At 37.3% G+C, this 113,678-nt stretch overlaps 3 protein-coding genes across 4 annotated transcripts in view; 1 reads left to right on the top strand and 2 right to left on the bottom strand.

The window, feature by feature from the left end:
- Positions 1 to 25,794: 25,794 nt before the first annotated feature.
- Positions 25,795 to 65,471, bottom strand: LOC101879080 (sodium channel protein type 5 subunit alpha-like). The gene is given in 25 exon segments (XM_034060467.1): positions 25,795 to 26,972; positions 28,439 to 28,703; positions 29,518 to 29,618; positions 30,144 to 30,285; positions 31,203 to 31,256; positions 31,933 to 32,187; positions 34,494 to 34,582; positions 36,057 to 36,264; positions 38,463 to 38,617; positions 39,740 to 39,851; positions 43,443 to 43,895; positions 44,659 to 45,012; positions 46,098 to 46,250; positions 46,374 to 46,612; positions 48,265 to 48,367; positions 49,903 to 50,094; positions 52,023 to 52,205; positions 53,415 to 53,559; positions 54,154 to 54,217; positions 54,810 to 55,052; positions 56,648 to 56,727; positions 60,953 to 61,081; positions 62,130 to 62,216; positions 63,581 to 63,699; positions 65,199 to 65,471. Coding segments are annotated over 25 exon segments (5,376 nt in total).
- A 13,936-nt stretch (positions 65,472 to 79,407) lies between these two features.
- Positions 79,408 to 105,641, top strand: WDR48 (WD repeat domain 48). 2 transcript variants are annotated; one of them, XM_005150024.3, is made up of 19 exons: positions 79,408 to 79,466; positions 87,396 to 87,536; positions 87,645 to 87,723; positions 87,992 to 88,074; positions 88,193 to 88,322; positions 90,240 to 90,328; positions 91,213 to 91,314; positions 91,672 to 91,896; positions 93,294 to 93,368; positions 93,702 to 93,804; positions 94,123 to 94,220; positions 96,041 to 96,148; positions 96,554 to 96,650; positions 97,120 to 97,215; positions 99,007 to 99,112; positions 100,520 to 100,607; positions 101,197 to 101,273; positions 102,820 to 103,012; positions 103,623 to 105,641. In XM_005150024.3, the coding sequence occupies exons 1-19, from the start codon at positions 79,419 to 79,421 to the stop codon at positions 103,716 to 103,718; spliced, it is 2,034 nt and encodes a 677-aa protein (XP_005150081.1). In that variant the 5' UTR covers positions 79,408 to 79,418; the 3' UTR covers positions 103,719 to 105,641. The 2 variants fall into 2 exon arrangements, with proteins under 2 accessions (XP_005150081.1, XP_030905694.1); XM_031049834.2 differs by having other exon boundaries at positions 79,410 to 79,466; positions 87,648 to 87,723.
- A 2,803-nt stretch (positions 105,642 to 108,444) lies between these two features.
- Positions 108,445 to 113,678, bottom strand: part of GORASP1 (golgi reassembly stacking protein 1) — a 10,270-nt gene continuing 5,036 nt past the window's right edge. The window contains exons 5-9 of the mRNA XM_034066250.1: positions 113,603 to 113,678; positions 112,979 to 113,120; positions 112,336 to 112,480; positions 111,833 to 111,982; positions 108,445 to 110,611 (exon numbers count right to left, since the gene is read on the bottom strand). The exon at positions 113,603 to 113,678 is cut by the window's right edge and continues 55 nt beyond it. Of these exons, the coding sequence (XP_033922141.1) occupies positions 110,388 to 110,611; positions 111,833 to 111,982; positions 112,336 to 112,480; positions 112,979 to 113,120; positions 113,603 to 113,678 (737 nt within the window). The 3' untranslated portion in view covers positions 108,445 to 110,387. The remainder of the gene's footprint in view (positions 110,612 to 111,832; positions 111,983 to 112,335; positions 112,481 to 112,978; positions 113,121 to 113,602) is intronic.

Below are 113,678 nucleotides of genomic sequence, written 5' to 3'. Positions count from 1 at the left end.
TTAAGATTCCTGTTTTCCTGAATGCTCTTGAGTTATTGTTCAGAAAAAAAAACTAAAGTACTAATTTAACACAGTATTTGGAAACAGGACAATAAAACCCAAGCTACAGCAACATTGAATATGTGGAAGGTGTGTCAGCAACAGAAGCACCAGGTATTAAATTAACTAGTGCAGAGTAAACACTCAGGTCAGTAACGCATCCTAGTGGTGTTAGTATAGGAACATGCTGTGCTCAAGCATCAGATTTAACTCATGACCTGTAGAGTCAGTACTGACTGACAAGTAGTCAGAAATGCTTGATCTGCTAAGTATCAAGCATTAATTTTATGCCCATTTGTCAGAACAACAAAAGTGAGATTATACTAGAAAAATACTTCGCATTATTTAATGGAGAACTTTGGTCAGGTATTGAACAGTATCCACGTAACTAAAAGAAACCTGAGTCTGTACTTGGCAGTATAGTGAATCCAACCTTCTACCTTAGCACTGAAAAACTTCAAAGCAAGCCCATGAAATGCACATATACTGATAGTGAAAAAACTGAAAATGGTACACAGAGTAAGATGATTCAGACCTGTATGCTTGTGCTAAACTCACTCAGAAGCTCTATAAGGAGGTTTCTCTAAAATATTTCCTTCGATTATGACCTCTAGGAAAACACTGTTGGTTCAGTGGAGTCACAGAGCTACTGAGCAAGTGGAATCCCACCTGCACACTGTGACTGAACCCATCTGGTAGAAGACTTTACCCACGGTGGATCACTGTTGACTATGCATAGATTGCATTAGAAGCACAAGGCCTCATCCTTCCATCCAGAAGCTGCCACCTTCAACATGTCCTTCAGAGTTCACACCATAACAAGCAGTCAGATATTGGAAAGTTTAAGACATCCTTGCAGGACAACTGCCCGATGACCTGCTCTTGCACCTTTCCAGCCATTATATGCAACATCCCAAGAAGACACAAAATCTGAATCAAGAGGCTTTGTTTTACTGAAAATAATTTTACCACATGTGTGCTGACTCCCTGTATCTTCCCCTTGCCATGATGTGCCACTTCACTTCTCCCCAGATACAACATGATTTCAGTTGTCCTCACACTGCTGAACAGTATGAAACCATTGCTGTGAGAACAGCAGCTGAAGGTCAGTGACAAAACTAACTGCAGTGGGATCTCTGTATTTTTGCAGTCTGCCTGCTTCTCCTATTAAATAAGCACACAAAATTAGAAATATGAAAAGCAAACCTTGCTTCCAGCACAAATTACCAATATTTATGGACAGAAATAGGTATTCAAGCAAGAATATTCATTATTTTACTTTTTTCAAGGTCACGCTAACAGTTTGGAAGCTGTGCATGGTATTATAGCAAAAATGAAAACAGTAACATTCACTCGCAAGTTTTCAAGTCTTCAGCTGGCCAAAGTGATACTTGTTTTGTTGACTCTCAGGGTAATTTAGATGTTGTGGTATCAGTAATGAGAGCTGTGAATGATGCATGAAATGACACAATTTCTGTGCAATGCACAGAGGGAATACAATAATTACTTTATTCTGCTGTGTGCCAAATCATTTAAACATATCCATGCCGCCAACACAGCACTTCCATAAAAGTCTACCTGATCTCAGAAGTTCACCATTACAATTCTGGTTTTCTTGCAGATATCTTTGTGGGTTTATCTTCTCTCTTCCATGAAACAATCTTTCAAATCCCAGAAAAGAAATTTCAGTTGTCATACTGTTCTCCCTTATAACTACTAGAAGGCAGAGCAAAATCTGGGAAGACAAGGAGTGCTGGCTGAAACCAAGGATGGGGATATAAAAGGAAGCATGAAGGCACACAATTTGGAGGTCCTTGGATGAAGCTAGGGACCAGGCAGGGCATTCTTTCCTGGTGGTTTTAAAAATTGCTCCACAGGTGAAAAAACATTAAGGAAAGGAAACACAGTGTTGTGCTTGCTGTGTCACACATCAGTGGCAAAATGTCCTTTGATAGAAGGTGCAAGTCATGGAATAGGTTACAATACACTTTTAATTGATGGGCAATTCTGAGCTACTCAGCCTAGTCCTGAATAAAGTCTAATTATTACTAAAAATAAAGTAATCCAGAAAAAGTGTTCCTGATTCATTCAAGCATAGAATCATAGAATAGTTAGGGTTGGAAAGGACCTTAAGATCATCCAGTTCCAAGCCCCCTGCCACGGGCAGGGACACCTCACACTAAACCATATCACCCAAGGCTTCGTCCAACCTGGTCTTGAACACTGCCAGGGATGGAGCATTCACTACCTCCCTGGGCAACCCATTCCAGTGCCTCATCACCCTAACAGCAAAGAATTTCTTCCTTATATCAAGTCTAAACCTCTCCTGTTTAAGTTTGAGCCCATTACTCCTTGTCCTATCACTACAGTCCCTAATGAATAGTCCCTCACCAGCATCCCTGTAGGCCTCCTTCAGATACTGGAAGGCTGCTATGAAGTCTCCATGCAGCCTTCTCTTCTCCAGGCTGAACAGCCCCAACTTTCTCAGCCTGTCTTCATATGGGAGGTGCTCCAGTCCCCTGATCATCCTCGTGGCCCTCCTCTGGACTTGTTCCAACAGTTCTATGTCCTTTTTATGTTGAGGACACCAGAACTGCACACAATACTCCAGGTGAGGTCTCACAAGAGCAGAGTAGAGGGGCAGGATCACCTCCTTCGACCTGCTGGTCATGCTCCTTTGATGCAGCCCAGGATCCAGTTGGCTTTCTGGGCTGTGAGTGCACACTGCTGGCTCATGTTCATTTTCTCATTGAACAACACCCCCAAGTCCTTCTCCGCAGGACTGCCATGAATTTCCTTTTTGCCCAACCTGTAGCTGTGCCTGGGATTGCTCCGACCCAAGCATCTTTAAAAATAGCCCCAAACTAATTTCAGTTACTCAGAGTCGCAGGGAGGATAGCATGCAAAGTACAGCTGAGATGTATTTAGTTTTTTATGTGACCAGGGCTGGATTTAGCAATTTGACCAAAAGAAGTTAAAAGTGTTAATGTAAAACCATTTTTGCCCTCTATGTCACAGAAGCAACAAAGTACTATTTTGTCATTTTCTCTAGACTTGAAATATCTGAAAAATATATTGACATTTAATATCTCTTCAAAATGAAAGGTTTTCTTATCCTTTGACTGAGGACCAAAGAATGCTGAATTAAATCGTCATGATCGAAGAATAATAATAATAAAACCCAAAAAGCACTTAGGATTTGTTCTTTTAGCTGTCAAAAGTATTTCCCATGAATTATTTGTCAAATACCAAAATGTGTAGCTAGATGGGTTTCTAAAGTAAAGCTGCTTTCTTCCAAATGTATTTTCCTCTTTAGGAATATTCATTGTGACAGACTGGGAAACAAGGTTATTGTCAAAGATGTTTTCTCTCCTTTTCTTGTTCTTGCAATCACCCAATTCAATCGTCAGTTAATGAATAAAAGTTGTTCTCAATTATATGATTTCCTGTCTTCATGATCTATTATGAAGAGAGGTGAGAACTTGTTGACATTTACTGTGATCAGCATGACCAAGGTAATTAGAATGATCAGAGTGGCCAGGATTACTTTGTTACTTTTTTTTCTCTTTAGCTCAGATGATTGCAATTCTTGTCTGCAAAAACTGTCCCTTTGGTTTAAAAGGGCTTTCATAATATGCACAGAAATTATCTCTTAAATAACTGGATAAACAGTTGTTTGAAGACAGTAAATTAAAAGCCTCATCCTTTTGAAACAGCCGAAAAGTTCTTAATGTCTTCAGTGTAGTTGATTTTTTGTATACTTTTGCATCTTATTCAGCAATAATATCCCATAGCAAAGTTAGGGACTCTAGACTGATCCAGCTACTGGTCCAACTCCAATAATTAGTTTGGGAGCCAAATCCATCAATATAAACTTTGGAAAAACTTGCCAAACTGCACCACCCAAAGTTACTATGGTATATCTGAGCTGTGTTGCACATTTCTACATCTAAATTACCAACGTTAAGACAAATCTTTCTAGAACCAAATGAGAAAAGATTGAGTTAACAACAACTTAAAGCTCCTGTAGAACTGTTCTATACTTTCCTCAAAAACTTTCTGTATTTTAAGGCAGATAATTAAACCAAACCAAACTGACATTACATTAATGATATTTAAAACTTGTATGAAAATAACTTTGGTATATTAATGTATGTACATTTTTATCATAGAATAATTCAGGTTGAAAGGGAACTCAGGAGGTCTCTAGTTCAACCTACTCCTCAGAATGGGACAGTGATGAAGTCAGGGCTTTATCCAGGCAAATCTCCAAGGACAGAGATTGCACAACCTCTTTGAGCAACAGTACTTGACTGTCTCAATCCATTTGGACTCCTTGATGTTTTCAGTTCATGCCCCTTGCCTCTTGTCTTCCAACCATGCAGCACTGTAATAAAAAATAAAATGTTGCATTAAGTTGAAAGCTACAAGGCAACCCCTCCTCCCCAAAATATCTACAAGAGAAGACAAATATTATACCTACTTCAGCTAGTATAGTCTACTTATTTATAGCAGCTCACAAGAAACATCTTAGAGGTCTGAATAACACCATCCAGTGTAGCAACCCTGAGATTGCCATGGAAGACAATGTTCAGCATATTTGCTCATTAGTTTCCCACCTTTAGAATACCACATCATACATGCAGTTGTGCTGCAGCACCATCTTTTGAATATTCCAGGTTCAACCCCAAAACTTGCCTACCTTCCTTAGACAGCATGGCTGAGAGCTCCAGTTGTCTCAGTATCCCAGCGTGCATCTGAATGAGATGGCAACAGCTGGTATAGCTAGTTTATGCTCTCTTTGCAATCAACAAAACTGAAGGGATAGACCAGACAAGCTAATGATCAGTAAACACAGAGATCAAGACATGATGAGGAGTACTGAAAAACGCAACTGATTTTTATCATTGACTATAAAAGGAAACTTAGCCTGAGATAAATCCCACCTTTTCAATCTGGGATTCACAGTTTACAGCTTCACTGTGCTGGGGAATGAAGACAACAAACTGTAGATTTGTAGCAACTGGAAACTGACAAAACAATTTACAAAGACCTGATACATCCTGTTAGCATTCATCCAGAAAGCTCCTTTGGGTGGGATTCATCTCACCTCACTGCAGACATCATCTCAGAGTTAGACAGCTACTCCAACTGCCTGCTTTTCACATTCTTTAAGAATTAAATGAATCACACCTCAGAGTTACAGCTGACAACAACTGACCACCTGAGATAACTCAGGTTAGGTGAGACAAATTCAACTCTGCATCCATTAGGCCTACTCTTCTTGATCCCTCAACTAAGGGACAACTGCTAAACTTCCAAAGATTAATAATACAGTTAGGAGAACTGGGCAAACATCATTAGCCACCAGCAGACTGTGAACACATAAAAATTCTAAGATTGCCTTATATCACATTGCTTCTTTAATGACTACTTACAGGACAACCCTTCTTAGCAATTAGTGAAGTGTTAAGTCACATTTTCTTTTGCATAGCAAAGGTGGACTAATTTTCAGCTACTTTGCTATCATAAATTATTTAAATCTGTGCAGAGATTACTTTCTGAAAGTGCTTGAGCAGTCAATTGACAAGTTGTCAAATGGCCAATTGTAAGCTCTGAGTAAGTTAAATTCTGTGGCAGCACAGGAATATGAGAGAAAAAAGCTGAAAAGCTTTTACTGACCACAGATTAATCTACTGCTGCAGGATTTAGTATGTTAGATATAATCAGCATAGTTACTAGCATAAGCTCATCAACTTTAGCTAGTAGCTTTGGTGTGCCCAAGGAAGTAGCCAAACCATGGAAACAAACTGTTGGTCAATAAGAAGTGCAAAAGTGTTCTGAGAAGATTGTGAACACCAATAGTAAATGCAATGACAGTACAGTTTGAACTGAGTAATCATCAACAAGCATTCCCTACCTATCCCTGTAGCTAAGGATAGTGTAGGTAGCCAGAGGATAAAGACAGACTGATGGAAAACTCCATAACCCAGGACCACCTCTCCAACCTCTGAGGAATACAAAGAACAGAAAAGACCCCAATGAACCCCACAGCCCAGGACTATATATGGCACAGCTGGTGCTGCACTACAGGAAAGTTGTGTAATTAATAAAATTGCTTATACCTGTGATCAAAATGAGCTGATATCAGAGCCCATTGATCCTCCACACTGTGATGACAATTGCAGAGACCTGAGATAATCTCCTTCCTATGCTGTTACCAACAACATTGACCAGCTGTTGGACACAGATGACAGGGTAATAGAACTCAAGTGTGGAGTTTTAGAAAAACAAAGAGTCATGTTAGGAATTCGCCCTCTCCTTAACTGAATGCTACGTGTGCTTAGAAACCCTGTGTTAAGTGGAATATATCTTGATTTAGAAATGCTTTACCAAGAAATGTCAGCTGGTCTGAGGGCAGATTTAGGAAGGATGGCCAGACAGTGTGAGTTTCGTATTTTTCAGGCCCAAAGTGGGGAAGAGGAGGAGCAAAAGGAGAAGGAAGTGAAATTCATTCATTTCACCAATCTGGACAGGCTGGGTCTTAACAAAAGGGTAACAGTGTAAGGAAGGAACACTGCGCTGCAGGTCACGTTTAGCAGACAGTAGAGGGAAAAGTTGTGATTTTTAGCCACACATTTTTCTATAGTGCTATACTGAACCATCTGCAGATTTTATGGATATTCAAACTTTGCAGCAAACAGAGGGAGTATGAATTCTCTTCACCCTTAAGGAATAAGAACTAAGCTCTCACCACCTCAGATTTACAAGAGGCTAAAGGCATTTAAGTAAAAGTTGCTCCAATTGTATTCAGATGATATTACTAAATGGTAACTTGGGGATTTTTGTATTTGAGATTTAGGGCTCTAAAGGCAAGACTGACAGTATGTCAGATTTTTTTCTTGCTACATGCAAGCAGTGTTTCAAATATGGTTAATATGATTAACGGTTCTATAAACTTTTAGCTCTTATTAATATGGCTCTATTACAACAAATGAAAGCTATAGAAACTCAGAAATACCTGGATTGGCTTTTGGACAGACACCATTAATGGAAAAAGCACTAAAAGTATCACAGGTTTGCCACTTTGTATTTCTGAAGATTGGCTTCATCATGTACATTTTGATACAGAAAGATCTCCTAGCAGCTGAATGTATGCTTTAGAGGACAAAACTTTACATAGAACATTAGAAACATTTTTTCCAAAGATCATAAGAAAAGTCGAATGGTCAATGAAATAAAACCTGGAAAAAAACCCTCAGACCCCAAACAAAAAACCAACACACACTCCTGTTAATAAAAAACATTGAGGAAAGTTTTGACCTTTAAGTTCTTAAATAAACACAGCTAAACTATCTTGAGTATACAGTCTAAATCTTAACTTTGATTGCCAGAAGTTTAGTGATCCCACAAATTGTATGAAATGTCCAAATTACAGTCTTTTGTCTGCCACACTTTTCTACACAGAAATAGTTTTCTAAATAAATAAAAATGTACCTAATCAGAAGTCAGTTCTGAACAACCCATTTGTATTAGGTATGTCACTTAATAATGTCATTTAATAATGACTTAACTAATGTCACTATTACGTTTCTCACTTTTCATTATGACCTTCACCTTTCTTCTTTTTCATCCAGAAAGAAATCCAAATTTCAAAGAAGTTTTCCCCATTGATGTGGAAAAGTTTCAGGTCAAGTGAAATAATTACAAAGAAAATAAAAATGTAGTACAGCAAAAAATCAAAACCTAAGAAACAAGGTAAAGGAACAGTACCAGTACCATGGGAAGAACCTCAGAGCACCTGTTTCTCTTAGGGCTCTTTATGAGTTACCTCTCCAGTTTATCGTCCTTATCATCTTAATGGAGCATCTTTGCCTAGTGTACAGCTCTATTCCACTCAAAATTTTCTTTAGAGGTTTACCTGTTGTCTCTGTGGTGATCTGAACACACTTAAGCCACTGCTAGCAGATAAAAGCTATTGCAACTTCTTCCAATGCAAACCTGAAACCTTTCATCTCTTTCGCTCCATCAAGCAGATTTATTTCTGTGGGTTTTAAAACTGTCTTTTCTATTGTCAATTTACCACCTAACAGCCGAATTCTCCTCTTGATCACGTCATTCATTAATTTACTTTGCCATCGATATTCACTTAGTTTATTTGCCCCACACTTTATCTTGATAAAAGCATTCACCAAACGCAGTCCAGAATATTCCACAAATAAAACAGATTTCATTACTTAAAAATGCATTTAAAATCAGATCCATTCTTCTTAAGTCTCAAAAGCTAAATGTTTATCTGTATCAGAACAATGTTACTAAGCATAAACCTATGCAAGAGAGTAATGTTATAAAACTTAAGGTTACTGATTTTTTTTTGTCTTTATTTTAAAATAAATATTATAAGTAAAGAATTTGAACTTTCTATATAAAATATATATCTGGCAATTTCACGCACAGAAAAAAAAAGTGTCCGTATAGATGTATTCACTCTTCTGTGTATTATTTTTTAACCTACTAGTTAATTCATCTCAAAAAAATAATATGTCAAAAACATACTGGAAACTCCTGTGCAAACATATTGCACTGCAGGGAATAATAATTTATTCCCCCCCACTTCCATTTTCTTTTACATGCCACTCACTTAGAAAAAAAAGTTCCTGATCAGTTTCTTTAGTGTTTTTAAAGCAAATAAAAGGTCATTGAATCCTACAGAAGACCCTACCACAAACCACCATTTTTCTTAAAGAAAGTGCAATAAACCACAGGACTTACATTATTTACCATTCCCTCTAAGTGAAGATTCGAGGAGTCACTTCTTTCTGTGCAAGAGAAACATATCTCAGCCCATTTACCTCCCAAGAAACAGCTGGATAAAATTCCTCACTGCCTTCATAATCTCTATCTCCCCTTTCAGCAATCTCTTGCCACCCTGGCAATACTCTTCCTTCAGAAACTGTGTTACTTGCACAGGGTGGGTGTTGAAGGAGGCGTCTATTTAGCTATCAGAGTAACTGATGTGATCATACAAGGTCTCATGGGAACGCTGTAACCTCAGTAAGCAAAACTGCAGAGGCTCCAAGCTGAACATTTCCTTCAGATATTGTTCCACCCCTGGATTTCTGAGTGCCTTTCACAGAGAAACAAGAGTGCAGCAGAACAAAGTGGTTGGGAAACAGGGGCGAAAAACTGTGTTTGCCAGCTTCACAGTGAGAGCTTGTCTAAACTATAGCAGCATTTTTACAAAAGGCATTGGCCTTTACATTTTATTTAAATATTTCAGTTTCAGTTGTCTGCTTTAGTAAAGTCAGAAAATGTATGAGGCTGAATCTATAAAGTGAACTGAAAGCCTATGGCTGAAGCTAATGCATTAAAAATGTGAGCACTGTTTTGACCCATAAGATCTGGGTGCTGGATCCTTACTCACAACTACAGCTGTTATTGTAGATACTGTTTGGGTTAGTACCCATACTAAATAAAATCAGGATCAATAATACATTTTTTTTACTCCATTTGTATTTTGTCCTTGGCAAGTTTGATTGAGGTAGAAGAGGAACTTTCAAGGGAATTATTCTTGCAACGTATTGAGACAAAATGCTATTGTATTCTTGTTGAATTTGGGTTGGTTGCCAATCTCCTATCTTTAAACTTATCTTTTATCAAAGTACGTGGGACTGTGAGAAATGGGGGGGAAGAATTCATGATAGTACACCAGCTTTGATGTGTTGGTGGAACATTGCCATCTTTTGACAAACACGTTGTTGTAGGAAGCTAAACTATGTCATGGACACTTTGCACAGGGTGCTGCAAGAAAGATTTAATTTCATGGAAAGAAGCACATCTGTAATGATCAGGGAGGCTATCCACAAATGGAATTAGGAAATTTCACTGCAGGTTAAAGCAAATAAAAGATTTATTAATCCATCTGACTTCACAACTATCAACACTATCAAGCTTTAAAGTAATATCACGTACAGCAAATAGCGTGTTCACACCAGTTACATGAATCTCAGACTTCATGACACAAATTTGATTCATCTCTTGTCCCTGCAAGCTGTCATAGTTTTTGTGTAACTTTATAACCAATTTACATTAATTTTATGAAGTTTTGAACTGTTTACAGCTTCACTTAGGTGTCCATGAAGGTGGATAAAGTTCACCTCCTTTGTATAAGTAACTGCACCTTGTATTCATATGGAAGGAATAGGCAAATAATAAAGGCAGATTTTAAAATATATTTAAGCCCCTGATGAAATATATGGATGCCCAATAGGATTTTCAGTGTCTGAATGACATTGCAATCAATGTGACTTAAACTTCTAAACACTTTTAAGAACGCCACTCCCAAGTTGCTCTAACATTATTTAGGTAGATAGCTTTCGTATCCACCTCCAGTGCTAATTTACCTGCATTTCACCCAGAGTTATAGACAAAAAGCAGACCTGAAACAGCAGCTAGTCTTGGCTTCCTCCCTATTAGCTATTCTCTCCTTTGAAGGAAAGATAATCTGCAGTTTCTAGAGACAAGACAGAGTTATTGTCATATATAAGTGAAGAAAGAAGGAATGGCATCTCATGTTTATTTCAGATTTTACCTGGTCCTTGTGCTGACCTTCAGATGGGCAGGTTACTTACCAGCTCTGGCCCAGACTGAGTCAGAGACAAGCTAGCTCTCATTTATTAAAAATAACCCAAGGTATTTTTAAAGGGAACTTCCTTCTACAGGTTGCATCCAAGGCGTATTCCTTGTGTGTACCAAAATATCCAAGCCCATTCACTACTTGTGACAAAGAGACAACTAAATCAGCTCTGTCAACCAGCCCAATAGTTGCTTGAGAAATCAGGTGTATTGCATCACTGTGCTGTGAAGTCGCTTCAGGTCACAACCCCCTGTGTAGCCTGCAAAGGGTAGGAAATACATGGAAAACATACTGAATGTTGCATTGTGGTGGCCAAACAAAATGCACATTTAGCTCAAGGGCTGTTTAATTCAAGGGCAGCTGTCTAGGTTCCATGGACTGTGCTGATGAAATCTCCTGTCAGGATAAACAGGAATTTAAACATGTCCCACCTCCTTTTAAATGTGTGGGGAGAAAATAGAGATTCCCTGCTTGGCAGGGAGAGGTGAGGCACCTTTGGCGCTGACTTTTCCTTCTCTATCCAAAATGAAATCCTTATTTTGTCCATTGTACTCATGGTAAGGCTTTTTGAGTCCCCTCTGCTAAATCAGTAGGAAAAGTTAAGAACCTCAGCAAATTCCAGTCAATCAAAGCAGCTGGAGGGAAATAAATCTCAACCTGAAAGACAGTTGAAAAAATGGAGTTGTAAATGCTGCCATGACAAAATCTCAACCTTGCTAAATGAGGAAGAGCTAAAAAGCGTTCCCCATTTGTAAAGGAAACACATGGAAACAGGCTATTAAAAAAAATAAAATCAAGGTGTTTAGAGGTATTTAAAAAGCTGAGCAATATCTGCATTTGCAAATGTCACAGAAACAGCTTAATGGAAGCAGGTAAATATTTGATGTTAATGGATATTTGAACTTAAGAAAAATTAATACTTAAAGACAAATGAAACATACACATGTGAAGTATGTTTGCTGTTAGAAATGAATACTCATTAAATGTAAAGTAGTTTAATCTACAATAAAGCTGAACAGTCAGCTTAAAGTGAGATCCAAATTGCCTTTTAGCTTTACTCTCCACAGCATAGAAATAACTTTGGGGTAGGGAACGGTTACTTAAAAATAAGACAAAATGGTTTAATTTCTTGATTCTTTAAAAAATAACCACCAACTTATTTCTGCATATTTCCCAAAAATGCTCTAAATGGTACCTGTGTACATACCTGTTATGATAAATTATGCTATTTTATAGCAATTTCAGAAACAAGGGGTAGAAGGTAGATTGTGAAAAACTATGTATCAGTTACAGTAATCAGTCAGTATCTGTCCAGCTTTTACAGATTTCATTGCTATAGTAACAGGGACACAAAAGCAACTACAATGGCAGTTTTAATAGGAAGAAAGCAGATGAGCTGCACAAGCGCAATCATTTTTGAATATATTTCTGGAATCTCTGAACATCACGCAATTTATTAAAGATTAATTTCTGATCCTTTCTGAGAAATTGGATATTATTTCAAAAGTTTTATCTGCAAATTCCTTTTGCATTTTGCTATCATGTTTTAAGGATACAGTATCAATTTTCATTTTGTAACCCGTTTAATTTCATAAACATGCATCAATCAGAAACCTTTCAACTGCACAATGTTGGAGAAAGCAGATGACCAAATACAAAGTGTTAATATCTAATGTGTGAAATACATCTGAATACTTCATCTGGTAAAGCAAAAAATGTCAGTGTTCTGATAGCTTTTCATTATTGTTGCTAACTATATTTCATACCGAAATTCTTTGACAGATTTCAGATATGCAATACAGAATCATATGCTCATTGATCAAAAGAAAGCTTACATACTCTGAGCAGCATACCTATAACTGAATTATAAACAATAGCTTTCTGATTGCAAGCATTGTGATTTCTAATGCCAACCAACACAGACTGGAAAAAAAATCAATTTTTCAAATTCTTTGTATGTCCTGGTTCAGTATAACAATTTCAGCTAAGTTAGAATAGCTTAACTGATATGGCTTTAAACAGATAAGGAGCATATTTACCATCTAACGCTTTCTCTTTCCCATAAAGGAATCACCATGATGAGTTTCATATCGCCACATTTCCAGTTTTTCATGGATGTGTTGTTGATTTTATTCTGTCAATGAAATTATGGTATGGAAATAAACCCTCAAAATGCTTGTTTATGAGCTCAAGAGCTGTGTTCATCTGCACAATGTTTCTGTGACTTTACAAAACCAGAAGCTTTTCAATGTTGGGTGGGTTTTTTTATATAACACTTCTCTAATACAATAGAGACAGAGAGCTTCTGGTCAAGAGGGGAAACCCTCATAAATTGCTGTTTATGGGATGAGTATTAGCATATGTGGGATTTGTAGCCCAGTCTGAAACCAAGGAAATGATGCTGCAGAGAGCTTTCAGTGATTTATTCAGGCCCTTTACTGCACAGAGATTAAAATAGCTTTTAAAATATATTACATTGCTGCTTTATTTTGAAAGAATAGCTGAAGCCATTTTCTGATTCACATAATAGGGAAGTCTAAATGGTATAAAGTAGTTAATTGGCATTTTTGTCAAAATAAAGACCCAGTATAAAGGAATCTCATTTCCTTTCATCAGAGAATGAAATTATATTAAAAAACATCATGATGATGTAAAATTCAGACTCTCTTGAATGGATAATTGGTATTACAGAGTAACAGGAAATTGGTTTCTTAGTATGTATTAAAATCATTCTATTACATACAGCAATCTTCAGCTCTTTAAATGGTCCGATGCACATCTCAATCAGGAAAATTTGCTTATCATCTACTCAAATGGAAAAATATGGATTGCTCTTTTCTCTCTCCTCAGTGATCTATCAAAATAATACTAAGAGAATAAGGGTAGTGAAGTAGATCAAGTTAGAAAATTAATATTCCTAACACTGTTTCATCAAACAGCATTAAGTAGGTCCCAAGATTTTCCTAGCTGTATCAGACACTGGATATTTCTATTCTTTGAGAAGGTTTTTTTACCCATTATATCTCTATCATTATTATGAAAAATCAAAACACAAAAACCTGATCATCTGATGTAAATCAGAGGTAACTTTAGTTTTTTGAAGATATTATGCACTGGAATGGAGGTCCAGACTGCTGAGAATAAACTATAGCAGTCAGGAGCAGGGAGTTTTAAGTACCTACATACATTACAAGCTATTTAATACATAATAATATGATTTACTAATGCTTCTGTTTGGCAGAGTATGGTGATTTAGAGACTGCATTATTCATCAGATTGGAATAGCTGGAAAAAAATGAGTGTCAAATATTGCTTAGAAAATGAGGTATTCTTCTGTGTGCAAACTAGTTTTACAAGAGGTTCTAAGCTGAACAATCTTCAACAGCTTGCTCTGCCAGCCTCTGCACTTTGAACTACATCTTTTATTCTTTCCACCTTCTCTGGAGCATAGGAGCTTCTCACTGCCTGCTATCTTCAACAGTTTGTTGCAGAAATTTTCAGGTTTTCCCTTGTAATCTTCATAATGTAATTCTGCATCTCTTGCATGTTTCTGTGAGGTTTTCTACAGCATCTCTGCCTGTCCTTTTGTGGTTTTCCATCCAATGATGGCCTCATTGGCCCTTGTAGTCTGTGGTAGAAGGGAACTGAGCATATAGTACTTTTTTTCCAGTTTTTGTACATTTTCTTTAAACTTCTTATGTTACAGAAGGTGTGTGAGAAAAGCAAACTTCGTGGTCTGGGTATTGATTTATTACCACAAGTCTTTCACCAAGTATCTCAATAGAGTTGAAACGCCTTAATCCTTTCAGTTTGAATTATGTTCATTCTAGGAGGGGTGTCTAAGTTTTCTGACTGAGGACCTGGTCTTTTACATGGTCTACTGTTAAAACTGTGAACAGCGTCAGAAATTATCTTGGGAAAGAAGAGAAGTTTTGCACACAAGGAAACACATTAATCACAGGATAACTATATGGGCACTTCTAAATTGAGAAATTGTTATGTTATTTGAGCCAAAAAGTAATTTAATTTAATTATATTAAAAAGGAATTAATTACCTTTTCACATATGTGGAAATGTTTGTTTTGTTTGTTTTTTTTTTAAGTTAGACTCATTTGGAAATTAAGACATTTTAAATATCAGGTATCAAGAATTTTCTTTAAAGAACAACAGGAAATGACTAATACAAATATGCAGTAAAACCATTTGGTCATTTACACAGAGGAATCTTCCTCCAGCTCTTTAATGGACTAATGCATGCTGTATTGTAATGGGACTAATTTGCTCAACACCTACTTAAGGAGAAGATGCAGGGGTGCCTGATCTTTCCCCTCTCTTGGGTCTGAAAAAGCAATATATTGCCTCCATGAAAGCATCTGTGACACTTTGACAGATACTGTGAGCTGCAGCCAATGCATAATTAGACAACGCTAAGAGAACTGTCTGAAATTGCCTCTCAGAAGGCATGCCTTAAAAGTCTATCAAATTCAACAAACAGAATGGGGAAAAAAAAAGAAGGAAACTCAGGATTTATCATTCATCTCACTCTCATCTTTTAAAACTAAAACTAGAGGTTTGAATTTGTGGAAATAGGGACGCGCAATTGGAAGGTATCCTGCTATTGAAACATATTATGTGATAAACATCTGTGCTTTACCAGCCACAAGTAGTTTTGTGTCAAATTAGTGCAAAGGCCAGAGGAAGTAAAAACCTGAAATCGGTGTCTCACTTGTGTTAGTCATCCCAATATTTCTTGCAACACGTGAACTCCATTAACCTCCAAAAGAGAAAATTCAAGCAATCTGCCTACAGTAGTCAACACCTGTGGTAACATATCATAAACACACAAGTGTATTTACACATATAAATGCATAAATTTGGTGGGTTTTCCCCAAGTAAATCATATGTCCTCCAACTGGGGTCACACTTTTGTGTTATTTTGTAAGCATTTTCATTCTTATTCACTTATAAAAATATAAAGGTTTTCTAGGTACCAGACATAAAACACAGTGCCCAGGATTTTAGAGGTTGGTTTCATTCTCATATTTTAACCACAGTGTTTTTATCATTCAGCTTCCTTCAACACATAGGATATAAAGAAATTAATGTTGAAAAGGAAAGAAAAGTGGGAAAAGAAAAGGTGAGAGGGAAAAAGAAGGAAGTTTTTGTATTAATTCACAAGTTTCGTACAGAATCTTACTCAGTTACTGAAGCAGGATTTGGTTTTTTTCATACAGACTCTTACTCAGTTACTGAAACAGAATGAGGCTTCTGTTTTCATTGAAGCTTTTGGCATAAAAGATCCTTTCCTTTAAAGGCAAAATCAACTGTTCATAATACCAGAACTGATGTATTGGGTAGGGATTCCTTTTTAAAGTAGCAAAATCCAATATTTTCCACACATTAAAAAAAAAACAAAAAACAAACAACCAAAAAAAAACAACACAAAAACAAACAAAACCAAATCCTTTATAGCAACCATTACCTTGGTACATGAAAAGCTTCTTCATGAGCTCTTTGGCTGATAAACACTCTTGGGCTTAAAATTCAAGCAAAAGTTGAAGGGATAGCACTAACAGCTGGGTTTGATTTCAGCTAAAAATGAAAACTTTTAGTATTTACAAGAACATGCAAGCATGCTTACAGTTTTCACTTCCAAGACTGGGCAACCACAGGACTGTCTTTATTTACTCATTAGGGTACACATACACATACCACAACTCATCCGGCTTCTGTTTGGTAGGGGCAGACCTTCTGATAAGATTTCTGGTGATTCATTTCTCTTCTTGAAGTCAGCCAGGGACTTTCTCTATACCATGCTAAAGAACTTAGTAATTCAACTTTGTATTTAGTAGGACAGGCACCAGCAGAAGGCCAGCAGCATGATGAACCCAGTAAATGTCTTTGTGCTTTTCAACACCATAGAAATATGGAAAGACAAAAAGCTTAGAAGAAGGAAGAAATTACATTTAGCTATGTAGAGAAGCAGGTTTACTGTATCACCTTCAGAAAGCGAGGAAGTGTCTTGTGAGAAAATGGTTATTAGTCCACAGATATCTCAGTGACTCTTTTTGCGTAAATCTCTAAATATGGGCACTATCTAAGAAGTGATCACAAAGACAGATTTTAACCATTGCATTTGCCTGTGAGAAAAGGCTCATTGGACAGTGTGCACTGTTGAAACACAAGCAGAGCAATATGCGGCACTGGAAATTGAAAGCCTCTGCCAATCAAGTGCATTGTGTTCTCCTTCGCTACAGCAGGATGTAGTATTCAAATCCACTAATTGGCATAATCAGACCAGGAATTATGGAGACAGATTTCACTTTACTTCTTATATATTATTCATAACATGCTATGAAACATTATGAAGTTAATTTAATTGCACTGCAATTAAAATACCTGTTTCTGTATACATAGATAAACATACAAAATTTATAACCATAAATTAAGATGGCTGTTGTTGTTTCTATTATCATTAAGATGAGTGAATAGGTTCTAAAATCGTAGTTTTTCTTTTACTATTGCCCCATCTTTAACAAAGACTAGACCCCTTTTCTCTAATTATGTGCTTATTTATACCCATGGCTAGGGACAATTGCAGAAAGAAGAATGGCCATGCCATGTTGGCAGAGTCTGACACTATCTGACCAGATTTTTTTAGATTCTTTGACATACATGCAGGGAAATACATGTTTAATATCACATTTACTTATTTGAAGATATCTGATGCAATATGGAAATTTTGTTTTAGCAGAGTGACATGTAATATGCTAAAGTCACAATACAAATGTAACGTTTTACTCAGCAAAAATTAGCAACTGCGATATACAATTCAATCACACTACCAGTTTGATCTCCATTACCCTCTCTATATATGCCCACCATCATGATGCTAGGCATCCCCAGTGACAAGGGAGAAGGGCTGAAGCAGCCTGCTCTATAAGCAGATTGCTCTCTTTAAATTCTTTGCTTAGTTACTGTTCTTTATACTCTCTGTTGGGCCAACCTATACACACATTCCCCTCATACTGTTCTCATTAGCTCAAGGAAATATTCCCTTTTAATGAACTTAGGGAGAAATATTTACACAGCTGATCTACTCAACTGTTGGTATAGTCTGTTGATCCACTCAACTCTTGATGGCTGTTTATCTAAAACAAAGGCTACCCTCCAGCCCCATTTCTGTTGAGATAAATTGGCTTTCTTTGCAGCACTTGTAGTCAGTCACACCATACATTATTCCCTGAGTTTCTTGGGCATATCACCTCTGCCCATCTCCTTTGAGCCTTTCTCCATTCCAGGGCAGTCATATAGGAAGAAAATCCTTTTGCCTTGGACTGAAAATGGGCCCAACTGCGTTAGGTAATATCAGTTTAACAAAAAAGATTCTCTTCTGGCAGTCAGGTAGGTCTATGTCTGTCACCATGAACCTAATGAGACAATACAATATAATGAAACAAAATAACTCTGAGATAATTTTCATTTTAAAAAACAGCTTCTATTTTATTTGATACTGTATTCAGCTGTGTCCCGGGTTCAGCAGTAGCAGTCATTTTTCTCCTTCTTAGTAGCTGGTGCAGTGCTGTGTTTTTGACTTTCAGCCTGGGAACAGCGCTGATAACATTGATGATTTTAGTTACTGCTTAGTAATGTTTAGCCTGACCAAGGACTTCCTGAGTCTCATGCTCTGCCAGTGACGAGGGGAGGCCGGGAGGAAGCAGAAACAAGACACCTGACCCAAACTAGCCAAAGAGGTCTTCCATACCACAGCACGTCATGCCCACTATGTAGAACTGGAGGCAGTTACCCGAAAGGGTTAGATCACTGTCGGGGTTGGACTGGGTATCGGTTGGCAGGTGGTGAGCAGTTGTATTATCTTCCCTTGTCATTTCCCTTATCATTATTCTTATTGGTGGTAGCAGTAGTGATTAGTGTTCTACCTTAGTTACTGGACTGTTCTGATCTCAACCCGTGGGAGTTACATTCTTTCGATTCTCCTCCCCATCCCTCCAGGAGAGGGGCAGGGGGAGGAAGGGGGAGGAGTGAGAGAGAGAGCTGTGTGGCTGACTGAGTTTAAACCACAACAAGCTGAAGCAGAATGTCAGTTTAAGCCTGTAAAGCATTTATCAGTTTAAGCATGTTTCAGGCTGAAATTGCAGGCTGTAAACTGGTAAGAACATAAAGGGCAAACATGCTTTTAGATTTGGTATTCTCAAATAAATACCAACTAGTCACATAAGCAGCTGAATTAACAAAACTCTAGTTTTCCCTATGACTTTGTATTTTGTTGGTGGACTCACAGGTGTATGAGAAAGTGTGGCTTGCACTGACTTTGTCCACGCTTGTACATTAATACTCTCTTTTCTTATCTGGATTTTTTTTGGTGTTTGCCATTTGGATTATTGACTGTTTCTTAAGGAATGAGCTGCCTACTCAAGGGAAAGTAGGAGACCTTAACTGTTACACATTATATTTGATGTTCTCGCTGCCATTAGATATTCTAACTTTTGCACAACTGGCAGACAAAGAAATTTATATAAGGAAGCTGAAGATAAGTAGGGTGGACATAATGGACACAGGCATAAGTATTATAGGAAATGAGATGTCAGACAGACTGAGAAATGAGAGATGGACACTACATACGTGAAGGGAGGAACTGAATGTCATTCTCCAAGGTACTGTGGTGGGGTCTTGTTGCTGCTATTTGGATTAAAAATTACTGCTATGATATTGAAAAGTGGGAGAAATTGTCTATAGATGCTGTTCAGAAGGCAGGGGAGAAGCAGCAGCTGGAGGTATTTTTGTGAATTTCTTTGTACAAATATTGCAGAATCTGTCTTATTACACGAACACAGATTTCTGGCTGCAGCAGTTGCAAGCTTCACTAGTAGTAGCAACAAACAACATGTCAAGTGAAGAACAAAAGGGTGACTTTCTATTTGCCTCATTATGTCTGTGTTATTATTCCAGCCATCCCCCCACAAAACATAGGTAGGTGAAGTACTCATGCGAAACCTTTGCAGATAAATTCTGCAGAGAATGTTAAGACTGGTAGCCTAGTAGGATCACTATTAAAATGCTGTCTCGAGTTCTACTCTCTTTCTTTCAAGAAGAGTATGAATATACAAAAGAAAATTTGCATAATAGTTGATCTTTCCAGTGACTACTTTCATTTATCACTGAGGACAAATTCTACTCAGTGTTTGGGCAGCAAGCTGGGGTGGCTGTTGTCTTAAGTCTGACCTATGAATCTCTAACATTTGAATACTCTAGCATAAGCCCATCTTGCCTGGAACCTGGAGAGAAGAGGAAACTGCATTGCCCTCAATTTGCCCAGAACTGCAGCAGCTCTGATTAAGGTAATGACTATTATAAAAATCAGCTTGGCCTGTCTTGCATTAGCTCAATGAAACCATGAAGCAGATAACTGCAAGGGATTTGCCCAAACAGCTATTTTTTTCTGAGGGGTTGCCAAAATACCTCTATTGCTCTTCCAAAGTCTCTGTAGATCAATAAAACCACTTACAGAGTTGATGCCTTCACATATTTTCTCTGGAATTGGCAGAGCAAAGAGCCTAAACTTGTGCTATCACATTCAGCTCTGAAATCACTCAATACCTTCCTCCAAATATTTATAATGGATGGAGTACTGAAGAAAATCTCAGACAAAAAAAAATCTGACATGGACTAACATGAAGTTACAGAGGACTCATCATTTGGTTCCCAGGGTGGACAGATAAGAAATCATTTGTTAATTTGCACTGGTTTGTCTCCCTATCATACAAACAGGGTAGAACTGTATACCCAAAGTAATATTTATTGTTATAGAATCAGACTCTCAGATAATACAAATGGTGGTTGATTAATGAAGGTAAGTCCTGTTTAGCCATGATATTTAAGTCTGAAAAGGATGTAGTTACTGTCCTGGAATCACAGAGTAAGTCAGATTGGAGGGAACCCTGAAGTTCAACTAACACAACTCAAGGCAGATCCATCTTCCAAGGTATATTCAAGTTTGGAGCTAGATAAGGCTGTTCAGTGTCTTCTCCAGTCAAGTTATTAATTTTTCCATAGATAGAGATGCCACAACATCTCTTGGTCATTTTTTCCAAAGTTTATCCCTCCTCACTGTGGATTTTTTCCCCAACATCTTATCAGAACTCCCTTGTTGGAACTTGTGCCTGTGGACTCCTACCTGTATCACTGTGCACATCTGAGTTCGGCTTTTACTTCTCTAGAACTACCCATCGGGTAGTTGAAGTCAAAAGTAAGATCTGCACTTTCACCTTTTGTTCTTTATACTGAACAAACCAGTATTTCAGCTTTTCCTTGTATGTCACATGATTTAGCATCTTGATGGCCCTTCACTGGACTTGCTCTAATATGTCTCTTCCTTTGAGAAACCCAAAACTAGACAATATTGTAGTTGCATTAATTTGATTATTAGTCATTTATGACTACCACGTGGTAGTAAAGCACTGAAAAGCTGTGCCTGAACTAGAAAAATCTGACATAAACTGGGTCAGTACATGCTTATTTAAAGCAAACCTTAGACTAATTTATTGCCAGACTGGGGATGAAGTAGGAATTTTCCTTCTGTTCAAAGTATTGGGAATATTGAATATTTTCACTTCCAGTGTAGCCTGATCAAAGTTTGCTGGGAACCACTTATGTATTTCTTAGCAATATAGACTTCTAAGATACTGGTAAAGGCTTTTTTTATGATACAGTTTTCACTTCTGGAACTAAAATCTCTCATTTGTTATGTGGGCAGGGAAAGCATAATGGACACTCCTTTCAACCTTCTTAGATTCAGTAGGCAATATGTGATTGCCAGAGTTCCCTGAAGTGTATATTTAACATAACAGATAGTTTGTTCTTATCCAAAGTTTATCTCTTCTCCTCATCCATATCTATTCTCTTTTTCTTAACTGCTATTTCTTGTTAAAGGTTTCTTTTGCACCAGCTGCTTTCAAACAATCTGACCTTTCAGTTGTACCATTTCCTGTTCTTCTAATCTCTCATTTCTATCCCTCTTTTGCTGGAAATCGATGACACCTAGGGTTACCAAAGGGAAAGGGTTTTTACACTGTTACTTGGCTAGTTACCACAATCTCTAGCTTTTTCTTACTTTTACCTTGAATCTGTGATGAGATACTGTTATAAGTGTTAGTTCTTCCACACAATTATCTACACATAAGAGTCAAGTTAGTTAACATGCACGTAAGTTTTGGCTTTCACAGGCAGTCATTGCATGGGCTTCTACCACACAGACTTAACAGACACTATATTAATCTTACATTAACACTAAAAAGAAAAAGATTTGGGAAACCATAGAGAAGGTTCACTGGAGTGAGATCTGTTCAAAACATGGTAATCCTACCTGTCAGGGCAGCATATGCTTGCTGAATTAGGTTGCAATACCTACAATATATCTGTTCAGTTCTCCAATGTATGTTCAACGCAACTCCAAGGCAGAACAGGACCAGCAGCTGGAATGGATGTTACTGATCAGCAGATACTCTGGGATAGGGTCTAGGTGTTCATAGTGAAGGCAGTCCATGTTCTGAGGAGCAGAAGAGATAGGCAGGTGCCAGGCCCAATTTACTGTTCATCTCTGTGAAGCAATTGGAAGAACCTTTCCTTGCAGGTGAGGCAGAGAGACTTCAGAAAGTAATCCTTTAAAGTCTGCTGAAGCAAGCTTAAGTCAGACCTGCTATTAGCTGGTGGTAGTTAACAATAGCATCAAAGCACAATTCCTCCATCTCTGTAACTTTTTTCATAAATACTGAAAAATTTGTTCTACTCAGTTTCAGCATAATATGACAGACATCTTCTCCATCACTTCCAGCAATAATCCTGAGCTCTGCCTAAAGCTGCTACAGTTCTTGGGTGTGCTATTCTTATGGGAGCATTCACCTTAAATATGAGTTAGACAAGCATATTTTGGCATGTCTTCTTGTATAACATAATTTACAGGGATTTCTCAAGTTGAGACAGAATGTTTACATTTGGCTTTGGAAAGTGACATTATGGATGACACTCTTGACAAGAACAATGACCTTTGGTAGTTTCAGGGAAAATATGCTGTGATGAGATTCTCTTTCTATTACATTTCTTTTCAAATAACAACATATGGGGCCTCTTTGTATCCTGAAGAAACACAATGAACAGTGCAAACATTGCAAGGCTAGCAGTAACTAATGAGCTCCTGAAAGCAAAAGGCAGTTTCCACAAAACCTTTACGGAGTCTGTTTTCAGGGATACAGGGCTACCACAAAAGTAGGAGAAAACTCTAAATTATCAGTGGTCAGTTGGTAACTATTTCTACACAGGAAAGTGATAAATGGAAATGTGATAATAGAGTTCTGCCCCACCACTAAGGAGGCAATGTTGCTATGCATTATATTGCTGATTCTCAGGAATTCACTAGTAAATTTACATGCACCATGTTTCCTAACTGGAGGGATCCAATATTACTTTGGGTTTGCTCTTCTCTGATTTTAGTATCAAACTTCATAAACAGAAAGTAGTATTCTTCCATTGTGTTCCAAGCATGCCTGACCACTTCTCATGAATTCACATGTCCAGGCAGCTTTACCTGGACGAATTCACAGTTCCAGATATCAGATTTGTCAAAAACTCCCACCTGTTCGTTCCTATTAATGCCTCACTGTACACAGTCTTCTTAAATAAACTCTGCACTACCTCAGCAGCTGAATTTGCTCTGGGACAATTCCAGCACGAAGAAGCTGCAACAGCTGGATATCACCATTCTCTTTTCAACCCTGCAATAGTCTCATAAGGCAATTTTAAGGCTTAAGCAATACTATAAAACTGTTCAGACTTCTAAATTTGCACTGTGGTTAATTCAGGTGCTCTTGTATGTTTCTGAGGTAAAATAATCACAAAGGATATGTTCATGCCAGGCATGATTTAGTCCAAAATTGCTGTCCCTACAATGGAAATAAAGTGTTCAGCTTTGAAATATTTCTGATTATGGACCAGAGCATAGCCGCTGCTGTTGCACTCAAACAACATAATTTAAAATTGCAAAGATCAGATTAATAAAAAAGAAAGGCATTTTAGTACAGATTATTATTAGTGTTTAAAATTTTCTCATATGGCTTTTCCAGTCTTTCCTTATTTTCCAAAATGCAAGAACAAAGCACTCTTTTTTCTTTCCTAACAAATATTTCTTGCTATGGTGTTACAAAGGCATGCTGGAAACTACCCCACTGGAAGATCCAAGCACACAGGATTCTGCCAATCTGTCATATGTGAAAAACAGAATAGCCAGAAAACAAGTACCTATTTGAGACCTGGGGCTAGATTGAAAGCCCAGGACAGAAAACCAGAGTTATGACACTGTTTCATAGAATCATAGAACCACAGAATAGTTTCTGTTGGAGGGGACATTAAAGATCATCCAGTTCCAGCACCCTGCTGTAGGCAGGGACACCTTCCACTAGACCAAGTTGCTCCAAGGTGACCTTGAACACTGACAGAGACTGGCAGCCAGAGCTGCTTTGGGCAACTGGTTCCAGTGTCTCACCACCTTCAGAGTGAAGAATTTTTTTCCTAATATATAATGCAAATCCACCCTTTTTCATCTTACAGCCTTCCTCACTTTTCCTATCCCTATCTACCATTGTGAAAAGTTTTTCTCCAGATTTCTTTTTGGCCCCATTAGGCACTGGACCCTGCTCGCATGTCTCACCAGGGCCTGCTTTCCTCAAGGCTAAACATCCCTAACTCTCTCAGCCTTCCTCCAGTCCTCTGATCATCTTTGTGGCCCTCCTGTAGGTGTTATTTACAATTAATTTTATACCTACATGCTGGCTTACCCCAAAGTTGACATCTCTTCAGGGTGGTTGTATTCTAAAACGTAGTAAATGCTGCCATCTAATGGTGTCTGATCATTGAACATAGCAGAAATTGTTCCTGCTATTGTTTGCCTGAGTATGCTAAATCTTTCCTGATTCCTTGAAAAAAGGAAAGCACTTACACTTTTCTTATACTTTATAGGTAGCTATATTTTTTAAATTATACTACTGTGGTTTTACCCCTTTAATAATGTCTTGTAACAAACTGAAACTGAACATACCCCTTACAAAAGAGACAAAAAATATGTTAAACATCTGAGCACTTTTATTGAAGAATCTAATAGTCCTATTTCACTAGTTCTGAGGCCACGATGACACTTCACCTGACCAACTCAAACTGCAAAAGAACAATAAAGGTAATATTAATACATGTTATGCATATATAGTGGGTTTTTTTTCCCCAAAAACCAATTAAATAAACGCTTCCTCTAACTTTAATAAATGTTGTCTTGTAAGATATACCATGAACTCTTTTTCAGATTACTAAACAATACTTTCTATCACATTTGGATGAACTATAGTGATGAAATGTATATACAACAATTCTTAAGTTTTTCTGAAACAATACCTCCTGCATAACACCCTTTGATTTTGGTAACTATTGTTATCACAACTTTCATTCACCAAATGATACATAGAACACATCATATACAATTTTTAAGCACAGATGCCTGAGGATGATATGTTAAATTCACTTAGATGCATATACCTCAAAAATTCTTTAGAATAAACAAATCCATCCAAAAGTACTAGGAGGAAGATGGTGCCAAGCAACATAGAAATTAGTGATTGATTATACTCAAGAGTCTCGAATAAGCTCTTTTACATAAAATGCAGTCATTATTTTACTACAGTAACCGATTTTTCAAACCAGGCTTTATCTCTAAAGAGATACACATTGTTCTACAGACTTGTGTAGAACAATGTCTACATTGTTTTTACAGTAACAACAGATCTACGGGTTACTTCTGTAAACACAGAAACATGAAGTAACACAAAAAACAACTGCTGTAAAAATTAACTCACCTACTCCAGTAGCTGAGAAAAAAAAAATTCCATAGTTTGATTTTTCTCTAATATTTGACATAGTTGTTCAATTCTCAATTGTTTCAAGGAGCATTTGCAAAATAGCACAATCACAATACTTAAAGGCTGCCAGCATTATTCAGAATGTAAAATATTATGCTCCATCTGAATATTTTTTTCATCTGAAAATAACTGATACTGGTTTAGTCAAAAATGATGCAGCCTGGGGCAACCTTGTGTGTCCATATTATTGCTATCTGTTTCAGCAATACCATCATAAAATAAAGGGAGAGATATGGAAGATGTTGTCCATGATTTGTCTAGCTTCCTACCATTATCTTTATTAAGCATTGATGCAATAAGAGTTTCTTTCTCACATGTTCTTTCTTCAAGGACAGCACTGTTGTAGCGTCTACGGTGGTATAAGAAAGGTTTCTTTTTAGAAGAGCGCTGCACCAAATACCTCCGGAACGCCTTTTGAATAATACGAGCTGATACTTCCTCTTGTTTCCTTTTAAGGGTAGTAGTAATTGGCTTGCAAGAAGTTTTAGCTGGATCATCAGCCATAAATTTTTCTTCAATGTGCATTTCAAGATCACCCAAATCTCCAGATTCTCCCCAAACCCTTTTAGAGAAAGCAAGCAAGATATCCAAGCAGTGGATCTTATCTCCACTAACTAGAGGGAGGTCCATGGATATGAGCTGAATTTTATTAGGCTTTGGAATGCGCAAGGGTTCTGCCAGAGCATCTGCAAAGTCTGAAAGAGCAGAATATTCGATAAACTGTGTTGCCTGAGGATCAAATTTTCCCCAGGTCTCATAAAACATATCAAAGTCATCCTCACAAAGAAGATCTGTGCTTTCTTCAGTGGCAACATTGAAATTCTCTAAAATGACAGCTATGTACATATTTACAACAATAAGAAATGATATAATGACATAGCTTACAAAATAAAAAATCCCAACCCCCCTACTTCTGCAATTTTTTTTCTGCTCACTTGTTAAATTTAAGTTGGGAGCACATGAATTAGATTCTTTTAACAGAGGGGCCAGAAGACCATCCCAGCCAGCTGATGTTGTAATTTGGAAGAGACAGAGAATGCTACTATCGAAGGTTTGAAAGTTGAAAAGGTTATTAATCCCACCTTCCCAGCCAACACAGGCAAAGTTTGTCATGCCCACAACGGCATAAATGAACATAACCAGAAATAGCAAAAGACCAATGTTGAACAGTGCAGGAAGAGACATCAGTAATGCAAAAAGCAGGGCTCGAATTCCTCTAGCTTGTCGAATTAATCTCAGGATTCGGCCAATTCTTGCCAAACGAAAAATTCTCAGAACCGTAGGGGAGAACCAAGTTTGAAAGCCTTCAGCAAGTCCAGTACCTTTGAAATTAAAAAGAAAGCAGAATGTTGTCAAGCCATATCAGTGAAATTCCCTATTTATGTCTATTTTGCTATGTGCTATGCTTTAGGTGTTGAAAATAACATTGAGCATATTAAAAAACTTTCACCAAAAATATTATCATCAATATTGCAATTGCTTAAAAAAGAGCTTAGGAAGACAAATTGTAATAACTTTGAGTCTTGAAGAGATATAAAGATTTCACATAGTTTGGCAACTGCATTCTCCCAGTTTTCTCTAATTCAGGGGATAGAACTACACATTGCTTAAGTACTAAAAAGTCCTTTAAAATACATTCAGCTCCTGTGCTGGAAGCTAGGGAGCTTGTCTCCTAGCTGCTGTCTAATTGCTGCTTCTTCTACAGGCATAAGCCATATGCTAAATGTGAGACTTTTATTAACGCTTGGTACTTGAATGAGATCAGAGAAGAAAATAAAGGAAAACTGTCTTTCAGTATCCATCCTTCATCACACCTCATTCTGTGATCCCACTATCCGAATAGTTATACAGTAGTAATGTAAGTGATTACAAACGGAGGACTTAAGAATTCAGCATTTTTATAGAATAATAGACCTGTTTGGTTTGGAAGGTACTTTAAAGGTTGTGTAGTTACAACCCACCTGCCATTGTCAGGGACACCTTCAACTAGATCAAGTTGCTCAAAGAATCATCTAAGCAATTTTTCTGGGTTGCATGGGATAGCATAGGGGAACTGTGCTTAGGGATGAAGCAGAGAACTCAGATCAGTTTCTTTCCCATCATTTTTTTCTAACCTAAGCTTGGTAAGAAGCATAGACCAAATAAACTGTACAAGAAACTAAAGCTGTATATGAACCTTTGTAGGGGAAATGATACGCATTTCATCTTAGTTGAAAAGCAAAATAAAACCAAGCCAATTTTTATGCCTTTAACAGTCGCCAATAGTGGCCCAGATTTAGAATGGTGCTGAGCAATTAAATTTTCCTGAGCTTTCTAAATCAGTCCTCAGGATCTGCTTTCTTAAATGAAAGTCCTGGAAAATAAAACAAATCTTTTCCATTTTTCATACAAATGTATTTTTAACCTGAATTTGCTTTTACTATGAAAACAGTGGTTAAGGTGATTACATGTAAATTGAAGGAATAAAAACATCAAGAGAAAAATTTAAGCATGGTAACTTAGAAAATATGTTACTCATTAAATTCCTATTCTATTAATTACTTAATAAATCTATACTTAAAAAAAAAGCAAAAAGTTGAAAACTATCTATTTACCTTCTAGCACTCTACAAAAAATATAAGGAAAAACAACAATAAATTATTTTAGGAAGGATCACTCAGCATATGGTTTGAAAAAGTACAATGGATCTGGAATTTGCTTATCAGATACATAAGTGGTTACTTCATACTGAAATTTGGCTTAGTATTGCTAAGACATGTTACCTGATCTAATAACTATTAATACTTACTAACTAGTGAAAGGATCACAACAGCTAAATCAAATATGTTCCAGCCACAGGTGAAAAAGTAATGTCTTAAGGCTAGTATTTTTATGATACATTCCCCAGTAAACACTGCCACAAAAAACAGGTTGATCTTATTAAGAACATCCTTGACGTTGTCCTGGTTATTTTCTGCCATCATAATGACCATATTTAGACAGATGAAAACTGCAACGGTAATATCAAATGCTTTGTGTGATACTATATCAAACAGCAATCCTTGGAACGTATTCTGCAGAGAGAATGAGAAGAGCTGCTTAATGTTACTTGTAAGACCCAGACTACATTCAAATATAAATCAGTAACTTATGCTTAGAAAGAGAATTTAAGAGAATATAAATTTAACTATAAGCTCCTACAAGCATTTTTAGGTCATTTCTTTAGACCTTCGAAGAAAACAGTATTTGGAGAAATGTTTGGAGGCATCATGCAACCACATTTCCTTAGAAAATAATTATTCAGGAGGAAAGCATTTAGAGTACATTGTGATCGCTCTTTTAATAGGATTAGTTATTGAAGCAGAGATTTTAGGATAAGCAATTTGAACTAAAATGTCATAATCAAGAAAACCTCTGAGCAGTTACTATGTGAACCCAGGTGTGGACTTAAATTTAAGAACCTATATGAAATAAAGCGTAAGATTATTTGAAAGTAAGTAACAGCTATTTGGCATGTACTACTCCCTATTTATTCTCACTTGCAATAGTCCAATATAGTTGCAGAAGTAGTATCATGCAACTCAAATGTTAAGATCATATGGACATATGGTCGTGGATTTATGATTATCAAATATTTAATATGAACCTTTATATATAATTTGTACCTTTGAATAGGTGATAAACAGGCTGTGAAATTCTTTAATTAATGCCCACAAAGAAAGGCTGCATTAGACGGATTTAAGAAATAGAGAGTAAAATGTAAACACTATATTGAATGAGGAAGATGGTGGGTTCTAACATGAATTTTATTCCAGATGCCTGGCTATTGAGTTTGAATATGGTCATCATCTCTGTATCTTTGTCATGTCCTACTTAAGATGGTCTTACCAATGGTTTTGGGATGGGTTTTTGAGGTTTCTTTGATCCAAGTTTTTTTAGGGCATTATAATACTTTTTCTGTTCCTCAGTCAAAAATAGATCTTTTCCACCTAAGTGAAGGAAAAAAATACTGTTGTTCAGCTGAAGTTTAAGCAGGCAACTAAATAAACACCAACAAGCTTATGTAAAAAAAAAAAAAAAGTAAGTTACACCACAGCACGTTATGCCCAGTATATAAACTGGGGGGATTTACACAGAAGGGACCAATGGCTGCTTTAGTTGGGCTGAATATCAGTCAGCAGATGGTAAGCAACTGTATTGTGCATCACTGCTGGTTATTATTGGTTTTTGTCTTTCCCCTTTTGGTTTAATATTCTCTCTGCTTGTCAGTCCTCTCGTCATTACTATTATTATTAGTAGTATATTTTACTTTATTTTAGTTATCAAACTGTTCTTAGCTTATGGCATTTGCATTCTTTTGATTCTCCTCCCCAGCACTCCAGGGAGGAGAGAAGGGGGGGTGGTGAGCGAGTATCTACGTGAGACTTAGTTCTTTCAAACCATGACAATGTCAAACTAACATTCACACAATGAAATAGGGATTGCTAGAGACCCTGAATTAGCTCATGTAGTACTTATCATTTTCCTTTGTTGGTTGAAATTGCTGATAACTACTCCAATGAAAAGGTTCAGCATGAAGAAAGATCCAAAAATAATGAAAATCACAAAATACATATACATGGCTGAGAATGCTTCAAACTTTGGCTGTTCATCTATCTGTTAAAAAAAAAAAATCAAAACAGAAAAATATTATTGATAAAAATCAGATAATCACAACTTTATAATTTTCAATTTATAATAAAAATTCTATGTCTACACATTGATACCTTTCTTTAGATGTGTAAGTAGAACTGTCTTGTTCTGTCTTGTTACTGTTTGTAAAGATAATTACAAAGATACCTAGCCCAATCCAGCTCTAGCAAATTTAATACGACTTAAGTAGTAAATTAACAGTTCCAATCAGAAGTGATACTGTGAATTTCCTACATAGGACAACAGCTCAGACTAAACATAATGGTGAACCTCCAACCCCTTAAACGCTGTCTCAGACAAGATACGATTTTGAAAATCCAGCTCACTATGATCGGTCCTAAAAGGAACAAACAACTTTTTAATTAGCAGCTAATTCAATACATTGAATCATACAATGCTTGAATGAATAAGGAAAATGCAAATACGTTTAAACATAGAAAAGTTAAAAGACACTGTACTAACAAGAGAGTGAGAAACAGCACACGGAAATGGGGAAGAAATAGTAAGGGTGTCAAATATAGGGAAGAAAATCTCCAGAAATAACTGCTAAAGGTGCATGCACATTCACTCCAAGATCTTCTGAACTCTGCTCCCAAAACAGACTTGGACTTGTCCAAAACTTGCAACCCCTTCCCTTCAATATAGTAAGTTCCCTTCTCAGTATAGTAAATTTTAGTGTGGTATCACTCCATTTTGTCCAGTTTTCTCTTGTTTAAATTCCAGATATTTGGTACTCCAAGGATTATCATTTCACTTTGTAGTTTGATGCATTCATCTGCTTGTATTTCTGATATTGCAAATAAAGCTGAAAGATGAATGGTATGGATAGAAAATGAAAGAAGGAAAGATAAAAGAATTAAAATTTCCTTTTAGTGACATACCTGACGAGAATCCACTGCTGCATACATAATATCCATCCAACCTTTAAAAGTTGCCTGGAAAAAAAACGTAAATTAAAATTTTTGTAATTTTCCTGCTTGTTGAAAAAGCAGGACAAGATTCAGCCTAACTAGTAAATATATTCTAAAAGTATAAGAGCAATTTCTAAGGAAAAACAGACAATTCCTTCCTGCAATTTTTAGCAGGTCTGCAGAATCATGGAGCACTTTGGAGAATATACATCAATGAACCTCATTTAGAAAAGATACAGGGATAACAACCACTTTTTAAAATGTCTTTCTCTGCTTTGTTGCGGTATTAGGGAGATCAATAAATTAGCATCCCAATACTTTGTGACTTATACAATAAAATAAAATATAGAAATATAAATTGCATTGTGCATTTTCATTCTTATCGACTCTGAACTAACTTTTATTAAAGAAAATGAGAATAACTTTAAATCCAGTAACATGCAGACTATTTCAAGCTTAGTATATTAATCAAAATAGAAACAAAATTAAAAAGCCATTTAATACAGTGCTTGATTTTAACACAAGATTTCTTAAGTGCTCTTTAGGAAGAACTGAGCAGCTTATAGATAGGAAAAATATTATGGAAGCTAAAATCCCCCAATTTCAGTGAGACAAACAAGTGCAGTGGTATTGCATGGTTGGGCTGCTCAACTCATTTCCTTGAAGAAAACAAAACGGAGCATGTTTTTATAGAACTTACCACTTGGAGGAGAGCCAAGTATCCCATCCCAACATTATCAAAGTTCACACCACTATTTGTCCATATGCCATTACAGTGAGTACAATCAGTTTTGTTCCAAATTGAACTGGTATTTCCTTTTGAGAGTGTGCATTTCCAAAATTTTTTTCCAAGTAATTTTACTCCTGCAATGTTAAATAGGAGCCAGAAGACAATACAGACGAGCAAAACATTCAAGATTGAGGGGATGGCTCCCAAGAGTGCATTCACAACAACCTTAAATAAATAAAATGAATGAAAAGAATGGATTATTTACATTCAATAGCACCTTCACAGAAAAACATTTGTTTTTCCTTCTTCTGTATCTACTGAAGATTCTCACTCATATAAAAACTAGCAGATGACAAACATAAAGCTGGCTTTCAGCTCAACTTCAATCTTGTCTTAACATGTAATTCTGCAGCATCTATCTTGCCTTTTTAAGGAAGGAAGTAGACCAGATGGCAGCCGGAATTATCTTTGGGTAAAACAAATACATAAGATTCCGAGTCTGTATTACCTAAGGGATCTAAAAGTCAGGTATATGGGAATGGGTTCACAGAATCACAGAATTACTAAGGTTGGAAGGTACCTCTGGCAAGCAAGTCCAACCCCCCTGCCAAGGCAGGGCCACCTAAAGCAGGTTACACAGGAACACATCCAAGTGGGTTTTGAATGTCCAGAGAAGGAGACTCCACAGCCCTCCTAGGCAGCCGGTTTCAGTGCTCTGCCACCCTCAATACTTAGCTCTTCCTTATGTTAGAGTGAAACTTCTTGTGTTTTGGTTTATGGTCATTGCTCCTTGTCCTGTTGCTGAGTACCACTGAAGAGAGTCTGGCATCATCCTGGCACCCACCTTTGAGATACCTATATGCACTAATGAGATCCCTTCTCAGTCTTATCCAGACTAAACATGCCCAGCTCCCACAGTCTCTCCTCATAAGAGAGTTGCTCCAGACCCCTAAACATACTTATGGCCCTCTGCTGGACCCTCTGGCAGTTCCTTGACTTTCTTGCACTGAGCCCATACCTGGACACAGTACTCCAGATGTGTCCTCACCAGGGTGGAGGGGTAGGATCACCTCCCTCAACCTGCTGGTCACACCCCAGGATACTATTGGCTCTCCTGGCTGCAAGGGCACACTGCTGGCTCATAGTCAACTTACTGCCCACCCATACTCCCAGGTCCTTCTCTGCTGAACTGCTCTCTACTAGGTCAGCCCCCACCTGTACTGGTACCTGAGGTTCTTTCCTCCCCAGGTGCCATGCCCTACACTTGCCCTTATTGAACCTCATTAGATTTCTCTCTGCCCACTTCTCCAGCCTATCAAAGTCCTGCTGAATGGCAACACACCCCTTAGGTGCATCACCTATTCCCCCCAGGTTCGTATCAACAGCAAACTTGCTGACGATACATTCTTGGCTATTATTTACCATAGTATCATAAATATCCCTTTCTTTTATCTTGGAGGGGGTTTCCAAGACAACATCTTGCTCTACGTAAGAAAATGAACCTCACCCAATAACCACTGGCAACTGACTGCACACAGTACACGAAGTAGAAAGTCTGGCTTCCAAAAGGCTAAGTTGTTTTGGTAAGCAGTCTTCCTTCATTTAGACTTGCTTGAGGACAAGGAAAACGCAAACCCAGGATGACCAGTAAACCTCTTCCAGAAATGGTACCAGTGAAAATGGTATTCCAGCTTTTGGAGCTTGTGGTGGTGACATCAAGGGACCTGACACAAGCAGTGATAAAAACTTGTAGTCACAAATCCAGCTCATTAATGTTGAAAGGCAGGACCATGATTGTTGCCAGTGGGAATTTGAGGACTACTATCTATTTTTTTTTCACCATTCTTCACCACTCTGTGAAGATGCCAACGATCTCTGCATATTGAACTTTGCAGTTCAGTCAATCCAAACCAGATACAATAGATATCTGAGACCACAGATGGCTCTTCTCTCCCTCAGCCACCTCATCATAGAAGACTATCAGGTTTGATAGCCAAAATTTCCCTTCCTAAATCCATGCTGGCTGCTTGTAACTGATTCCTTCTTGTCCTTAATGGCCTTTCTCCCCACTGACTTTAAGATTCAGTTCACTTGCAGCAGATTTTAAAATCGAGATGCGACAATCTCCAGATATCTTATCTCGAGATAAGAAAATCCCACACTATTCAAGTTTGAAAGGACTGTTGTCTTTCAAATCCACCCTGGAGAATCTGAAATGTGGCACATGAGCTTGTCTAGGTAACTGCCAAGATGAAACTGGAAATACAGGAAGATGTTCCAGTGTTCACATTACTATACATAATGATTCCTTGTAGTAGCACATTATTATTCAATTTCCTTATTTCATTTGTACTTACAAATGTCTGTGAAAGTGTTAAGTATTATTTCAAAATAACAGCCATACATATAAGAAAGCAATATGAATCATCTTAATGCCATTAAGTCCCAAAAACAGATTCAAGGTGTAATTTTCACAAAAACTTCGAATGCAGCTCTTAGAGAATATGCACACACACCTCCAATATCCTTACCTTTATCCCTTCAAATCTTGACAAAGCTCGAAGAGGCCTCAATGCTCTAAGAGTCCTGAGAGATTTCAGGGCATTCTCAGAGGAACAAAGTGATGAGGCAGGAGCAGTATTTATTCCCCAGGAAACAAATGACAGCTGTATTCATTGAATTGAAACTGAGATTATTGAACAGTATACAAAAATTTCTCTTATTTGTGTCAGCAGACGATCATAACCTGGATGTTCCAGTAAGTCTTCTTTGACCAGTAAGTCAAATGAAGAAAATATACATTCAAAGCTATCATAGTATAATTGCACTTTTGCATTTCCTGATATTTTAAAAATAATGGGATAAATTCATTCTAATTTGAAATACTTTTTTTCTAAAAACAGTTCCTGTAATTTTTTTCAGAAATGGTACAGCAGCAAAATTGGTAACTATGGTAATTTCACACACTACCAGACCAGAAAGGATTGTTCAAATAAAATATTCCCATTTTCTGTATAGTTATTCTTGGAAGTGTATACAGTAATTACTTATCATAACTTAAGATGGTGGTGTGGAAATAAAAAATATTTTAAAAAAGATAGCTAGTCCTTATTTTATTTTTTGTAAGAGAAAAAATGAACTGTAAACATTATGTTTCATTATTGTTTCAATAATTCAGGTTTTTTCACTTTTCATGATTTGCCTCTTCCTATTTGAATTTTTTTGTCTCATTGTCTAGCCATTGCATATTTGCATGCCTTTCCTCCATTCTGAACAGCATTGTTATCAATATTACAGAACTGTAATTGCTAAAGTCATGCTATATATTCTTCATAAATAATCATGATACTAGATTTTTCTGTTGATATTTCCTAGTACTTTACAACTTCCAATGCTAACTACTCAGAGGTCTATCAAGCAGGTACTTTAATGTTACTAGAAGTCAGCTGCTTAGATGTATTGGGAAGATACTGAAATATTTTTCAGTTTTATATGGTAAGATTATATTATTTAACTTTAAATTCATAATAAATACGTATATATTGAACACTCAATTACCTCCATTTCAGAATTTATGATTTCAGCATTTATCTTTACAGCTATATAAAGGATTGATAGCATTTCTTAGACTGCAAAGCAAAACATACTTTTCTATGTCTCTAACTCTCTGGTTAATTATTTTTCCAATAATACTTTTCAACTCCTTATACCACCTAAATATATTCTTTTTTAAAGAAGAAACTATTTTTTTTCTATTTTTAAATACCAGAGCTGACAACAGCTTCACATTTTTTACTGTCTTAGTTAATTTATTTTACTTTTATTTCTGATTACTAATTGTACTTTCTCTCTCCACTTACATGTTTTCAAAACCAACGTTTTTTGAGGACCACAACTTATGGTCTCCAATGACAGTGACACTGAATAAAACATTCTTATTTGACTTCTGATTATTACTTAAAACTTCCACTTAAATCTGTTCTAACATTTCCTTTGATTATATTTTTTTTCAGCTTTTGGAAACTGTCTTTTAGACTTGTGTTAATTCATAATTAGTTTTGACATGCAGTTTTCTATACAGAAAATATCAAAATTCAATACATAAGACAAGCTGAATACAATACTTACACATATAATGATGAAGTCGAGCCAACACCAGGCATTTGTGAAATAACTGGGCAAACCATAAGCCACCCATTTCAGCAGCATCTCCATAAAAAAGATGTAGGTAAACATTTTATCAGCATATTCTAGGAGCATTTTCACTTTTCGTCTCTCCTGTAGGTGAATATCTTCAAATGCCTGGAATTTCAGAACTCAGTTTTAAAACATTCGGTAGTTTTATGGAAAATCTTTTAAATTCCACAAGAATACACAGTTTGGCTTATTATAACCATTTCATATTAAATGATGGGAAACCACCACATACTTTTACACTTAGAAGTAAAAACCTAAATTGTAAAGTAAGTACAATCTCATTTTGAGATTGCTTGAAAAATCACATACTTTCAGATGTTTATGCTCAACATTTCTTCAAAAAATTATCTCATGAGGTTCAATTGTGGCTACTAAAAATCTTGGCTTCCCAAATTACTGGAAAATTTTGAAGGTGTTAGTCTAGTATTTTTCACAATAAAGATTGAATTAAACACATTAACCACTGTCTTTCAGACCTAGGTCTTCCAAATGTGTCATCTTTAGTCAGCCTGTAAAGCTGTAATAAAGACACAAAAAAATATGACGAGCACTTTACCTGGAATTGTTAATTGCCAGAGTTTCACAATTTTTCACCTAAAACTTGACATTACTTTGATGTCAGTAAGTGTTCTGGAAAACGTTTTATTGATTGCTTTAGTTTACATCATTGTTTGCTTGTGTTTAATATATTTGCTGCCTTGCTAATTTATTTTAAAGTTTTGATACTGCCATTCTATTTTCAATTCCTTTTAGCACCTTGCACTACTTCCTCATCAAGCCTCTGGTTATGTCTTCATTCTTCCTTTCATCCATTTCTCCCCCACTTTATAGCTCCATCTCCATTCAATTTCTCTTTTGTTGCCACCATTTCTCATGATCTGTCCATCCATTTTCATTACCACTATTTCCCCCATGTCTGTCATTACTTTTACTTAAAACTTCTGTTACTTATGTAGATAAATCAGAAGCCACACCTTTTCTGACCCTCTACTTTCCCTAGTTATAAATTACTCATTCTCCTTTTGTCTTCTTTTTCACACTCTGTCTCAAGAGCTGAAAGTGCCTCTAGAGCACATCAGGGCATTTAACGAATTCCCTTTCTTTTACCCTTATTCAAATCTGTGTCCCCTTCTCTGAAATAGCCTCTGCAGCTGCTAACTTTGTCTTCTTGCCATGAGAAGTTTAAGAGTTTGTCTGTCCTCTCAGAGGGAATACACTATCTCACATCCTTGGTATGCTGGACCACAGCATCTTTATTTTATAGAAGAGCAAATGAAGTACAGAAAGATCAATTAATTTGCCCAAAGTCACATGGCTGTAGTCTGTGACAAAGATCAGGAACCAAACAGAGGGTGTCAAAACTTTAATCCACATATAGTTTCAATCTACATCAGCACTTCACTTAACAGCTCCTTACTCGACCCTTGAATCTCTTATTCTGCTGTTATTTTTAATAAGATCATGAACAGTCAGCACTATTTAAGGCAAAAGTGGGCTGTGTTACATGACCTAGATGGTCCACAGACCTTTGGTTCAGGGAAGCATGGCAGCAAAGAAAACTCAGTGGTTTTGCAAGCATTAGCTCAGCTACAGCGGGCCTTAACAGTTATGAGTTCTCACCAGTCACATTAATCTGGTGGAATTTATGCACTCCTGCTCCACAGTGTAATGAAATAGTAAAATGGCTTCTGGACCTAAGTGGTCTTTAAAGCAGTGGTCATTCAATTGTGCTACAGTCAGAAGAAATGTCTACAGAGCAGAGCTGTGTTCACAGGACTGTAGGTAACTGAGAACTTCTGGCACGCATGTACATAAGCCTATTAAGCATTTCCTACATTTTTTTCTGAACAAGTTTGATAAGTAATGTAATCTTTTTCACTGTTTAACCTTGACTACCTCAATTTCTACCTACCAATCAAATAAGTCATTATTTAGCAGTGATACTCAAAAAAGAACTCTTCTTTTGCTCTGAGCACTGAGCATTCACCACATACTTTTCTATGCATTCTTTCTATGATCACCACCTCATTTGATTTACTTTCAAGCATGGACATGCCTGATGGTATGGTGCTCCTTCATTCTAGCTGGTTCAGGAAATTCTGTATCAGCAAACAATTTTAAAAATAAACAGAAAATGGACAAGTTCCTTTTCACAATAGGACAACAGTATCTTAGGTAAATGTGAAAGTTCTTAACACCACAATACATCTTCAATGTGAGAGTAAAAGAAATAAATATAATAATATAATTTTCCTTTACTGACAGCCATCAATTTAAAATTTGAGAAATTAAATTAAATTTACCAGTGCGGCGCTGCTCAATATTATAATAAAAATTATAAAATGTTCAAACCAGCTATGTTTAACAATTCTGTAACAGGTTTTTCTAAAGTTCCACCAAGTTCTGCCTGGAAACCTAGTGGCATCCACTGCACAACATGGAAAACATTCAACACAACCTGAAAAGAGAAAGAAGAACATATTGGTCCCATGGAAAATGTAGAGACATGGAATATAAAAAGTGTAAGGTATCTTAATATGAGTTTCCACAGTCTATACAACCAATGCGATGTTTTACCAATGGGTGATGCTGTGTCTGAAGCAATCAAAAGCTAAGTAAAAGACAAAATTTGTAGGTAAAAATATCTTTTAATAGAGGAACTTATACATGGAAAAAGCAGAAAAGCCATTGTTCCCACAACCACTTCTGTGGGCACAAAAAAAGTCATTATTTCTATCTAAAAAATTTCTTGGTTTTTTTTTGTTGGTTGGTTGGGTTTTTTTTTGTTGGTCTTTTTTTTCCCTTGTATTTATTCCTTTTGTTTTGAAAATTGATAATTTAAAAGTTGGTTAGTACATTTGTATTTCTACTGATTATTTCACTCAATTGCACTGCAGAGACATTACAAGTAGATTCTTTATTCACCATTTTGCACCAGAAATTAACTTTTTCATTAATCTATAAAGGCAGTAGGGTTGCACCATAAGGATCAATGGAATCTAAGGAACCATTCAGGCAATCAAAAGTAGGTGTCCACACTGGGATAAGCTGTAAATTCCTCTGAATGTCATTAGCTGTATTGACTGGATATTTATCCACTGTGCTGGAAGCTCAGATAAATTTACTTGAAGGGCCATTTAAGACACCAGGTACAGACATACATATCCTGACATCTGGCTGCCTTTTCAGAAATACTTTGAGTGCTTTTGCTCATATGCATATACCTACAGCCTGATGCCTCAATAAGAGACTGAATCACACTTCAAAGATGGCATTCTGCTACCTAAACACAGGTGTTTTAAACCAATTTAGGCCTCTTTGGATATTGTACAGCTGTTGTGATACTTCTGCCAGCTTCATGCAGTTGTATTGCCTGCTCTCAGGCATCTTATATGGTTCTAAATGCTTGTGTTCAGGCATCCCAGCCCTGCTACAGTTCTGTGCTGGCTTCAGGTCTACTTATTTGAATTTTTATGTTTATAAACAAGTGCATCAGTTTTTGCTAATTTGGAAATGTTCTAAACAAAACAAATGAACACTGATTCATTTGGTGTCACCACAATATATAAAGGATTCTTACTTTCTGTAAAACAGCCCTTGGGTAGGTGTGAGGTTTGAGGCTGGGAAAAGGTCTCCAGGAGAACAACTGGATCCACAGTGCTGGCTTCAGAATAGCTACCACCATCATATTTCTGCAGAGGAGGGTAAAGAAGAGGATTTATTTGCTTTTCATTAATAAGGTTACCAGATTTAAAATAAATTAAATTTATCACACACCTCCCCAAAAAAAAGAAAAAACAAAAAGAAAAACTGCACCCTGCAAAATATCTTAATGAATTTAATGTTGCTGGACTGCCAAAATAAAATTACAAACAAAAGGACAGAAAAGGCTAATCCCTCCTCTCTGTTTCCATGGCTTTAATTTCATAAAGCATCTTCTAGTCATCTACATTGGACTTGTTGCAAGGAAAATATTTAGAAGAGATTATATTATGCTACAGCTTTACTTTAGAGAAAACTGTGATTTCTTCATGACAATCCAATTCTTTTTTTCATTTTCAGAGACACAAACCATGTCTCAAAAGGCTTCAATATAGGAAGGCCTAGCAGGAAAGAAATGTATGTATGGTTACACATTTCAAAGAGTTATTGTTATTGGTAAATAAACTACACACCTATAAAACTAAAGACAATAAGGAAAATAAGTGTAAAGAAAAAGGAATAAAGCAACCTATCAGCCATTAAAAATAAGTGCCCTGTATGACATGGAAAGGGAAGGCATAAGGATAGGGATAAGAATGAGAAGCCAGAAGAAGGGATAATTGCAGTCGTTGACAGCCATGCTGTTGTACACTAACTTAGGGTCCTAGGGAACCTTCAACAGACAAAAATGTAATCACTTAAATTCATGAGCATTTTAATATTTTAATCTAAATATAATTAATACATAAAATTAAATAACATATAGCAAATAAAACTTCTGGCCACTTTCTCTAAAATCAGAAAATACTAAAGTAGTTTGACATTTGGAGGTAGTAATCCAGAAAGTTGCTGGATCATTGGAGGTATGCCATGGTTCTTCACCTTTTCTGATGTGGAGCTGTTGTATTAGAATAAGCTAAGCTTCTAGACCAGAAAAAGTATGTCTGTTTGGGGAACTGTTTCTAGAGAAAAAAGTTTTGCACCCAGGGTTGAACAAGCAGAATTATCTATAAAGTTGAATAATATGTAATACATCTTTAAAGTAAGTGTTTCTTGATTAATTTGTTTACTTATTTTGTACACAATAATATCTGAAGCTACATTGTCAGCCGTGGTTGTTTCTGAGAGACAAACCTCCATGCTCTAAACTATTGCCTCTAGAAATATGTACCATCTTCACAAGGATTAGATTTACTACTCTTTGGAAAACCCCAGCTTATCCTGTCATTGTTGAATGAGGGAACCACTGTGACAATTTTCATCTCTAGCATATTCTGCAAGGTGATAAAAATTGTAATTACCTCTTTTTGCTCTTTCTTTTGGTGTGTTTCTGAAACACAACTTAACGTTTCAGAAGTCCCAGAAATCTGACTGAAGACACTTGAACTTCGGCACTCCCCTCTATGTCTTAACCTGTCTCCCTGCATAAAATAATGCAAAACAGTTGACTTTCCACATTTCCTGACAGTCATTCTTAGAAGTAAAAATTCTTTAACAGAATCTAAAGCACCCACAAAATTCAGTATGTTTGTCTTTTTACAGATAATTAAATTATATCCATAAAGGCAAGTAAAAGAATGAGGTTTTTTCTTCAATTTCAAATACTTTATTCCTGTAGTTACACTGTGGAAAGGTACCATGCCTCAAGACCTACATTTAGCCCACTGATGTATTCCTGCATCCAAATCACTAAGTTCAGATGGACTAGCTCAGTAGCAACCTTTTCAGCTGGACCCCAAGAATCTTCTCATCTTTTTAGTTACAGGGAGAAGAGCGAAGTGATCCCAATCAGCTCTCAGTCCTGTGCTGGTTTTGGCTGTGGTAGAGCTCATTTTCTTCACAGTAGCTAGTATGGGGCTGTGTCTTGAATTTGTGCTGGAAATACTGTTGATAACACATCAAATTTTTTCATTATTGCTGAGCAGTTCTTACACAGAGTCTAATATGCATAGGTGCACAAAGGATGCTGGGGTATACAAAGAGTTGAGAGTGGACACACCTGGGACAACTGACGCAAACTGACCCAAGGAATACTCCATACCATATGGCATAATGCTTAGCATATAAAGCTGGGGAAGAAGAAGAAGGAAGGGGGGGATATTTGGAGTGATGGAATTTGTCTTCCCAAGTAATTGTTACACATGATGGAACCCTGCTCTCCTGGATATGCCAGAACCTGCTGATGGGAAGTGGTGAATGAATTCCTTGTTTTGCTTTGCCTGTGTGGGTGGCTTTTGCTTTACCTATTAATCTGTATTTGTCTCAGCCCATTAGTTTTCTCACATTCTTTCATCCCAACACAGGCAGAGTGAGCGAGCAGCTGTGTGGTGCTTAGTTGCTGTCTGGGATTAAACCACAACAGGTTAATGATTATTTGTTCACCTTCTGACAAAAGATTGTAAGGAAGGTATATTGGAGTCTGCTACCTCTTATTACAACTGCATGTGAATAAGGCAGGCTTCTGAAAGAAATTAGCTTGATGTCCTTTTTTGCTAATCCAAGCTGAAACTACTGTTGGGTGTTTCATACACAGCTGCAGTACTGTCAGTGGGCTAAAAGGTATCACCCTTGCCTTCTATAGGCAAAAATATTTGTAAAGGAATAAGAATCTCAGAGGATGACCCAATGCTTTTGAACTAAAATGCCTTCATGCATGCTTAATGCCTTCTAAGATACCTGGATGGTATCTAAGACATACCTATGGCATGTTAGATACAATGTAGGATATACAGGAACTGGCAGACACCTTTTTATAGATGCGTTTAGAAGCTGCATGAGATGACCCAGCACCTCAAATGACACTTGACACCTATAAGGTGAGTAGTATGTGGAATCTTGAAATTCAGGTATCTAAGTGGCATAACCTAGTTGTGGCTGATACCCAGTGTCATCTGAGGTGTTTCTACACATCCCTGGCCAACAGATGTCAACAGAAGTTCATATTGCTTCTGTGTCTCATTTGTCAGTCCCATGTGGATGTGACAGATAGCTCAAGTGTCTCAAATATTCCTAAATGCCTATGCATAGGAAAATGAATTGCACCATTTTATCATCGCAATATAAACCCTTTGCACGCAGAAAGACTTGAGCTTTTACCTGCCCAACACAAAAAAATAAAGAAATATAAAGGGAGTCCAAAGTATCATAGAAGTGAAAAGGGGATTAAAAAAAAGAAATTAATTCTTTAAGGTGAAGCTTTTATTTGCTTTTCATCTGGACTGCGCAACTGACAAGCAATATAAAAACAACACAAGAGAACTGTCCTCAAAAAATTCCAGGTGCCATCTGTAAGGCAAAGGAGACTTTCTGTCTTGATCAAACTTCATTTAGCAATTGACAACCATAAATGGAAGCAAAACAAACCAAAGTAGAATGATGGCTATCGATGAGGAGAATGATGAAAAAGTGAATATTCAACATTATTAAATAACTAAAACTATTTGGGTCTATTTTGCATTTTGAAGCTACTAGAAGAATAAAGAAAGTAAAATGACAGAAAGGATAACATTTACAGTTGAGTCTTCAGGATCATATTTACAGATGCAAGTTACAATAATTTTTCAAATATTACTATTCCCTACCTGTTTTCTGTATTCTATTTCTGTGCATAGACTGTGCTCATCACCACCTTCATCCATGTAAGTTTCTGGTACTGCAATGGGAACACAGGTACTATGACTGGTCAAAAATTGTTCATATTTCCTTGTTACTGAGCAATTTCTTTCAGTATTGTAATAAGTCAGGTCTAAGCAGCTGTTGTCTATATCCTTTCTGACATCTGTCATGGCATAGTTATTTTCCTCTATGTCTTTGGCTGAAATTTTCACCGAAGTCTTCTTTTTGGCTGTTGTTTTGAGGCTTCGTTTCATTGTTTTGCCACAATGGCCCAAAATTCTGTCTTTCACAGACTGCAGGCCCTTGCGAATCTGCGCAACAGTCTTCTGACTTTTGGTCATTTGTCCAGATACCTCTTGATCCGTTGAAGAGTCAGTATTGAACGAATTCAGCAGCAAGGCAATGAATAGGTTGAGCACCTTAAAACAGTTGAAGTAAGTTGGAGACACTACTGGTAACAGAAAAAGCATTTCAGAAAACCTTCCTTAGATAAAAACATCTCAGTCTTGCTTTCATCAACCACTGCAATGAAATAATTTACTATTATACTGAAATATTAATATATTATAATATGGCTCTTTCTGGAAGGAACGGCAGGAACAAAAAGAAGGAAGTGACAATTTGGGTCTAGCAAATATATTTTCACATGCTCTGATGTCCATAATACCTACAAGGAGGTGGATATGTAGAAAAACAGCAGGCAAAGATAAATTTTAGTAACACTACCATCAAAAAGGATCTGGTATGTGCCAACAAATCAAACACATGAAAAAGATTTTGTATTCCTGCATATATACAGTAGATCAATTATATGGCACACAAACCAGAAAATCTGGGAACTTTAGATAATAAAAGGATAAGTTGGCAAGCATTAAAAGCACTGAATAATTTGGTTAATTGATCCTAGTAACATCAAAGATGAAGAAATCAGAGACCAAATTATCAAAAGCACTGCACTTCTATACTCTGGGTAGAATAAATAATTTTATTTTTGCTTAGCGGCTACCTCTTGTATGAGAAAGAGAAAGGGGGAAAGGAAAAAAAGTCAGAAGAAAAACATACATTAAGTAACAGCCAGAACAAAAGAATACTGTGAATATTTTTCAAAGAATAAAGTTTGGAAAAAGATGCTAGTGTAATTCGATTTATTTAAAATGGACTGAAAAATAGCTTGAAACTCACCACCAGGTTTCCTATGACCAGGACTACCAAGAAAATGGGAAGACACAGCCCTTTTCCAGCCACTTCCATACATTCCCACATGGTTTCAATCCATTCTCCACATAATATTCGGAATATAATCAGGAATGAATGATAAAAATCCTTCATATGCCAGCGCAATTGTTCATCAGTGCTTATTTTATGAGAATATTCTTTATAATAAGTGCCTAAAACCTGCCTTCCTACTACAGCAAAAATAAATATAGTGATAATCAAAACCAGAGTGAGGTTACCCAGAGCACCAACTGAGTTTAGAATTATTTTCATAAGAGTATTTAAGGCTGGCCAGAATTTTGCCAATTTGAAGATCCTGAGCTGTAAGCAAAACACAAGAGAACAATGTGAGTAGCAAACACTACATAGATATCACAGCACAAATAAAAACAGAGCTTGCTTTTATCATGCTGGCTTTACTACAAGAACACCACCATAACTTTTCCCCCAGAGAAAGGTTTATATTTGTTGAAACACTGTGCTTCAGCTCAGATAGTTAATTAGTATTAATAATGATGATGATAATAGAAATATTATTCAAGTGGCTTATAGGTGCTTGCATGAGGCTTATGAAATGACTGCATTGTAGACTAAATCAAATATATAAGAAAAATCGAAAAAATTATTTTTTTCTGCCTCTTACACAACTGACTTAAAATAGGATCTGAAAAGCCAGGTGGGATCTATTGCATGCATTTGCATGAGTAAAAAGGACACTTTTAGTAAAATTAGCATCAGAGCTGCTCCAATCTTTCCATCATGATAAACAAGATGAAACAGAATTCAAATTAATTTCTAGGTGTGATGACTCTGAAAAGGTATGAAGAATGTTAGAAACATTTAGGAAATATAGCATTCTAAATACATAGTAAGGATGCAAACAAAAACATAACATTACACATAGACATCTCAGAGATACCCTGCCTGCTGCCTAAGATGGAGGAAAGCCTTAAGAAGACCTCAAGGCCAAGCCTAAGCATTGAGGAAAGCTATGTTATTTTACAAATCTCAATTCAAAAGGAAAAGCTGTGAGGGAACCATTGCTATCCCTAAGCTCAGATAATACCTTTTCCATTTAATGGAAGATCTGAAACGTAGTTGAGTGGTACCACTCTACAGACCTAACAGAAAGCCAGTGAACTGTCTGCTAGGTCAAATCTTCAAAAGAGCACATTGTGCCACAGGATTTATAGTATCCAATACATACAGTATAATAATCATATTGAATGCATTTGCTAATATTTGTTTAATATTCAATCTAATTAAATATTCACACTGGCTTGCTATTTACTAATGAAGAGAAGCAATTTAACAGGTTCATCAGTAAAATAATCTGAGGGCATTTCACTGTAATCTTTTACAAATCTATACAACATATGCTTAAAAAAGAATAAAGAAATAATTACCAGCCTGAAATATGATAGATTTTCTTTAAAGCTTATTAGGTCAATCATAACAACTATGCTATCAAAAATATTCCATTTTTGCTGAAAATAGTTGTAAGGATCAAGAGCAATGATTTTCAAGATCATTTCTGTTGTAAAAATCACGGTGAAGACCTAGAAAGAGGAAAAAGAAATCCAGCAAAAAGTCACTGAAAAAGTTATGTCTCTTTATGGGATTGTCCAAATATAAATAAGGGGTCATAACTCCATATTCATTCTAACATAGATCTAACTTACCAAGTCACTTCTACGAAATATTTCTTGATAATCAGAGTTCACATGAGGCTGCTCCAAAGCCATGAGAAAGGTATTTGCAATAATGCAAACCATGATCAAGTTATCAGCAGATCGACTCAAAATTACCATTTTCACCTTCTCTTTGAGTGCTCTCCAGAATGGACAACAATTCCAAATTAGACACTTTCGAGTAAGATGCTTCCATCGAGAAGGGCATGTAATTTTTGACTTTTGCATTTCTAAATGACAAAGAGGTAAAGTGACATACAGATAATCTTATGTGCAATATCATAGCATAAAGAAAAAAGACAATCATTCATAGAAATGCTTAAAAAGAAAAATCATTCATGTGAGCAAAATGGCATCATTGAAAATAAACAGTTTCACACATTCTACACAAACATATTACAGGCTATCTGAAGGTCACTATCAACAAATCTCTTAATTAAAGAAATAGGTGATATTGCCCACCTCTTCATATGTTTGTTTAACTATTGATAATAAAGGGTCTGTATTAAGGAGAAATAACTGCCTTTGGAAACTGTCAGCTTGCTTTCTGTGAATTGCATCTATGCAATCTTGAGAATGTCTTCCTACATGCTGGAAGGCTGATATTAACTTCACTTCAAAGCTTTCTCTCTGGCCTGAACCAGCCCAGCATTGGGCAAGTGCTCCAGCAACTGGCTTGGCATCACTCTACTGAACTCAGTGTATTTCTTGTACTGGCAAGACTGGGGGACAAACTGGACATAGTATGTGGTCTAGGAGGTGCTTAATAAACAACAATAATAACTTTTCCCCTGGCTATACTCCTTTTAATAAGTCTAGGATACTGTTAGCCATTGCTGCTACAAGAGCATGTTGTATGCTCAGCTCACTGCCCACAAGGACCCACAGGGCCTTTCCTGCAGAGCTGCTTCCCAGCCATCCAGCTCACAGCCCGTATTGTTGCAAGAGGTTCTTGCAGATTTATCGAAGTTTACATTTGTTCTGGTTGAATTTTCATAAAGTTCCTGTTGGCCCATTCCTCCAGCCTAAGTCCCCCTAGATGGCAGCCCTTACCTCCAGTGTATCAAGAGGTTCCCCCCTAATTTGGTATCATAGGACAAGGGGCAATGGGTGTAAACTGGAGCATAGGAGGTTCCACATTAACATCAGGAAGAACTTCTTTACTATAAGAGTGACAGAGTACTGGAACAGGTTGCCCAGGGGGGTTGTGAAGTCTCCTACGTTGGAGATATTCAAGGCCCACCTGGACAAGTTCCTGTGTGATGTACTCTAGGTTACCCTGCTCTTGCAGTGGGTTGGACTAGATGATCTTTTGAGGTTCCTTCCAACCCTTGGGATTCTGTGATTCTGTGATCTGCAAAATTCAAGATCAAGCCCTCTGTTGCCTCCTCCAGGTCACTTAGGACAAGACAGGTCAGAGGATACACCCCGGTGGTACTCCACTTATTACCTGCCTCAGGGCAGAATACAGCTTGTTCACCAGACACTTAAATCCAAACATCCAATCTTTTTTTTTTGACCAGATGGTTGTCCACCATTGCAGATCCTAACACCCTAACTTGGAAGAAAAAGTACTCTGCGAGACAGTGTTGTAAACATTGCTAAAGTCAAGGTAATTGAAAACATTGCTCCCTTCTCATCCACAAACCCCATTCATTTTACTGTATAGTGCAATCAGGTTGGCCAGGTATGATCTTTGGTAATTGTAAGTCACAATTACAGATATGTGATATGAAAATATTTACTTTACTGAAAGGTACATTTAATAGCAGCATAATTTCCTCTAGTGACTTTAAAAATAATGCTGGCTGTTTGTGACATTTTGATCTCTTAGGTCAAGTTACACAATCACCATAGGAAAAACACTAAAGAATGACTTAACACTAATTACCTGTAATAATATTGGCTGCACTCATTAACCTTTGTCTTTGAAAAGGATCATTAATAGAGTCCACTGACAATTCATAGGACAGCAGTAACTGCCTCTGGTTAGAAAGACAACAGAAGATAATATAACAAAAGAATATGAAGAAATGGCAAATATTAATAAAAATATGTCCAGCATAAGATCAATATGACTTTTTAAATACACATTTTTATGAATCCTTACCTTGCTGGAAGGATGTAAAATGAAACAATAAAACAATATCATGTGTTTGCTTTTGATGGTGTGTTCCACCCTCCAACCCTTTATTTCCCAACTCTGCTTAAGTGATAACTATCAGTGGTGGTAATGCATACATCTGGGAAGGGCAAAGAACATTTCATCAAAACCAGTAATATTTTTCATTAAGTTGTTTCCTTCTGAAAATGTTTAACAACTACAATAATGACATTATACAAGTAGTACTAGGGTCTTAGTAACATGATAGTAAGAAGTGTCCATGAGATACACGGTATTTTGCTAGTGTCAAAGGTACTGCAAAAAAAATCCCAAGATTAGGAAAAGTAAGAATTTCAACTCTCAAGAGCAGTTTCTTAATGGATTTAGAAAGGAGTGATGAGCAGAAGAGCCAGAAGTCACAGCTGTAATCAAGATGTGAAAGAGCACATGTAGGATTCAGCCTAATATTCAGGCATCCACACTTAACTTCTCATGTGAACAATGCATCTAAAATCTGCTTTATTATAATTGATGCTTTATATACATATAAAAGTTTGATAGTTTGATTCATTTAAATATGAGTGTTTGATGCCATTTGAGACTGTCTGTTTAGACATTTGATATCTGAGACATCCACAGTCTCAGACCAAGCAGACATGACACATCACGTCTGTACCCTTCTGCAGAGCAGTTGGAGACCAAGTAAGACACTCTAGAAAACATCTAATGTCACTAGGGATTAATTTGTGACCCAAAAATTCAAATCTATAGTCGACTCTGGGAGTTTAGAACGTAAATAACATGTAGACACCTGCAAACAAAAACCTGGAGCACAATCCAGTTGCCTAAATCTAGAAATTTAGTAACATTTAAGATGCCTTAATGTATTTGAGATATTTACACAGTGCTGGAGGATGTGCCACAGTCACCAAAGATACCAGCATATCCAAGATTTCCAAGAACATCTAAAAATGGCACTAGATTCTTATAGTTACAAAAGTGAATTATGCCCCTATCTTCATACTGAACTAAATTCCACCCAGAATATTTAGGCTAGAGAACTAGCTGTGTGTACAAAAAGAGAAAGGTTAGGCCATTAGGGAAATTCTAAAACTTACAGGATTTTGCATGTTTATTTATGCTGCACAATATGCTGACAGATCTTTCCATAGCTCTAAGTGCTGAGGTCTACACTGTATCTTAACTATGCTACTGACGACCACTTCAAACTTCCCTTTCAAGTCATTTAGTTCTGTCTCCCTCTGGTCACAAAATCTAGCTTTCAGATTGCTTTAAAACACAAGTTAATCCAATGCACGAAAGAGGGGGGGCGTGGTAGGTGGGAGGAGGTGTGTGTTAAAAATTGTCATACCACATGAAAGTCTAATGAATCTATCTTCTGTTTCAAATACTTACAAGCTTCTTCTGGCAGTGAATAGGCTGTGACTGAAATATGTGCTCATCTTTGTCATGATCACTTAAAATTGAACTTTTTCTTAAAGTAGGTTTTTCTTTTTTCATCTCTTTTTCTTCTGAAGTTTTTAACTCAGCAGCTGACATTTTGGATTCAACATGTAGGGCCTTATTACCTTCTCCCGTAGCCAACATCTGTAAAAGAATCAGCAAAAGATCTATTGATACAAGACAAATGCCAATGCATGAACTAGGATCATATACAATTTAATTATTATATTATCTGCATGCTCTGCATCAACAATCACTACTTTTAAAATATTAAACTACTATAAAAAGATAGTAGTACAAAATGCCATTTACAACACTGAAAGATAAAACAGTGTTACTTACCAGCTACTGTAATTAAAGTCTGTCTTTGCCACTTTAGAAATTGCATTTTGTATCTGAATTACAGGATACTCTGCTGTATCCTTTTACTCTCCTTTTCCTGCTTTGGAAAGGCCTTGAGCCCAAAGACAATAGAAGACTAAGGGCTTAAACAAAATCCTATCTGAACTACTAATCCCATTGAATGAAAAACAGGTGGAAGAAAAACCTAAGTAAAGCTTGGCAAGCTGGAATTTTGGACAGAGAAACATTACAGGTCTGTCAACAGCTATAGAGGAAGAATTTGGCAAATTGGTGATGCAATTTACCTTAATGATGAAATTGGATAGTTGCTAGAGAATATTTGAATGTCCTTTTACAAGTCTGACTTTTCTGACTGTTAGCAGTAAATCAGAGGTACCTTTATAAAAAGTTAGAAGATAAAATGTCCTACCAATAACTTTCAACCTACATTATTGCCTCAGCTAAGAGCTTTGTTTCTCAGAAATAAAAAAATTTCTCATAAATAACAACAAAGTGACACCTGCTCCTATACAGGCAAGGAATGAATGAATCTAGACAATATTGTGCCAAGAGTAAACACTAGAGAAATCTATGAAGTCTCCAAACCAACAGCAAAGAAATTAACACAGTCTCTGGATGTCCAGCTACATTAATATGGAACTAATGGCATTAGCCTGGACAAAGACTATGTCTGCTCTTGTCAAATGATAGGCCTTCTGTATACAGTCACTCAAAAAAGGCATGACTAGCCTTAAATAGCCAATCAAGTGGCTCTCGGAAAGCTTACATTTTAAATCAGTCCTGAAATCTATCAGCATCAGAACTTCCAGTATCAAGGAACTGTAGAAATTACAATTTTTCTTATAGAGAATCATAGAATAGTGAGGGTTGGAAAGGACCTTAAGACAATCTAGCTCCAATCCCCCTGCCATGGGCAGGGACACCTCACACTAAACCATATCACCCAAGGCTTCATCCAACCTGGCCTTGAACACTGCCAGGGATGGAGCATTCACAGCGTCCTTGGGCAATCCATTCCAGTACCTCACCACCCGAACAATAAAGAATTTCTTCCTTATATCCAGTCTAAACCTCTGCTGTTTAAGTTTCAACCTGTTACCCCTTGTCCTATCACTACAGTCCCTAATGAATAGTCCCTCACCGTCATCCCTGTAGGCGTCCTCCAGTTACTGGAAGGCTGCTATGAGGTGTCCAAGCAGCCTTCTCTTCTCCAGGCTGAACAGCCACAACTTTCAATTTATGCACTCGTACTTCCTTCATCAAACTACACAGTAATAGCAAGAAGGAATATTCAGATAAAGGGATTTTTGTACACAGCAATAGTAGCAGTGTATGAGAATGAGGTAAATCACAGAGCACAGGCATCTGTGCAATACCATGAAAGCTATATACTTGATAGCAAGCCAGTCCTGTGCAATATCAGGTCTGCAAATCCTAAAACTTAATATGATTTAACTTGGGCTTATTCTGTTAGTTTGCAACACAGAAATGCTTATATATATGTATATATTTTTATATATTTATATGTATTTGTATATATAGACACATACATGCACTTATAAAGCGACAGAAAGACAAATGAAGTGTAAGAAAATATTTCAAAAAGCAGATGCTTAATTAAAACTCTTATTTCCCTAATTCACAAACTGAAAAAAAAAAACAAAAGGAACCATATATTATATATATATTATCTGTAATAATTTACAAACCTGTTCTTCCTCTAGAACTTGATAGGCATCCTGAAGTAATTTTTCTTTTTCCTCTAGAGCTTTATTTTGCTCTTTATATGCCAAAGTTACCACAGCCAAGATCAGATTGAAGAGATAAAATGAGCATAAAAAGATGACTGCCATAAAAAATAAAACATAGCTCTTTCCAGATGTACGAATAGTCTGTGAGGAAAAAGTTATAATAAATAAACATTATAATAATTTCTATACAACCTAACTTTTAAAATAGAATTTTTAACTAACTTTAAACAGTTTATTTTCCTATACAAAACAAAGGCTCAGCATACTGCACTGTTTTCATTAAAAAACAGTAGGATATACCTCTGGTCTAAGTTAAAAAGAAGGTGTAGAAACACATGTAGTTAGGACTTCCCCTGGCCTCCAAGTGATTAAATTTCAGCTCTTAAAAATGTGATAACACAATGTTTTCTCTTTCTTAACAGACCATCAAACATTCATAATGATGCCACTACAAAGAATAATTTACAAAACACATTCTGAAAATTAAATTTAATATCTCACAGCAAATTGGGCAAATGATCATCAGAGTTTAAGTTAAGAGAAGACAACTTCAGCTGTAAAGAGAGACACAGGTGGCTACCAGAGAAATGAATAAAGCTCGGTAATACAGATGAAAGTTAAGATTATCTAAACAATCATGAAAGATGCTTTGATGGGAGAATCAGAGGCAGTGTTTAGACTGATTGCTTACTGTTACATTTTCTCAATTTGTAAAGGCTGCTGTAAATAAGTTAAGGTGGACTATATGAAAGTTACAAAACAAGGCAGAGGATAATGCCTTTCTAGCAAAGGCCCTACATAGATGTAAGGGACCCAGAGAATTCTCTACATGCAATTTTTGTACCATTTTTACCAAAAAGTGGAACATGAAAGTTAAATTCAGCTCTCTGAAACAAAACATAAAGGTTACTTTTTTTTTCTGATATCAATTGTCAAAATTTTTTGAAATCGGTGCATATGTTGAGCCAAAAGGCTTTTCTGAGGAGTCAGGACTTCAAAGGAAGAGAAACAGTGTGTGTAACAAGTCCTTATCCCCCCTGCAGCCGCAGTGAACTCACTAGCCAAATCCACTATATACCCAAATCCTTTGGTGGTTTCATATTAATATTTAACTATTAATCACCGACCCAAGTGTGCTCTCCAATGAGCATACACAGCAGGATTGCTTCCATCCAATGTCACTCACAGAAGGCGTAGCAACTTCGTCACTTGAAGCTAATTCTTCAATATTTATATTGATTTTAGAAGAAATTTGGTATCAGTAGTGTTGAGACAGGTGCAGATTTTTCTAGTGGACATAACATTCTAAACTGCATGTCTAAAGTCATAGCAGGTAATAAAAGTACCTACTTGTCTGTAGAGACGTTCCCAGTAATCCTGTGTCATAAGACGAAACAAAGAAAGGAAAGCCCAACCAAAATGATCAAAACTTGTATAACCAAAGTCAGGATTCTTCCCAATCTTCCTACAGATATAGTTTTGGGGGCACTCATTGCTAGCAACAAAAGAAACATTAAACAGTATTCACTTGCAGTGTTAGATTGCACCTGAAAGCATCCAGTATGCAACATCAAATATATATTTGGTCAGTTTATCTGAAAGTCTGTTTCATTATTCCCCAATATAATTCTGCTAGAAGGGCTGATTTATTTCAGACAATCCTAGAAAGTCACTTGTCCAATCAAACTGGCTAGACAGAAGCTCTAGTTCTGCTTAGTTTCTGACTAGGCAGAAATTCTCCACTGATGTAGGTTACATTCAAACAAAGAGGGGAAAAAATGGATATTTAAAAAATAATTCACCAAGAGGAGAAGAGTTTATTCATATTTCACAAGTCTTTACTATCTCTTTTCCTACTCATGCATATAATTCTACATTACCATGATACTACCAGTGGTTAGCAACAAAGCACATAAACAATTGCTTGCATCCTAGTACTATACTTCATTCTTTTTCTGATGTAAAATATCTGGGCTTTAATTTAATAACACACAGACATTCCACCCTCTTCATCACCATTCCTTTGGGCCAGAAAATATATCTGGAGGAAAAAATAAGGAAGTATACTAAAACTGTTTTGCTCACTTACTCAGGATATGAACTGAACCCACAGAGCAATATTTCAGAAGATTTATTCATTCTAGCGCAGATATCTAATAAAAAATAATTAATTAATTAATAAATCAAGGAACCAAAAAATCAGAAGTTGTCAGTTCTTACAGCACTCTGGCAGTAAACCATACATTGTTGCACTTTAAAAGAAAAGACCTTGCTGGACCACATCTCTGTGAAAGGCTCCCTTCACAGCAAAAGGCACATAGGGTTGTTTCTCAACAGATCTGTCCCTATCACAGTTAAAAAAAAATAATAATAAGTAACAGCTCACAAGGTAAGATTTTATTTGATTTCTGGTAAAAATAGAAATGTCTGTCAGAAGCAGGCAAAATCCCTGAACAATATAAATAAGTAATTGAAACATTCTCTGTGCAGTACCCCTCAAAATAGTATCCCCATACAATGTGCATAGGTGAAGAAGCAAATGCTTATAGAAAACTCAGTCTCTTCTATCTTACAAACTGCTAATCTTTCTCCAAATCCAGGATCCACTAATCTCACATTCAGTTGCCCAGAGACTTCCTATTACTACTTGTGCAAATGGAAGGACATACCTTCTCGTGAGAAATAGGTGCAACTATGATTTAACACCTCTGCTAAAAAATCCCCAACACATACATAACAAAATACACACATTATGAAATGAGAGAAAAGAATAAAATTTACCTTTAGTATCTGGTACATAGATCTTAGCATCCTTACATAATGTGTCATTGTAATCAGTATTATTGAGGACACATTTGGATGTTAAATTGCCCATAAAAAGCTGAAGGCCTATTAGAGCAAATATACTCAAGCAAAAAACAGTGAAGATCAACACATCTGTAAGTCTCTTAACAGATTCAATAAGTGAATTTACGATGACTTTCAGACCTAAAAAAGTAAGATTCAACAATATGCAAAATGAGAAGAGGAATGCAGTAGTGTTCCCATATGGTAATATACAACAGTGCAAGTATGTTATGGTTTTGTAACTTCAGAATACTAAATGAGGTAAAATAAATCATAGGAATGATTGATGTGTTTTTACTTAAAATTCCTAATCATATCTTATCTGGCTTTTACTTACTTCTAACACTAATTTTGCTAACTTGAAAATTCTAAATTAAGATGGCATCTAAGCAAACTCTTTAAGAATGTTAATGAATATGGACAGATTTCTGTGCTTGATTAACATTCAACAAGTACTTCACATTGTGCCAAATATACACAAGTTCAGATAGATGACATCAACTGCTCCACCCCTGTCCATCACTTTTGTAGCCCAGTCATAGAAGGCCACCAAATTGGTCAGGCAGGATTTTCCCCTAGTAAAGCCATGCTGGCTGTAACCAAGCACCTTGTTATGTACTCTATGTACTCTATGTACTCATATGTACTCTAGCATGCCTTCCAAGAGAATCTGCTCCCTGATTTTGCCAGGCACAGAGGTGAGACTGACTGGTCTGTAATTCCCCGGGTCATCCATTTTCCCCTTCTTGAAAATGGGAGTTATATTTCCCTTTTTCCAGTCGTCAGGAACTGCACCTGACTGCCATGATTTTTCAAATATGATGGCCAGTGGCTTTGCAACTTCATTCGCCAGCTCCTTCAGGACCCACGGATGGATTTCATCAGGTCCCATGGACTTGTGTACATTCAGGTTCTTAAGATGGTCTCGAACCAGATCCTCTCCTACAGTGGGCCCAAGGTCTAAGTTTTCACAGTCCCTGTGTCCGCCCTCCAAGACTTGGGTGCTGCGGTCAGAGCCTTTGCCAGTGAAGACCGAGGCAAAGAAGCCATTCAGAACCTCAGCCTTCTCCAAGTCCTGTGTAGCCAGTTCTCCCGAAAGCTTCCGGAGGGGGCCTACATTGTCCTTAGTCTGTTTTTTAGCCGCTACATACCTATAACTATATATACATTACAATAAAGGATAGCTTCTGCTGGCCTCATGGAATTTTGTCTTTGAAGTTATAAAAAAATAAAAAATATATTTACAATTACATGGAAATTGTAAGGGTAATATAGATGATGACAACAGGGTGAGTGATGCTCCTGACCCCTGAACAGTTTGGGCCTGGAGCAAGCAGTCCAGCTCCCTCCCAGCTTTTAACTACTGACAGTGTCCTGCAGATCAGCCCCTGCTGCAGAAGGACCTCCACCAGTGCTCACCAAATGCACCCCTGTCCATTATGCACCCCTGCCTCAAGAGACAAGTGAAGGCACTTTCTACACTCTAAGATCTGCATGGGGTGAGTGAGCAGCTGCAGATACTGAGTTACCAGCTGGGCTTAAACCACAACAATGATAAAAAATATTCTGTTGGGGCGCTGCTGAAATTTACTACAGACTGCAAAACAGTTGTACAATGCAATCTCCTTACCAGTCACAGAAATTGACCAGAAAACTGAAGACCAGAACAGGAGAGGATTTATAATTAGCATACTGCTGAAGCACAGAGAAAATCAGTAAAACATGTTGTTCCTTACCTGGTATTACTGAAATAGCTTTCAAAGTCCTCAGTACCCTGAAAGTTCGAAGAGCTGAACCCTTGCCCATAGTAGCATACCTATAAAATTAAATCACCATACAACTGACTGACAAAGATCTAGCTTTTCAGAGAATACGCATATTGAGCACACAGTAATGAATAAAGTACAGCAAACAAATAGCTCAACTATGTCTTAAGGTAGATGCATAAAGTTAGAAATCTAAGTCCATTTTTAGATATTGATGTCAAAATAATAAGACTTTTGAATAGTACCTCTGGAAAAAAAAAATGATTTTTACTTAATGTTGATTTGGATGCTCAATTTTTGAGTTCTTATCCATCAAATGTCAAATAAATATAAAACCTTCAATGTCATAACTGTCAGAGGCTAATCTGATTTAGAACATCACATGAAAGTATATGTTGCAGCTACCTTAAAACTACACAATATATACTTTAGGAGAAGGGTGTTGTGCAAAGCTAGGTTTACACTATGTTAATCCTGTACCACATGGCTCTCTTTCTAACTTCTATGTAACAGTCAGCTAGGTACTTGAGTATTGAAACTAGTTTCAAGTTAATAATTTCAACAATCTGAAAATATCAGAAAATTAATACTTTAAAAGTAGCATATTCTATACAGCACATAAGCAGGGTTTATGTTACATAATATATTTTATAAGGTGTCTTTCATGTCTGAACGGACATGAATTGTGATTCATCTTATGACAGGATCATAACTGGTAACATAATTCCTTAAAATAAAAGTTCTCAATAACAGAATCTGATAAACATTGATTGGAAAGGACCTCTGGAGTCTGACCTCTCACTCAAAGCCTTACCTTTGTCAGCAATAGATCAGAACACTATGACTTTGCCTAGTCTGTAAGATTCAACAATTCTCAAGTACCTTAAGTAATACCTGCACTTCAGTTAACTGTTCCAAACATTTTTATTTGTTGCATGATAGGATCCCCTTCCAAAAAAAAATCCAGAAGGAGATAATATAGTGCAAAGTGTTTGTATCTGTTTGAATACAAATTAATTAGGAGCATGGGTAGGAAAGTAAGAACATAAAATTAAATTGTTCATACAGTTGCTGGACTTCTTGATAGTGACTGATGATTAAGAATGTGTAAACTCCTTAGTAGTTTATAGATTACTCATAAGAATATTTTGTTCATATACATATATATGTGTGTGATGACATCTGAGCTCATAACCTATTATTTACAAAAAAGGAAAAAATAGTCAGGGGTATAACTGTTGATGGCAGCCTTTGCTACAGAACCCCTGAGATGGTGGAATTTAAGACCCCAAGAGAAATAAGCAAGATGAATAGCAGAATAACAATCTTGGGCTTTAGGACAGCAGATTTCAGCATGTTCAGGCATCTGAAACTGTCCAAAGGGAAAAGCAGCCCCCAGAACATCTGGTTGATCTTCAAGGGTATTTTCATTAAGGCACAGGAATGACACACTCTACTCTGTAGAAAGTCAAGTGGATATGGCAGAAAACCAGATTGGCTGAATAGGGAGCTCCTGACTAATCTCATATTCAAAAAGGAAGCGCACAGAAGGTTGAAGCAGACACAGCTCTGGGAAGGGACAGTAAGACATTGCCAAGCATGCAGGGATGAAACAAGGAAAGACAAAGTGTTCAGTTGAAGTTGAAGCTAGCAAGAGATATGAAGGGCAACAAGAAGGGCTGCTTTAAGTACATCAGCAGTAAAAAGTTAACTAAAGAAACCCTGGGTTTGTTGTTTAAGGAGGCAGGGAACCTAGTGCCAAAGGACATTCAAAAGCTTAAACTACTCAGCATTGCCTTGATTAGTGAGGTCTGCTCTCAGGCCTCCAAGGTCCTTGAGTCTAGTGTATAAATCTGTGGAAGTGAAATATTATCCATGCATCTATGTGCTGTGATTGAAGGGTCCAAGTTCAGCTGGTGTCTGGTAACTATTAGCATCCCTCATCAGTCAGTCCTGGGGCAAATATTTTTTAACACTTTCATTAACATCCTCAAGAATGGAAGAGAATTTGCCTTCAAGTTCACAAATACTAACCGGGAGGGAAAGCAGTCAATACAAGTGGTGGCAAATCTGCTCTGCAGCATGAACTTGACTGACTGGAGTTATGGACTGTAGAAACCTCACGAAGGTCAGCAAAACCAAAGACAAATTCTTGCCCCCAAGTCAGCATGACCACAGGTAAGAGCTCAGGACAGACTAGATAATGAGCAGCTGTGCAGAAAAGGACTTGGGGTCATGGAAGACAGACTGAACATGCATAAGCAGAGCACACTTGTGAAACAGAACCCCTATCACATGTTGGGCTAGATTAGCATGAGTCTAGCTCATATGTTGAGAAGTCTAGTTTATACACTGAAGGAAGTGATTACTGAGAATGAATCTGTGTCCAGCTTTTTAATTTTCAGACATTTTTCGCAGTGGAGCAGGTCCAACCAGGGCTCTAAGGAGGGCAGTAAGACAATTAGATGGTTAAATTATTATGCTGGATTTGATTTGTTGAGTCTGAAGAAGAGCAGGCTAATGTGCTGGAGCAGAAATCTAATTGCTGGCTGCAGCTGTCCAATGTAAGGGCTTAGAGAAGATGGATCTAGGCTGTTCTTGAAAGCTCACCATGAAAGAATGAGAGGCAGCAGACATAAGTTGCTACACAAGACATTTCAATTAGAAATTTGAGAGAAAGAAACCCAACACAGTGTGGTTGGAATAGCCAGCTCAGAGACATTGCTGAACCTTCATGCTTAGAGAAACTCAGAACTTCCCTGCATGAGGTCCTGAGCAGCCTAATCTAAATTAGTACTGCTTTTAGCACAGAGCTGAACCACATGATCAATAGAAAGTCCCTTCTAATTTAAATGACTCTACAACCCTAATAAATTGGAATACGACAACTGAAAATCATTCCAAAATGGTACATGACAGATTTGCTTTAAAAGCTCTGACACTGGACATGAATGAATCTTTTCACTGCTGCAAGACTATTTTCCTTTCAAGATTAACATTCTGTATTTGAGATGCAAATTCTGACTTGGTTTCTTCCTCATTTCTTGTCCACCTAGCTAGTTGGTTTTGACATGAATTTAAAACTGGTCAGAGCAGTATTCCATCTGGCCTATTACCCTGTCTTCAAGAATTACCCACAAGAGAGGCTTACAGGGGAGTTCAGAATCAAGACAGTGTTGCTTCCCAGTTTTAATTTTTCCAGTAAGTTTATAGCTCAGGGACTTCCTGAACAAGACATAGTATATTTGTGTTAAAAGTAACCCTTAATATGTTTTTATCTGTGATTTTGTGCAGATGACTTCTGGATCAAACTAACTTCTTTCCATCCACAACCTCCCATAGGAGGAATGTAGTGTGAAAAAAATACTCCTTTTTTATTCTGCCATATGACAATTTCATTTGGTGCCTTTAGCTCTTGTTGTAGGAGAAAAAAAAAAAAAACCAAAAAAATAAAATAAAATAACTTATTATCTTTTTGGCTTTATGCTACAGACTTCAACTGTATTTCTGCTCTGTATTTTCTTTTTTTTTCATTATAGTTCTACTTTATTTTGTTTGTTATTGTATGGAATAAAATATATACAGCTTCTCTGTATCTTCTTTTAATTCTTTTGAGATGTCAGGAGCAAAAATGACATATTGTCCTAGAGAAAAATACAAGACCACAATTGAAATAACTATATGTTCTGCTTCTTTCTTTATTTCTTACCCATAAGGTCCTCATTTTCTATTTCCTTCTCTGCCCATGATTGCACACCAGAGAGGTGCTTTCACAAGACCATCTATTTGAACTCCAACATCATCTTTCCAACAAGTAAAAGCCATTTCAGAACCCATAACTGTGTATGCAAAGTTAAGTGTGTTTTTCTTAAGCATTAAGGAAATAATTCTTGGAATTACCCTTATTTGTCACCATGTCATTCAACACCCTTGTGATCCACTTTGCATCCTTCTCAAATGAATTTCAGCTGATCCAGATTACAACTAATAATATAAATGGGCATGCTTGGGTTTGGTTGTCTATGCAATCGCCTCTTAACAAAATTTGAATATGTACTATATTGAGAAAAATCAGTTCTAAAATGAGCTTTGCATTTAGGTCTTTCTTTAAGGCCTAGACTATTTTTCTCTTTGCAGATAGCAAAGGATGATTCAACCACGGTAACCCTTAAGCAGGTAGAATGTCAAACGCTCTAAAGAGCTTCAGCAATATCAAACAGCATTTCATTTGGATGTTTATCCCTCGAGTGCAAAAGAACACTGAATTCTACTTACGTTATGACAGTAGTGACAAAATCCATGCAGTTCCATGGATCTCGAAGAAAGGTAAATTCATTCCAAACAAATCCTGCTGCTAGTACTTTTATCAATATTTCACAAGTATATATGCCAGTAAAAATATATCTGAGAAGGAAAGCGTATATTAAAGTTGCAGAAATAAAAATATTAATGAGATTAAGAAACATTCAGGCACATTCCTACCTTTTGTATGATTTAGTCACTGGATGGAGATGAAGGTATGAAATGTGAAGTAAAATAAGACAGGTTACATTAATTTCAGAAATACCATGAGTATAAGAGGATGCCTTCCTGAATTTTAGTAAGATCTCCATGTAAATCTATAAACACGTGTGTTCACATAAGTATATGACACTATTTCTGGATGAAGGATGGTTCACATTTCCTTATGAAATGTGTTTATGGCTGTGTTTACATATTAAAGCAGGCTGGCAAATTACCAAGCCTCAACATTTTGGCAGAACAGTAACAGCAAAGACTTATTTTTAGCCTATAAAGTTTGCACATTCTATACATTTATTCTGACAAATCCTACATAAAATTAAGCTATCATTATCACTGTGCTTACCCCAAAATTAGAGGAATTAAAATTATAGAAACTCTGAGGCTCCAACCACATTTTCAAGATTTAATTCTGGAACATAAGCTCAAGTTACACTTGATATATTGTACAATTATAAAACATAGCAAAATATTAAGCGGCTTCCTAACATAACTGTTTCCTAATGTAAAACAGCAAGAAAGAATGGAATTAATATTTATCCCTTTATAGTTTTTGCATCAGCCAGTCATAGCAGAAATTCAGGTTATTGCCTTAGAATGAGAGATATTAAGTTAGAATCCTACTGCACAGTCTCTCTAAAAGGCTTAATCCTTAAAAGGAAAAATTGAGCAACTTTCTATGCTACATCAGAAGTCAAAATTAGGTAACATAGAAAAAAGGGCATATGATGTAAGCCTCTAAGAAAAGGCACTGAAGCTCCACAGAAGATTGTGTGACATAATAATAAGAATAATCCCAAGTCTTGCCCAAGAGGTCTGTCTGCCTGAGAATTTTACAGCCCCAGAATTGTATCACCACATTATTTAAATTCTTCAGTCCAGCATGTTAGTATTCCAAGAAAGAGTGAAAAATGGTAACTGAAATACTTACTCAGTCCAGTAGAGTTCACGTGGAAGCATTACAGCCATGGAAACACAATTGAGTACCACAGTACATATAATAAAGCAAGTAAATAATGTGAATAATAAGTTAAGGAAAAAGTTCTGTTCTATAAAAAAGATGTTCAAAAAAGTTGCTGATATACACATAAGAAATCATACAGGTATTCAAATAATTTCTTTGAGTTTGAATATGATCAGGACTTTTCATGTATTTTCCAAAGAAAATGATGTCAGCACTAAATTCTGCTCAGATGGATAAACTTAATGATTTAAAAACAAAAATTAATTATTTACATGTGAAGATAGTTTTGGAAGTTAGGACATGAGAAGGACATAATATGTTTGACAGAAGAGAAAAAGAACATTAGTGAAAAAAAAAATCTTGAGTTTTCTGCTGTCTAATGCTATTTGTAACTTTAGAAACCTTCCTTTCTTCCTGGCAGGAGGAGGAGATAGAGAAATGGGACACAATCCCATAGTAATGAGGGTTTTAAGCTTTTAAGCCTAGGAAAAACAGATGAAAAAGCTTAATTACCAAGAACTACTCTTCTTTGAAACTGGAAGTCCATATACACATGCCTAAAGGAGACACTTAAGCTCTGCCACAAGTTCAGAAAGTTTTCTCATTTTATGTGGCAGGTGATGAAAACATACATAAGAAAAAAATATGTTTTCATGAAAGTTTACTTATAATAAAATTTTACCCTAATAAAAGTGTTTGTTTTTTTTAACAAACATAGGTCTTACATTTAGGGTTTATTTGAAACTGAACAGTAAATTTAGCAATTTCTAATAGCATGAATGCATATTCAAAGTCAACCATAAGTTCCCATAAAAGGACCTATTTCACCAAATTAATAATTCTGAGTGAAATCACATGGTTGGCAGAAAGAGCAGAAACTATTCAGCCAATGGTTTTACACCTGTGATCCTTCACATTTTTACATACTCCAAACTACATTCATATTATTGCAAAATAAGATTTAAAAAATGGGTGGCTCCTCAGAACTTTCTAAACTTGAGTGCAGAACGCATTTTGGGGGATAACATCAGACTTTTTCAGCAAAGCGCAGCTGAAAATCACATCCTTCCCATGATGTCACTGGGGTTTTTTAAACTTAGGCTTGTCACCACAGTAGGGATTTTGTAAGAGTTCTGTGTAAGGGCTAAAATATCATGCACTAGCCTTTAAAAGTTGTTTTATTACAGTATCTGCAAATCGTCAGATTTGCAGATTTGAGATTTTTTGGCATTTTAATGTTTACCAACATCATGCAAATATCTCAGATGTTGTAAACCAACATTCAATATAACTTAAGAAAATTCTCTCTCACAGCTATATGAGCTTACATTTACATTCATATGAACAAAGGAACAGAACAACAGAAAAGGTTACAGTATATTTTAAAACTGAAGTAAGGGTAACAAATAAAAGGATATGAATGGATCATAATTTTAACTGCTGCTTTTCTGACTGGATTAAAAGGACTAATTATACACAAGGCAGATGTGGCAGTAAACCGGTAAATAATCCTACTTTTGTTTAATACCATAAAAGTCTAGGAAAAAAAAAAGAAAAAATATTTATACAGTATCAAACATTTTAATGAAACAAAATTTCACCCTAAAATTAAATGTTCAGGTTTTCAAATCTGCATCTAGAACTATATCTAACTGCAATGATGAGTTTCCTGTATTCTTACCTGGAACTATGGTTTGATGATACTACATTTTGAAAGAAAGACAGCAGCTACATAAATCACAGAATCATAGAATGGTTTGGGTTGGAATGGATCTTAAAGATCATCTAGTTCCAACACCCTCTGCCATGAGCAGGAACAAAAGTTAAAAGACAAAAGTTCATTATTGCCTGTGAGGAAGAAGTTAGTAATGGGAATGAATTTGAAGAGCAAGTGATGATACTCACTTGGTCAAAGTAATCAAAGGATATTATTTTGGGACTGTAACAATGGTGTTAATCATAGTCAAAAGTACCTTACTCTTGGATAGCTTTATAAGCTAAGAAAAATTATTTACAAAACACATGTTGTGTACAACTGCCAGAATCTAGTCCTAAATTAAAAATTTTAGGTTTGAAATATATCGAAATTACCAAGAAGCACAGTAAATTCCCTCTAAGCTACCTTAAGGTCTATGAAGCTCTAAGTATTTTTGCCACATGAAGTAAAAATGAAAACTCTTAATTAAAAAAAGCAGATTTCACTACCTTTTATGTAAATATCTTGAACTGAATCAGCCTTAGTTTCTCTCCATCAAGACTATCACTGATTACTTTGAAAAATCTCTGGAAGAAACAAGCTTTCTGCATGTTCTCTGATTAAATTATTATATTCCAGTAACTTGCTTGTGTAAATTAAAGATGGAAGCTTCTGCTCCTGAGGTCAAGTATCCCTTTAACAGTAAGTAATCATACAATAGACATCTAATTCAGAAGGGATTTCTAGAGTACCTACCTTACACAGTCCTGTAAGCAACAGCACAAACCACTTTGAAATATCATGGAGAGTATGCAATATAAATATGGTACAATAAACAAAACTGATGAGACACAAAATAACTGGAAATTAATTTATAATGAAAATACGTGGGTTTGCTACACAGAGTACTTGAAATATCTCACATATGTCTCCCCCAATTTAATATTTGTAATTCAGCAAAACAAATGCAGTAAGTCATCTACTGTTTGACAAGCACCGTTTATATGACAGTAAGCTCAGCCCCACAGACATCATATAAGTTGCTCTGGAAAAAAAAAGCATCAGTTATCCCAGAATATATTTCCTATAAAAGTGTATCTACCAAGTGTACCAGGTTTTCACAATTAATCCTAATTGTTGACTGGAACTTAAATTACCTTTTCATTACACAATGCAGAGCATATCTTAGCACTCCTGACCCAAACAACACCAATAATATTTGAAGAACATCTTTGTCTAAAGAAGAATCAAAACACACCAGCTTCTGAATAGAGGTTTTACTATCTCTTAAGAGTTCAGAAGACAAAATTGAATAAAATAATGCTTCTGAAAGTTTTAACCTTGTGATCACTGTAGTATGAATCAATATCCTCCAGGGGTTCCCCAATGAGCTCCGCAGGAAGATCCCCATACACAGATGGCAGTTTTTTGCAGGTTTTCAGATCAAGCTTAGGAGTAAGCTTATTTTCTTCAACTTCTTTGTCCTTGTTCTCCCTTTTAGCTTCAGCTTTCTGGGATTTTTTCTCAGCAATTCTTTTCTCAATTGCTGCCAAGGACTCACGGGTGAAAGGTCGAAAGTTGTTAGTTTCTGAAGTCCAAAACAAGGGATCCATTTTTCCTTCTATATGTTTATTTCCAGGGCTAGAAGTAACTTGAAAGAGAAAGCTACTGACAATTAGAAAATAACAGAAAAATTATAAAATTAAAAATAATATCTATCAGATGAGTTCTTACTTCTGTGAAACCTAGATTAGATTAGACTAGAACAGACTGGACTAGCACAGACTGTAATGGAATAAAATAGAATAACTATTTCATTTGGAAGGAACCTACAACAATCATCTAGTCCAACTGCCTGACCAATTTAGGGCTGACCAAATGTTAAAGCATGTTACTAAAGGGCATTTCCCAGACACCTCTTAAACACCGACAGGCTTGGGGCATCCACCACCTCTCTAGGAAGCCTGTCCCAGTGTCTGACCACTCTCTAGGTAAAGAAACACTTTCTCCTGTCCTGTCTGAAACTCCCATGGTGCAGATTTGAATCATTCAATCCCTTTGAACCCATGCATCCTCCCTGGATCCCAGGGAGAAGAGAGCAGCACCTCCATCTCCACCTCCCATCCTGTAGGGGGAACTGTAGAGAGCAATGAGGTCTCCCCTCAGCCTCCTTTTCTCCAGAGTAGACAAGCCCAAATTCCTTAGCTGCTTCTCATAGGACATTCCTTCCAGCCCTGTCACCAGCTTTGTTGCCCTCTCCTGGATGCATTCGAGGACCCTCATAAAAATAATTTTAGCATTAAGGCTTTTGGAGCTGAATTAAAAAAAATATAACAACAATGAAGGCTGGATCTCTCAAAAAAACAGTGATCAAGAGCAAAGAAAAAAATACATCCCCTTCAGCAGCAGTGACTAGAAGTTGTAAGTGGGCAAACGTCCACAGACATTGTGAGAGGATTTCTTTACCAGCAGTGCATGTGTGCTTACATTGAATAACAGACTTTTTGGCCTTTCATCAGCTGCCAAGAATTTATAGATTGTGACTTAGGTTAAGAAAAATGAAGCTATGAAGATGTGACTAAAAAATGCCTTGCAGTACAGATGAGTAAAAAATTTTGAAAAGACAGAGTGAATACTCACAGGGACATTCCTATTGGACACAAGAGGAAAATTTTTCACACTGAGAACAATCAGCCATTGGAATACTCTCTCCAGGGAAGTAGTCGGCTCCCCAACACTGGACAGTTTTAAGGTTCAGTTAGACAGGGTGCTGGGTTATCTAGCCTACATCATGCTTTTGCTAGGAAACCTTGGATCAGAAAATCCTTGAGGTCCCTTCCAACCCAGTATTCTAGGATTCTATGATTCAATTTTATGATTCAGTGTGTACAACTAGCCATGGTTTTCAGTTAACCTAGCTAGCTTAAGGCTGACTTTGGTACTGTGAAAATGACACAGAAGCTTTTTATGCCAAAACCCAAGGAAAGCCAGATATAGTGACAAAATTTATGGAACAAGTGATCTGCAAAGTATTAGAAATGGATAAACAAGAAGTCATTAAACAGAACAGACATGTAAGCATCACTATAACACAATTATCTATAAAAATTTCTTAAGATAAAAGATGACCTTTACGACAATTTCCTCTAGAATAGCAAAGTGATGTCAAAAAATTAGTCTATTAATGCAGTATTTCCCAGGCACAAATTACAAAATGCTCACTAGGGTAATGACTAATCACCGGAGATGACAACTAACAGATTAAAACTTTTAGAAAGACAAAATACAAATTCAAGCCCTGTGTGCAACTCCTTAATTTGGTTCCATTTATGTGAATTTCAGAACTCCCCAAAAGCATGCAGAGGTCATTTTAAATGCAGCAAGGTAACAGCAATCAAACTATTGACTGCAAGATATTCAACAGCCTGTAAAAGAGGCATTTAAACAAAGAGAACTGCTCAACACAACACTATCAAAATCAGTAAGAGGCGCTTTTTGAGGAGGAGTTACCAAGTATATGGAAGCGATCTTAAAGCTCATCCAGTTCCAACCCCTTGCCACAGACAGGGACACATTCCACTAGACCAGCTTGCTCCAAGCCCCATCCAACCTCAATAAAACTAGTGGGAACATAAATAGAAAAATGTCCTTGTGTTTCAGTCTAGTTCTAGCTTGTATTATAATTCATTCTGAGTCTCAAATTATTTCTATCCACTCCCTTGTCAATAGCCACCCACTGAATATTTCCTGTGAGCACCTGGATCTGAAAAAATAAAGGGTAAAATATCTGTTCAGTTGGGGTTTAATATGCATTTAGTAGATTCTTTGATATGGGGAAAAAGAGTAAGAATGTATCCCTGTGGTAGAATTTTGTTTTAAAGCACAAAATCAAATATACTAGCTCAAATATTTATCTCACATGAACAACTGTTCATCAGTTCACCTGGAATACAAAAAACCCCCGAAGAAAACAGCTCACAGAACCACCTTATGAAATAGGGTAGGCATTATCTCTTTCCAGTATTGTACAATACCTTGCAAAAAGCTACTGCTATAACCTACCCAGTTTCAATAAAAAGAAAATACTTCTGCTCTCTCATCACCATTTTCTTCTATTTAGCTACAATTAATTATGAACAGATTTTAAAGATTTTAGTCCTTTGTAAAAGCAAACTTGGACATCTTATTGGACTAGTGCTGTTTCTAAAATACATGGCCATTTCTTGAACCTCACACTTTGTCCCTTACTCTTTGCTTCCCACTCCCCCCAGCCCCAGCAAAACCTTTGGGGTCTTTTTTTTGGTTGTTTTGTTTTGTTTTTTAATAGATGTAATATACAGAGTTATTCACCATATCAACATAATAAAATCTATTCACTCGTACGCCCAAAATCAGAAATGCATGCCACAGACTAGACTGTGCATTACCTAAAAATCCTGAAAAATACCACTCACCAGCATTTCATGAGAAAAACATTTCAGATTTGTGTTGGTAAAGAAATTCCATTATGTCAGGATAAGTATAACTCAAGTTAGATAGCAGTAAAGTCAATTTGAGGGCATAAGCCCATATAACAAAACAAGAAGACAAAAAAGTAGTCAGTAATTAGTTCAAGAAATATATTAACATTTAGTAAAATGTCACACGGCAAATACAGGAATAGCTACATGTTTACAGCAATAGAATAGGTCTACATTAAGGACACGTTTTCTTAGGTACATTCTACCTGTATCACTGAATTGGTATTAATTGGTATTAAATAAGACCACATCTAAGACTCCAAAACATGTGTGCATGCATCTTATATATATATATATATATATATATATATATATATACACATACTTGCATGCATATATCCCTGAATATTTTAATGAAACATACATAGGTTTAAATTAAGTAAATTAGCAGTTGAGATTTCTCATAGTATACAAACATTCAGCAAAACCAAAATACTTACATCCCCTTCAAAGTAAAATACCTTCACACTGATTTCTTTTGCTAATTTCGGCTAGCTTGTACCTTCAAAGAGACAGAGTCTTCATTTTCCCACCTGCACAGTTTCACACAAAAGAACACCCTGTCTACCTATCTAGCTCCCATGCAGAAAGTTTTCTTTTGTATCAGGATGCCTGTAGGAGGGATGGAGGGAGGAGCTTAGTTGCTCTTCTGACAACAGTAAATGAAATTTTGTGATCTCACTGGGAACGTTGTGGAAAACGGAAAAGTGCATGGGTGATACTTTTGAAGACTAATCACCTAAATATTAATCACATTTTATTTCTGCTGAAATCAGTTATGTTTATTGAAAGCAAATAAGGTTTTTTTTTTTGTTCAGCTAGAAATATATTTGTAAAACCATATGAAAACAAGAGCTGTTCTGTTTTACATTTCATTCTGAGGTTTTAACCAGCTGAACTTTCCAGCATACATTAAATATAGGCACAAAGTTTGTTCTTTATTGAAAGCTTTTGATTAGAAATTAAGAGTTACATATTGCTGTGTTTTATTCTTTTAATTTTATTTTTGTATTATTCCCAGGCTATAATGTATGTTCATTAAACCTTACAAAAACAAAATCTTGAAGTCAAATATACTATTTCATAAATACAAGATCAGAGCCCAAAGAAGAGTCAGTATCACATTATGCTGTTCTTCCATCAAAATACAGAAACCATGTTTTAATAAAATAAAACTCACAACATTTACTTTCATATCTGAAATCACATTTATTTAATTGAAAGCTATATATAAAACCTGCTAGCAACAGGTATTGGATAGTAACATGTTTACAGTAATGGTAAGCCCTACTGCTAAGTAGTTATTTCTCTTACAGTTACATCAACAGAACCCATTACTGTCTAATTTATTTTTTTTCCCCCCACTCTTTATTGGATAGATTGCAAATCTTTTCTATTGTCTTTCCTGATGATAAGAGAGTTACTATGGGGTTTGCTGGAAGAATTCTACTGAAGGAACTATGCTGTCCTTAAAAGCCAGGCAGCCTTAATGCACGCAAAGAGAAAAACAATTGTGATCAAACACTTTGCTTGATAGGTATCATCAGCAAAGGAAACAACTAAAGATGGTTTTAAAGAAACAGAGCACTAAGTGTTCTGTGATGCAAAAAAACAATAAGCCATTTTAAGTTCCAGTGTAAGTTATTCTTCCAGAAAGCAATAGTATGTTCTTGAGACAAGTTCAATTAAGAGAATTTTAAAGATAGTAGAGCATCATTCTATGACAGCTTTATATCTGCTACAGTCAAAAGCAGGCACATTTATAATGCTGTACCAGCCAGTATAACTAAATAACAAAACAGATCCTTAACCAAGACATTTTTATTTCTGCTGTGCCTTCTTCATCACTCTGTCCCTGTGAAAAATGAGGTACAGGGAGTAAAGACAGAATTCAAACTCCTTTCCTTTTTGCATACATAACATCAACAATCAGAAAAAAGGAAGGCATGGAAAATATCAAAATTGTATTTGTAGCTGTTAAAAGAAAGCCTTGGGACTTGCAGCTAAGAGCAAAACATTTAGACAAGTATCTTTTCTTGTGTTACTGTGTAAAGTTTACCTTCTCCTGTTAGGAAGGGGCATTTCTTAAAGGGGCAAGGAGAGGGCAGAAAATTTACTTCATAGTAAGAACATTGTTTTCTTCCCAGTTTCATTCCTTAGTATAAAAGTGAGCAAGCAAGCAAACAACAAACAACAAAACCTAAAGTTTAATATATATATATAAAAGTTCATTATAGAAATAACTAACTCTGTTCTGTCTCTTCCATTAACTGCAAAGTATAGCACTCTTTTCTTTCTATTGCCAGAGCACAAGAAAAATATTTCTTTCTTGGTAGCACTAGTACATCACCATTAGTTTAATGACTAAGAATGTGCAGATGTCAGAAGCTGAAAAAAAAACAGATTTTTGCATATGTAGATGTATCTTGTGACTCTGCAATAACTCAAAACACTAGATGCTGCTCTAAATTACTGATAAGATAAATACAGTTATTAAAGATATTAAGGCATTTGATAATTCATGCACATTGCGTGATACTCTTATCCTCAAATTCTATCTGTCCGCTTCACCTGTGAGCTTCTATCTGTGGAGAAGTACCCTGTGTTATAATCCTAGAAATCTGTGTCTCCTGTATCCAGTAGGATAACAAACATACATCAGGCACCTCTCTTTTAGAGGAAGAAGGATTCATACAAGATTTCTCTTCCTATTTTTCCCATTTATAGGAATGAGACTGCTGTTTAAGTTTCTAACAAATTCAGCATGATGTCCCTCCTTTACCTATCTGATTCAGACTTTCTGTCATTGACCAGGAAGCCCTTACTATATGTGAGAATACTGAAATTCAGATCATTGAAAACCCAATCCTTCTCACCGCATCCCCCTTAAAATATAGCTGTATCTTTACAATACAGTCTATAACTGGCTAAAATTACGAGATACCAGATGGACAGGAGAGGGAAAGGATGTTAAATTTCAAACAAATAAGTCACTATAATCAACTAATGTTTCTGAAATCTTTATGTTGAGTTATTTGATAGCCACACTATTATTCACACAACACTCATGCACATAAAGTTTGAATAAAAAAGTGGTTTAGAGAGAGAAAATAAATACACTTATAAAAATTTCAATAGAAAAATCAACATCACTTTACTTACACACTAAGAACATCTAGTAACTTCAACCAGAATAGTTGGAAGAAAAATTACTTGAGCCTGAGAAAGGGTTTTCGTATTTTCAAGAAATGGATCCTGCAAAACAAAAACATACAAAACATAACTAGATCATGTCATCCACTGATGAAGAACTCTATTAAATTTGATATAAAGTATCTTTTGACTGTATAATTTCTGTTAAGATTCTCACAGAGACAAATCATGACTAATTATGGAGCTGATTGCAACTTCTGTTATAGTTCCCTGCCCATTAGTTGACACTGACCACAAGTGATTTTCAAACAAACAAGTAATGCTGATGATCCTCCATTTGAATCAGCAAAAGCAAACCACTGTTTCACACAGAACCCCCCACAAAACACAGAAAATTCAACTATGTACATAACAGCAAACAGGTATAAATACAGACATCAAATTACTCTCCTAAAGGCAGAATCTCAATCTCTGGAGAGCAGGGAATGGAATTCGTGTTGACAGACCACAGGTATGGTTCATTTATAGTTTCCTTAATGATAGCAACACCACAGGAATAGAGAATGTCTCATTTGCATATAATACAAATCATAATCATAGCAAAAAGCTGATATCAACAGAAATCAGCTGTTATTTTTGCCTCCTGAATACACGCAATGAAAAATGTTTTCCAAGCAACTTTCAAATTAAAAATAAACAGTTCCTCATTAATGCAACTTTCTGAAATCTAGTAAGCCTGCAAAAATATCATGACAGACAGAATTTCTGAGTAAAACATCGTAGGTTTTCTACATTAAGAATATGATTTCTATTAAGCCTTCAAATCAAATGCATGCTGCCCTGGAGCAACAGCTCTATATTCAAATTTTCAGAGTGTGAACACATTGTATCCTTGCTTCTGCTTGAAACAGAATTATCACTGATCAGTACCTGGGAAAGCTGTTTCTGCTTTCTGTGCAATGGCTCTTCAAGTGCCTTTTCGCTGGACAGCCACATGGAACACAGAGATGTAATTGCTGAAATCTGGTCTCCCTGGTGACAGCATTTGTCAAGGCACTGATGCCAAATACCACAAAAACCTAACTACATTTTCTAGTCTGTGTGCAGATCTTTAGAGTCATTTGGGGAAACAAGCTTGTGTGTTTAAAATGTAGACAAGCTAATATTCCATCTTGGTTAGGCCTTCCAGGAAAATATCTTCAAAATATGTAGCACAGGATAAACCAGTGAGCAAATTCGGGGATGTTTTCCATCATACTCATTTTGCATCATACTTTCCACTTTATTTCATCATAATCACAAGCAGAGACCTGACTTGATCACATCATAAGGACTTACAGATGAATGTGAGCTTTAATAGTGGATGGCTCTTCAATTCAACAAACAAAAGCTGAAATCTGTGGACAAAAAAAAAAGGGCACACATATTTAACAGGATGGACAGTTAAGTACCAAAACAATTTGTGAACATTTGTGTCCTTCTCAAATGCTCAAAATCATTAGTGTTTAATTACCTTATACCTTCATTTTCTAATCTCCCCCCGTCTCTGTATACATATGTACACACTCTGAGGATAGCAGATTTTCATAGGACAGTGTCCTGCGTTCAGCGGTAGCAGTCATTTTTCTCCTTCCTAGTAGCTGGTGCAGTGCTGTGGTTTTGACTTTCAGCCTGGGAACAGCACTGATAACAGAGATGGTTTTAGTTGCTGCTTAGTAATGTTTAGTCTGAGTCTCATGCTCTGCCAGTGATGAGGGGAGGCCGGGAGGAGGCAGAGACAAGACACCTGACCCAAACTAGCCAAAGAGGTATTCGTCATGCCCACTATGTAAAACTGGGGGCAGTTACCCAGGAGGGCTAGTTCACTGCTCAGTCAGGAGGGGTATCAGTTGGCAGGTGGTGAGCGGTTGTATTATCTTCCCTTGTCATTTCCCTTATCATTATTCTTATTGGTGGTAGCAGTAGTGATTTGTGTTATACCTTAGCTACTGGACTGTTCTGATCTCAACCCATGGGAGTTACATTCTTTCGATTCTCCTCCCCATCCCTCCTGGAGTGAGGGGAAGCAGGGAGGGGGGGGGGGTGCGGGGAAGAGAGGGAGGGAAAGACTGCATGGTTATGATTTACGGCTGGGTTTAAACCACGACAGAACAGTATTTCTTTAAAACATTTATTTAGGGCAGTATAACATTTATAAACCCTGATGCTTACAGGTCATAAATGATATTTCTTATAAGTTTATGTAGTGGAGGCAGTTCGTGCCTCAGCAACAAAATTTCAGACACCTTGGTAATGCAAGCATTTGTATCAGATACACTTGCAATGAAAATTATTTGCAGAGATTTCTGTTTACTACAGTTCAACTTCAGAGAATTTGCAATCCTCCCTTCTGTCTGTAACCTAAACTGGCATGAAGCGAGAGGCATGCCCACAATTTGGGAAACGCTATAACCTTTGACATATCACATTAAGAGCCATCATATCTCTAAATAATGCACACTGCACAGATGTTTATTAGAGTGCAAACTCAAATGCATCCTTCATGGACTGAATTGATTTAGCTGCTAAGAAGCTTCAGGATTCTTCTTAATTTTGAGACCTAGATGAGATGCCAGGAATGTCTTTTATAAAATATTATATCCCTGAAACATGAATAATACAGAACAGCAGACAAGAAGAAAAGTAGTGGGGAAATACTTAGAATGCAGAATAAATAATAATAAATCAAATGATAATAAAACAAAAAGCAACACACAAACAGAAACTTATATTATACAAAATACAAAAAAGCACGAGTCTGTCACAGAAAAAATGAGGGGCTCTGCCAAATAAGTGTCTCTAATATAAACTAAAGGTGTACCCCAATCCCTCTTAGAAAATAATCTAAAAATATAAAGCACGATGCATTCATTAAGATAATAATTTATATGGTTGCCATTTCTTTTTTTTCCTGCTTTAGAATGAAACAAGAAATGACAGAGACATGAAATTTGGTATTTGGAAAATAGCTAATTGGCTTTACAGAATAACAGGAAATAGCTTTTATGGTAAGTACACATTAAATGCATTGTTACACAAAGTAGCTTTCTGCCTAATGACCTAATGTACACTGAATAAGTCTGAAAATTAGCTCAGTGCCTGAAGTTCAAGTTATCCCATCTGTTTCCTCTTAGTACTCTGAAAAACAGTCCTAGTATTTTATATTTCTCAAAAGATGCTAAGAGCATGCAAAATATTGTTACTACAGTCTCTGAGGGGTTTACAGAATTTCTGATGCCGTTTTGATAACACGGTTTATTCTTAAAGTCTCAATTTTTATTGCATTCCTCCAAACACAACCATGACATGACAAATACAAGCACATTAGCAAAGATTGAGCCATTTGGTTTCAAACCTGTTTCTTACTGTAGCTCCCTGTAAGATTAAAGTCTAAACTCCAAAATGTCAAGAATGCAACTCATAAATATTATGTAATGCCATGTATTTAAACAAACTGACCAACCATGGTTAGCAGTATATGCTAATGAACTAGCACAGACATTGTTTGCAGTTAGAGTAATGTAAAAAAGTAAATTTAAAAGCAAGATAATGCTGAAATAGTAAGTTATCTCCTTTCTCCCAACCATCCTGGATTTCAGCTCTGTCTGTCCCTCCTCTCTAGCTAGGTGGGATATCTGGTTTATCAAAATGGCTGGTAAATTTTGTTTCCTCCTTTGCTTTCAGTTGCCTTCCCACTGGTTCCGTATCTCCTACTTGCATGCAATAAGTAGCTTATTCAGCCTGGAGAAGAGAACACCCTGGAGAGACAATACAACATCTTCAATACCTAAAGGGGCTGACAAGAAAGCTGAACAGGGACTTCTGACAAGCGAATGTAGGGATAGGACAAGGGTGGATGGCTTTAAACTGAAAGAGGGTAGATTAAGATTCGATATTAGCAATAAATTATTTACTGTGAGGGTGGTGAGACACTGGCACAGGTTGCTTAGAGAAGCTGTGGCTGCCACATCCCTGGCAGTCTTCAAGGCCAGGTAGGACAGGGCTAGCAGAAACTTGTCTAGAGGAAGGTGTCCCTGCCAGGGGCAGGGGGGCTGAAACTGGATGAGCTTTAAGGTGCTTTCCAACACAAACCATTCCATGATTGTACGAAATTACAGTAATTTAGAATGCATGTGTAGTCATCTTTCTGCCAGTGCCCTTGCTCGTAAGTAGCCCAGTTGCAACACGCACTCAGACATGCCAGCGGCCCTAGTGACTCCAGTAACTCTTTCACTCCTATGTACCAGTGGAGAAACTAACTCCTCATCCAGCAGTCAAAAATAGAATTATTGCATATTCATTTACAGTGGTTTTAATTTAATTTCTACAAATATTTCCTCATTGTAAACAGTGCAAGAAAAATAAACATAAAATCATAGAATGGTTTGGGTTGGAAAGGACCTTAAGATGATACAGTTCCACCACCCATGCCATGGGCAGGAGCTCCTTTAAGCTAGACCATGTCTCTCTCCTTTAAGCTAGACCATGCCCAAGGCTCTGTCCAGCATGATCTTGAATCTGCCTAACTGCCACCTAAAATCACAACTTTATTCCAGATAATACTCTGCATCTTTTCAGGCCTTTTCCAACAGCAAGAGGGACAGTTATAGACATAATGCTTCCGGCAAACCACAGGAAAAACTGGGCTCATTATGTTGTCTGTGAATGTATTTTTGGGTTTTTACAGAATATTTTGGACATGAAGGAGTTTAAACCAGTGGGTGGCATTATCTGAATGTCTGCTTATGCAGATACGTAGAAAAATATATGCCAGGAAAATTTAGTGACACAATAAAATTAAATGGGAATTAAGATCACCAAGTTTCACATCCCATAAAACACAGACTAAATCCAGTAATTTCAAAGTTACGAGAGAGTTACTGAGTCATGCCTATAAATTACATATAGGCTACAGTACTTTAATTTTCAAGCTATGAAGAATCCACCATGTCCTTTGAATATCCTGAATTCATGTTGTTCTTTTCCCAACTACAGAACTTATTACAGAACTTATTACAGCTTTTCCTAGAGGTTTAAAGAACCCTTTGTTTATGAAAAAAAAAAAAATCTACTCATAGCTTTTTAATTTAATTTCAAAAATGGGGCTGGAAGTGACATCCTAAACCAAACTAGCTCACACTTTAGCCCAAAACAGCATCAAATCTACTGGTGTAATTCCTGGAGATATTGATTTGCAACAGATGGAAATTCCAAAACCTTCATATGCAACATATTTTAGTGCTTCACTATTCTCATTGCCAAAAAAAATATTCCTCTTATGCTCCACCTGAATTTCCCTAACTTCAAGCTCAACCTGTTACTTTCATTCATCATGGACACAAAGATGAGTTTATTCCACATTTCTTCTCAATTATTTGAAAATTCAAATGATGTTTCCTTTCCTCTGCTCTTCTGTAGACAAAATCCATCTGAACTTTACACCATGATTCGTACTTTTCAGGCTACAAATCATTCTTACAGTGTATTTCTAAATACTTTTAACATTTTCTTTAAATGCTGTGTCAAACCTCACAAAGGAGCAGCAGATGGAAGAAGCTGGCAAAGTCTATAGTAATCTTAAACCTACTGTTATTAAGGAAATACCATCTTTATACTATTACTTATTACAATGATCATTCACCCTATATACTTACATTCTGGCATTTGCATCTTTACTTCTCTCCTTATCTCAACATCCTGGCTTCACTTCCAAGGCATGTTTGGTTCTCTTCCACTTCTTTTCTGGCTCAACAGCTGTTCGCTCAGTCTAGTGTTCTCAGAAATTCACAATTTGGCTAAAGACAATCAGATTTTCATGGAAATTGAAAAATAATCCTTAGACTCATCTACTGACTGTGATCCTTCTCTTCCAAAACTAAAAGCAAAGAGCTAACATTATAAACTAGATAACCTTACCAGTTTCCTAAAATGATACAAACATGAGGAGCTTTTCACAAGGGCATATATGGATAGAGCAAAGGAGGATGGCTTTAAACTGAAAGAGGGAAGATTTAGATCAGGTATTATCAATAAATTCTTCACTGTGAGGAAGGCCCTGGCACACATTGCCCAGAGAAGCTGCAGCTGCCTCATCCCTGGCAGTGTTCAAGCCCAGGTTGGATGGGACTTGGAGCAACCTGATCTAGTGGAAGGTGTCCCTGCCCATAGCAAGGGTTTGGAACTAGACAATCTTTAACACACCTTCAGACCCAAACCATTCTACAACAATAATTCTATCATGATACAGCATAACAAAGACAATCTTACCTACAATATTTTTTGCATAATATTGTCTTTACTGTATGTATGACAGCATCTGAAATAACTTGACAATCACCATTAGCCTGAAGCCAGTACACAACTAAACCCTCAACAAAAAAAAAAGCACCTTATTTTTATAAAAATAAATAAATAAATAAATAAATAAATAAATAAATAAATAATGGATTTCACATTTGTCTTAGGAGATGCCTTAAATCATATACTTTCCATGGCTGTAACGAGATAAAAATGTAGAAATACAACAGTTAAGGATGGACTTTGGTCAAGGCAGATCTCATTTCAGAATCATACCCTCCACTTGCAATTGTGATGATGACACTGTGCATTCAGCAGTGCTAGAAAATGTGATCAGTATCAGAAAAAGCAAAGATTAAATTAGCAGAAGTAACTGGTCATTATGTCTTCTTATGGTTGCAACCAGCACTGAACAAGAATGTGAGTACATCTTTTTTGCCTTATTTCTCTACACATTTTTTTCCTCTTACGGTAATATTTTTTTCACTAATTAACTATTAGCACTTTCACTGTTCTACCATAATGAAGTCACCAGTGTATCAAAAAGGTGTGCCAAGAAGACAGTCGTGTACACAACTTCATCCAGAGACTCACCCAGATCATGCTCACTGCTTCAACACCTTATGCATTAATGGTTAATGGCCAAAGTGATATTCCAGACTTGGGGTGAGAGGAAGCATGTCTGGAAAACAGTATTGCACTTCATTCCGTAACACAATAATTTTCAGGAATCATTTTTCATTAGATGAAATAATACAGTATCTGTTGGTTCTCTGGGGAATGTAGCTGAGTCTCTGCTACCCACTTAGTGGGCCAGCTTCAACCAAGGGGCAAGGCACGATCTCACTTGTAAGCATGTGCCCCACCACAGACCTGTAAAACAAAAGTGGTGAACCCGGACACCCTAAAGGCTGTGTGTAAAGCCTACAACACCTCAACTCAGGCTTTAAACTGGAGCAGCTCTGTGGCCTACACCGGCCTACAGCAGTCCCCAGAAGGGACAAGTGACCACAGTGGCCTCCCGGGGGAAAACATGGCCCTTGGGGCACCTTAAGGAGGGACGAAGAGGGCAGATTTAGACTGGGTATTAGGAATAATTTCTACACAGAGTGGGTGATCAGGCATTGGAACAGGCTGCCCATGGAAGTGGTGGAATCACCATCCCTGGAAATGTTCAAAAACCATATAGATGAGGCTCTCATTGATAGGGTTTAGTGGTGGTCCTGGGTTAATGGTTGGGCTTGATGATCTCAAAGATCTTTTTCAACGTAGCCGGGTGTATATGATTCTGGAAAGACAAATACACCCGAAGAACCTCCCAACCTTCCACAGCTAAGGGCTGTAGGAGGCGGAGACTGAGAAAAGGGCTGGAGAGTTGTTCCCCCCTCCCCCATCCCATGGCCACGCCCCTTCCGCCCGTTGCCCTAGCAACGCCTACGGCGGTGCCCGCTCCCGCCCCAGCTCGCTACGCGGGCTCCGATAGGAGGGGGGACCTGACTTCCGGTCCGGCTGTCCCTCCTCGGAAATGACATTAGAGTGTCAACATGCAAGATGGCGACGCATCATCGGCAGAACACGGCGGGGCGGAGGAAAGTGCAGGTGAGGACGAGGCGGGGCTCGGGGGGGCCGCGGAGAGCCGGGGTCCAGGCGCTGCCTGGCCCGGCCGGAGGAGGGTGGCGAGGCGGAGCGTGGCCCGGGAGACGGGCGGGGGCGGCGGGCAGGTGGCGGAGAGCGGACGTAGTGCTTCGGGCCAGGCAGGGTTTCCCTCGGGGGCTCTGCCGCTTGGCGCTGGGGGGGCTGTAGCTGCGACTGCTATTAGCTGAGGAGGTGCAGAGATTGGGGGTTCCTGTGGCAACGCAGTCTTCTTTTTCCCAACAACACTGAGGTAAAGGGGGGACCACCCCCCCACCCCAGCCCCCCCCCCCCCACCCCAGCACCTCCTCCCCATCTCCGCTGCGACTCCACTAACGTTCTGTGAGGAGGGGGGGGGGGTGACTGCCTTTGGTACCGCGGCCTGGCCAGCCGGCAGGGATGAGGTGCAGCTCCCTGCCGAATGGGGTCAGGTGCCCCAGCCCTGGCGGAGTGAGCTGAGGCTCCCGCCCGTCTGCCTTTTCCAGCTCCGCGCAGTGCTTCTTGAAGGAACAGCGGGGCCGGAACTGTATGTTGGGTGTAAAAACTTTCTCAGCCCACCCGAGAGACGATCAGACCTCGTGATGTAGCTCCTGTGTGACTATGAGTACACTGTTGTAGCCGTGATGGAGACTGGAATTACTGAAACGTGTGTAAAAAGTCAAGAGTGCTTAGCATTAAAAGCCATGAAAATTGTTTTGTTACGGTTCTCCACTTATTTGTTCTTTTCTTGTGATACTACCAGCACTTTAAACATTTTTACATTTTTCACTGTGGAAAAGATAAACAAGTTCTTACAGTTGCTCTCATAAGGAGGGGGATTTTACGATAACTAGAGCTTTCTTTGATGTAGTCCTATTTCTTTATGAAGTATCATTTTCCTCTTTGTTGCAGCATGCATCAAAGAGTACTTTGTTTCCTTTTTTACTACTGTATTCCTTTTGCAAATATTACTTAGGTCAGTATGTTGTATTTACAGGTGGTTTTGTGTTGGCTTACGATGTTGTATTTTCCACTTTTATTGTTATGAGTTTTTTTTTCCCACTTAAGGCACTGCTGTGTCTCAACCAGTACATTGTAAGTCTTGATCTGCAGAAAGTAACTTTATAAGCATATATAAACCCTTGAGTAGAAACTAGGTATTTTCTAGTGCTCTTACTGTTTCACCTACTTGGTTAGAGACAGGATTTTGTTCCTGTAATGGAATTCTAAGTGGCTGTTATAGCCATCAGCTGTGATGGAGTGGTTAAAACCATTAGTGGTTAAAACCACTAATGATTTGGTTTGCTTCCTAATGGCTAAGCATTTAGGGTGCTGCTACATGAAGTTTGGGGGTTGGGGGTGAGAGAAGGAAAAGATTTCTCCAAAACTTATGAGGCTAGGGGATGAAGATTTTTTAAAAAATACCTTTCGGTCATGGAGGAACTCAATTCTTTACATGGCAGGAGAGCTGGTTGAAGATTATGGAAATCAGCACTATTATTATCTTGGATGTACCTGTTTTACCGGTAAGCAGAACCATCCAAAATAATCAGTTCAAGGTGCTTCTGCATATAATTTATGTTTATAAGGGTTAAATCAGAATAGATGTTTTAGGCCTCAAAATAACTTACATAAAAACATGCGGAGAAGTTTAATTATGTGCATGTAAGTCAGGCATTTGAAATGTGCAGCAGTAGGCTGTTGATGTTTTGTAAATTTAGCAATGTATGTCTACAGGCTGCAGTAGAAAGGCCTCTGATACCGGGTTTTGAACAGGCTGCACAATGAAGTTGTGAATGCTCTATACCTGACAGTGTTCAAGGCCAGATTGGATAGAGCCTTGAGTGATGTGGTGTAGTGGGAGGTGACCCTGCCCATGGCAGGAGGTTGGAACTGGGTTGATTTTAAGGTCCTTTGCAAACCAAGCCATTTTATGATAAGTGAAACGGGGATGTAGAGGTGTCACTGTTGTGTGATGAGAAACAGCTGGCCATATGATGTAGCTTTCAGATTGTCATGGTTTGAGCATGTTTTGAGGGTGTTTTTGTTCAAGGTTTTTTTCCAGCCAGGTGGAGGAGGGGAGTCCGGGAGGAAGGAGAGACAGGACACCTGACCCAGGCTAGGCAATGAGGTATTCCATACCATAGCACGTGATGCCCAGGAAGGCATATTGGGAAGGAGAAAGCTGGAGGGAGAGAGCTCTGGAGGAAAAATGCTCAAACATGCTCAAACCATGACACAGATATGTTACTGTGAATTAAGATTACGCCACTTTTCAGCAGGATGCTTAAAGTAGCAGCCCTTGAGGGGTTACATTGCAGCTGCTACCCCAGACTTGCTGCCTGGCCAGAATAAATTCAACCCCACACTCTAAACCTGTTAATAGAACATGGGGATTTTTCCATAAGTGATTTGGATTAGCATCTTTCATGTACCATTATTGAATGAATTTTAAGTCCTTCTTGTCTTTGTCTTCTACAGAACAAAAAGATCTTTTTGCACTGACTTTGTCATATTTATGCACAAATACTGCATTCTGACAGCAATTAGAAAGTAGTGAACCAAAAAACCCTTACATTTAGAAAATATTTCAGCCTCTGATTCCGTACCATTTTTAATAGGGCTTTTTTCTTTAGTGGTGTTTATGGTTAAAACCCACTTAAAATATTTTTTGATAGTACCATTAGATTTTGTGTGCTGTACTTCATTAGATTTTACATCTACATTTATATTTTATATATGATAAATGTATGAATTTATTATTTTATTTATAATAAGCAGACGAATAGCTAGCAAGTTGATGCCATTGTAAAAGGATAGAATTAATTGCTTAATGCTTTCCATTGCTTTTATTCTAAGGTCTGGAATTTTATCAAAAATTCAAGTATCAGTATGTTTTTAATTTAAAAACTTAACGATTGCCCTACTAAATTATTAAGGCAGTAGTTTAGTGTTTTTTACCCTTGGTGGTAGACTACTGCTGCTCTTCTTTTTTAAATGTGATTCATGTAAAAATCTCATGGAATCCTTCCAGTGGTTATGAGAAATTCCATTTTTTTAATTGCTTGCAATAGCATTTGTGTCTTTGAAATTTTTCTTATAAACAAGGAATGAGTGTCATCAGAGCTCGGCTGTTCACTGTTTCCTCCACGATGAAGGCAAAATCTGTTCTAAGACTTGTAATATAGCAAGGGTCACAAGATTTCAGATCAGCTGCTATACTCATCCATGCAGGAAACACATTGTAGATCCTGTAGGAAATTCACTTGGCTCTGTGTGCCGAAATGTTATCTGTTGACAGTAGGTTTATCACTGGAGCTCTTGAATAGTAATTAAAATGATTAATCCTGATCCATTTAGGGTACTGAATCCCATCAACTGTATAATGAGTATCCATCACCTTGTGATGTTTGTGCACTGCTTCAGTGATTCTTATTTGTTAAGGGAGTTTCTAAAAGCTTTGGCAGTACAAATGTAAAAGGTCTTGGTCATTACTAAAATATTTCATATCCCACAAATCTTGTCCCTGCCAGACCATCATGGCAATAAAACGACTGTGATCTATATCACAGTCATTATTATCTTTGTGGTTTGCAATGGACTTTATAAATCAGTGCAATGAACAAAGCAGTTATGTGCTTTCAGTGCACCCTGTTTGAAGTGAATGTGGCTTAAGAGTCGTAACTTCCCAATGACCTTCATAGTCCTTTCTAGGCAGATTATAGTATCTTATCTAGAGTGATAAAAATGTATATGCTGCAGGTCAGAGTTGAATTTTATCACAGCAATTGCTTCTCAGCCAAAATGCTTTATGTTGGTTAGGTATATGTGTATACACACATACTTAAATATATACTTTATTTTTTTGTATTTGTTTGTATAATTACTATATTTCCTAATAGTTCTTACCTTTCTATACTCTGTGACATTCAAATTTAAAAAAACAACCAAACAGAATCCCCCATTTCCTGACCTTCTTTTCTCCAAGATAATAGAGAACCACATGTGGTTTATCAGCAACGTTACTTTGTTCATCTTAGTAAGCTTGCCTGCTGTCTGGCACTCTTACACCAGTGTCGGGTTTTTCAGATCAAGTTGTGGTTGCTATTATTGATCTGTTTTAAGTTCCATATGTTGAGAGGCATTTCAGTACCCTTTCAACAGATGCTGTGGAATCCTTAATTTGTCCCCCTGTGTTACCATATAATTAGTGTATTTGAATATAAGTCTGGATACTTCTGATGTTATACCTGTCTTTCTAAAAGGTTCCATGTAGTGTACAGCAAATTTTTGTGAGGTTATTTTTAGTTCTGCCACATATTCCATGTGTTTTGTTCTAGGGGTTTTTTTTAGGAGTGGACCATCTAACAAGTTTTTGTTTGGATGAGAAATTTATTAAGTATCTCCAGTGTGAGGAGTTGACAATTACTTGGATGTCATTAGGCCTCTACTAAGAGTTGGAGAGTCCTTTTTTGTGCCACTGTAATCATCTTTGATTCATATTCTTTTCATGAAAAGTGGTTTGTCTTGTCCTTACTGAACTGCCCAAATAGCAGTATTCACTGGAAATATTGATGTGGTATCCAGCAGACTTACTGACATCAAAATAATTTTCTTCCATTTTACTATTCTCCCCTTGTGCTTTTAGTATTAGAAATAAAAAAATAATTTTAAGGAGCAATGGTTCATATGGATTAGAATCACCTTTATCATTGAAAAATAGCTGTCACAGTTGCTGAGATCTAGCTTTCACTCTAATATCTACTCATTAACCCTAAAACACTATAATTCCTGTCTTTGTCTCTGTTCTCTTGAAATAAACAATACTTGCCAAGAGGTGTTTGGCTAAATTAATGTTTGGAAGTTCCTAAGTGGATTAAAGAACAAATTAAATTTGACCTTCATTTGAGTATTTCAGTATTGGTGGTAGTGGGAAACAGTGGTCATTTTCCCCGGTCACATCACTGAATGATGGAAAACCAGTGCTTAGTTGAGCTGACAGCCACAATTTCAAGCCCCTCTACAGAAATTGAACGGTTATGCAAATTACATTGTAGAAAATAGTGAAGATTATTTTACTACATCTCATCTCTATGAGCTTTTTTTACTGCTCATTGCTGTGTTGATAAAAATATTTAGTTCATTTTAGCAAGAAAATGTTCATTGCATTTCAAGAAATTATGAAAACTTTAATTCTGTCAAGATAAATATAGAAATATGATTCAACTTCCACAGTATCGATCATTTACGAAAGGTACATTATTTACTAGAGTAAGCCACTGTTTGCTTTTCTGCATTTTTAAAATGGTTATTTATGGCTGTTCTTTACTTGAATTCCCATAAATCAAAAAAAGAAGTAGCATTGTCAAGGGCAAAAGGCTCCTTTTTAAAATGCTTGGGTCACTAACATAGCTTGACAGTGTTATTTATTAGTGTGTCCTGGGTTCAGTTACTGCAGCCATTTTTTTTCTCCTTCTTAGTAGCTGGTGCAGTGCTGTGGTTTTGACTTTCAGCCTGGGATCAGCGCTGAGAACAGCAATGTTTTTAGTTGTTGCTAAGTAATGTTTACTCTAAACAAGGACTTCCTTAGTCTCATGCTCTGCAAGGGAGGAGGGGAAATTGTGAGAATGCAGAGACAGGACACCTGACCCAACTAGCCAAAGAGGTATTCCATACCACAGCACATCATGCCCAGTATATAAACTGGAGTGAGTGAGCGAGCGGCTGCATGGTTCTCAGTTACCGTCTGGGTTTAAACAGTGATAGAGTAGAATAAGGAGCTCTATATTATACCTGAAAATACAACAAATACGGGACATGACTGAAAGAAGAGAATCAAATCTAAAAATTGAAGATTTGTCAAAAAACATTGTGCTAACAGGTTGAGAAGCAAGAAGTGAAGCGTTCCTCCTAAGCTTGAGTCTGGTACTGTAGTTCAGGAAGAGATTTTTCTCCCTAATAACTAAAACAAAATTTGATCTCCTGATCTTTAGGTTTTTAATTTGTTTAATATCATAGCATTGTAGAGTTGTTCGTGTTAGAAGGCATCTGCTTATACTTCATATTTTTAGCTGAATATTTTCATTCGCTTTATTCAAAGGATTTGAAAGCATTGTGAACTTGATGGCCATTCCTTTGCCTTGTGTTTTGTATCGTATTAAACCTGGGCTTTGTTTGCAACATTTTTTACTTAAGTGGTCTGTTTGGGTCTTCTGACAATGTAGACATGTTATGATCAAGCCCAGGTGAGGAGTTCCACATACATCTTGGGCTTTGCATCACATACACATGCTGCATCACATTAAAGTATTTGAAGTATTTTAACATACCACTATAATGCAAGGTTGATGGTGTCTTCTCTTAGTAACGTCTCTGAATATGTGTGTAGGCAGAGACTTGAGTGTAGATAGAAGGAATATTATGGGTGAGAGTAGCAAAGTGCTGGAAATTAGGACACAATGTGCAACTGGGAGGAAGAGCTGTGACTACAGGAACTGTGAGCAGCTAGCAAAGACTATCAGCAAGAAATGCTCTAAGAGCAGTGGGGCATAATAAATTTAGTAAAGGACATCTGACTTCAGGAGGCTCTTAATTTTGATCCTCCAGTGTTGTTCTATAGAGCTGTGGCAGCTGTTACTAAAATGGAGGATAGGACTGGATATGTACTTTATAGAAGCATCAGTTCTCTTATTTAGTTGTGCTGGGATGGGATAATTCAGTTGAAGTGTTGCCCACATTCACCAAATGGACACATCAGTTCTTGTGGTATAGAATCTGAAATGCTGTAAAACATTTCTTTAGTGATAAGGACCACTGAACATTTTGTTTAATTTGTTGGTTTTATTTTGTGTAACTGAAACCTGATTTGGAAAATATTTTCTTTAGACTGGTACAATGCAGTTATTGGAGTGAAAAATTGCTTTCAGTTCTCTAGCCCAATACTACTTCTTGAAAGCATTTTCAAAACACTGGTACTTATGTATCCAAATGATTCCTGCTGTGGGTAGACTGGATTATACCAAGCGTGAAATTTGACCATGTTGTTCTGATTATATTTTACAGAACTGGTGAAGACTCATCGCTAGCAGCTTCCTCTCCTTTTCTCTAAATGTGTGAGGGCTTTCCTCAGAGTAATGTGTAAACATCAGGAGAGATGCAGCACACTGTGAATGGAGTAGCTCTGAAGAAACTGCAGTGCATTATAACTGTGTTTACTGAACAGTAATAATGGAGAGTGTTGTAGCCTTTATCTCCTTAAATCTCCTTTTAGTGTTTCCAGACAAAACAGTGAAATAACATATACACCAGAACTGTCAAATACAGAATGAAAGAAACCAAAGGGGTTGTTTACTGAAAGAGCAGTAAATACTTGTGCTGCTTATATTAGAAAATAGGTAGTTTTTAAAAATCGGTTTAAAAATAATAGTGACGCTTGAAATAGCTATATTTTGTATCTGCAGTCTTTCAGTGCTTTGTAATCCTTAGTGACCGTATCTTTTCCCTTGTGAGTCTGGGAAATACTGTCATCCCAGCATATAGAAAATACAAAAACTACTTAGGAAGTGAGACACAAACTCAGTGTGTTGTCTGAGACCACCCAAAATACCTGCACAGAGCAGCGAAATCAACTAAGGATTCTCTGGGTCTAAGCTTGAGTTGTAACAATTAGATAATCTTTCGGGCTCCAGTTCTAGCCCTGCTTATGTCTTCTCTATTGTTTTTCCCCATTTTTTTCTGGGAGGGTGAAATGACTCAGATGGTGTTGGTAACTCTCAAACTGACAGACTTATTTAATGCTTGTAAAGCTCTTACTATTTCCTATCTGAAAAACTTCACAAAGGTTAAAGTAAATATTGAGATTTTATGGCCAAGTTGATATCTTAATACCATAATTGAATTTGTGTAAATGTATTTCAGGTCTCCTATGTGATTAGAGATGAAGTGGAGAAGTATAACCGAAATGGGGTAAATGCACTTCAGCTGGATCCAGCAGTAAATAGGCTCTTCACAGCGGGCCGAGACTCTATTATAAGGATATGGAGTGTCAATCAGCACAAGGTAAGTCATGGGAGGATTCCTATGTCTGAATCTACTTTTTTCCAGTTATCATGCTAATTGGTTGCCTATAGGTATACATCTGATAATGGTTTTTTTCTTAATTTGCAGCAGGACCCATATATAGCATCTATGGAACATCACACAGATTGGGTAAATGATATTGTGCTCTGCTGCAGTGGTAAAACATGTAAGTACTTAAATGTTTGAAAACTACAGTATTCATAAATTGGGTATAACGGCATATTATTTGCTGATTTAATGGTTTTCCATCTTTTACAATATACATCACTAATTAATTATACTAAATTTGATAAATAGTGTAAACGGGTGTTTTAATGAAAAATTATGTGTATACACGTGATTCTTTTAATCTTTTTGAAAAGCATATTGGAGTAGTACAAATGTGCTCTAATATGTAAGCCATTGAAGTTTACTCTTTATTCTTTCCTATTTAGTGATATCTGCTTCTTCGGATACTACTGTTAAAGTGTGGAATGCACATAAGGGATTTTGCATGTCAACGCTAAGGACGCATAAGGTGAAAAACGTTATTTTTAGATACTGTGTGTTATCACTGGCAATCTTTTAAATATTAAGATAGAGACTTTAAATGGATAATGTTGTTAATTCATATTGTCATCTTTACTTTATTGTAGGATTATGTGAAAGCCTTAGCATATGCAAAAGACAAAGAACTGGTAGCATCTGCCGGGCTGGACAGACAGATATTCCTCTGGGATGTAAATACTCTAACAGCACTGACTGCCTCAAATAACACCGTAACAAGTAGGTATCTAGGGAGGGGAGGCAAGCAATGCATTTTACTGAGCAGTATAATCTGAGGGATCAATTTAAAACTATAGATACCTGTTTCTGTGTGTACATAAAAAGTGTGCAAAAAATTTTAAGGTCATTTTAGCATATAATCAGTCCATCTGTTGTATTCCATAGTAGCTGAAGATCTAGAGCAGCTGACAGACATACCATGTAGGACAGAGAATAGGTCTCTGAACATTTTCTCCTGAAATGTAATGTGCTGATATTCTCTAAAACTTTAGAGAGCTTTAGCTTGAGAAACAGTTTGCCTATGGAGCGTTTGTTGCTTGTAGGTAGTTTGGAAAATGAGTTCAAAGTGACTGATCTCTTTCATTCTATACTTAGTGTTGGATGCATGCTTAAACAGTAGCAGTGTCCCAGATGTATGTATTAGGAAAGAACATGCCAGCTTACACTGCCACATTTGAACTTTCTAAACAAGACTACTTGCTTCCTTATTCATAAGTTAGGAGTGTCTGAGGAAAAATCTGCAAAACTAAAATTTGGGACTGGCAGACATACTTCTAAGAAATTTCAGGAATATGTGATTCTGTAAATAAAAAGCAGGCATATAGTTGTTTTGATGTGGTTTTTTTTTTTAATTAAAGTTTTGGCTAGTTCTGAAAGGTGTATTAATTTTATGGATTTGATAGGTTCTAAAACCAAAGGTGCATCTGATAGGTTGAAGCATAAAAATCTTGAGATTTTGCTTTTGAGAGGTAGTCCTTTCTGGAAGACGGTGGAGTCAAGCTTTGCTTTTGTTCTGGCATAAATTGTGCTGCTGTACACTTAAGATTCTTTCTTCCATTCCTGATGTTCAGTTTGTAATAATTCTGTACATTCTTTTCATAAATTATTATCATTGTTGAACACTGTTCTAATCTTCAAGCATTTTCATTTCTGCTTTATGCCTTCAACTGTGCTCTGGGGACAGTGAAATACTATCACTTTATTTTGGCTACGAATAATAGATTACATTTGGATAGCCATAGCTAGTGGTTAAGAGGACCCTGAAGTAAAGGTGTATAATTCTTCCACTCTGACAAAATATTTATGATATTAAGTCACAAATGCTGTTCTTAGACACTTAGTTCCGTAATATACATAAATCATTATATAAAGGTTCACATTTCTGCTGGCAATACAGTTTGTTGCTATTCACAGTCTTTTAGGCTGTATGGGTTTGAGGCTTATTGAGATGGTGCTTTCTGAATACATGATTTTCATTGCTGTGTTTGTGCTTTTCCCAGCTGAGGGATTGGTACATTACACTGTCCAAAAGTAGATTAGGCTACAGGGCCCAGAATTCCTCAGCTCCGGTGGTGATTGTGATGCTAAGGAGTTGCCATATGGTTTTCACAAACGCAGAGGTAGCATCTGTGCTCAAGTAACACATTTCAGTACTGCAGTGTAATTTCAGTAATGCATCTCTGCTGAAATAAGAGAAAAGCATTTAATATCTAATGTAGAATCATATTGCTGCTTGGCTTGGAAAAAAAAAATCTCTGCACTTACATCCAAATGAGATGTATCATAAGATCACATAGAAGTATAATTCGCTAATAAAGTAGTTGAGAAGAGCAGTAGTACCTTGATGGTCCTGGCACTGTATTGTGGTGCCAAAAGGTTACAATGATAGTAATTATCATAAGTCTGAGGGGTTCCTTCATTTTTATGCAGCAGTAGATTAAGAGTTGGGATGGGGTTTTCCTAGCAGTATGCTGTGTACAGCCTTTCTTAAAGTAGCTTTATATATGAGGTATTGTGACACTATTTCCCTGGATCAGAGGTTATTAAAATACCCTAAAATTCTATGTTTTAAGTGAATACGTATGTTTTTCAAATGACAGCATTAAGATTGAAAATGTAAATTTTATTTTGAAATAGCTTCTTCCCTGAGTGGGAACAAAGACTCAATTTACAGCCTTGCAATGAATCAAATGGGAACAGTTATTGTATCAGGGTCCACTGAAAAGGTAAGCAAGTCTGGTAAGGCTCATTCCACTTCAGTTCAAAGTTTAATACAAAGAGGCAACTTTATTCATTTTTTCAATGTCATGTCTGTAGCAACTGTTGTGGTTTTAATAGTGAGGATAGACCCTTTTTTTTTTAAGTGGGAGTGTAAGTGTAGGATACAACTACCTACCTCAGTTTAAAGATGTATATATATATATCCATATAGCTTTAATACACAGAAGAGACAACTAGATCTTCTTGTGTAACCTCCTGTCTACCATTTCACCACAAGAGCTCTGACTGGAGGGGCACATTACTGAGATGATTATAAAAACTGAAGCAGCTGCCACAGGTAAGAAGAAAGTGGTGCCAGCAATTTGTAAGATCCCTGCAGGAACTGGGAAATGAAATACGATGATGAAGTTCAAGTGTCCCTGAGAGACAAACCATGCTCTTTGTTGTAAAGGAAGGTGAAATGCCCTGAAGTTCCTGGCAAGCTGTTTTTTTACCTAATCTAACCTTGAGATTATTTTATTTCTAAGTCAATATAAAAATGAAAATAGGATACAATAGTGAAGCCCCCGTGAGGATTCTCAGAATTTATATTTTTTCCCCCACATCACACTGTCTTGTTCACAGTCACTTCCATTCTTTAATTTCTTCAGAAGATAGAAAAAGCCAGAAAAAGGAAAATAAAATCAAGCAAAGAAAATCATGTCTGATTGTTATAGGTTCATAAGATGTAGTTATGTACCTCTTGTTCTAATGAAGTATGTTTTCTGTGATGGATGTCTCTTTTCAGAATAAGTGTCAGTTCATCCAGAAAGGCTTAATTTTCTGTAGAGAAAATGCATCTGTGGGAAGAAAGATGTTAATGCCAGTTTTCCAATGTCTGTTTATGTAGGTTCTAAGGGTGTGGGATCCGAGAACTTGTGCAAAACTAATGAAACTCAAAGGGCACACAGACAACGTAAAAGCATTGTTGTTGAACAGAGACGGCACACAGGTATGTGCTTTAACTTGAGACAAAGGCATTTTGCAGAATATAGAAATATCATTAGTCTTTTTCCATATAATTATTTTATATCATAGATTACTTACTAAGTTACATTTTGTGTTTTACAGATTATACAGAATATCATAATGATTAAGGGAGGGAGGCTGGTGGGTGAAAGCTCTGCTGTATTACAGGGTCCATCTAGCTATGGAAAGGTGACTAGAGTTATTAACTGCTAGGCTTTATTTAGCACTGTCTTAATGGAAAAAAAAACAAACCATAAGAATTATGAAAGCTGGTTTTGAACAGAATTATTTCAGAAGACTTAAATACCCACTTGATCTAAGTATGGTGGTTGTTGCTCAGTGTCTTTCAGGCAGCTCTGATGGGACTATCCGCCTCTGGTCCCTTGGGCAGCAGAGATGTATAGCCACATATCGAGTCCATGATGAAGGTGTTTGGGCTCTGCAGGTCAATGAAGCCTTCACTCATGTTTATTCAGGAGGAAGAGACAGGAAGATTTATTGTACAGATTTACGAAACCCTGATATCCGTGTCCTTATCTGTGAAGAAAAGGCACCAGTTCTTAAGGTAATTGAGTTTAATTCAGGGAATCACAGGATGGTTGAGGTTGGAAATTACCTCTGGAGGTCATGTGGTTCACCCCCCTTTCTCAAGCAGGGCCACCTAGAGCCAATTGCCCAGGGCCATGTCCAGACAGCTTTTGAATATCTCCAAGGATGGAGACTTTGCAGCCTCTGGATAACCTGTTCCAGGGTTTAATCATGCTCACAGTATTAAAGTGTAATTGTATTGCATGTTGTTTAATGAAATAACGGCTTGAGGTATAAACTGATAGAATGTATATTGGGTACCAAGTGTTTACTGCACCACATCTTCAGTGTATTGGCTTTGTCTCCTAAATTACACCTGAACTTTAATTGTCTGAAGAAAATAAATGCCTAGCAGCTACTTAAAATATGCAAATTCAGATATTACTGAAATTGAATATGCTACAGACATGAAAAGTTGCTTTTACCAGACTAATACAGTTTTAAGAAATTAAGCTGACATTGCCACAGCTTTAGAAAAAAATGGATGTTTCTTAGCAGTAATGTATATGCACAGGATTGTGTTAGAATATGTTGCATACTCATGGGAACCAGGGGTAAAATTTATTGTGGGTTTTTTGAACACCTAAACATGAAGTTTTCTTAACTGGAGAAAACTGTATGTGGAAGTCTGAGTCTTTTGAAGAGACTTCTTTTTGAATTTTTCCTTATTTTGCTGTCTGTTAAGTAGATGACAAGACCTTGGAACATGTAGGTGTATAGGGAATGTGCAATTGAAACAGATAGTATATAAGCAATCTGTCTTTCCTTATGAGTAAAATTTGGCTTAGTATGTTCAAATAAAATCCTGGAGATATTACTGTAGTTAAAGTCAGAATCTGAGAAATTGCAGTTCAAAATAGAAAATTAAACCTATGGTCAGCTGTACAAAGAACAAAGGGGGACTGTAATATACCAGCTACATTGACTGGTTATTATCCAAAAAATGTAACAGCAGAGCCAAATGTATAAGGGTCTGGGTTTTAATTGGTACAGAACTCAGCAGGTTCTGTTTTTAACCATGTGAAGTATTTGAATGCAAAATAATTCAGAAAATGTTGTACTTACCAAACTGTCCATTAGACAAGATTGCATCATGGTAGAAGCAACTTTGAATACTGGGTGTTCAGACACATTGCATCTACTGTTGTCATTGTCTGGAATTTATTTGTTGAATATTTGAAACAATTTCACTCGAATTTCAAATATTGCAGCTTATTTGTCTTTTTAAAACAACTTTGTATTTCTTTAGTAAACTGAAACTAGTGCTGTGTCTGAGATGCATCCGAGTATGGGAACATGTCTACACAGAGCAAATATTAATTGAACAAAGGAAAATTAAGCATGTCTGACAGTATCTGTGGTTTCATTATTTAGATGGAACTTGATAGATCAGCTGATCCTCCTCCAGCACTTTGGGTTGCAACAACTAAATCCTCTGTGAATAAATGGGTAAGTGATACAATTTACACCCTATGAATTCAATTAAGTAGTCATGGGATTTGCAGTCTTGGTTTGGGAACTGTTGCTTGCAATTTTGCTGTGACTTGCTATGATCTTTAAGCTTTCTTTTAAAAAATCAGGAAATGCAACTATTGAAATTGATCAAAAGACATTAAGCTTTTAATTACTTCCTTTGCTATCTCTTTGTGCTGCTTTTAGAAGTAAACTATCTTGCTCAGAACTGGACAGTTAACATCTAAGTGGCAGTGTGAACTGGCAGCTGTCACAGATAAAAAGCAAAGTCTGTAGATTATTATGAATGTATCTATTTTGTTTCTTTAGACTTTGAAAGGAATTCATAATTTTAGAGCATCTGGAGATTATGATAATGATTGTACCAATCCCATACCACCCCTGTGTACACAGCCTGACCAAGTTATAAAAGGTAAACAGCTGTTTTCCAGAGTACCTTACAAAATCTGTTAGCATTAGCAGAACTGGTGGATCTTTAAGATGGAGTTAAGTTTTTAGGTACTTGATACTATGATTGCAGCCAAAACAAAGACAATGTGTTTATCATTGATCTAGTGCTAGTTACAGTTAAAATAGTGCTTAAACTTTGGTGATACCCAGATCTTACATAAAATAGTGAGACCGAAGAACAGTCACACACATTGTGTTATACATCTTAATTTAATGTCATATTATTAAAAAAATAAAAAATAAATCACTGTAGTGACCTTAATTCTTGTTTGTTTGCTAGGGGGTGCTAGTATTATTCAGTGCCACATTCTTAATGACAAGAGACACATATTAACCAAAGACACAAATAATAATGTGGCATACTGGGATGTCTTGAAGGTAAGTATATAATTTTGGATTGTCTACTATTGGATGATTAATTATATTGTACCTTTTTTATATATCTCTGTGTGTGTGTGTGTGTGTGAGGGAGATTTCTTTGGTAGAAAGGAAGTCATCTTTCTGTCCCTAGACAGAAATGCAAAGATTGCTTTTTAAAAGGAGATGGGGCATTTCTGAGCTTTTCTGCATCTTTGCTTGATGTGAAGCTGACATTGAGTAAAGTACTGATGTCTTCCTTCACCTGACATTCATCTTGAATTCTGTCCCTGAAAACAGTAGTGTTTGGTTTGATCAGGTTGTGTTTCAAAGAGGGCTCATAGAGCCTGTGAGCATGTCTACCTAGTGCAGAAAGAAAGCTTAGTCTGCAAAAGGGAAACCTGTGCTTCAGATCCTCCTACAAACCCACAGATCCCAACTGAGTGTGCTTGGATTGGTCTGTGAATTGTTCTGGGAGTGTGAACTTCCCGTGTTCCTTGTTAGTTGTCAAGATCGCAGGCAGGAATGCAGGACTGACTGGAAGGAAAGTAGGCAGGAAGCATGGCTCCTGCCTGGTAAGAAGAGAGAGACGTGGCGTGGCATTTTGGTATCTTGCTTTACACAATGATTGATCGGATGAGCGGGAAAAGCATGCAGAGAGACAGGACTGGGATCCCAGATCAGTGAGATGGTCAGCAATTTCTTCTCTTGAAAAATCCTGTTTGAAATTCTAAATATTTTTGCGTTTTTAACTATGCAGTTCCCCAGCCAAGGTTCGGTTATGAAGTAAAGCACGCTTAGCCAACTTATATCAAGTTGCTGAATAAAGTGGGAAAGAAGGGAATTAAGTTGGAGAATGTAGATTTGTACTAGATGTTATCTAGATTACTTCTGTGGAAAAGTGAATAGCTTTTCTCTTGATTTACAGTTATATTACAGTTATATATTTAAGTACAATGTTAAATCTCAGAACCAAAGTAAAATGCTAATGTTAATTGGTATATTCACTCAGCTCTTTTTTGTTAGTAAGGCTTTCAGAGGCATCTCTTAGGCATGTTTAAATACATACTCACTTTATAGATGGGTTTACTTGCCAGATGAAAGTGTTATCTTACACGTAGGATCACTGCACTCTAAAGCTGAAACTCTTTACTGACGATACTGGAAGAAAAGTGGAAGCCTTTCTTACATGTAGCTACATCCTTCAGTCTTTCCTTCCTGTAACTTTTCCTGGATTTTGAGGAAATAAGTCTTGCAAGGTTACAATCTTTAGAGTTTGCTTAAAGTGTTCCAGTTTTCAGGATGACTCTGCAAGTGGATTACAAGGGTTTAGATATTAACAAGCTTACTTGAGGAACTTCAAAAATAGAAGTACAAAATAAAACAGACAGATAAACTAAAACAGGCAAAAAGAATCTGCACACAGATTTACCCACTGTTCCCATTGCAGTAGTTGAGCTGAATTTGTTGTGAGATTTGCAACATACTGGTGTTTGATGGAGAGTTGTACTGAAATATTGATAGTAATGAGGAGAAGAATGACAGGGAATGCTAGAAGACAGCTACTCAGTGATAGGGAAAATGTTATTTGTTAATGTAATATCTCCACTGTCTTGATGCCACTGCCTCAGAAAGAAATGATAAAAAAGTAGAAATTACGGCATAAACTACTGTTCATTTTTGAGAAAAGTCTGAACCTTTCACTCATTTTGCTGAACTACAGTACTTGTGGAGAAATCAGCTGCATATGAAAGTGAAGTAAAAGATTTGAGGTGTTGTTGTGGCTCAGAATGTTGTGATACTCAGAATTTTAAAACTTGTACATTTCTTTTGCTGTACAGGCATGTAAAGTTGAAGACCTTGGGAAGGTAGATTTTGAAGAAGAAATTAAGAAGAGATTTAAAATGGTGTATGTGCCGAACTGGTTCTCAGTAGACTTGAAAACTGGGGTGAGATACAACTCTGAAATCTGTTGTTCTAATGTCATATTTCGTATATTCTCATAATACTGTTTGTTCACAAATGTTTTAGTGTGTTATAAGTTTTGAGGAACAATAATCATTTATCTGATTACTTATATTTACTTTTAAGCAAACCAGTAAATTTTACTTCAGTTTTGAATAAACTGAATAACAGATTTTTTTTAAATTTTTGTTTTCCTCATGGTGGGGTCAGTTTAAATCCATCTATACCAATTATGAATTAATACAGCTTGGTAAACAAAATGTGTTGTCATGCACATAAAAATTCTTTGTTTTATATTGCCAGCTCAGTAACAAGCAGAATAAATTTGTAGGCTTATTTAATACAAAAGAGCTATTGCATTCCTCTTCCTGGTGGTCTTTTCCCAACAGATGTTGACAATTACTTTGGATGAAAGTGACTGCTTTGCAGCCTGGGTTTCAGCAAAGGATGCTGGATTTAGCAGTCCAGATGGTTCTGATCCAAAATGTAAGTTTTAACTAATATCAGTGTTTTGGGACAGAATAAAGCAGAATAAAATCCACCATTTATGTGATGTATTCTAGTGCCACAGATGCCAGTAGCTGCATTCTACAGAGGAATTCTCCAGTGAGAATGTTTCTTTTTTTGGAAAATTTTCAGTCAAGTTCAGGTTTTCTATTTAACTTAGGTTTAAACCTTCTGGAAGCAAAAAAGTTATATTCCTCAACTTGGAACTATTGCCTAATCTAGAGAATATTATAGCAAGTAAGTGATCCAGCAGTAGTGATTCTAAAATCAGCTTTTTCTGAAAGATTATAATGTATGGCTTTGAGATTTTTTTGTGCCCATAAATAGTTTATTTTGGGAACAGCGCTGCTCAGACTTTTGGGAAAGTTTTAATCTGTGGATCAGATGTAGAATATTATGCCATCGGTTTTTACATAAATGGAAATTGTACCTCACTATGTCTCGACAGTAAACCTTGGAGGGCTTCTGCTACAAGCACTTCTGGAATATTGGCCTAGGACACATATCAATCCAATGGATGAAGAAGAAAATGAAATAAATCACGGTTGGTATTTTAATATTTTCCTTTTTTAGGATTTGTTTGTACATTCGGTTTATATTTCTGTGTCTTGACTTGCTGTCTTGTACTTGTCTCTGCACTACAGACTAATGTTTTTTAAGTTCTTTTAATTTAGCTTTACACCAAAATTTGCTGAGTAGCTCTCTTCTTCTGAAAGTATCAGCAAAATTCTTAAGAACTCTAGTCCACTGAAAACTAGGTGAACAGATGATTCTGAAGTTACAGAAACATAATGCCTTGATGAAAAACAATTACTGGCAAAACTAAGGCTTGACTTGGGAAAGAGACAGCCTAGATAATGACAGCAAAGAGTTGTTGTTTGGTTAGTAAATGTTAGCCACTCTTTTACATAATTCCACTTCGCTTCTAGGCATTATGAGCAATATAAAATAAAAGGAAAATGTATTGTAAAAAATATATTCAGTGGGTTTTAGAATAGTACGTAGGGAAGGTCTATACAATACCACCTTTGACTGGTGTAATAATGCTGAATCTAATCCTGTATGAAATAAAAAAACATAGCTCTGTAAGATATAAGATAATGGCTGAGTTGGGCAGAATAATAGAGACTGTGTAATTCTTAAATTTTAATTGAATTCAACTGAGATCGGTTTTGACTAAAAAGTCTTTGTTTTGATGATTAAAAAATTACTTTCTACAGATAAGGCAATTAGAAAACTGTAAATTCAGCAATATCTTGCCTTTTTGTGGCAAAGTTTGTGCCCGCAGTTAGCTGCTTTCTTCTTTCCAAAATGAACTCTGTGGTGGGTTACACCACTTGACAGGCTCTTCTGGACAAAGTTGGCTAATTCTTACAATTCTGTGTATTGGCACGCTACCTCTCGAGAGCTAGACAATGAATGAGAAGTATAACTCACAGGATTTTGCGTTGTTGGAACACTGATGCTGCATGACTTATTTCTGTGAATAGCTGTGGATTTTGGAATGTTTAGAATATTCACTACAGAATCAGTCTTCATTTTCCCTTTCAAAAGAAACAATTAAGAAACTGACACTGAACAGTGACTTAAGAAGATAACACTGTTGGACTCTGAAATTTGTGTGAAGACAAGAACTTAAATATACATATATGTACTTACATACACTTGTGTGTATATCTATATATATATATATATATGCAGTATTTATCCTGCTCTGAACAGCTGTTCAAGAGTTACATAAATCATGCTGACTTTTCTTTAATCTTATCCTATCCATCTGATGTCAAATGAGGTTCTTCAGTGTTTGAAGACCATGTTGCTATAACTAGCTAAAAATACATTGAATTTAAAATGCAGTAACTTGAAGGAAACATGAGTCTGAGTTTTACTAGTACGCTATTGACATCTGGCAAACCCAGGTGGAAGAGCAAAGCTAACATGCTTCAAAGTTTTGTACTGTCAGTGCGGAGGCAGGAAATAGTCTTGTCTCAATGGAATCTCATTAGTTGATTTCTAGTGTTAATATTGTTCAGTTTGACAAATCCTCAGAATCCTGTCAAGGAACTGGAGAAAACTAGTAATCAGGTTTTGGCTCGTGAGCTCCATTTCCCTTTTCTCAAAGTCTTCTGAAATATGCCTCCACAAACTGGTACTGATCTAGTTACTCTCTACTGTTCCTTTTACATATACTTGCTGTACGTTGGAAATAGGGATTTTCTTGGGTCTTAGGAAGCTCATGGTTTTGTGTGAAATACGTTAGCTGTAGGTGGAAAAGACACGCTGTGGTCTATGTATACCCAATCTTAGTGCAGTCTCACTGATTTTTTTCCAATAGTGAATGGTGAGCAGGAGAACAGAGTCCAGAAAGGGAACGGATACTTTCAAGTGCCACCACATACACCAGTTATTTTTGGTGAGGCTGGAGGACGCACTTTGTTCAGGTAAAAAAAGCTCAAGAATGTAAATTCAGTGGCTAAATAAAACTTCCTTTGTGTAAGCAGAAATGTTATAGAAATGTAGTATTTGCATCTGTTCTGTACTATACATTCAAGACATGCCCTTAACAGGCAAAATAAGCAACTGTAAATGATAATTTTGCATCATCCAACTGAATATGTGAATTTGAACACCAGCAAGATGTGGGGTTTTACAATGGTAAGAGCTGTATATTGTTCTGAATTGTATGCCAAAGCATTGAGCTCTTTTTGGGTGCCTTCTTCTTGCAAACTGCCTGAACTTTGTTCTAGAATGAAATTGTGCTACTTTTGATTCTTGTAAAATTCCTCTTATGGGCCTGTTCTACTAGTCTTTGAGCATTAATGACTCAAGTAGTAGAATCTTGCTCACTAGAGTATTGGTTTCCATGCCCCAAAGCTCTTGACCCACTAGAAGGTCCTAAGCTCTGGCAGGTAAGAGCCCAGGATCTGTCTTTTCATTCTGTTTTAAAGCCTAACTGTGGTATCTGATGCATCAGATACAGTTTAATAATGCTGTAGAACAAATGCCAAGCTTTTATGTAGCATGAAGATTTTAATATTTACTGATATAGTGGATTTGAAATTTGAGGGGTAGGGGTTGTTTCTTGGACTGAATAGGCCCAAAAACTCAGTCCATGCACTGGTCTGTAAAGCAGGGTACCCTTTTGCAGCTTTGAGAACTGGTGTTTGTTTCTGAAGTACCAACATATTTACATCATAGCTGGGGCTTAATATTTGCATCCATTCTGTATGAGTGGATCTTAAGTCTTCTATGGCTTGCTCTCAAGAGAACACTGAAAAGACACTATTCAAGGAAAAGCCATGTTTATTGAATCTAAAAGGTGGCTTGCAGAACTCTGATAAAATACCTAATTTGGGCTTTATACAATTAATATGTGGCTTTTTTCCCAAGTGCATTTGTGCATTTCTTTAAATTGATTTTATTCTTTTCATTGGGTGAGGGCTTAGCAGACACTTTATATGCAAAGCTCATTTTTTCCCAAACAGAAAAGAACTGCTTTATGTCACGTGCGTTTCCCTTTCTCACGGTTTTTGACTTCAACACACAAATGTATAGTCTGTGAGCAGAGTAGCATTTTACTTTTTAACTTTCTCTGTGCCGTAGCTTATAGTCTCATGAAATGCTTTTCCATGTTTCTGCTGCATGGATCTGTCTTTTTCCTGAAGCTACTTTTCTGGTCTTTACAGACAATACATGATCACTTCCTTGATAAATTGGATGATGTGAAGGGGTAGCTAACCAAGTTCACGCTCCCTGCCCATTAAAAGGGCGGGTCCTCTCCTGAAAGCTTTTTAATGCACATTACAATAATTGTTTTAATTCACAAAGGTTATTTCTCTGTGGTTTAGGTTATTATGTCGGGATTCAGGGGGTGAAACTGAATCTATGCTTCTTAATGAAACTGTGCCACAATGGGTAATTGACATCACTGTAGATGTAAGTATCTTATCTGGATTTTGCTTTTTTTTATTGGGTTACTTGTGTTGGGTTTTGGTTTTTTTTTAAGGTAAACAACAATTTTATTTTTTTTAATTGTACAGGATCTGAAATGTCATTTTAAGTTTTGCTCTGTTTGTATTTAAAATAAGTGGTCTCAAGGTCTTTACTCAAGACCCTTTGAGATTCATTGCTTTTGATGTGTTCAGTTACAGTATTTTTGCTTGCTTTCTTTTGAGAGAAAATCTTGGAATTCAAAGCACTGTGTATAATTGGTATCCTTTTCAAGTGTGGAGCCTTGGAACAGAGAATACTCTTCATATAGCTGCAGTCTTCTGATACCATCTAATTTTCTTTGAAATATATGATAATTTATATTCAAAAGCTAGATGATATGCACATCATCTAAATTGGAGCATCTCAGGAGTATGAGTAATTTGGCAGTTGGCTGTGGTGGTTATGTTGATTAAGAATCTCTCTTGGGTTTTGATAATTAGGAGCTGAATATACTTCACATACCAGCTGGTAGAAACAGGAGCTGGTAACAGTTCATCCTAAATTAACACTTCTTAAATTTGTTTCCTTCTAGAAAAATATGCCCAAATTCAATAAGATTCCCTTCTACCTCCAACCTCATTCATCATCAGGGGCAAAAACTCTGAAAAAGTAAGTAATGCATATTTGACTCTCAAAACTGCAGAAAGAGAATTGCAAGCTCAAAAAAAAAACCCAACAGAAAGCTGGTTTGCCAGAGAATCCCATTGTGCTTTGAAGAATGTGTAGAAGTTTCTAGTTATTTAAGCAGCATCACTCCAAAGCTTTGAGTTATATCAGAATATTTGAAAGAACTGGAAGTTTCTTTTAGGTTCTATGGGCAGTTGCCTAAGTTATGCTAAGGAATGTTTAAAAACTAAATGCTGAAATTAGACTGTCTTTTGTGGTATGTAATCAGAAAACAAATGAATTTGCAGATTATTACACTGTTCAGAATGACAGTTTTATGTTTCCTACTGCTAACAGTGATAAATAATAGCCTTTTAAAAGGAAAAAGTACAAAATCTGCTAGTAGGGAATGTGAGATAGTCTGCCTGTCACATCAGTTGTAACTGGGAGCTCTGTAGGTTGGAAGTCAATGCAGATCCTCAGCTATGAAGTCAATGTCACAGGCAGTATGCCTACCACCACTTATATACAACAATTTTGTGTATTTTCCACAAATGCATACTTCCTTTTTAAGTCTTGTTAAATTCTTCACATCAGAGACATTTGTGAAAGAGGAGCTTCATTGGCTTTGTGTGTACATTGTGGAAAAACTGCTGCTTCTAATTACTTTAGAATGCCATTCTGTTAATGTAGTAGGGGGAACAGTGTAGTCTTATTGTTCCTTATCCTTGCCCTTCTCTTACTAATCCACTTTCTATTGAAAGAATAAGGGTCGTATACAGTACTTTTCATACAAGCTCTGATTTTAATTTGGTCTTTTGAGTATCTTCATGGAATCACAGACTGGTTTGAGTTGGAAGCGACCTTAAAGATAAGAGTTCCAACCCCCTGCCATGTGCAGGGACACCTTCCACTAGACCAGGTTGCTCGAAACCCCATCCAGCCCGGCTTTGAACACTTCCAGGGATGTGGCAGCCACAGCTTCTCTGAGCAACCTGTGCCAGGGCCTCACTGTCCTCATGAGGAAAGACTTCCTTATATCAGACTTAAATTTAGACTGTTCCAGTTTCAAGCCATTCCCCCCTGTGTTATCCCTACATGCCCTTGTCAAAAGCCTCTCTCCAGAACTTCTCTTATAGGCTACTTTAGGCACAGGAAACTGCTCTAAGGTCTCCCTGCAGCCTTCTCTTCTCCAGGCTGAACAAGCCCAGCTCTCTTAGCATGTCTCCATAGCAGAGGTGCTCCAGCCCTTAGAGCATCTTTGCAGCCTTCTCTGGACTCGCTCCAAGCAGGTCGATGTCCTCCTACTGTTGGGGCCCCAGAGCTGAATGCAGCATGGTCTCACTTTTCTGAGTCCCTTCTGCTCTGTGAATCTTGGGATAAAAAGCTGTTATGGTGTTCTATATGGTCCTGATAATTTAATAGTAAACTTCTAATCTAAAAAGCTTATTTGCCTACTTGTATAGTTTGCGATGAGTTAAGGTATTTTGAAGATCAGAAATACAGTCTCTTAAATTTTTTCCTGGCAAACTTTATTTACCTTGTATAGAGATCGATTGTCAGCAAGTGATATGCTTCAGGTGAGAAAGGTGATGGAACACGTGTATGAGAAAATTATAAACTTGGATAATGAGTCTCAGACAACTAGCTCTTCCAATAATGAAAAAGCAGGAGAACAAGAAAAGGAAGAGGACATTGCTGTGCTAGCAGAGGAGAAAATTGAGCTTCTGTGCCAGGACCAGGTAAGTTTCTTGGGTGGTTTAGCCAAAACCCAGTGTCTAGCAATTAGCTGGTTGTGAATTTCTGAATACAGAGCTTGAAATATGCTTTAGATTATCTGTTACTTTTAAAACTAAATTTCTTGACATCACGTTAATTTACTGCTGGCACAAGTTCAGATAGGTGCAGATAGCTGGACCAAAGAATTTATATAGTATCACTGTTTTATTTGGTCTGACTGGTAACCTTTTACAAGATTACTTGCTCAAACTCAACAAGTGGACTTAATACAATTCCATAGAGTTCTATTTCTAACATTTTTGGAATATTTTGAATTCTACATTGATAGCAGAGTTTAAAGTATTTCCAAAATAATGAGTTGTCTAGTAAGCATAATTGCATGAAGATTAAATATTGAGAAGGTGGTTGTAATATGCAGTTATACATTGCTAAAATCTTTCAGTAATCAGCATCAGGTTTACTTGCTAGTTGAAAAACCTGACCCCTTGCATGGTTCATCTTAGATGACAGTCCACCCAAGGGATTGTTTTGCCCAACTCCAGGGTGTTTTATCTTTGGATTTCTGGCAGTCTAGCAGATTTGTGGAATAAAAGATGAATTTTTACCATTTAGGTTTTGGATCCGAATATGGACCTTCGAACTGTAAAGCACTTCATTTGGAAGAGTGGTGGTGATCTGACCCTTCATTATCGCCAGAAGTCAACGTGAGGGGAGTGGTGGACCCAAGTGGTGACTTACGTACTTGACCATACTGTACTGGTTCCAAGAGTAGTACTATAGAAGCCCACTGAACCCCTAAGGTAGATGAGACTTCTAATGACTCGGTATGAATGGAAAGTATACATTTAATTGAAGTGACTAATAGATCTGTAATATAGAGGAAAAAAAAATCTATATGACTTAAACTAAAGTCTGTCCTAGTCTCAGCCAATGAGATGGGAAATACCTGAGTGGTTTATGTTGTGTGAGGTGTACAGAGAATGGATGATAATCCAGTGCAGACTTTTGCTTCCTCTTTTTTGCTTTTGTTTCTTTTCCAGAACATAATATCCTCACCTGCTCATGCTTGATCTGAAACCATTTTGGCCGTGGAACTCACTGTGTTCACACTGTAATACAAAAGTGCACATGAGGTTTTTTTAGTACATTCCAGTCATAATATTCCTACAGTGATTTCTCACAGGTTACTCAAACATTTCTACCACTTAAAGAAATTTGGAGAAGAAAAACAAAAGAAACAAGTATTGCATACTTGAAAGGGTCGGCCCTTTTAATTACAAGTGAAGGGTTAACATGAGACTTGTTTTAATACTGCAAGGGAGTTTTTGCTTTGAGAGCTGTTGACGTGCAGAATAAGAACACTAGATAAATGTTGTAGCAGGGTCAGTCCAGTGATGCTGTGCATCAGAACAGAGTGAACATGCTTTGCAGCATCTTCAAGATTTCCTTTCTAAATCTATGTAAGTACTTCCTGCACTGTGTCCTAGGTGTTCTGAAAACACACTAGTCTCTTTTTTGGTAACTGTGCTCCAGAACTTATGTGACATTTTGTTAAAACTTCAAACCATTCTGAAAATAACTTCCAGTGTTTAATGTTAAGCTTTAGAAGCATCTCAGTAGATTTCATATTCATGATATAAAAATACTTCTTTCCCGAAGTTTTATATGCAGTTGTTCTTTTGTTATAGATTTATGCAAATCTTCTTTTCACTGGTATTTCTATAAATCTGTGACTGTCATAGATTCATAGTAGTCTTTTATAGAGTTTAACTTATTGGGGGGAGGGGGTAAAGGCATTTCAGCATTGCGTGAGAAAATGTGGGGCTGTCCCAGAAACCATTTGTAGCCAGAGCAAATTGCAAATCCTCATAAAGAAATGGTGTAAAAATGACTCTTGTCTGAAGCAGAAGCACAAGTGCCTTCAAAGGGCAGTATATTATTCGAGTTTCTTCGGGAGACATACGCTCTTGCGCTTCCTGTATCTTGCTATCAAGATCTAGGTTGAGGCCTAAAGAAAGTCCCAATAAATTCTATTACTGGGATTGTATTGGTCAAACAAAAAGTAAAGTATTTTTCCATTGTATTTTGTTTGAAAAAATAGTCAAATCTTTCCCTTCTGCACTCTTAACCTAAACAAAGTCACTACTTGAACAAAAGCTATGGTTCACCACTAAGCTAGTATGTCTTTTTCCCCACCTTTTACGAGTTGCTTTAAGTTTTTAATCCCCACTGCTGTGTAAGCTCAGTTTGACACAATTGTGCTCTAACTGCACATTTGTAGTGATATTTGTGAATTAAATGGTTAAACAGAACTGTAACCTTTACAGATAAATTGTGCTGACTTGTATTTATTAATAGCAAGGGTATATGCTTGTACCCATAGGCACTGTTTGGGGAGTTTTGGTTTTCTTTTTTGGGTTGTCTTGCTGTCCTGTTTTACTCATTGGAATTGCTCCCAGTGATTTTGGTTGAAATCAGCCAAGGTCGTAATTTTTCTTTTTTTTTCTTTTTTTTTTTTTTCCTAACCGTTTTGAAACACAGTTTCAGGAAAGATTGACAGAACAGTCTGCGATGCAGGAAGGGTAAATGATGTTTCACAGTTGTATAGAATAAAAGGCTTTAGCTAAAATATTTTCAAGTTGTTTTGTGTATTGAATCAATTACACACTTTCAGAGCTTGGACTGTTGCCATTGAATGGCTGTACTACATGGGAGTTCAGAGTCCTTTGAAGCCTCAACTAATCGAATGGCGGAAGAAATGGCAGGGCCTTAACAGAAGTCCTAAAAGATGATCTTTTAATATGGTTGAAGAATTTAGCAGGCATGCAGATCTTCAAATGCAAGCTCTGAGATCTTGTCGAGGTGGAGAATGTGCTGGAGTAACATTGTTGGCATGGGCAGTGTGAGCTTTTTTACTACAAAATGCAGAGAATCACAGAATGGTTTGGGTTGGAGGGGACCTTAAAGCTCATCCAGTTCCAACCCCCTGTCATAGCCACAGACATCTTGTGCTAGACCAGGTTGCTCCAAGCCCTGTCCAGCCTGGCCTTGAAGACTGCTAGGGATGGGGCAGCCACAGCTTCTCTGGGGCAACCTGTGTCAGTGCCTCACTACCCTCACAGGGAAGAACTTCTTCCTCAGATCTCATCTAAATCTACCCTCTATCAGTTTAAAACCATTCCCCCTTGTCCTGTCCTTGTGTGTCCTTGTAAAAAGCCCCTCTCCAGATTTCTTGTTGGGTCTCTTCACGTACTGGAAGCTGCTGTAAGGCTTTCAATTAGCCTCATCTTTCTAAGCTGAACAAGCACAGCTCTCAGCCTGTCTCCATAGGAGAGCTGCTACAGCCTTCGGAGTATCTTTGTGGTCTCCTCTGGACTCACTGAAACAGGTCCACGTCCTTCTTCTGTTGGCTTATCTCAACAGCCCCTTGAAGTACTGCAGGTGCGATCTCATGAGAGTGGAGGAGAGGGGGACAATCCTCTCCCTCGAGCTGCTGGTGACGCAACTCATGACATCGTTGGTTTCTGGGCTGCAAGCACACACTGATGGCTCATGGTGAGCTTCTTGTCAACCAACACCCCCAAGTCTTTTTTAGTAGAATTGTGCTACCTGTAAAAGTCCTGAAGGCAAGACCAGGAGGGTCCCCTGCACAGCACTGAGGGGTTGATGAGTCACAGCTCACTGGGACATGGGGAACAGAGTGAAAAGAGTTCACCAGAATCATAGGAAAGGCCACTGCTTTGTAGAAGTTTGTTTTTAATTTTCGAGTTCCTAAAATTCAGGGAGTTGTAAATGTAGTATTTAGTAACCTGTCTCCCAGAAAACTGTCTATGACAGGCAGTCTCTTTTTGGGTGGGTAGTGCTGAAAGCCATGCTCAAGAGGTGCATCTGAAGTGCAAGAATCATTCTGGGAAGAACCACTTGAAGCATTTAGCATTAACTTCTAGAAAGAGTAAAAAAGTTAACTCAAAGGCAGCCCTAAGCAGGAGATAATAACATAGTTCTACCTCATTGCCAAGTGTTGGGAAAATGAGGGACTTGGGATTTATTAGTTTGAAGGTCCATTAGTTTGAGGGGTGGGAGAGTGGCAGCTGGAGGACTGTCAGGCTGGAGCAGGGCACTGGATTGCTGCACGGAGAACAACCAGCCCCATGGCTCAGATCCTGCAAGTCAACCCACTGATCTGAGAGCTGCTGCCTTGGGAGGCAGGGACTGTGCCAAGGTGAATTAGCATGAAGGTGCCAAGGAAGGGGAGAGGATGTGTTTGTCAAAGGTGAAGGCTTAGACTGACTGCGAAGGCATGAATCCAGGTAGTCCAGTTTGGCCATGCATCACACCAAAGTATTACTTCTTCTTTCACAGAGGGTCCCATTTGATTCAAACTTTAGGCCTAGAAGTTTCTTGAACTTGACATGTAGCTTAAGTCTTCAAGCATATGATCTTACTCTGGTAGGTGTGTGCTCCCAACAAGAGCCAGGTGGAGTCACCACCCTGCTAGATAGCAGGACTGTTAAAGCACACACACACTTAAGCCACAGAGGAAGTGATTGACTGAAATTGTTTCCTGTACTATGGGGTGGAGGTTTTTCTGTAAGCAGCTGTGCAAACATCATGCAGATCAGAGGTGCTGATTAGAGACTGGGTGGGATACATCCCATTTCTCCCTGAGGAATATTGTGATGCATCATTCGCATGGGATTATGAATGCTGTGTTACTTCTTGTAGCTTAGAAAGGTAATGTAAACCAAAAATTTCCTTGTAAGGTGCTGTTACAACAGAACCAATGCAAGTTAGTGTTTGCTTCAGGCAAAAGCAAAGAGGGAGGATGTGTGGATATTAGTGGCAGTGCCCAGGAAGCTGAACACAGATTAACAGAGTAAAATCAAATGCAGCAAGTAACCTCTAAGTGCTTTCACTTCACCAGAGGCAGCAGTACCTAGATCTGTCCAAATCGTTTGGCGGTGAAAACATGTGTCTGGTTATGGGAGAAGATGGAGGGTGCTGAGGGGAATGCTGAATTAAGGGCTTCTCCCTGGGAAGCTGCCTCAACTGCTTTCCATTCTGCAGCACAGGGGTGTGGGCAGAACTGATTTGCTGCTTCCTCAGTTAGCCCTGGAAACCAAGACATTCTAATCAGCTTTCTCACTTCAGCACCCACCAGTAAATGAGTACTTTCTACTTCTCTTTGTTTCAGCAGAGAGGTATCTTCAGGCATCTCAAAAGCTAATGTACAACTTACCAAGAGGAATGGAATTTGATGAGAGAGTGAAACAGCTTATTTTGCATTTAAATGATAAGGGCACAGTTTAGAATACAACATGCTGCTGCTAGATGTTTAACGCTAGGTCCACTTGGATGTTATGACCAAAGAATCGAGCTCTCATGAACAGGTAAGACGCACCCCCTCCCCAGAGTCAGTTGACACAGAGCAGGGTGGACTCAGGCAGCCCAAAGCATTACGCCATTTATTACTTTGCCATTTCAAATTTAGCATAAGTTTTGACATTCTGTGCTCTTAAATTTCCAAAGGGTGCTTATGGTACAGCAGCACTTAAATGAGCTACCACCAGCTTAGAAACACTCCTGGCAAAGGTGTAGGACTAGAAGCAGTCCTAAACAAACAACAACAAAAACTTAAGAGAGCCCCTAAATGTCTTCAGGCATCAGCCCCTGAGACCAAACAAACTTACCCATAGCTTCAATCACATTTGTTTTTAGTGTTTGACTGTTCACCCTCGTAGCAAGCAGTTGGGAAAAGAAGAAAATCATCTTAGCACTACACCAAAATAAGTATCATCTTTTTACTATTGAGTTTAAAATGTCTTCATTCTCCTGTCAGAAGTTAGGGCTTAATACATTCTTCTTGAAAGCAAAACATATTTTGACCATCCTTTTCAGAACAACTGTATTTCAAGTGAAAACAGTATTTCAGACTAAGGAAAGAGATGAGAGGATGTAAAGGATGGATTTAATGTAAGGGCAGACTCCCCTGAAGATTACTCTTGTGCTACACAAGCTTTTGGTTAAGCTGAGGTGTTCAAGGTAATCCCATGGGAGCCGTGCTTGCTGTCCCATATTATGGCTGGGCATCAGCCTCATCACTCACTTCCCTGCCTCATCTCAGCAGGAATGGATCAGGAGCCAGGGTAGGGAAAATGAAATTGGACAATATTGTGCTAAATAAGCATACTCCAACTTATATCTGCCTTAAGCACCCACCTAACCTTGTACCCCATTCTCTTAATTTATGAAGGATTTTCACCACACTAACTGTACCAGCTCTAGTGAAGTTATTCCCAATTATCAACTTTAAAATTCCATTATGAATCACTCCCCTAAGGGGTATAAACCCACCCAGATTTCTGTTGTCATTCATTTTGTGTTTGCTATTACATTCAGAAGCTCTTTGGAGAAAAGTGCAAACAAAACAGCTACAAAAAGCAATAGATGTTGCTGCACGAATGTGTTCCCTCCCTGTGTCTTAACTTACAATTTGTATAAAAATAGCAATGGGTGAATAGAAAAGCACAACTAAGGAAAAGCTATTTCTGTCACTACAGAAACCACAACACATTCATGAAAAGGCTAATCACCCTGAAAACACAAACAACCACATTTTTCACTTCAGTTTGTTTCAAAGAACCATGGTGCTTCCCCCCACCTTTTAACTGTGAGACCAAACACATGATCTATGAAGAGCTGAAGTGAAGGACAGGGCCCACCACCATGATTCTGTCCTCTCTATATGCTGCAACTGCAAACCACATGGTGCGTCCCTTCCTGCAGAGGTATTGTAGAGATGGTACGCAAATAACTGCTACAGAGAAGGGACTCTTACCCAAGGAAAGTAACAGTTTGCAGACTATTAAAAGTAGGAATCTCAGGGTAGGAAATGCCTTGAAAGGCACCAGAGCTGTCCCAGTGAGGTGCACCATTAGGAAAATCTTTCTTGCAAGTCAAAACCATCAATATTTTTCAATGCCATCAATCATACTGACAAAATCATCATCAATTGTCACTGTTCAGGCACATGCAGGCAAATGTGACTTCAGGAACTTGGCTTTTTGTCAGTCTCCAACTTGTTTCTGCATTAATTTCTCCACTAATTTGATTATTTTTGGACAGAGTTTCAAAATTTGAACACAGATCAATCCATTAAAAAATAATTGGAAGAGATAACAGGATACATATTTCATATAATTTCTTTTATAATATGCTAACAAAATAGAATAACTGTCATTCTTTCAAGATCAGAAAAATACTCCAAGCTGTAGCGTTACAGCACATGGCAGTCTGTAAACAAAACCAGCATCCATTTCACCTGTCATCTGGTGCAGCTGCTTCTTCTTTCTGTTCACATGCTGCTTCATCATCTGGTTACACCGGTGTAGTGGTTAAGGAACTCTCAATACTTTCATTGAACCGCCTAACTTTATCTTCAAAGGAATCAGTTTCTGCTGTTGTGTTTGAAGAGATTTCATGAGGAAGAGCTAAAGAAGGTAATGATGGAACTGAAGACAGCAGCTCATCCAACTCGGGCTGCTTGACTGAGCCTTCAGAACACATGGTTGTGTCTTCAGGGTCCAAAGCTGTGGCATTTTCTGGGAAATGGAAACAGATTGAAAAAGAGTCAAAACCAAACAAATAAACAAAACTTGTCAGTCTAATGTGCAGTGCCTCTGGTGCCCATACATCATGGGAACCCAGCTTGAATAATGAGACACCTCATACAGGCACATAACCAGACTCACAACTGTCAACTACATGGGCTGTGTTTACTCAGCTCTCCCCAAGTTCAGTAAGTCTGATGGTACAAACAGGTTTTTAACAGGCCATGAACCATATTGTCTGCTGTATTCCTAATGCTGGAGATTTGGGGTTTACCATTCCTAAGTAACCCCACCTTTTGAAAGGGAAAGGCATTCACAGGGTGAAGAATTTAATTTTCTCTTTTAATAGAAAAGTGTATTGGCTTAATATGGCAAAGTTGGGTGGGGGGGAGGCGGGGCAGGGGGCTGAAGGGGTGGCTTCTGTGAGAAGCTTCCCCTGTGTCCAAAGGAGACAATGCTAGCTGGCTCCAAGATGGACCTGCTGCTGGTCAAGGCTGTGGCCTGTCAATGACAGTGATATCATCTCTGGGATACCTGCTGCAGGGCAGGAGGTAGAGGATTTGGGAGTAACGTTGAACTTGGGAAGAATGGAGGGGTTGGGAAGGGAGATGTTTCAAGGATTTGGTTTGATTTCTCATTCTTTTACTCTGATTTTATTGTTAAGAAATTAAAACAAGTTTCCCCAAGTAAAACCTGTTTTGCCCATGACAGTAATTGCTGAGTGATCTCTCCCTGTCCTTATCTTGACCCATGAGTCTCTCATTATATTTTCTCTTCCCCGTCCACCTGAGGGAGTGTCAGAGTGGCTCTGATGGGCACCTGGCATCCAGCCAGGGTCAGCCCACCACGAAAAGTTACTATTAAGATGACTGCAATTTTTCTTTCACTTTACAAGCGTGAAGGCAAGCCTGTGGTAAAAAACTCCATATACACTGATTTTAGAAATACGTACTTTTAAGGTCAGTTTAATCTGGATCATCAACATTATCATTTAAAGACACACATTCTCTAATGATACAAAAAAAATATTATTTTTGACCACTTCTAAACTTGATTTCTGCTACTGTTTCCGTCTCATTTTAGCCAATCCCCTTTCTCATTTTTCTTACAAGTGGCTGGTTTCCAAAAGGCACGATGCTGTGGAGCATGCATGAGTTGGTGCCACTCCAGAAATTAGGTCAGAGGCCCAAAGGAAATATTGAATACACTTACCAAAACAAGCAGAAGTGTCATTGTCTGACATTAACTTCTCAGTGCCTACTAAAGCATCTGTTGCTGGTGTGTTAAAGGAGGCAGATGAAGACATGTCGGACACTTTTAAGTTAGCGAGTTCAGGAAATGAATCAGACATATCTAGAAATCCTGAAGGAGAAAGCAAACATTATAGTACTGGCTTAGACATAACACAAATTGAGACTGAAAAAGACACATTATATCAGGACTGAAGGCACTGAAGTCCCCCTCCTGCTAAATACAAATTAATTTAACCTAGATGGTAGCTGTCATCAGTGGAAAGACCCCTGCGGAATGTCAGCCTCAGTCAGGCTTCCAGTACAGAAATTCTACAGCTCTGAAATCCAGTGAAGTCAAAAACTTCCAAGAAAAACCACCACCAATGCTCCTAGCTCCTTACATAAGTCTCAGACTCAAGATGTTACTAGTTTACTTAGATGTCCTCTGAAGAATTGCTGAAAAAAACACCTAAGGTAACATACCTGGATCCATAACTCTCTGGAGAGGGGGAGGAGGAGAAAGTGAGCTTTCTGGTGAATAACCACTCATTTCTTGATCTGCGGAATGATCCAAGTTCGTAAGTATTTCACAGCTGTCACTCTGAGAAGGAGGTGCCAATAAAGGAGTCTGGAATGACATAGTAAGAAGAAAAGCATCTTTTTGTATCTAAAGCTTCACCTCAAAATGATCTTCCTATGAAAGCATTCTGCCTTGGTCTCCAAATACACCAATTCAGAGAACCTACAACAGTCAAACTGCCGATCAGGACATGTTCCAATGTAGTCTTTTAAAGCCAGTATGTTCAGAACAGTCCACTCTTCATTCTTGTAGGTGTATTTTATTTCCTAGTGAGCAGCATATTCTAATTCTCATGGACTGACACAGGTGTAGTATGCAAGGCATCATAATGTGAAGAAAATATCTGGCAAAAATTTCTATCGGCCAACACTGGTGATCTGCCAGCTGCTCAGCGTAAGCAGCTATCACTTTCTCTTCACATAACTGTTTCATTCAAGCAAAGTTGTATGCTGTACCCAAATATACTGTACTATAAATGTTCCAACAAACAAAAAACTTAGAAACTCCAGAGAACATGCCAAAGATATGAACTTATTTCTTACACACCTCTGTGTAGCCATCAGTAGATGCTACAGGAGTTCCAGCTGCTGGCAAGGGTGAAGGTGGTTTGCTTTCTGGCTTTTTCTTGGATATTGTAGACTGTGTTGGAATTCTGTGCAAGTAGCCATATCCAATACCACATCCTAAACTGGACAAGGAAAGTAAAACAAGACTTGAAAAACAAAACTAGTAAGCATTTTAAATTCTGACTCTCTAAAGAGTTTGAGTCTTTAATCTATAGCAAGAAATACCTACCTGCAAGAATCATTTTACTTACTTGTAGTACATTTAGACATACATAAGTTAGCTTTCAGTTGATTATTTTTGTATCTTTACAAAATAGATAACCTGACTATGAGAATGCAGCTAGTGAATCTGATACCGGGGAAGTCAACATAGGTTTGGATGCAGAACATGCCTAATTCCTAGTTTTAAGATAGTTTATGTTTTGTGCCTGTTGGGGTTTTTTTTTTGAAAGATTAACAGTTTTATGTGACAAGTGTAAGTAAACAAAGCTTAACTTGAAATTGACAAGCTGTAATCAATACTAATAATACTCTTAGCAGGAGCCCATTTACAGTGAGTATATAACCTGTCATCAGCCAGTGACTGTCGGAGGGAGATCAGTACCTTCCTTCTCCACCCCAAGCTCCATTGGGAGTCACAACTACCTCTCGAATGGAATCTGCTTCAGTGTTATAAACCA

Source organism: Melopsittacus undulatus, chromosome 1 (genome assembly GCF_012275295.1).
Source record: "Melopsittacus undulatus isolate bMelUnd1 chromosome 1, bMelUnd1.mat.Z, whole genome shotgun sequence".
Taxonomy (NCBI): domain Eukaryota; kingdom Metazoa; phylum Chordata; class Aves; order Psittaciformes; family Psittaculidae; genus Melopsittacus; species Melopsittacus undulatus.
This window is presented reverse-complemented; position numbering and strand designations above follow the sequence as displayed.

What these genes read in the sequence shown, in the direction of transcription:
- WDR48 (XM_005150024.3), top strand. Translation starts at nt 79,419, where the DNA reads ATGGCGACGCATCATCGGCAGAACACGGCGGGGCGGAGGAAAGTGCAG. An exon ending in CAGTAGACTTGAAAACTGGG is followed by an intron (nt 96,149 to 96,553) that starts GTGAGATACAAC and finishes TTTTCCCAACAG; the next exon opens with ATGTTGACAATTACTTTGGA. An exon ending in AGCTTCTGTGCCAGGACCAG is followed by an intron (nt 103,013 to 103,622) that starts GTAAGTTTCTTG and finishes TTTACCATTTAG; the next exon opens with GTTTTGGATCCGAATATGGA.